This window comes from Cyrtonyx montezumae, unplaced genomic scaffold, assembly GCF_038088225.1.
Source record: "Cyrtonyx montezumae isolate F1298 unplaced genomic scaffold, pur_monq_1.0 scaffold_13, whole genome shotgun sequence".
In the NCBI taxonomy this organism is placed as follows: domain Eukaryota; kingdom Metazoa; phylum Chordata; class Aves; order Galliformes; family Odontophoridae; genus Cyrtonyx; species Cyrtonyx montezumae.
The window spans coordinates 5,813,075-5,955,641 of NW_027071859.1; the positions used below are offsets into that span (position 1 = coordinate 5,813,075).

Genomic DNA, 142,567 nt, shown 5'->3' on the forward strand with positions numbered 1-142,567 from the left:
CCCACCCTTCCCCACTTGGTGAGCAGGGCACACAAGGAAGCAGGGTTAGGAAGCTGGGTCTCTTCCATTGCTGGTGGTGAGTTCCTTCTGCATGCATTTGTAGGTGGGTGTCCATGGAGCATGCTGGCTCTGGAATTGTGAAACAAGTGGATGGGAGGTCCAGCTCCTTCCTTCTACTTCAGGATGGCCTCTGGGATTGAAAATCAGAAAATAGAGGTCTAAGAAAGGGGCGAAGCTGTGTGCATGGCACTGTGGCGTGGTGGGGATGGGTTGGTGGTTAGACTGGGTGATCTTAGTGCTTTTTTTCAACCTTGATTCTGTGATTCTATGGCGGCCTGCAGGAGTATTTTCTCCCTTCCACCTCATTTCCCAGTTGCCCCAAGTTCATTTACAGCCGGGCAAGCAGCTCACTGAGCCTGGGAATGAGGAACTAGAAAAGCTCAGGAGCTGTCAGTTCTCCATCCACCATGCTGACCCCAGGCCATGGAGGGAAGTGGAACGAAGCCCATGGGAAGCTGCCTGCTGAGGAGCAACATCTTGGGGAATGCTTATCTATGAGCAGTCCCCTCACACAAGGGCCTCCCATGGTGGTCCTCCATACAACACTATGGGTTCCACCTGGAGGCTTTCCAGTGGGCTGATGGCTGTGGGCTGCCCTACTCCAGCTATGGCTTTTTCTGCCCATGTCCAAGCAGTGATTCGATGCCTCCATCATGTGTGGGACCAGAACCTCACTCTGTGTCTCCATGCCTTGCTCCAACCTCAACCTTCCAACACAAAGCCCCCAGGGAGGGCTCGGAGATGGGAAGGGGGTGAGAGTGCTGTGACACTTCCCCCACCCCGCAGCCTCACTGCGTCGCTGCAGCAACCTCAGATGTATATTTGTAATGTTCTTTGTTCTTTGTATGTTGGTGCGTGTGTATTGACATATGAATGTGTGTAGGTGTGTGTGGGTGTGTGCGCACGCGTGTGTGTAGTCAAGGGATCTATTTACCTTCGATGTGAGTGACTGTACAGGGGGAGGGTTGGTGGGCTCTTTTTATTTTTTATTAGTTATTTTTGATTTCAGTTTCTTTTTTTTTTTGGGGGGGGGTGGGGGGGTCTGTCTCAGATTGGTTGATGAGGTGAGGGCCTTGATTAGGACCAAATTTTTGTGCCTGTTGCTATGGTGATCTGTTTAGAAATCAAAAGTTTACTGTATGGTGGCCCATCCTTGTCACTCTATACATATGAATATACAGGACATATTATAAATATATATATATTATACATACTGTATGGAGAGAGGTCATGAATCTCACCCCCCTCTGGCTTTGGATGGACACCTCTTCAATATTCTGTAATGTAGCTTTGACTCGGTGCTGGACACAACCAGAAAGCTCCAGCACTCCTCCAAAAACTGGCAATGACACCAATAAAAGAATGAGCATCATTGCATGGAGCATCTGTCGCATCCTTCGTCCCCAGCTCTACGCCACTAGGACATATGTAGGCACTGGGCTTGATTGTCCTCCTGGGTCCCTTCCAACATGGGACATTGGATGATCTAAGCAGATAAAATTATGTTTTTGCTACGTGAGAGGACTCTGTGAGCTCTAAGAGTACAGAGAGGCCCATGTGAAGTCGGTACATTGATTTTGGGGGATTCCAGTTGATGTTCCCATTGAGTTCCTTCCAGCTCGTTGACAATGGCATCAAGAATGGTAATGTTGATTTGTTGGGATTTCATGTACGTGCCCTCCCAGTTCCTTCCAACTTTGTGATGATGACATGGGGAATGGGCTCATGCTTTATCTACCAACAGCTCTTCCTCACAGGATGCTGTGAGCTCTTAGTTGTCCCTGTGCAAATCAGGGATGAGGCACACACTGAGAATGGGGAGCAGGAAGGCAATCTGTAAGTGCATGACAAAAGAGAGAGATGAAGGGAAGATGGTTCACACTACACCAGGAAGCAAAGGAAATATCAGAGAAAAAAACAAGCACGTAATGATTTTTTTTCCTTCAGTCTTCATTGAAAAGGTCAACTGTGATCAGATGGCTCACAAGAAATGTCAGTGATAAAGGGCTGCAAACCCAGGCTAGAAAGTGGTAGGTCAAGGACTACTTGTATAGGCTGCGTGTTTCCAGTTCAGCTGGGACTGGTTAAATCCATGGGTGCCCTCAGCTATTGCACTTCACGGAGATCAATGGTTTGAGGATTTGAAGGAGGTGTTATACAGGTTCAAAGAAATTCTGGGTGAATTTCAAACCAGGTGCAGGGTGCATTAGGGCATAGTGCTCTGCACAACAGTGACAAGACCAAGTGGAAATCACAATGTAGAATCCTAAATGGTTTTCTTGATGGTCTTGGATGGGATGGTGGATGGATGTGCAGATGGATGGCTAGGGTAAATTGATGGATCTTAAATTGCACCAGGGGAGGTTTAGATTGGATGCTAGGAGGAATTTATTCATGGAAAGGGAGGTCAAGCACTGGAACAATGTTGGAGTCCTCATTTTTGGAGATGTGGACATGGTACCATGGGACTCAATAGGTCAGGGTGATGGTTGGACTTGGAGATCATGAAGGTCTTTTCCAACCTGGATAATTCTGCAGTTCTGTAATATTTGCAATGAGTGTCTGTGTTCTCTGGCTCTGATTAGTTTTGCTTAGGGATTCGTTTGCTTGCTGTTTGGAGTCAGTTCAGTGATTTCACAGTTGCCTACTGCAGGGACAACATGCAGTGGGTTTGACAGCAAAGAGAACCTTTTCATTTAAGTTAGAAGCAGCTCCTCTATGTCTGTGAGCCCCTGGTCTTCACTACAACCAAGAGCTCACCCAACAGTGCGTGGAAGATCTATCTCTGCTCACTCACCTTGCACTTATATTAAATCCCAGCATAGCCTTCAGTATACAGATTCCCCCGCAGATGGAAATCCCTTCAAAGACCTGAGCTGCAGAGAGACTGCAGGCAGCTCACGTGTCCCCAAGGGCCAGAGCAGAGGGTGAGCATGGTGTGATGGAGCAGATGGCTCCAAAGGAGTGCTGCACATCCTGCAGCAGCTACCAGCAATTACAGCTCCCTGGGGAGCATCCTCTGCTGCTTTCAGGCTGTTGCAAGATGGTTTTAGCATCCTGGGCCCAGACCCTGACCAAAGGCATAAGAATCAGCTGTGGGACAGGGATTAATTGATTACACAGCCACAGCTAATCCCTCCTGTCCCCCCCAGCATTCGTGGTGGTCAGAGGTTCTCCTCCCAGGAGCACATACAGAGAGGGCATGAAGACCTTTGGGGCCCCCAGGAGAGCTCCTGAGCTGCTCCTGAGTCACCGTGAGCGAGCTGCTTCTTGTCCCAGCTTTCCAATCAGCAAAACAATGCAGACAGCTGTTGGTATCTTTGTAAAATCCCCTGAGATTTACTTTTTATGAGGTTGCAAGGGCTAAATGTTTTTACTCTTTAGGAGATTTTGAAGCATGTCGGGACAGCCGCTCTAATAATGACACGTGGACTTCTCATACAAAAACTGGGCACAAAACCTTTATACCAGGAAGGTTTGAGTTTTCTTGTTTCTGCCTATTTTTTCCCGTTCCTTGACGCTCTGAGGACACCCTGTGGACTTCTCCCTGTACTGCCGTACCTCTCCATCCCTTCGGTGCCAGTTTCTATGCCAGCAGAAGGATATGTCGATTACTTGTAATTGTTCTGCCTCTAAATTTGCTGCCCACGTATTCCTCCACTTCGGGAATATACCCGTAAGCAAGCACTGAGTGCTGCCAGCCACCAACCTCCCAAGATATTCCACACTACAGATGGAAAGCGCTTCACCTCCCATCCTCCAAATAAATGTTGGCACATGAAAGGAAGGAAAAAAAACAGGAAATAAACACTCTTTCTCCTTTGCATGCTCTGAGTGCTTTCCTCCATTTGAATTCACCACCTAGAACCCATCCAACAACTGGAAGCAAGCATTGGTGATTTCAGAGGCAGTGTTGGGCTGTTCTGCATGCCTGGAGACCCCATGTAACTATTAGGTTCAGTTAACAGGAGGATGGAGCTTGAGGTGGCCATGCTATAGAACAGAAACAGCACCTGCATGGCTTAAGGGGAAAACATCAGACCTTAAGGGGGAAAAGTTGTGGTCAATAGTCAATATTCTATTGACTACTGAGACACTGAGACAAAATCTTGGTTTAAAACCTAGGTTGAATTATGTTGGTAATTGTTGTTGCAAAGCATAGCTCCAGAAAAGGAGTCAGTCACAGATTTGGATTATCCCCTGGAGGCCATGGCCACCAAAAAGCCTCTCCTAACTGAATGATGGGGACATTGGGCAGCCAAAGGTTTGCATGACAGCTCCAAGAGCACCTGGGCTCAAACACCACCAGGGAATATTCTGTGTAAGGAGGGGAAACCTTGGAAGGCATAAAGAAAATAAAATAGATGAGCACTATTCCATGAGCTGGAGGCAAATATAACCCTTGAAAGCATTGCAAAAAGACCATGAGTGCTTCAGCCCCAGAGGTCTGAAATGTTTGTCAGAATTGCAAGGTCATAGATTGGCTTGGGTTGGAAGGAGTCATAAAGATCACTGAGCTCCAGCCCCCTGCTGCAGGCTGGTTGCCCCTCACCAGATCAAGTTGCCCAGGGCCCCACCCAGCCTAACCTGGGCACCTCCAGGGATGGAACATGAATGGAATGAATTGAAAGGGGTGGATGCTCATCAGGAACCAAGCCCAGCCCCCATGGTTATGTGTCCACTGGAATGTTTTGTGCTCTGGAGAGCGTGCAGCACCCTGCTGAGAGCTGTCACAAGAGGTAGCTCAACTGAGTGTGATGGGCTGAGCTGAGCCATCTCAGAGCTCTGCAACAAAGGCCAGTGGTGATTTCAGACTGATGGAGTCCAAAACGATGACTCACGGTGCTCGCTGCTGTATCCTTCAGCTAAGTTTGGAGCAGAGGAGAAAAGCAGCACGGCAACTTCCCCTGCAAAGGGAGAAGCAATCCCATGAAGGGCCCTGCCTCCTTCTGTGCTGGAGGAAAACTCTGGCTTCAGGAGAACACCACTTTGCAGTGACTGACCTGCTAACATGCCCCAGAATCCAGACTGGGAGCACCTGGTGCTTGGTGCATCACTTCCCAAGGAAACAGAAACAGAGCTTGCATCCTTTTCACTGAAATAGAACAAAGTGGTCTTATTGTTCATCATTATCATGCATGACAATCTTGCATGCATGAGCGAGACGCCAGACCTGCTCTCATCGCTCCCTGATTTCTAGGGTGCTGATGCAACCTGTGTGACAGATGAGGTCACCCAACAGCTCTGAGCTTTCACATCTCTGGAAGTGAACTCACACCCATCGCTGTGGATAGTGGGAGCGCATCTGAAGTCATTCCAACTCCTATCTTCTGGACTTGTGCTCAGCAGAAATCGTGGAGGTTGTTGAGAGGACCACGTGGTTAATGGATGGATATTTAGACAATCATGCTAAACAGAGTGATATGGGGAGATTTCAGGTGAAGCCCTACACGATTACAGTTCAATAACCCAGGGCTTCTGGGAGGACTTTTCCACTTACAGCCTGCCAGAACAGCCTCTCTGAACAAGTTCTTACAGACATCCCATGCATGGACAAATTGAATTACTAGAAGGCTTTTCATGTTACATGGGATTTTGACTAAATGGAGTGCTACAGCAATGAACTGAAATCCCAACACAAGTGACAGCAGCATGCAGAAGTTACAGTGTACCACTGTGTGACAGTACAGACGTGATCCCCATTAGCAGCCTCAAGAATACACTCACCACCACAACATTAAGCATCCATGGTTCATGCAAAGGAATACAAAGGTCGAAACCACCTCAGGTGCTCTTGTCTCCTCAAAGCTCTTGTTGGTTACCCAGTTTTTATGCTCTACATGGGGCTGAGCTATGCATGTGCTTTCCCATTGCTGGGAAATCCCATTTTCCTTTCCCAAGGTTGAATATTAGGAAACATTTCCTCTCCAAAAGAGTGGTGACACAGTGGCACAGCTGCACAGGGAGGTGGTGGGGTCACCGTCCCCTGAGATGTTTCATAACTGTGGGGATGTGGCACTGAGGGATGTGGCCAGCAGGCACAGTGGGATGTGTAGTACCTAACCTTGGTGATCTTGGAGGTCTCTTCCAACCTGAAGGATTTTATATAGGATTCTATGATTTTTGTGAAAACCCTTGACTCTGCAAACAACTGCAATGTCAGGACATTGTCCCAACCCCACAGCGAAGAGGAGATAAATCCCTATGGAGGGAGCAAGGTCAAGAGGTTGCAAAGGGCAAATCATTCTCAGCTGGGAATTTCCCTTAGTTTAATTTTTTGTCAACTAGCAGAAATCTTTCAGTACTGATGTGGGGACTGAGAAAAGCTGTAAGACAGGTAATTCAACCAGCACTCAGAGAAATAATTTGTCTCCCCCTTTCTGAAGCTGAAATTCAATCCAACCCCTTTAGTCCCTGCTCCTCTCAGCTCTCTGCCTTTCCATGACGCATTGTACTGTTTGGTGAGGCAATGGGCAGCACTGGGCTTAATGCTAAATGTTTTCATACAGTCATGGAATCATTAAGTTTGGAAAATACCTTTGAGATCACCAAGTCTAATTGTTAACCCACCACCACTGTGCGGATCATAGAATCACTAAGGCTGGAAAAGTCCTCCAAGAACCATTAATCTATCACAGTCATGTTTCCTTCTACCACTCTTTGCTTCTTACTCCTTTTTTTTTCTGCTGCTTGAATTTCTAAAGAATTTTCAGCCATCCTAAGGCTAGTGTCAACTTCCAACTGACCTGTAGTACCAAAGCCACAGTCACCTTGTCATTGGATCACTTGTCCTTGGGAGCTCCTGGTACACACCAAGAGCCAGCCAGGGAGAGGTGTATGAAGGTCTATCAGTAATGCTGAGATGTCTGCAGGGTAAAAGGAGGAGCCCAGGAGACCCTCAGATAGCTTGAGTCTTCAAAGCTGAGTTAACAAACTCTCTTATCAGTACTAAACAAATTCCTTCCTTAAAAGGAATGCTTTCCTTCTCTCTGTATGATGCCCTCTGTGGGCACTCACTCTGTGGGAGACAGAACATCTGGCTATACATCTTCTGAAGCTGAAGAAAATGGAAGACCTCTCCAGCTGGCTTTATGCTTCTTTTTGCTGATCACTCTGCCAGGATTGTGAGTCTCAGGAGTGAATGATGCACTGAGGACACCAGAGCCTCCCTAGTGTCTCACCTCAAGGAAAGGAGGGGTATCTGCTAGTGGTAAAAGGGCCTCAAAGGGTACTTCCTGGTGACCCATGAGCTCTTATTGCACGGGGCACATACACTAACAGACAGCAGAGGAGGTGTCATGCATGCTAAGATGATAGTCTCAGGCTCACTGAGCAAACCAAATGTAACAATGAAGGACCACACTTCTGTCTTTCGTCCTGTGGATGGTGGATGTGCCATAATATGCCCATCCGTAGTTCACAGCTCTGACGAGCTTCTCTCCAACTGGTTTATGGACATTCCTGGGGCCTGGGCTGCTGCAACGACCAATGGTTTTGTATTCCCTATTGTTTTCTTTCCAGAGTATGTGAACCATATACCAAGCATCTGCCCAATTCCAGAACCAGTGCATGGTTAGGAGCAATGTGCTTCATCCCACACTGTACCAGACTCGACAAGCCTTGCCAAAAACTCAACCCTTGAGGAGTGCTGAGGGTTCTGAGCTGATTCTGCACTGTGCATGCTTGGATTCCTGATGCTTTGCCCAACCCAAGAGATCCTCTGTAGAACCACAGATAGAGCAACCCAGCCATCCTGCCGCTGGTAACAGGAGTCAAGAAAGCTGGATGTTTGGAACATTTCTTCTCCAAAAGAATGGTCAGGTACTGGGATGCCCAGGGTGATGGTGGGGGTCACCATCCCTGGAGGTACCCAAGAGCCATAGAGATGTGGCACTGAGGGACGTGGTCAGTGGGCATGATGGGATGGGTTGGGTTGGACATGGTGATCTCAGAGGTCTTTTCCAACCTCACTGAGTCCATGATTCTAAGAAGACAGCACCCCTCTCTTGTAAAGTATCCGTGTCACATTTCTCAAGTTCAGTCAAAGTTGCAGTCACTGCTCTGTACAAAGATTTGGGTTTCTGTTTTTTTTTGTTTTGTTTTGTTTTTTATCACTTTCACAACTTAAAATAATCATTGCAAAGCTGTGCAGTAGCCACATAACCACCCCCCACCTAAAGAAGCCATCTGCTCCTTGTTTGGGCTTAGCAGCAGCCTGACATTTGCATGTTCATTTTCCCAGCTGGAAGTATCAACCTGAAATCATCTCACTACCTGCTTTGAACCCGAGTTCAGAAACAGGATTTAATCAGTCCTATCAATTCAATACTTCAGTTTTAATTTCTGCTTAATACGTGTGAATTATTTAAGCCTAAAGCTAAATGATTATAACAACCTTGCTTCTCATTTTTCCGAAGCAGGATGCTGCTGAGTTCGTGTACAGTGAGGTCAGCCTTTCCTTTCTCCATCAGCAAAGAAGCAATGCACTCACAATGAACTCTGCTTTGCTTCCTCACGTACAGCTCCAAGATAAAATTAGCTCCGAGGACAGTGACCTCTGAGAGCAGCTGGCCAGCCCTGCTCCTTGCTGGGGAACATCTTTAACAAGCAGCACTGTGCATTTCAGCTGCGACGCTTCCTGCCACAGTAGTGGCTTGATAAAGTCTGAATTAGAAGAAAATGGAGCAATATTTTTTGAAATTGGTACTGGGGCCCATCCTGTGTCATATCTTTATTGCTGACCTGGACGAGGGCACTGAGTGTACCCTCAGTGTGTTTGCAGATGAAGAGGAGGATGGGGGGAAGTGTGGATCTGCCTAAGAGTAGGAGGGCCCTGCAGAGGGATCTGGACAGGCTGGATAGCTGGGCTCAGGCCAATGGGATGAGCTGCAGCAAGACCAAGTGCCAGGTCCTGCAGTTTGGTTGCAACAATGCTGTACAACACTACAGCCTTGGGGCAGCGTGGCCAGCAAGCTGCAGGGAGGAGAAGGGTCTGGGAGTGCTGACTGACAGCTGGCTGAAGGTGAGCCAGCAGTGTGTGCAGGTGGCCACAGAGGCCAATGGCATAGAATCATGGAATCATTAAGGCTAGAAAAGACCACTGAGATCATCAAGTCCAACCCTAACCCACCCCACCGACCACGTCCCTCACTGTCTCATCTCCACGGTTCTTGAACACACCCAGGGATAGTGACCCCACCACCTCCCTGGGCAGCCCATCCCAATGCCTGACCACTCCTTTGGAGAAGAAATTTTCCCAGCATACAACCTGAACCTCCCTGACACAACTCAAAGCCAGATATCTGTGATGTCAAAAAACATCTCCCAGCCAGGGAGATGCAACAGCCCCAGTAAATCTGGAACCAGCTCACTCTGCCCTCTGCCATCCTTCCTGACAAAAGCAATCTGTTCCATGGTACAATCCTGCTACGCCTGTGATCTTCTGATGTAAGATCTCTGCATTGGTGAGCTCTTAGAAAGGTGCAAATCAAACTCTGCTCTGCTCTAGCAGAAGCCATTTTTTACATTCTAAATGGTTACCTTATATTTCAATCCTGAGAAGGCTTCAGATGCAAGTAGGAGAATTCAGGCCGTCTCCATGTTCCTGTGTGATGCACAGACTCACCTTACTCAGCTATATTTCACATATATACCAGTTTGTGCCCTGGTTCTGTTTTCAGAAGATCTTCTATGATGGCAGGCTGGCTTGTAACAGACATTGGACCAGACTGCCATGTGCTTAAAGGTGTTTTCAAAGCTGAGGATTCATGGAGGTGGCTCTGCCATTTGTCAGTCAGAACCCAATGATTAATATCTTCCAGGCTGTTTGCCTTCCCAAATGGAAATAATATGACCTTCTGACGGTAACTTAAGATTCAGAGCTCCAGGTTTTGTGTAAATACTCAGTGAAATAACATGATGGATCACATCCTCATGTTGAAACAATTGAAGCACAGTTACACTGCTGCACAAAGAACTATTTCCTTAGCTCACTGATGAATGTCTGGTTTTTATTTTACCCTAAATGTAATACTTTTCTTCTTTAAAACCCCAGAAGCTACTGTGAAATCAGAGGGACTCAGAAGTCTGGTGGGATGGGAGAGCCAACTGGAGCTTCCAGAGAGGAATGGCTTTGTGTGGAGATGATGATGGCGGAGATGGTGGTGGTGGAGAGATGTGGTGTGGAGATGATTGTGGTGGAGAGATGATGGCGGTAACAATGGGGAGATGACAGTAATGGAGAGAGAGTGTTGGAAAGATGACAGTGGTAGAGACAATGGTGGTGGAGAGATTATGGTGATTATGATGGTGTTGGAAAGATGTTGGTGATTATGATGATGTTGAGAAGATGATGGTGATTATGATGGTGGTAGAGAGATGAAGATGGTGACAATGGTGGCGGAGAGGTGATGGTGGTGGGGAGATCATAGAATCATAGAATGGCTTGGGTTGGAAGGGACCCCAAGGATCATCATATTCCAATCCCCCTGTCACAGACAGGACCACCAACCTTCAGATGTGCTACCAGACCAGGTTGCCCATCCACCCTGGTATGAACACCTCCAGGGATGGGACAGCCACAGCCTCTCTGGGCAGCCTGCACCAGCACCTCAGTGCTCTCTCTGTAAAGAACTTTTGCCTGACATCAAATCTAAACCTTCTCTCCTTAACCTAACATCATTCCCCCTTGTCCTATCAAGACGATGGTGTTGGGGAGTTGGTGGTGGCTTGCCAACTATGGGAAGAGGTGGGATGGAGGTACCATTCCATGGACAATGAGACTGTGAGTGCATGGAGTAGGAGGGGAACAGGCAGCGTTTCTGTCAGTTGTTGAGATGGGTGGATGGTTGGACTCAGTGACCTTAGAGGTCTTTTCCAACCTTAATGACTCTATGATTTCATGACTGTACAATTGCATGGCTTGGCTGTGGGGAGAAGGTGGCTATGGTGGCCACTGGAGAATGGGGAGCGTTGGTCAGCACCAGGAGGCCTTGGGGGATGGTGGTGGCAACAAGAAGGGGAGCCTGGTGGCTCTCAGTACAGACAGCGACTGGATGGGACAGTGGTGGCCACCGTGCCAAAGGGGTTGTTGGCCAAGGGGGGCAGCTGGGACCGATGGTGGGTGGTGTGGTGATGATGGGGGTGGTGGAGAGCCGGAAACCGTCGGTAGCCGTGGGAGAGGGAAGCTGGGGGAGGGACAGGGGGCACTCGGCGACAGCGGGGGGAGGGGAGCCGCAGGCGACCGGCGGCAGTACGCATGCGCAGAGCCGAGAGGCGTGGCTTCCCCTCGCCCGGCCCCGCCCCCAGCGCAGTAGGAGGGGTCACGCGGCGGGGTCACATGACCGCGGCGCTGTACAGTCGGGTCCCAATATGGCAGCGGCGGCGGGCGCGGGGGTTGTCGGGGCCGGGACAGCTTTCCCTTGAGGCCGCCGCTCCGCGTCGGGCGGGCGGAAGGAACGAAGAAACGAAAGAGTCGCAGCCTTCCAACCCCGCCGGCAACGACATGAGGGAAAAAGGGCGCCGCAAGAAGGGCAGGACCTGGGCCGAGGCCGCCCGGACGGTACGTGGGGCCTGGCGGCGGGAGGGCGGCGGCCCGGCCCTGACGGGTGCGGGCTGAGGCGGGAAGGAGAGGCAGGGGCGGCCCAGCCTGGGTCCGTCTGCGTGCTGGGGGGTAATGAGGTGTGAGCAGTGCGGTTGGGGGGGATAGGAGCGTGGCTGAGGGGCAGCCCGCCGCGTTTCTTGGTGTTCTTACATCTGTGAACTTAGCGATTGTGTGTGTGTTATGTGTTCACGTGTATCGCTGTGAACGCTAATGTTTTTTCAGTCCCTTTTGGGTTGTAGGGTCAGTGAGGTTGGGTAGGATCTCAAGTTGGTTGTGTGAGACCACTAAGTCTAACCCAACCCACCCCACCGTGCCCACTGTCTGCATCCCTCAGTGCCACATCCCCACAGCTCTGCAACGCCTCCAGGGACAGTGATCCCACCACTCCCTGGGCAGCTGTGCCACTGCATCATCGCTCCTTCAGTGCAGAGATTGCTCCTAATATTCATCCAAGACCTCCCCAGGTGCTAATGCTGTTACTTCTTGTTCTCTGCCTGCTAAAGCTCTGGTTCAGCTGAACTTTTGCAACCTGAGGTGGAGTCACTTGAGGTGGACAGGAGGTGATTGCAGCCTGCTGCGGTCAAGTGCTGCAAGTCCAGGTGGGAGGCTTGTCACCTTGCTTCTTCCTGTGGCAATTAGAAGCATGGGGTTGGTGGTTCACCTTAAAGGCTTTGGAGGTCTTTTCCAACCTTAGTGATTGTTGGGAGTGTGCCCAAAAAAACGACAAGAAAACTGGTGAAGGATCTGGAGCATAAGTCTTATGAGATGTGCCTTAAGGGAACTGGGATTGTTCAGTCTGGGGAAGAGGAGGCTTGGGGGAGGCCTCACTGCTTGCTACAGGGCCCTAAAAGCCCTGTGGTGGGGTGGGGTTTGGCCTCTGTTCCTGGGTAACAGTGATAGGGCAAGAGGTGATGGCATCAAGTTGTGCCAAGGAGGGATCAGGTAAGATATTGAGAGAAATTTCTCCAAAAGAGCAATGATGCAGTGGCACAGCTGCACAGGGAGGTGGTGGGGTCACTGTCCCTGGAGGTGCTCCAGAACTTTGGGGATGTGACACTAAGGGACATGGGCATGGTAAGGATAGGCTGACAGTTGGACATTGATGACCTTAGAGGCCTTTTCTGACCTGAATGATTTCATGGTTCCTATTCACAGTGTGCTGTGAGGCTAGAAGTGTTTCTGAACAAGCAATGTGTGGTGATTTTTCTCAGTGTTTAAAGGCCTTTCATCTGTGTGGAAGGGACAGGTGGGTTGCCTTGTGTCATGTAAGCAAGTTGCTGACCCCAGAAGAAGAACTCGAGGGTGTCAGCCCTGAAAAGGCTGCCCAGACAGGTGGTCGAGTCTCCTTTACAGATACTCAAACCCATTTGGATACTTTCCTGTGCATCCTGCTGTAGGAAACCTGCCTAAGAGGATGGGACTGGGGGATCTCCAGAGGTCCCTTCTGACCTCTGCAGTTCTGGGATTCCTGCCTGCTGATTTCCTGCTCTGATGCTTTTGTTTCAGTATGGTCTGGGATGGCTTTGGTGTATTTTCTCTGAGCCCATTGAATTTAGTGCAGGAAAAGGAATCTTGAGCAGCGGGGAAACTAATAAGTGGAATATGTGGGAGGTGGATAGGAGTGCTGCATGGTGTATGCCTGGGAGCTATGTGTGCAGCTTAGAGCCACTCTAATGGAGAGAGCAAGGAGCTGGGTTAAATCAAAAGCATCCTGACATGTATCTGTTAAAACAAGACTTGAAATGTCTGGCTAGAAAGCAAATGTAAATAGGCCTCTGTGGTTGAGATTTGCAAGCACAAACTCCTCATAAGTAGTAATTTATTTGGAGCTTGTGTTTACGGTTTGGAGGGCATCAGTTGCACTTCGGTCAGGAGATATGATGCAGATAACTATTTTAAGAATGCAGGATGTGTCCCACAGGTGTTGGTTTCTCTGCCTACATTTTTGTGTATATAGAAATACATAAACTTGTGTGTGTATGTATATGTATATATTTTTTTTCCAAATAAGGATGGCAGAATTTCCAGTCTGGGCTGTGAGTGTGAGCAGATCTTTTCCAGCCTATGTGCATTGCTGTTGATATTCTATCCAATGTTCTCTTCCAAAACTCATTTAAAAGCTGAATGTGCATACAGAAGAGCTGCTCAGAGAGCTCTCAGCACCGAAGGTTACGTGTTATCCTGGGTCATGTATCCAGCCTCGTGGCAGAGGGAGCCAAAATGAGCAAGTGCTTGCCAAACCTCCCTTTTGGCAAATATTTCTATTTGTGTATTCAGCGGGAATGTTAAAATATTCTGGTCAAACTCCAACTCCAGTCTTCAAAAAGTTCCCCTGCGTTTTCAGCTTGAAATGATGCCTTTTGATTCTTGTCCTAGCTTGTGTAGTCACACTGGGTTTTGAGCTGCTGGTGGCTGAAGCTCATAGGAGATGTTCTGCAACTGCTCTGAGAATTGTTGCAGCTCTCACATATGCTGTTCTGCTCCTGAAGGGTATCATAAAACTTGGGAAATTTTGCCTTCTCTAGTGATTTGCCTCTCCATGCTTGTGCACGGAGCTGAATTTTTGGCAGCTTTAACTCTCTGATCTGGCTCCAGGTGGGGTGGAAGGGGCCCTGATGGTCTCAGCTGGTGGGGCAGAGTCCTAGGGCTGTGGGTTTTGATGGCAGCACGATGTTACGGATCCTGGTGTTTGTGGTGTCTGTCCCAGTTCTGCCTCCTTGCTCCAGCTCGTGCATCACTGCCAGTGCTGGCAGTTCAGGGAGCTGAAGCAGCAGGGGCCTGCTGTTCTTAGGGGTGCTGATGTGGCTGTGTGCCTGGTGAGTCGTCCTGCTTGGAATCAGGTGGCTGCCATGCAAGGCAGGGGCTGGGGATGTGAGGAGGGTGCTGACCTAGCTGCATCTGTTGCAGTATTTCATGGGTAGCTTGAAATAAGGTGTTAAGCAGCAGCCATGTGGCCTGTCTGCTTTCTTGGAAGACGTATAGTGGGCAGTGGGTATAATGAATCGAATGGGACTTAAACCGTGCTGATTTTAGTGTGTTTGGGGCTGTTAATGGGAGCAGCAGTACAGTGTGAGGGGAGGGAGGGGAAGGGTGCCCCATGAGGGCAGTGCTCAGGGAGGAAGTCACTGTTGATAAACAGCCTCTTTCTTATTTCCTGGCTCATTCAGTAACCTTGCAGCTGCAGATGGCTGTTAACTTGGGACAGTGGCTGTGTTAATATATTAAGTCCCTCTTATTAAGGTATAAAGCTTCATTAAAGTAAGCAGCTGCTGCTGTGTGGTACCCCAGGTTGAAGGCAAATGCAGTGATTAAGGCTCTAACCTGGAGTATACTCTCCTACAGTCTATACTCTCCTACAGTCCTGTGATAAAGCAACAGCACTGTGGACACACCAGTATGTTTGTGAGTGCAGGTATGACTTTACACGTGCAGTAAAGAAGTCCTGTATTATGGTGGAAATATCCAAGTTGCTATTCCCCTTGCTTATGTTGAGTACCATTCCTGTGACACAGCTCCATAAACCACTGAAGATCCACAAGCAGCAGAATGCTCTGCCCATCTTTCTGCCGTGCTGCACCAACAGCACAGAAATTTGGTGTTTGTTTTTTGATGGGAAGTCCACCCCTTGTGTGAGCTGACAAAACTGTTTTCTGCTGTGTGGGTCCGGTGCTGTGAACTGGGGCTGAGTGCTGGTGCCCCAGGCTGTCTCTTTGTCTCTTATGAATGCCCTTTGACCAGGCCATCATGAACACAAAGCCCCGTATTTTGTGAGCTCCAGCTGCTACAGCTATGTGTTTTCTTGCTTTTCCTATTGAGTCACACTGACTCCTGTTGGCTTTGGAGGGTGGAAATCCAGTGTCCTCCCTTAAGTGTAACCATACTGAAGGCAAAGGTGTTGGAGTAGGAATCCTGTGCAGTGCTGTCAGCTCTATGATGGGAGCCCAGCTTCTCCTGCTGCAGTGTCTGCTTGGATTACTGATACCAACTTAAGGAACGCAATGAGACAGCATGCCATCACAGAGATGAGTAGCACCAAACTCAGCCTGGTGCAGGTTATTAAGGTCAGAAAGCTTAATTCGTAGGGAACCAAATGGCATGCTTTCTCAAGTGGACTTCGTGAAGTGTGTCCTCTTCATTAAGGTGCAGTTTCCCTTAAGGTGAGGAGTCTGGACACCATCCTTCACTGTTCTGTTCAGAAGAGATGGATCTGAGCTGTCAGGGTTGCCCATTGCCTGCAAGTGCATGGGTCTATTTACTCACTCCTGTTCACGAAGAGAAAATCTGCAAAGGTTCAAAGAGTGCTGCAAAAAATATACAGAAATTCAGAGGATTCTGTAAAACATTAATTTGAGGCTGACGGGAAGGGACTGACAGCCTGGCAGACAGTGCTTTTATTTTCTTCCACTGCTTATTTCAGATTGCTGGGCTGCAGCTTTTCAATTTATAGGTCAGCAGAGATGAATTGTGCTTGCAGATTGTTTATCAGAGAGAAGTGGTACTTGTGTCCAAGCTGCACGTGATGCCTGAGGTTGAGTGATGGGTCCTCTGGTGAAGTGCAGAAATCAATTGTGGGGGAAACAGGAGTGTTTGGAGTGCAGCAGCCCTTCCTGTTGAACTGCAGGGCTGCAGAACCTGTGCAGCTGCACAAGACTGAGCTGAAATGTGACAACTTGATCAGGTGTTGGTCCAGAACTGCAGCTTTCTTTGCATTTCTTGTTGGCTGTAGCACTTAGATGTGTTTTTCTCCTGTTTTGGCAGTTTTCTTTCTTTTTTAAGATGCTTCCTGTGAAGTCAGCCACTGCTCTGCAAATACAAACTGTTTTAACGTGGTGTAGACTGCCCTCTGGTATGGGCTCAGTTGGAGGCCTCCACTGACAGTGCTTTCAGCTCCTCCTGAAGCTTCCACGTGGGAAAAGTTCTCTCCTGTGGATTTTCAAGTTGGTGCTGATATGGGAGTAGAACTGGGAAAGGATGAGGTGGAGGAGAACCCCTTTATTCCTCTAGAAAGCAGACAGGTTACAGAACGTGGCCTTCTCCCACTCAGCCATCTGGTTGCTTGCCCATCATTCTACAAACTAATTCCCAAGAATGTGATCCTGCTGGGAGTATCAACCCCATGAAGGCTTCAGACCCCAGAGCACAGGGCCCTGCATGCTGCTGCTTCAGATGTGACCTCATGCTTGCCCCAGCCTGAGGTTGGTTGGTTTGTTTGGCTTGTATCCAGTGGATGGAGATGACAACACAGTGCTGGGATGTGGTTAGTTTGATGTCAGCTGGCCTTGACCTTAAGGCTGGTGCTGTCTGTCTGTCCCAGAGCATCTTGCTGCAACCCCAGGCAGAGGAAGCTGCACCTGTGCCATGGGGAGTCCCCTACAGAAGAGTCCCCTACAGAAGCCACGTGTCCTTGTGCTCCTGGCACCCTCTGGTGTGAGCAGGCATGAATCCTCAACACTTCTGTACAAAATCAAACTGGGATAAGGCTGTAAAAACATGAAGCTGGTCCAGAGGAAAACTGACAAAGTTCTGTCCTTATTTTAAAGCAGTAGGTGCAGTCAAGGCACTGATTTTAATGTGGAGGTTGCAGACGTGTTTGCTTGATCTCTTAACTTCAGCATACTGTGTGTACAGTGCAAAGCTGTGCACCAGCCTTGCTACAGATTTTGCTGGTGCAGTGACCAGTGCTCCACTGGTTTTGTCCATAAGGAGTCTGGTTGTGCATCTTAAATATTTAAAACATAACAGATGAATAAAAAGAAGTGGATGCTTGATCTGGTGTGTGTGTGACTGTTGGGCTCTTTGCATACGTGGTTGGTTTGGGCTATTGGGAGGAGTACAGAGCTCAGTCTGATTTTCCTGTTTCTTTAGTGTCCCCACTGTGGGATCTTCTCAGAGGACAGGTCCAAATTCAGTTCCCGGATGAGGCAGCTTCATGAGGTGAACTGGGAATGTCCTCCTTGTTATTGATAGCCTTTCAAATTAAATGTGAGAAACTAGATAACGAATTACACCCATTGCTTATGGCCTGCTGATAGCATGAGTTGCTCTGGGCAGATGTAGTGAAGTATGACTGGAGTGGGTGGAGCTGAGTAGAGAAGAAAATTTAGGGGACAGCCATGTCAGCTTATTGCTCTGTAGATGTGGCAGTAAGAATTAGTTGAATTGCTTTTGGGGGGAGGGGAAGGATGGGGAAGCCCTGCAATGATGCTGCATGCAGTGATGCTACGATGCACTGCTTCACTGCAGAAGACAAAGGGTTGGGCAAGACCCTGTGTGGTCTCGATGCACAGAGTGATGCCAAGTGTTCATAACATCAGTAAGGTTGGAAAAGAACTCCAGGGCCATCTAGTGTGGCAGCCTGTCATCACTGTGCCGACTAACCCTTGTCCCCAGGTGGTGGCCTGAGTGGGCTCTGGGGTCCCTTCCAACCTGAAGGTGAGGAAGGGACTGGAGATGACTGAAGGATGTGGTCAGTGAGCGTGGTGGGCTAGGTCAGCAGTTGGCCTCGGTGATCTCAGTGGTCTTCTCCAACCTGTATGATTCTGTGATTCTGTTTGTGTTGCATGTGGTAGGTGTAACGTGTTCAGATGTTTATCCTGGCTTTACATGGTGACAGCCCTCAAGTCAATCATTCAGGAGCCAGGTATTTTATTGATACTGAAATGAAATGTGTGGCTCTTCTTCAGAAGTACCCGATGGGATTATGAATGTGCATGATAAGGATCCCACTCCTTCTCAAGTCAGTGTGAAGTTCTTATTTGCCTGATTATAGGTACACAGCTAGTTTTAGCTCTGCAGCATTGGAAAATGTGCATGAAATTCTTGAGCCAGCTAGGTTACATGCTTCCCTGTGTTTAAAACCAAGGATTTCAGTTTTTGTTAATACTGAAACTGCTGTGACAACAGTTTACTTCCAGACAAGTAACCCAATGGATATGCTTTGCTGCATCTCCTGTGGGGTAGGAACTGAACTTCCAGATTAAAACTTCACTTTCAAGAGCACAAAGCAATGCAGTGGCATTGCTGGTAGCCACACGTCCTCCAACTCCTTGCGGTGTGTTTATGCACACCAAACACTGTCTCCTTTTCTAATAACTGTGCTGGAGTCTGTGTTTTGCTGCATTCTGAATAGAAACTGATTTGATAAGATCACTCCTTGAAAATTTCCCTGTTCTTTTTCTGACGAGTTATGCAACCCAAATTCTGCTAGGACAAATTCTCTTTTCTCTCCCTTTCCATGTGGGGAAACTTGAGCTAGCTTTCAAACCTCTTACAAGCCACAGCCATAAACATTCCCTCTTATGGCTCACAGTTCTGCTGCTCAGAAGCTCTTCTTGAGCTCCCTCTTGGCTTTGTCCCAATATGTCATCCCCCTGAGATCCAGAAAACCCTCTTACTCCTTTTTTCCCTTGTGCTTTCTGGCATGCAGTGCACAAACCGAGCGTTTCAAGGCATTTGTGTCAGCTGAAAAGCTGCAGTGGGCTCGTATTCCTGGCAGCTGTGGCTTTGGGGATGTAAAAAGAATTGCTCAAGTTTAGTGGTGGGTTCTGCTTTCTCCATACAGTCTTATGAAATAGTGACGGGCCTTTGGAAATGCTGGAAGTGAAGTTCCCTCTGTCGTTATGAGGTGGATGCCATCGTTCTGGTGGCAGAGGGTCTCCTGGGGTTTGTGCCATTGCATTTACGTGGCAGTCTTTGCCCTCTCCCAAGCACGTCCTTCCCTGTATCAGTCAGTGTTAGCTGAACTCTCCCAAATCCTCCACGGAAGCGTAAATCCCATTCTTGTTGTCACAAAGTCGATGTTTGTCTCCTGGTATCATAACTTCAGTTCAACCATCTTTCCACAGCTGGTGTGCAGGAAAGTGATGGAGGTTGGTTGCACAAACCTTGGTGCAGGTTGTCTGCTCGTTGCAATAGCACAGTTTATAGGTTTGGTCTCTGGGATTTAAGTCTTGCTGAGCTTAAATGTCTGTTTTCAAGTGTTTGCATGAACCATTGCTTCAGATCTGCTCTTCCGTGCAGGTTCTTGAGGATCCCGTGAATGATTTGGGTTCAAAGGGACCTTTTAAGGCCCCTAAGTGCCCTGCTCGCCTCCCTGGTTCCAGCTAACCTTCAAATCCCAGTCCTTAAAAGCTGAACCTGAGACAGGTTAAGAAAATTGTCACATTTCAGAGGGGTAGCTGGAATGGCAGTAAGGAGTTTATCCTTAATCAGGAAGACTTTGCTGATGCCTGAACTTGGCTAGGTTCTTGTTCCCTAAATAAACAAACGTGCTTCTGAAAGCCATGTGAATTTAACACCTGCATCTTTGCATTTGGGCCTTCACTTAACCACCTGAAAACTGTACAGCGAGGCATGCATGTGACTGCAGCTCGCCCAGGTCTCTTAAATCCCCAGGTGTCAGTGTTTATCAGAATCTCTCCTGCACTTGTCCTTCTGATGAGCCTTGTTTCCGCAGGGGGGTTTCAGCTCTGAAATGGGTGCTCTGCAGCAGACTATTTTTCTTACAAAACTTCAGAGCTGCAGTTGAGCTCCAAGCTCCGTTAATAGAAGTAAACAATCTTTATTTACGTGGCTCCCTGTAAATATCACACTTCCCTTAACCAAGCAGCAAACATACCTCAGACGCCTTTATTTTGATGTTTCAGGCTGCTGGGGCTTCCTGTCTCTTTGACCTAACGTCTGCTCTAGAGCTGTGTGCTGCTAAACGTTTTCCAGTCTTAAAAGGAAAGAATGAGTGTTAAGGTTTCCTCTTTGCTGCAGGGGAAGGAATGTGGAAAAATAATATCCTGCAAGAGAAGTTCCCTGCTTCAAGTTACTTACCTGTATATTCCATGGCTGTTTGGATGTGGACTTCGCCTGCTCCAGCAGTTACTGTCAGGGCTGTATCTTATGGATATCTCAGAAGCTGCAGCAGCTTTGCTGTCTCCTGCACCTGCAGAGGAGTGAGCTCACCCATGCCTTGTGTGCCTTCTGCTTTCTGCCTCCTTGAGGGGTTTCTGTAATTCTATAGGGAGATCTTGAGATCTTGGTGTCATCTTGTACTTGCTTTCTCGACAAAAGTGACAAAACTAGCTTTTTTTCCAGCTGTCTTTTTGGTTAGCATCAAACCTCCGGCCTGTTCCAAAGCATGCTCACCAACTTCGATGTGCAGGATTTGGTGAAAACTGCTCCTTTATTTCCTAGAGGCAAAGTGGATAGGGTGAGATGCAAAGCTTTGCTTGCAGCATTTTAAACCAAACAAAACCACTTAAACCAGCGGAGCCCAGCAGCCTTCCTGCTCACTGCTGGCTGTCCCAGCCAGATGGAAGGCACACAGTGGTTTGGGTAAGACAGGCATGCCTGAGCAGCAACTTCAGAACAGCTATTGAGGTTTGCTGGCAGGCAGTGTGAGCCTCCTGCCAACACCCAGCTACTCTCTTATGGTAACGAGATTCTTGCATTTCAGGGTCTGCCCAGCTGTATTTGAGACTGAGGAGCTGTAGGAGTTTGTTCTGAGTTATTTCTGTTCATTACAGCCAGGCAAACAGCCTCATCATCAGCTCTTCAAACTCAAGGGAAGGCTCTTGGTGTTAGTTCTCACTTCAGGTCAGTGGTAATGGCTTTCATGAGGTTCCTGTGCTTTGGCTTTCTGCCTGGTGTGAAAGATAAAATAGAGAAGAGACCCCAGATAAAAGAGCATGAAGATGGTAACTGGTTTGCCAGAGATGTTTGAAGTCAGGCTGGGTGGGGCTCCGAGCACCTGATGGAGCTGTGGGTGTCTCTGCTCATTGCAAGGGGTGTGGGACCCGATGGCCTTTAATGGTCCCTTCCAGCTCCAACGATTTGATGCAGTTGGCACCACGACCTAACAGCAGTGTGAGAAGAGCTGCCGTGGCTGGGAGGGTGCTCTGCACCAGGAGCAGCCCGGGAGCACACGGTGAGGTTCTGTGTCCAACAGCAAGCCTTAAGAGAGGGATGGTATTGCAGATGGTGGCTGATAAATCTGTGACACTGCACTGTGCAACTTGATTATGTTCTGGCTGTAATGTGCTGGTGGGAATGCTTTCCTTTCCTTCCGTGCCCTATTGTCAGAGCAGGACCCTGCTTCCTGCAGCTCCTGTGACGTTTACTGCTTCACCAACAGCTCGATCTGCTGCGGCTGCAGGGCACTCACTACCTTTGCAGTGCTTTTTCCTTTCCACCAGAGCCCCTTGTTTGGAGCAGCTTGGCAAACGGAATGATAAAACTGATTTGGTCTTTAAAAAGGTATTTTTAGCTTGGATTAGATCCCCAATCTTGTTTACCACTTAGCCTGTATGGACACGTGCTGGTGGAAGGAGGGGGCTGTGGTGCAGTGCAGGACAGTGGGTCAGCAGCAGCACAACTCTTGTGTGCTAATAGCACATTCAGTCATTTGAAACGCAGTTTCTCAGCAGTAAGCTAAGTAAAATAACTTGGCTAAGTTTGGTAGCTGGTTGTGTTGGTTGTAGGCTGTCTGTGCTCTCACAGCAGTGCAGGGGGCTTTCCTGGCAGGCTGGGTGCCACTGGACAGAGCTGTATTCAGCTCTTTGCCCCAGGCAGCGCAGACCTCTGAAGTCTGTCTGGTTTTGGGGCTTCCTTCCACATCTGCTGCATGCAGTTCCTGGCCCTCTGCCCTTTCTGTTTGCTCTGTGCTCTGGGTTATATTGGGCACCATTGATCTGCTCTGGGAGAGCCTCACTGCCTGCTCGGGCTCCTCCTCCTTTTGCTTTAAGATGAAGCTCAAATATTTCGTTTCCACAAATACTGAGAGCCTGCGATCATTTATATTTCACAGTGTGAAGCTAGCAACTTTGTAGTGTTTTTCATCCAAATTCTGATGGTTTCTTTTGTGCTGTGAGGAGGAGCCAGAACACACAGCCAGGTGCAGTACAGCAAGTCTCTTGCATAATAATTCTTTTGCTAGTAATGGTGACCTTTTCCACTCACTATTAGATGACTGCTGTGCAACTTTTCAGCCTTCTCAAGCCTTGAGTTTCTATGCAGTGAATTTTCCTTGACACTGTCTCTTGTTAGTCCTCACTGGTGGACTTCTGTCCCTTCTCCCCCTTCCCCCCCATGTTTGTTTGCTGCTTTCTAAACTGAGGTATGTAAGCATTAGGTCCAAAAGTTCTGAGCTTCATTTTTTTTGTAAGTGTGATTGCTTTTGGCTTTGCCCACAGAAATCTGTCCCAGACTCAGGCTTCTCCCAGTGTTTGAGACTGATATGATGCTGCCAGTGCTGTTTCCTCACTTGGAACTGCATCCAGGTGGGAGCTCTGTCAGCCTGCAGCATGGGCACTGAAGTGCAGCTGTCCTGCTGATGGACAAGTCAGTCCCAGATCCAGAAATGGTTTATTTGGAGCTGTACTTCAGTTTCCACTGCTCGGTATCCCTAAAATATTCTCAAATACAAATCCACAGTTTTAAACACTGTGGGAAGTGGCCACATGTGCTGGGGCATTTAATGGATCTTGGTTTCTAATGGCATAGAATTGCTCATTCCTTCGTCGGCCTCGTTTCTGGTTCAAGCCATGAATGGCATTTGGCTCATTGGATAGGCAGGAGAGACTGCAATATAGGTCAGGTCCCTCTGTCTGCATGCTACCTCTGCTCCTGACCACCTTGCCTTGCATAGCAATGTTTTCCCACTGTGTTGCCCCTGCTGTTCCTGTGGCTGAAGTCTGTGTAGGAAGGGAGTTGAGGACTGCTGGTTAGAGGTGAATTTGGGTTCTAGCCCAAGGGACCAACGTTAAGTTATGTTTTACTCTGAGGACCCTTTGACACTTCCAAAAACTCTTTCTGGATGTTCCAGGAGGAAGCCCATCTCCTTTTGGTCTCTGTGTTATTTGCAGTATGGTGAGCTGAGGAGCACAATGTGAAGATGGAGTCAGAACAAACCAAGCTCTATGCTGACTTCCTCAGCCTGCAGTTGAGTTTGGAAACCCCTTATGAAGGCTAAAAGCTTGAGTTCAACAAGCACCTGGGCAGATTCATAGGAGAAGCCACCAAAAGCTTTCATGCCAGCACCAGCTCCTGGGTTGAGGAGGGTCTGACCCACAGGTGGCTGGAGCTGGTGCCATGAAGCTTTTCCCTTGCCTTTGAATGCTGTCATTGTTACTTGAGAACTTCCTCTCATCATTTGGAGCCTGATAAAAATTGAGAGTTATGGCTCAGTCTTCTGGCAAAGAATAAACTATAGAAGACAACTTAATAGTATGGCCCAGTGAACAGCTTGTGCTGGGCAGCTCCTGGGGGAGGGGAGGCCTGTTCTTAATTCCCTAAAGGAGGATTTTAGCTCCTTCATTCATGAATGATTCATTGCAGCCTTTTAAGGACCCTGCCTGCTCATGGTGTAATGCACTTTAGTGAGGTGAATGCTAATGTGGTGCACTGGAGCTTTCACCCAGCCTTGAACTTTGGTACCTGTGAATGTGTGTGTGTAAATTCACTTCCTGCGGTGACTGGAGGAGCTTCCCTGTAGTGCTCTTCAGCCTTCTGTGCCCAGCAGTCAGCTCTAAACATTGGGTTTGTTGAACGTTGCTGAGTTTCCTGAAACCCTGGAGTTGAAACTAGCAGGAAGGAGCTATTTTTCCAATGAAATCTGCAGTCTGGTGGCTTTGAAGGAGAGCGGATGGGCACTTAGTACCAGGAGCTTGACTTCCCATTGGTTTGGTTTGAGAAGCATCCTCTAACAGTTGATGCTCAGGGATGTCTGCTTCATGCTGTATTCCATTATCTTGCTGGAAGGAGGTCCCTGATTCCCACAGCTCGTTATTGGAGCTGTTGGACATCATGCTGAAATGTCAGGAGCAGACTTTGTGGCTCTGATGGTTCTGCTTTCCTGGGTGGAAGTCTGCATCAAGAGTTTTGTTTGGGCTGAGCAGCCAGGGCTGGAAGCAGGTGGCACTGCCAGGAGTAGGAAGAGGGATGTGCAGAGTTAACTCCAAGCCCTGTGTTGTACAGGGTTTGCTGTGATGCTGAGCTCTGGAGGAGCAGTAATTTTACTTTTCCCAGTCACAAGCTATAGGAAAACAGTGCAAGGAAACAAATATAGACTACCTGGAAATATAAATCTAGACTGTATCTTTTTAGGGAGAATCTAGCTGAAATTTATATATATGACATTTCCCCCATGTGAAGATTGGATCTTTGATTCTAACACTTCCAAGTTTAACACCCTTGCTCTTACTGTTGTCTGAACATAATGGTATAGCAGTTGAGGTTGTCACTGCTTTATTTCTAAGCTTTTCTCAGTTAACTGTCAGTCGATACAATAGCTTTGTCTGTCTCCTAAGCTTTAAGGCTGCTCTTCCTGTGGTTTCCCCTTCTCCTTCTGTCAAAGAATTGGAGAAAGTCATAAAATCTAAAATGAAGAAATACAAAGCTCACCTCTAACCAAGATTCCCATGCACTCCAGATACTTTGTGACAGCACAGAGGAGTTAAATATCCCCCATCTTGCAGATGCAGTAGCACACGTTGCTTAATTTCTTTGCATTCATGTCAGTAGCAATGGTAGAACTCATTGTTTTGCTTCAGTGGTGTGCAGATAAGTGTTCAGTATGCCTACAGGACGACTTGACTGTACCAATGGCCGCTACCAGAAAGTTTCACTGAGTGTGTACAGCATTCAGTCCCATTTAAAGGTCTCTGTTATAGCTAGTCCACTGCAGCACAGGGGAATGGCTGGAGCTTTTATGGGAGTTCCCACTAAGGACAGGATGCTTTAGTGCTAGGTTTGACTTGGGAAGTCTGGTGATTTCATCTGGAGATGAAATGAGATGAAAGCTTTAGGGAGGAGGTTTAGGTTGGATAGTAAGAGAAATTTATTCTCCAAAAGAGCAGTGATGCAGTGGCACAGCTGGGGGGGGAGGGGGTCACCATCCCTGGAGGTGTTCCAGAAAAGGGTGGATGTGGTACTGAGGGATGAAGTGGGCGTGGTGGGGTTGGGTTGGCAGTTGAATTAGAGGATCCTAGAGGTCTGTCCCAACCTTAATATGTTGATGAGATTTGCATTGGCTGTGTGGTTAGCAGTGCTGGTCAACACATGCTGGACTTCTCCCAGAGCAGCAAACCCTGAATGACCTATGTGTAGGGTTTTGTATATTTGCTTTTCAGCTTTAATCCTGCTTGTGCTTGATGTTGGTGCTTTGACACAGTGCTTCTTGTAAACTCTTGCTGCATGCGGTCTTTGGTTGTGATGGTGTCCACTGTATTGTTTCCAGCCTCATCCTTCCTGCTTCTCCTCCAGTGGGGGTGGTGATCCCTGTGGTCTCTTAAATGCTTAAGAGGATCATTGCTTATGGGTAAGCCCTTGTTGTGCAGGTTGATGCTGGAAATTCAATTTACTTTGTCAGGAATGCTTCAGGGTTTTGCAGCTTGCCTCAGTTTGCAACACCCATGGGCAGCCCAGAGGTGTGGAAGTATCACTCTGGGCTGGATGGTGATAGCTTAACCTTGGAGTAGGATGTGGACTTCGAACCTGAGTTAATCAAAACTGTGATAAGAGAGAAGTCTTGAAGTAATTCCATCATCAGGTTTACTTACAGTGAGATGCTGTCCTGTTCTTACCACACTGCTCAGCTGACTGCTTGCTTTCTAGAGTCATTCAGGTTGGAAGAGACCTCCAAGGCCACAGTCTGACCTCAGCCCACCCCCACGATGCCTCTGATTGCATCCTTCAGTGCCACACCTCTGTTGTTCTTGAACACCTCCGGAGAGCTGATGCAGTCATCTTGCCAGTGCTCCTAAATCAGAGAATCTGGAAACAAACGTTTCTCAGGTTTGAAAAAGCTGAGCTGCCTTGAGGAGCAGACTTGCTTTGCTGTACCTTGTGTGATAGGATGGTGGCATGGGGGTGTCTCGTCTTTACAGGTCTCATTGATACAGAGATTAGCTTCTCAAATCTTTAAGTTCAGTTTCAGGTATTATGAATAAATATTTTGCAGTGTAATTGCTGTAAGAGTAAGAAAGCTGCTTTCCTTCCAAGATGCAAAATTAAAAGGTCTTTTCTGTTCATGATCCTGTTTTCTTAGAAACCTTTGCAGAAACCAGGACAGCTTCAGGGGTCAAAGCAGCATGGAAGAACTCAAGTGTTTTTGTTAACAGTGAGCCAATTACTTGGTTTCAACACCCAAGGCAGTGTAATCTGAGTACTGGTGACACTATCTCCAGTATACAGCTTCACCTACCTGTAACATTGACACTTTGAAGCACGTTTAGCTAGGCTCAAGTAATGAGGCAGCTTTTTAATAACCAGCTGTTGGCATTTGTTGATCTGTTCTTTAGTTGGTGCTGGGGATAGGAAGAAGACAGTTCATAAATCCTGACTCTTCATTTTAAAATGCCTCTGGTTTAGTTCTGTTGCACATGGCAGTGGCTGCCTTTTCATTTATCTACACAATCATCAGAAAAGCCTTATTCCAGTATAACCTTAAAAAGGCAAAGGAGGGAAGCTACTTGAGGTGTATCTATCTCCTAAAGTCTCCTCCATCTCCCTGTACCTGGTTCTTCTTGATCTGCCTGTAAAGTGGAATGTGGTTGTTATGTAAATCAAGATGCAGACTGATCCGCTTATCTAAGTAGGCTGAGACTTGGAACACTTGCAGTTTGGCTACTGCTTGAGGTTATCTGATGGGGCTGCATGCCCTTAGGATGAAAGGTAATGGCCTCGAGTTGTGCCAGGGGAGGTTCAGGTTAGATATAAGGAAACATCTCTTCTTCAGAAGAGCAGTGATGCAGTGGCACAGCTGCACAGGGAGGTGGTGGGGTCACCGTCCCTGGGGGTGCTCAGGGAGCGTGGAGATGTGGCACTGAGGAACGTGGGCAGTGGGCGCAGTGGAGTGGGTTGGGGGTGGGCTTGGGGATCTTGATGATCATCTCCAACCTGAGTGATTCAATGACTGAATCCAGACTGGGCTGGGCTGATGGCCACCTTCAGCATGGGTTGCTTGAACTCTTCCTTGCTGGCTTGTCCTTGGATCTGGCAGAGATCAGGCTGTGCATGAGATGTGCTTGGAGGCTTCTGGGAAACATCTGACCTCCATAAACAATTCCCTGAATTTTCATGTGAACTTTCTGCTGCTCTGAGAAGCTGTGGCTGCTCAGCTGGCAGAGTTTTTCCAGATGAGCTTGTCTACACCAGGCTTAAGTAATTGGGCACGTTTCCTGAATCTTCAACCCTTCTTTTTTTTTTTTTTTTTAACTATTCCTAATTGTGTGCTATTCAGGGGATAAAACGTTTTTGGTCATCCAGAAGCCTTTTTACAATGGACTTAATTCCTCTTCATGCCTTTTCACGAGGCAGTGTTTTATTTCCCTTGGTATGTGTCTTCTTGTACTTGCAGTTCATGAAACAGTTTTCAGTGCTGAATTCATGGCATAGGAATAATGATTAAGATATGTTCTCTTGGGTTGTGACTTATCTGTCATGCGAGCCTAAAATCCCAACACTTCCACTTTGTACTTTTCTTCCCAATTATAGCTTTCTTTGTTCTGTCAGTCTTGCAGCTTCATGTGGCACTTCTTCCAGTATTTGGTGGTGGTGGAGGCAACTTGAGAATGCAAAGATCTGTGAATGTTTCTCCCTTCATGCTTTTGTATCCTTCTCTCCATCCTCCTTATGTATATACTCATCATATTTGAAAATCTGAGATCTCTTCCCTTGCTCTGTAGCTGGTTTCATGGACCACCATTATGGTTCTACAGCTTCATTCTATTCTTGTTCTCCAGCCATGTCCTGCTGTGCTCCCACAGCACTGTAATAACTTGTTTTAGTGTCTCCTCTTTTCCTAGTGGCATGAAGCATCCCTTTTTCCTCCTTGGAACTGGGTGCTATCAGTCATGTCCCTGAAGACTGGGATCTGTTTTTTGTAGCAGTACTCGAGCCATCTTGCTAGCAGCTTGAATGCAGGTTAATATCTTCATTGGTGTATGTAGGGAGGAGAGAGATAGCAGGTAAAGATTGCTATCCTGCTATTGCATGTCCTGTGTCAGGAGTCAGCACGTGGTCTCAATATTGTGAATGCTCTCTTCCCTACCAGCAGACAGACGGCCTCCTAGCTGCTGTATGATCCTGGCTGTATTGAGATGGGCATTATTTCTAAGTCAGTGTTAATGGGGGCTTGCAAACCTTTCTTGCTCCTGTGTGTGTGAAATGTCCTTGTGTGTCCTGAAGTTGCTTAACAGAATGATACCGTGTCTTTTTTCTCCTTTGTTTATCCTTCTGCCATAAAGGAGTTGGTACTGCATGTGAAAATTGAGGCTGCCTAAACTCCTTTTATCTTCCATGCACTCTCAGCATGCTGTGCAGAACAAGCTTCCAGATATTTTTCCAAGGGAATGGTGGAAGAAGTACCGTTTTGTGCCATTTTACACTCAGAATGCTGAATCCTTATCAGCGATGAGCAAACATGCTGATGCATATTTTGCAGTGTTTCTGATTTTGATCGAAGATGTGTCAGGATTCAGGGGTTGGTATCCTGGGTTCAGGTCAAAAGTGGATGATTAAAAAGGAAATGAGGCATTTCCTGCTCCTCCCCAATGCAAATATTGCTCAAAATATCCAAATCCTGTGTAGTAGCTGATATCTTCCTCCAGAAGCATCTGTCTGTCCACTGTTGAGCAGAAGGCAGAAGTGTCATTAGTGTCTTGAGGGCATTGAGTGACACATAAGCACACCCCAGGGTGGCACGGAATGTATTTGATTTTTTTAATGCAGGAAATATTTTCTGAGCCTGATTTCCAAAATTTAAGTCTGAATTATGGGTAAAACGTTCAAAGAACCCTGTCATTATTGAACACCATACTTCCCTAAACACTTAATTCTAATAATCAATTTGATTCTAAGTTGTTTAGACTTTATCTGATCCCTTTTTAGGGGGGAATACTCTGATGTAAGAGAGGGAGAACCTGCACTGTGTGGCCTTACCTGTTGGAAATTTGAGTTTTGGTAGCTCGTATGTGCACACATTAAGGATTTGTGTTTCTCACAAGCTCCATATATGTGTACTTCAGTGGGTCCTAAAAAATCCCCATGCAAGAGGGGTGATGATTAAGCCACTTTGTTCCTGCAGAGCATGGGTTTTGTTCTCTTTAGGAAGTGAGGTCTAGGTGCAATGCCATAGAAATGAAGTTTGGAAATAACTCTTAAGCAAGTCTCCTGGGAGGGTTTGTCACAAGATATGGGTCAGTAGTTCTTGTTTGGTTGTATCTCAAGGTCTAAGCCTCTAAACATAGTTTTCTGTGCAGTAGAGCACTAAAATGAAAATACAGATGGGTAACATACTCTCAATCTACTTTGTTTGCCAGGTCCTGGAGAAATATCCTAATACACCTATGAGCCATAAAGAAATTCTTCAAGTTATCCAGAAAGAAGGACTTAAAGAAATCAGGTGAGTTAAGTGTCCATTGCAGTAAAACAAGATAACATCTTGGTTACAACTTAGTTTATTGTTAACACTTCACTCATGTATATCTATAGTTCAATGGAAATGACCCAAGACAAAACTTAAGGCATTTCAGGAAGTAAAAAAGACAACTTTGCTTACAAATCCTAATCTAGAATGCTGTCTTATGCTATTTTCTTCCACATTATCAGCAGTAGCTTTAGGGATCTTCCTGTTCCGTGTGAGGAGTTAGATGTTGCTGATCTGCTTTACAAGGTGTAGCTCAGATGACAATGATGGAACTGCTTAGGTTTTATGAGTTTTTGCTTGAATTTGGCCCCTGAGATGGACAGGATTATCTGCTAATATAGACCCTTTTGTGAAGTAGAAAGTATTTTTGTCTTCTAATACTAAAGAAGAAGCAGGGAAAAGAGGACTATGTACCAGCTTGTCTATTTTGGAAGGAAATAGTCATCCTAGATTTGACTTTGTCTCCTCTGTGTTGCCAGTTTAATACAGCAACATATGCTTTGCAGGAAGTACAGAAGGGCCCAAGTGCAAAAATTCAATTGATAACAAGATCTTCTGCAGAAGTTGTAGGTAGCACAAAGGTGTTCTGCCTTCTGGAAGTGTTGGTTTATTGAAAAGTAAGGAAATATCCTCATTCAGCTCTTAGGGAGGTGACAAAAGTGGTGCTGAATTCCTGCCTTGGCCATACTCTTCATTTAGGTGTAGTACAACGTTCAGTTTGTCAGAGGCTTACCAGCCTCAGGTCTGCTACAATACTGAACAAATTAAGTGCTGGTAATCTGTCAGCAGTGTACCTACAAAAAGTAATCACACTGCTCCTTTTAGCCTTCCAAAACTGGGAATGTGGTGGTCTGTATTGGTGACGTTGCTAGTGGCAACGTGGAGTCTGACAAATGGTAGAATCCTTCACATTGGAAAAGGCCTCTAAGGTCACCAAACCCAACCCTTATCTGCACCATGCCCACTAACCGTGTCCCCCAGTATCACTTCTGTACTCTTCTTGAATACCTCCAGGGATGGTACACCACTTCCCTGGGCAGCCTGTGATGTTTCCAAGAAGTTTTCCCTGATATCCAACATTAGATACTTAACAGTCGTGAACCCTTCTAGTAATTCAGAATGTGCTTTTGGCAGAGCCTTGGGTGGAAAATGTGATGTTGTGCAAGAGATCCAATCTGGCAAGGCCATAGTTTGGAGTGAAAGATCCCCCCCAAAAAAAAAGTGCAGGGAGTGGGGCAAGGGAAAGAAATGCCATGCACATATCAGTCTGAACCTCAGGTTGTCTTGCAGTTATGTGAGAGTTTAGCCTGAGATGATAGTAAGATTTCCCCTCTCTAAAAGCTGCTGATGAGTATCAGGAAACCATGAACTCCTCAGGGACCCAAATCCCAGAAGGTGCTGATGTGAGCAGTCAGACACCAAACTCTGTTCCTCTAGTTCAGCTGTCCATCCTACTGACTCATCCTCATTTTCATGCCATCTAGCAGTCTTTCCTCTTAGATGTTAAAATGATATAGTAAGGCTTTTCTTTAGGCTAAGACACAAATGATTAACCAGTTCTTAAGCAATTCCTTTCAGTTTGTGCCAGTAGTTCTTGTTCTGTTGGTACCTACATTGGGATTATTGGGATTCTGACAAGTCAGAACTTCTGACAGATGGACTCAGCATCTATTAAAGGAAAAATCACATTATGTGAGGTGTAAAACTTAAATCACAGACTGGTTTGGGTTGGAAGGGACCCTAAAGATCATGTGCTTCCAACCTCCAGCTTGTCAGATGAGCTTGTGTAGCTCACCAGATCCTTAGTCCTCTTCTATATGGAAGTTCTGGCAGGAAACCGTGACAAAGCCCTCGAGAGCAGATTATAGCAGTTTCCCCTCCTTGGTTGTGTTGAGATAGCAAGAAGCTGCAAGGCTCTCAGGCTGGTAAAACGTGGTACAAGTTTGAAGGCAGGACATAGGTTCTCCTATTCATGTGTACCAAGGCAATCAGGATGTCTTTCAGTCCAAGTTGTTTGCCATTAATAAAATAACATATTTTCTGACAGTAAACTACTTATGTAGACCAGAATCTCTTAAACCCTGCCAGTTTTGACTGAAAGGCTTTCGATTTCAGCATCTGTTCCTCATATTGTTATGTCCATCTTCTCTGAGTCTGCAGTTCCAGATAGGATATAGGTTGAGAAGTGATGAGTTACTGTAGGCTTCCTGAAATGAGGCTGAGAGAATGGGGAGCCCAGGTAGTGTCCAGCAGGCACTTGTTTGGCCCCAGCCAGCCATCTCCCTCTGGCTTTGATTTGTGTTGAGCTGCCACTTGGCAGCTGTGTGGGAGGAAGCTTCACAGAATGTTGATGCAGCTCAGAAGGATGTAAAGTGCTGCTTCTGTTGTAGGGAATCTGGAATTGCAGGGAAGATGGGTAGCAGATGAGTGTGGGGAGAAAGCGAGGTAGATATTTTGTAAGATGTTCTATAACAGTACTGATGCCTTGAGTGATACTGGCTGATATCTTTCCTGTATTTGTCATTTCATTCTAGTACTCAAAGCAGCAATTTAATCATGTGATTTTAAAGGTCAGCCTTGGACCGGTACTGTCAGCTTTGGAGATTCAAAGCATCCTGAAGCCAGACCTATACTTCTCGTGTGATCTGTCATCCTGATTTTTCTCGATTTGCCTATTTTTGACAGACTGCTCAAATCCCTTGAGATCCTTTCCTACAGGTTACTGCTTGCACACTGCAAAAATAAAGTCTGTATGGAAAAATATTCTGCAAATCAGCAGCGTAACCATCCGTGGCTCTAGGCTTTGTCCTTGTGAATGAATCCCACTTGCCTTATCTCCCTTGGCAGTGTAGTGTGGACATGTCTGAGCATGCTGCAGCACTTCCAGACAGGGCTTTGTAGATGCCTGCAGTCAATGCTACCCCACGCAACACCAGCTGTGAAAGCTCCCTAGATCTGAATACATCAGCTAGATGGCAGCAGCAGAGAACCAAGTTTGTCTGTACATAAGTAGCTGTTTAGGGGAAAAAAGTATCACTGAATCTCTTCAGTCCCCTTGGGTCTGTTAAAGATGTTTGCTGTAAGAGTGCCCAGGGAGTTCATGTCTTTGGAGGATATCTTCCGTGGCCTTCTCTCAGTAGCCATGAATGTGTTGTTTTCTCAAGTTGTACAGTGGTGGTTCTGTGGAAGTACCAATGTGCAGCTCTCAGTCCATGTATGGTAATGCTTTTGCCCAAATGCTGGTTGAGTCAGTGTTTGAAGAAGGAAGTGTGCCTAATCTCGGTGTAAATAAAAACATGGTACTCTGGCTGCTGCTTTTGAGTATCCATTGAATTTCTTATATGAAGAATCCCAAGAAGCTGCTAAAACCACTTTTTTAGGGAGGGAAAGAAGTATAAAAGCCAAGTTTTACTTTTCCCCATTTAGATTAGAGAGAAGTGTGTCACCATGGCTTGGCTTTGGGGCTTTCCCCTGCCCTCCTAGGGGGTTGATCAACTGTGCCTCATTAACAAGTCTCTCCTCCCAAATTCCTTGCAAGATGCTCTGCAGGTTTGGCCCTGGCAGCCTTGGGGAGGTGATTCCCTTCCTGACATGACAAGGGTTGTGTGAGCAGGGCTGGAGCTGCTCACTCTGATGTTTGTAGGAATGAGCTGACAGCTCTAATTTTAGACTTCCATAAGGTTTCTTACTTCTTTTCCTCCTGTTTTTGCTAGCTGAAAAACCAGAAGCTATGGGGCTGGGTTGTCCTTTGTGGGTTTAGAAATGGGGGTGGTGCCTCCTCCTGACTGAAAAGGAGGACAGTAATACTGATGGCCTTCAAAGAGAAAGAAAACCTGGAGACTTATCTGCTGTGTGGTTCAGAGCAGTGCTGCATTTTTGGACTTCCCCAGCAGCCTGTGTGCTGTGAAATGGACTTCTTGCCTGCCTGGGGGAAGATCTCCTTCCTGGTCACTCTTGGACAAGAACTTGAAAGGATGCAAATTGCCAGTGTACTCATTGAACTCTCATAGCAGAGTGAGCAGAAGTCAAAATGCTCTTTGCACTCCTGCAGGATATTTGTGCATCTCAGACTACTCAGTGCAGGACCAATGAAGCAGCTCTCATTCTTGGCAGAACACTTTGCCACTGAAATATTTCACAGCTATTCTTCAGTGCTTTGGCAGTTTCCTTATCTTCTGCTGCAGAGCTAGGAAATAAGGCAGGGTTGGGTGAGCTGAGTGGCATGCTCCAGGTGTTCCTTCACAGCTTGGTTCTGGGAAAGTCTTCCTCCAGTATCCAGTAGAATCAGAGAGATTGGAAAAGACCCCATCCAGTCCAACCCCAGCCCACACCCACCATGCCCATTGACCCCATCTGCCACATCTCTGCATTTCTTGAGTGCCTTCAGGGACAGTGACCCCACACCTCCCTGGGCAGACTGTTCTTGTGTTCAAGCATTCATCTGGAGAAGAAATTTCTCCTGATATCTGACCTGAACCTCCTTGTTACAACTTGAGGCCGTCGCCTCTCATCCTATCAATAATCTGCACCACTTAAATCCTACCACAGCAGAGATGTGGGAACAGACTTCAAAGTGGTTGCAGGGTTCTTAAATTATTTTTATAAGAGCTGAAGCTTCTACTGGAGGCCAATGACATTGAATGTGGGGACAAATTATAACTAGGGAAGGAATCTTTGTAAAAGCCCTTTGAAACTGAAACTACCCAACAACAGAAGAAATGTGCATCCTGTGTCTGACCAATGGCCTCGTTCTTGCTGGATGTGCTGCCCGTGAAGCTGTGCCTTGCTCTGCTGGAGAGGGAGCTTCCCCTGCCCAGGAGGAGGACTCTGCAAAGCTGGGCTATTGAGAGGCTTGGTGTGAGAGTGTAAGTCTTGGTTTTGAGTCCTTTGATAGTTTTAGCTCCCATGAAGCAGATCTTATAACTTATTCCATCTGTTGGTGCTGAAGTTCTTCAGAGTTTGTACAGGTTATGGGGATATCAAGTGTAGTCTGCATCCTGCAAGCTGCTCCATGACTTTTTTTTCTTTCAAGAAGTAATACAATAAGAAGTGTCAATTTTCATCTGCTCTGAATCTTGTCAAGATGACCTTAGAGCTGAGCAGTGCTTACAGCCTGCTACACACCTTGTAGGCACCATGTGTTTATGTGTAAAATTGCCATGGCAGAACATCCAGCAGTTTGTTGGGTGGTTTCTTACGGAGGAAGCACAGCCAGAGAGAAACAGCAATTGGTGTTTCAAGTTGAGATCATCTTCAGCTCTAAGCTTAGAGGTGTGGCTATTATAGTACGTGATATAAACAGGTAATTAAGTTCTCTGGGGAGAACCAAAGTCCTGAGCATGTAGATGTCTTTCTGAGCAAGCTCTCATGAAAACTGCTTCTGATATTTTCAGTTGTGTCAAGCCACAGCTGCAGCTCAGAATGGCTGAGTTTGGGAGGAACTTCTGGAGGCCGTCTGGTCAGAAGGAGCAGTGTGACCAATTTGCACGTGGTAGATGATGCCCTTGCCTTTGGTAACTGGCAATTATTTGGCAGTCCAACTAATCCCAAGGTGCTTGGGGCTGGAGGCACCCCTGGGTCCCTCTGCCCCCCCACCCTAGCAGGACCACACAAAGCAGGGTGCCAAGCATTACAGCCAGGGGTTGGGGAGATCCCAAAAGATATACTCCATGTGACTGTCAGCTTAGGGTTGCGTGGCCTTGAGATAATCATCTGAGGTTGCTGAGGTGGCTGAGAAATGCCCTGTGTACTTGACATGGGAAAGGTCCTTGAAGCAGATACAAGAAGGAACCTTGAAGCAATACATCTTCTACTTGATTCCTTGTGACAGCAGGAAGCTGGGGAACTGGAAAATAACATGCTGAAGCTAGGAAGCTAATTTAAACTGTATTTTCCGGCTGCAGCTGAAATGGAGTGGATGGGATAGGAAGGACACACCTAGAGGGCTTCCAGACCTGCTCATAGTGACCGTGCCTCACTGGTTTGTACAGCCATCTGATCTCAGCTAACCATGCAGCTTCTTAAATACAAATTGTCAGTTGACTTTTCCAGTGGCAAACCATTCCTGTTGTGTGAACACATCTGAGGACCAGTGCACTCTTCTGTTGGTGGCAGCAGCTGCTGTTGTAGACTAGCCTAACCAAAGCTGCTTTTCAGGAACTGCTGGTTTGCATTTCTGATGTGCATTTACTTCTATGGATAGCTCACGCTGCACAGAGCTGTGGAGGGTGGTGCCCAGTGCTGGAATGAGGCAACTAACACAAGCTGCTGGGTGTGAATTCCCATGAGACAGGAAAAATGCTACTCTCAAGGTAATAGACTGCTAGAGCAGGGCCAGAGAAGGCTTCTCCCTTTTTAGACCTGCTCAGAGTGGGCTGAACAAAGCCCTAGTGATGGTTTGAGCTGCAGACTGGATTCTGATCTCCCAAAGTTCATCCCATCCCAGTTGCTCAATTCCTGGTTCCCAGCCTCGTGCCCTGGAGGTGGTTTTTGGCTTCCGTGCCTCCTGTAAGGTTGAATCATTGCAGTGCTTCAGAGATTTTCTAGGCTTTATGGAAAGACTGCAATTAGAGGCTGCTGCTTCTGTGTGCAACCAGAGATGGAGTGCTCCAAATCTTAGTACAGAACAGCTCTTGTTTTTCTCCTTTTCATGTGCAAATCTTGAGCTAGCTTGGAAGGCCTTGTAGGTAGCTGAAGCCATCAGCTGACAAACATCTAATTATTTCACAAATTATTTAATCCACACTTTATTTTAATTTAATCTTCAAATGAGCTGAAACATCTCTAGTCCACGCAGTATAGATGTGGGTATTAGGGGAAATAGAATGAGGGCCTGTAGTTAAGAAGTATCTCTGTTGGGTTACCTTTGCATCTCTCTACTGCTCCCAGTTAGTTACTTCTGTTCTGATGGAAGATTGAGATTCTGAAATGTCCACAAAGATTTTACTTGACCCATTGGGGTTACTGCATGCCAGACTTCTTAGTCCCAGCTGGACCTGAGGGGATCTTTTCCAATGGGAAGGGGTCATCTGCTGGAGGTAGGTGCCCCCAAGACAGCCTCACAGGCAGGCTCATCTTAAGTGCAGGATTCATCGTCTTTCTTCCATCAGTTACTGTAAATGCTCAAAAGAAAAGCTGGCAGGAACAGAGCAATAAATGCTGATACAGCAAATTCTTGTGCTTTTTCCCTTTCGTTAAAGAGTTGGATTTGACTTTTTCTGGAGAAAATAACCAATAATTGGCTTATTTTTAACTGAAACTCACCAGAACATTGCATTCTGTTTGAGGCAGTCGTGTCTCTACAGCAAAGTCCCAGCTGTAAAGTACAGGCTGAAGCTGTTGGGACGGCGTAAAGACTCTAGGCCAGTGTCTGGGAGAGGCAGACTGTGGCTCTCAGGGAGCTTTTTGGTGGTATGTATGGCCAGGGGCTGAAGCAGGTTCCCTAGAGCAGGTCACACAGGAAAGGATCTGGGTGAGTTTCAGGTATCTGTGCAAGGAGACCCCACCACCTCTCAGGGCAGCTTTTTCCAGTGCTCTGCTGCTCTGACAATAAAGAGGTTTTTTTCTCGTGGTAGTATGGAGCTCCCTGGCTTCCAGTTCTTGCCTGTTGCCCCTTGTCCTGTTGCTGGCCACCACCAAAAAGCTCCATCCTCCTGACTCCTGCCCCTCAGATACTGATGATCATATTCCCTCTCCCCTTCTCTTCCCCAGGCTGAGCAGCCCCAGGGCTCTCAGTCTCTCCCCATCAGGAGATGCTCCACCATCTCTGCAGCCCTCTGCTGGGCTCTCTCCATCAGTTCCCTGTCTGCCTTGCACTGAGGAGCCCAGCACTGGGCTCAGTGCTCCAGGTGTGGCCTCTCCATGGTGGAGCAGATGGGGGGAGCAGTTCCCTTGCTCTGCTGGTGGTCCTTTAGGCAATGCACCCAGGGTTCTGCTGGCCTTCTTGGCCATTAGGGGCGCACAGTCAACCTTTGGTCAGCTATTTGTCAACCAGGGTGCCCACGTCCTTCACTGCAGAGCTCTTCTCCAGCGGGTCATCCCTAACCTGTACTGGTGAATGCAGTTACTCCTCCCCAGGAGCAGGACTCTACTCTTGCCACTGTTGGAACTCCTCAGGTTCCTCTCCACTCAGCTTCGCAGCCTGTCCAGGTCTGGCTGAATGGCAGCACAGCCCTCTGCTGTGTCAGCAACTCCTCCCAGCTTCGTATCATCAGCAAACTTGCTGAGAGTGCACTCTGTCATTTCATCCAGTTCATTGATGAAGCTGTTAAAAAAGAATGGATGCAGTACTGACCCGTCCCAAAACCACTCTGAGTCTAGCAAACCCTCTGAGGACTCTTTCTTTGCTTCATGAGCATTCAAACAGAAGTTAAGGTAGCCTTCAGTTTGTGTAGCTCCTGCTGTCTGTGCAGAAGGATGGAGGTGAGTTAGTAGAGCACATCAGTAGTGGGTATAGGGGAAAATGTTTGAAAAATAATATTTCAAAGAGTGCTTATATAGGGAGGTGATGTTTCGGTTAGCAGAGACTGCTACACACATTCATTGTGTTAGGGATAAGCTCTGCTCAGTGATTCTGTTCATAGCAGTCCTTTACATAAAGGTTTTGAATCCCTGAGGAACCAGGTCTTCCACTTCTGCTACTGCAGCCTCAGGAAGAGAGTTCTTGCTGTTTCTTCAGAATAAAATTACATACACTTTCCCATGATTATGTATATTCCCTAATGCAAGGGGAAACATGAGGGGTAATTATTCAGTCACAAACGCAGCAGGATGGCATTCTTTTCTAGAAAACACTGGAGCAAAGTGCTTAGAAGTCAGCTAGAAGTAGGATAGATTTTCAGTTGGAAACAGCTGATGGTTCTGTAGCAGAAAAGCAAAGGGTGGTGGCATGCTAAAAATCTGGAAGTCTTAATTCTGTGCCCCAAAATCCTTAGAGGGAGGCTTTGTCTGGATTCCCCCTTTCAGGTCAGAAAACATGAATCCTTTCTATATAGGCCCTAAAGAGTGAGAGCAGCACACCATCATGTACTTTACCTGTGGACACTGTGCTGAAGTGATGCCATTCCATGCTATGAACTCAAAGCTTTTTGCCTGTAAATGATGTTTAGGAAAATCAGTGAGGCCTTCTGCAGGGCTTTTTGTTCTTATTCAGGACTTGCTGGGGATATCAGAATGTCCTTGTGTTTCTGTAGGTCACATCTGATTGTCATGCCAGTCTTAATCAGCCACTAATTAAAGCTATAAGTAAACTTCAAATTTGTTGTGGGCTGAAGAGCTTTATAGCATCCTCTGAGCTGATCCTGACCTGAGGGTTTCCAGTGCCCTGTGCTGCACTGTGGTTGTAGTGCAGCTGAATGTAGGTACCACTAGTGTCGTTGGAGCAGTGTTTCAGTCTTAGAATCATTGAACCACAAAGGTTGGAAGAGATCTTAAAAATCACCAAGTCCAAGTGTCAGCCCACCCCTACCACGTCCCCTCAGTTCTCAACCACCTCCATGGACAGTGACTCCTCTGCCTCCTTGGGCAGCCTGTGCCAATACATCACTGCTCCTTCACAGAATAAACATTCCTAACAGTGTCTTGCACAAATTCATAGAAATTTCAAGTGTTGATGATTTGAAATCGACTTTATAGCATTAAAAGCTTCTAGTGAAATCTATTCCCACTGAAAAAAACCCACCCACTATAGCTGGTATCTCTTGGCTGGATTTGTGGAAAATGCTTGTGTTGATGGTGTAACCTAGTCTTACTATTACTGCAGATCTGCATGCACAAAACCTTTTAAAAATAAATAAATACAAATTGTTTCTGGTGGATGGGGAGGAGGGTTCGTACGAATGATGAGAATTTGTTTTGCTGAAGTTTTTAAAGGGGTCTTTCTCTCCTTTTTTTGGGTTGCACTCCAACTCCAGAAGGTAAGAACCACTGCTGATTGTTCTAAAGCTGTCCTGTATTAACACAAGCTGCACAAGCCTTAAATTAAAGAGCCCTGCTTGATCCACGCGGGCGTAGAAACAAAGTGGTAGCAGTGTAACTCGTGTCAATGCCTGTTGCACTAACCTGCCTCTGCTGCACGCTGTTTGCATTGGTGCTTGAGTGTAATGTGGATGTGAAGCCTGCTTCCAAGCTGTGGAAATGTCAGGCTGATGGCACAAGGTGCTCAGTGTCTCACCAGATAACATTGCTGTGCAGTCTTGGGTTTGCCCTTGGTTTGCATGATGGCTTTGTGCATCTTTGTCTGTGCGTAGAATCTGCCTTCTTCGTAGAATGAGCTGCTTCTAAATCATGTATTTGTTTTAACAAGCTTTGAGTTGGGACTGCAGTACCTGCTTACCACGCCTCTCTGCTCTGGCACTTGATCTTGAATCTGTTGGTTTTTAATGCATATTTTAATTTACCAATGAACTGAAAGCTTTTTGTGTGAACGTTTGATTCAGAGGGAATGTGGGGAGTGATGCTCAAAAGATAGAAATGGGTAAAACATCTTCTGAATGCAACTTTGGGTTCCAGTGCCATGTGGATGAGAACTCTTCGTGGTGTCAGGCCAAGATCCCATCACAGGTGGCTGAACAAAAACGATTCTGTCATGCTTTGTTTTTGAATCTGAACAAATCTGCTTGGTCCCTGAGGTCTCAGGGCAGGGCTGGTTGGGAAGGGCTCACATCATTCTTCCCACTGAGCAGGTTCACCATAGAGATATCTTGCCTTAACCTGGTGCACATTCACCGTTTTCAAGCTCCTTTTTTCCTGTTCAGTCTGAAGAAGCTTTGAATTTAACATGGAATGTAAGATGCCATGATTTAATGAAAGCTGAAATTTGTCAGTTCTCAGAAGGGGAGAACGTGGTGGCAGTTGAGGGTGTATGTGCTCAGCCCTCACTGTGCTGGATGGTCACCTGGTAAGTATGGGTGAGTGTTTGCTTGTATTGCTCAGGCAGCACTTGTGACTGGAAATATTCCTGACGGTGTGCTGGAAGATGCATTCTGCCTTTCACAGAGGTAGCTTTTAATGGGTGGGTGTATAACTCCCTAGTGCTTCCCAAGCTGAAATGTACTGCAAGGAGTGATAACGCTTGGGTTATGGAGAAGCAAAGTAACTTAAAGCTTCCAGCAGTAACTGAATTGGTGATCCCAGTATTCATAGTAAAGATCCAAGGTCTGGACACAACTGGCTTTGTACCTGCTTCTGTTAAACAGTTGATGTCGCGCAGAAGATTGGTAAGAGCATTTGCAGATGGAACTGAAGAAAAGTTCATTTTGATTCGTGAGCTGGCACGGGGTGCCCAGAGAGGTGGTGGTGCCCCATCCCTGCAGTCACCCAAGGTCAGGCTGGGTGGGGCTCTGAGCACTGATGGAGCTGTGGGTGTTGCTGTTCATTGCGAGTGAGCTGGTCTGGATGGCCTTTAAAGATCCCACATCAATGGTGTGAGTCTGAGGGCTGCTTTGAGGCCTCTGAAGCACTTTGCACATTACTAGCACCTTGTGGTCAGCAGTGTCCAGCCAACCACGGCCCCACCTGGTGGCAGTGCAGCTATGGGTGAAGCCATGTAGTTACCAGCAGTGCATCTGGAACACGTGGGAATCTATCTTTCCTTTCATGTGCTTGTATCTGCTGGTTTTGGGGTAGAACAATGGGAACTTAAGTTCCCAGCCTTAAGTTGTGCTGGGAGAAGTTCAGGTTTGATATCAGGAAAAAATTCTCTTCCAGAAGAGCTGTGATGCAGTGGCACAGCTGCCTAGGGGTTGGTGGGGTCAGTGTCCATGGAGGTGTTCGGGGAATGTGGGGATGTGGCACTGAGGGACATGTGCAGTGAGCATGGTGGAGTGGGCTGGGGTTTATTGCTTTTAAAATCATAAAAAGTCACCTGGGTATCAAATGAGGGTGGCTGGAAGTAGCAGTGTGTGAGTGTTAGAGACCCTGAGTAGAAGGCAGCAGTGAGCAGACACAGAGGGAAATCTTGCAGTCAGAAGGGAAAGCTCCAAGAGCAAAGAAAGCCTCCACCTCTAAGTTAGCTTTGTGCCAGGTTTCTAAGGGGCCTGTAGGGGCAGGTAGGGATAGACAGGTGAATGCCAGAAGAAATGAAAGTGAAAATAATGGGTAAGCTGTTAAACAGTGGAAGCAAGTAGGAATGGGATCGTGGAATCCATCACCACTAGTACATCCTTAAGAGCCACATCTCCGCAGTTAGGGAGCATCTCCAGGGGCAGTGGCCCCACCACCTCCTTGTGCAGCTGTGCCACTGCATCACTGCTCTTTTGGAGAAGAAATGTTATCCAGCCTGACCATACACAACTTGGGGCCCCCATGTCTCATCCTATCACTAGTTACCTAAATAGTACAAATGGTGGACCTTTCCAGCCTTTGTAAAGCTGGATCCTGCCAAAACTTGGTTCCTTGTTGAGCTTCCAGAGCATGGCCTTGCCTAGATTCTTGTGAAATGCCTGGCTTAGCTCTGGCCTGCTGCCCTGATCAAGTTTTTAGGAAGGAATGAGCTTGATGTCAGGTATGTGGTGGGCTTCTTGCATGCTGTTAAATCCAGAAACTGGTTTTGCATAAAGAGAGGAAATGCTGTGTGCTGGAAAGCAACATCTTTGAAAAGATCATGGGGCTGCTGTAGGAAGCAGTACTGGGTTGTAGCTTCTAAGGTGAGCCTGTGGCTTTCCAGAGGTGAGGAATAGGATTGCAGACTTTCTCTGTGGCTGTAGTAAAGTCAACCCTAATGTGCAGTAATGCTTCTGGTTCTGATTGCTGGGGGACTGAGGGCAGAGCCAAGGACTGGGCTTGGTGTGGGATGGTGTTCTCACTTTGTGCAGATGTGCTCAGGAGATGCTTCCATCCAGGGATGGGAATGCTGGCTGGAGTGTGAGCTGTGTCTGGAGATGAGCACAAGCTCTCAGTAGAGGTGCTGGTGTTCTGACAATCAGCTGTCTGCTTCAGCCATGGCAGTCTCTAGGTGTAGGAGGAAGTGTGTGAAAATGTTCTGCCATGTAAGAAAAGCACCCAAACCTGGCAAGAGGTGCAAGAGGCTGAGTCAGGCTCTGCTTGAGGGTGCCCAGGGCAACCAGAGGCACCGAGCCCAACCTGGAGCCTCCAGCAGAGCACTGCTGTGCTGGGCAGGTGCTGGAGCCCTGGCACAGGGAGCACAGAGCTGTGGGGGCTCCTCCTTGGGGATCTCCCACAGCCCCTGGCCGTGGTGCTGGGCACCTGCTGGGCAGAGGAGGACCAGAGGGACCCAGGGATGCCTCCAGCCCTGAGCACCCTGGCTCCTTGCACTGCTTTGGATGGGGATTTGAGTACGTGTAGCAAAGCTTGCTACTTCTCGCACCTACTATGCAAGAGTAGTGCAAGGCACCAGTGTGCTCTAAGAGCAAGGCCAGTGATGTGTGGCATGTGTGATCTGCCTGCCCCAGCAGTGGGGGCCAAAGCCACCTGTGCTGCTTTTTTGTTTTGTTTCTGTCTGCAGTGGGATAGTTAAAAAAAAAAAAAAAAAAAAAGCAAACAAGGAAACCCCCACCAGCACAGGTAGAGGTGGAGCTTGTGTCACTCCTGGCACTGGGGTTGAGGATGTCAGCTCTTTTCAGTAAGTTGCTAAGTTCGTGCAATCGGTTTGCACTCTGTATCCCACAACCTCCATTTCACCACCACTGTGTTTGGGTTTTTTTTTGAGAGTGTAAGTTCTGATTATCTCTGCAGTTAGCTTGCAACACATTTGCTCCGAGTTTGAGATGCAACTTTTTGCACTCAGAGCTGTAAAAACAAGAAACTGTTTCTGCAAAGAAAAGGTGGAGGGCCTGAGCACGTGGGGGTTTGTTGGTTGCTTTTTTTGTTGCTGTAAGTGGAGCACGGGTTCATGGGACTGGCTTCACTGTTGCTTGTTGTGGCAGCTTCAATTGGTATCAGTGGGAATACCCACTTCGTCTGTGCATGCTTGGTTGTTGGGTGAGGGGTTGTGACTCCTGGCAAGAGATTCATTCCATCCAAACGAATGCAAAAATTAATGCTGTGTTTTTATTTTCAGTGGGACTTCTCCTCTCGCCTGCCTGAATGCGATGCTGCATACAAACTCCCGAGGGGAAGAGGGCATTTTCTATAAGGTCCCGGGGCGGATGGGAGTGTACACTCTGAAGGTAAGTTTCTCAGCTGGGCAGCCTTGTTTCAGTCCTCAGTGGCTTTTGTTCCATTATAAATAGTTTGGATTAGAGTAATCCAAGGTGAGGAGGAGGGGACTGTTCCTCAGTAGCATGAACTGTAATATAAACTATCCCTGCAAACACTGGACTCTTCCTTCTTGCTGATGATCATCTGTGTGTGGAGAATACAACCAAAATGGTGCTAGTTGTTGTTCACAGTGGTGTAGTTTGCTGGTGATTGTTATCATCCAGAAATGAAATTGTAATAACATTACTTTTTTGTGGTTATAATTTTATCACCACTCAACTCATATCTGGAGATGAAAAAAGTCCCTTACCCTTAATCTATTAATAGCAGACAAAATAATTCTAGGAAAAAAATATAGATTCCTTGATTTAGCTGATTTGTACTTCTAAAACTAATCTCTATTTGGAGCTTCTTTTCCCTAGTTAAACTACTGAGATGAGGTCTGCTCACACCATTCTTGGTTTTCCATGTACTTGAAATTGTTGACTTTGCCATAAGATTCCTCTTGCTAATGTAGAGCTCTACAGTGTGGGTTGCCATGTTCCTCTTCTCATTCCATGCACCAGAAAGAGCGATAGAATCTTCTGTGATAACGTTTGTATTTTCCTGGAGTATTGAAATCATTAAGGTTGGAAAAGACCTCTGAGATCACGTAGTCCAACTCATCACCACCATCCCCACTCAACCATGTCCTAAGTGCCAGATCTCCATGTTTCTTGTTCTTGGAAATCCAGACCGAAGCGAACAAGTGGAACCCTTGTGTTCCTCCATTTTCCCATCTTAGTACTTACAAAGTTCATGCTGGAGCATCCTCCTGGTCCCCCTACTGGAGCCTTCTGGTGGCTGGCACTGTCCTGTACCTCTGAACATTTGGCATGTGTCCCTGTGTGCTTGTATTTATTGCTTCCCCTGTACTTATTATCCCCTTTGCAGCAGAAAGGCCCACAACTGGATTTCCTGTTCACCGGTAGCCTGAAACATTCCAGTCTGATAGGAATATTTCTAACCTGATGTTTGGAGAAGGCCAGCAAGCTCCATTTTTACCACAGGTGATAAAAACAGAGCACATCGTCTTACAGATGTATTTATAGGAGTGTTAGCTGGAAGACCAGATTTTATTTGATTTTTCCATGTGATTCACTAAAAGGAGGAAGCTTTAATTATTGAAAGAAGAGCAGTTGTAATGAGAAGATGTTTCTATAGTTCAGAGTACACTTCTGCTTCAGAAATAGAAGGTGCAGTAGGGAGAGGTGAAGTGTCTAAAGCAATTTGTGTTGGATATTAGGAAACATTTCTTATCCATAAGAGTGGTGGTGAAACATTAGAACAGGCTGCCCAGGGAGGTGGTGGGGTCACCATCCCTGGGGGTGCTCAGGAACTATGGAGATGTGGCACTGAGGGACGTGGTCATGGAGGGGGGTGGGTTTGCAGTTGAACTAAGATGTCTTTTCCAACTTTAATGACCCTGTGGTTGTGTGGAATTTTGAGAGAAGGCCGTATCATCAGCACAGACAGGACATGGCAGTGAAGGTCCTGGGGAGTGCCATTTTCTCATAGGAAGGGGCAGAGCTGGAAGGAGAGCTCTGGAGGCTGTCTGCAGGTGTTGGGAAAGACCCTTGGAGAGTCCAACCTCCTGTCAGGGCACGGTCAGCTGTACCAGGTCGCTCAGGAGACATCCTGAAAAAATGTATAATTGTTGTGTGCCAGGTGACATCATCTCTCTAAAAGTTATGCAATAAAGAAGGTTGAATAAGGGAAGGTGAGCATTAGGAGTATGCACTCGTAGTCTTCACCAGCTTAGGTGACACTTGTTAGAAATAGATTTTCTTTCCATGCTTCTCATGATGCTCTCTTCCCTCATGGTTTGCAAGTAATTCTTTACGTGCAGTTAGAAGAGCTGCATTTCTGCAGTGAAGGATGAAAATATAATTGGATATCTGACCCAATTAGTAATCACCTCGCTGGTGGGGAAAAATATCTGGAGTTACTGAAGTTGGTGAAACTCGTGTCATCTGAATTGATTTTTTGGACCTACAAGCAAAGATCAGTCGCAGCTGTAAGCATAGAGAAAGGATAATATGTGAATTGCCTCCAGGGGGAAGGGGGAGATGCTGTGACTTCTTCCAGCTGTGCATCCTGTGCCCAGCTGACGGCTGACAAAAGGATGCTGACATACGCATGCATACACCAGCGCCCCCATTGCACCAGTATGGCAATGTAGGTTAAAATCTCAATGGTGAGGATCGCTAGAGGGCAGCCTGGGCTTAGCTGTGGGCAGGCAGCAAGGGCTGGCTGTTAGACTGAAAGAGTCTGTGTGGGAATGGTAAGCCTCCAGGTGCCTCACAGTGTGTTGTAGCGCACTGCAGTTCATTGTGGTGTGTTACAGATGGTGACTGGGGATCGAGAAGACAACTATAGTGGGTGTGCAGGAAAGGTGATGTGAGATGGTGACAGGGAAGTTCAGGAACCCTTGGTGGGCATGTGTTTCATGTGGGCTAGCAGAAAGCACTGAAAGGCCTGAAGCAGCTGTTCTGACACATCTCTGCAGCAAAAGTCAACAACAAGCACTCGTTGAATAAACTGCAACTTAAAAAGTGTTCTGTTAAGTGAGGAACTTCTTGCTGAATGGGTTTGCTGAGCTGTTGGCTCCATTTGCAGAAGGACGTTCCCGATGGGCTGAAGGAGCTCTCAGACGGCTCAGAGGAAAGCAGCGACGCGCAGTCCGACTCACAGAGCTCTGAGAACAGCAGCAGCAGCAGCAGCAGTGATGGCTGCACGAACAAGGACGGGAAGAAAAGCAGGTGGAAAAGGAAAGGTAATTTCCTGCTCAGGAGAAGTGATAACATGGTCTCTGTGAAGGACTTTCAGCTTTATGCCAATCCCATCTGTTGCCATATAAAGACAGGACGTTACAGGAGCCTAAAGTCTCTTCTGCTGTTTATGCTTCTGGCTTGAACTTATGTCATAAGTACAGCATGGCTTGAAACAAAAGAAAAAGCATTTGCAGTTAAATGTCCATCCTTGATTTAAGCGTACTGTGCTTTAGACCTAGAAGCAGCAGCATTGTTTTTTTTCCAGGTTCTCTCTTTACCCTGGGCCTTTTATCAGGCCCTAAGCCTAACTCTAACCCTCCTTTCCTGAGACCACTGCACCTTCTGATTGTGGCCTCTCATGATACTGGATGCAGCAGTGTCTGGGAGTGAGCACAGACCCTCTGAGATTACAGCTCATGGGAACTGGTGGGTCTGTGGGCCTGCACTCCTTTTCCTGCTTTGGGCTCCTTTCCCTCGTGAAGTCAGCAATACTTACGTGTTTTAAACGTTTTCAAACTTCAATAATAAAGTTCAACAGTGTTTCAAGAGTACCTACATTCTGAATTTTCTGCAGAAGAACATCTTTGGTTTTGCAGGGGAAATAATGCATTCCAGTCTCTTTTCAGTCCTGGCATCCTGACACGGTGCCTTGCTGGGTACTGCTGTCAGTGGTTGCTTCATGTATTAGTAACACGTTCAGTTCCAGCACCCATTCATTTGATCAGTGTCTGAATCATCATTCCTCCTCCAGAATTCTGGTCAGCTATTTGTTTGAGCGCTGAATTAATTAATTAAAAAAGCAATAATAAAATTTGAGGACGCAATGTACATTTACTAGAAATCCTTTGTTCTTTGTTTTAAGCAAAGGCTGTGCCTTTCTCTTGTAGGTACACCTGCATCTTTCAGTGTAACTGCTGCTGTTACGGCCTTCCCCTTCAGTCTGATCCTTTCCTTTTCTTCTCAGTCATGCACAGAATTTCCTGGCTGAAATGCAGCGAAATGAAAAGCTTGTTTCCATTGCAGTGGTGGAGGCATGCAGGAGGTTTTGTGACACTGTTGGGCTGTGCAGCAGAGCATTGGGGTCTGCTGGGGTTGTGTGGAACCGACTGTGTGTGGGGTTTTCTGTGTCGTGCAAGTAAGCAAAACCTGAGGAAATGGTTGGGTGGAATTGTGAGCCTTTAAAACACCACGAAAGTAGGCATTGTCAAAAGTTGAGCAGTAAGACTTGACTCCAGCTTAATCTTCCAAAGGAAGAAGGAAGGGAAGCTGTAGGCTGAAAGGGGGTGGCAAAAGTTACCCTGAACTCAAAAGCAGAAGATTTGAAGGTAGCAGTTCCAGTATGAATATAAAAAACAAAAAAGGAATTTTGCACTTCTTTTGTGGCCACATACTGATTATTTTCATTTCTAGGAACCACAGTGCTTTAAAATGCATTCGAAGGCAAGAATTTCATTATTTAAAATCATGGCTATGGTCAGTGGTGTCACCGAGTATTTTCCTTCTATTCCCTCTTTTTGTTTGTGTTCCTTTGTTTGAGCAGCTCTTAATCACTAATAAACCTAACCTCTTAGTGTCACACAAAGTCATTCACAGGTTCTTGAAGGAAGTGATGCTCTCCTTCAGCTTCCCTTTAAGAAAATCTCTTTACACCACTGTGCTGGTGAGACGGAGCAGAGATGGTGTTTCTGTGCAGTGAGCTGTTGGAGCTGCAGGTGTACGGAGCTGATTGCAGACCTGGCTGAGCCTGGTGCATCCTGGATTGCCCCTGTGCCAGCAGGGCACTGCAGGAATGAAAACAGAAGCATGGTGTCTGTATTTACAGCTCAGTGTAAGTCCTATAAATCCTGTTCTGGATGAAAGTGCCAGACCTCTGTGCAGGGAACAGGTGGAAAAGCAGCGTGAGGCAACGTGTCCTAGAATGGTTGGGTTAGATGGGACCTTAAGGACCATTCAGTTGCAACCCCTGCTGCAGGTCAGGCTGCATACCACCCCATCCAGTGTAAGCTATGTGCACAACTGGGATTGCCCCAAACCAAGTGCAGCACCTTGTGCCTGGCCTTGTTGAACCTTGTTAGGTTCCCGTGGGCTCTCTTCTCAAGGCCAACCAGATCAGATTGGATATTAGGAAATATTTATTTCTGAAAGAGTTGTAACGCAGTGGCACAGCTGCCCAGGGAGGTGGAGGGGTCACTGTCCCATGAGGTCTTCCACAACTGTGGGGATGTGGCACTAAGGGACACATTCAGTGAGCATGGTGCAGTGGACTGGGGTTGGACTGGGAGAATCTTAAGAGATCTTTCCCAATCTTAATGATTCCATAATTCAGTGTTGTTGGTGTCGTTTATCTGGTAGGCTGGGAACCATTCCTGAGCAGCAGAGTCAACTTCAAGAGCTCATAGTGAAGGCTGCATGGCTCTGTTCTTCTTCCCTTTGGCCCTTAGGTTGCCTTTTATCATCTCAGAATTATCCCTCTTCCCGTGGGGCTCTGAGCTCCTTTTACAGTTCTTTGCAGTTCAGACTGTGCTCCAGAAGAACATTTTATGCCAGCAAGCTGCATGTGCTCAGTTTTCATGTCGTGTATGTTGAATGGTGTGGGTTGAGCATGCTTCCTTGGGCACCCTGTGGTAATCTTTACCCTGGTACTAAGCCAGACAAGCATATTTCTAACTGTGGAGTGACATTTGATAAACATTTTCTTCAGGAAGCTATTATGGTTAATTCAGGTGATGTCTTTGCCACTGGCTTCTGTTTTGTCCTCTTAGAAGCACTGTTTATTTTCTTTTTAGGTCGTTTCTATGTTTCAGTATGGTTCCCCTTTTTATGAAGCTCAGTATTTCTGTGCCATGCTGTGTGAAATTCTTTTAGAGATTTCCCTCTACATATAAATATTGTCTTTATTAAAACACAAAAACCCATTCTTTGCTCAACCAGAAGACAGAAATTTCATGCGAAAATAACATTTTTCAAGCCTACATCACACAGAATAACATTCAAAGTCATAAACAAGTTCCCTGGCCTTTTCTTTTTTCAGAGGCTTTGTTATGAGAGTGTGGGCTCTTAGTAAGCTCCTTTTACAGCACAGCATGAGAACATTCATGTTGTCTGGCCACATGTTATTCCTTTATTCCTCCACACAGGGACAAATTCAACTATCCTGATAAAGTCACCAAAAATGGTAATTTTTTGTGCTACTGTGTCAGTGATAAGCAGTAGGAAGTCAGCAACCACGCTGGGGTCTTCCCCTGAGCACTTTTGGCTTTGCTGGTGACCTCTGTACCCTTTGTTTTGCAGGACATGCTTGCTTTCTCTATCACGGCACCATTCAGGTTGGAAAAGAGCTCCAAGATCCTCAAGTCCAATCCCAGCCCACCCCACCGTGCCCACTGCCCTCATCCCTCAGTGCCACATCCCCATGGTTCTGGAGCACCTCCAGGGACTGTGGCTCCACCACCTCCATGGGCAGCTGTGCCACTGCATCACTGCTCATTCAGAGCAGCAGTGTTTCCTAATATCCAGGCTGTTGGTTTGGTATCTGAAGTTACTTTGTTTTTTTGTGGGTTTTTTGTGTTGTTTTTAAGTCTATGTCATATAGTCTCACTGCCACGCAGATGCTGGGTAAGCTCAGCTCTTTGGAAGAGTGCTTTATAAAAGCAAAAATGCTCCAGGACAGACATCAGGAACATTGATTCCTTTGTTCTGTCTCCACCTGTAACAGAGGTTTTCCTTGCAGATTTTAAATGAAAGCATTAGGGACGTGACTTGATTTAGCAGGCACGGTGGTGATGGGTTGAGGGTTGGACTAGGTGATCTTAGAGGTCTTTTCCAACCTCAATGATTCTGTGATTAACCCTGGACGAATTATTCTTGGCTAAGTCAACGTCATCAGATTTCTGGAGTTCACGTGCAATGAATCGTATTGTGACAGCCTTATTCCTCGTTAGGAGGCGATGCTCGTTATTGCAAGGGGAGGAGGGGCGTTGTTGGGAGAACACAGATTTCTGATGAGAATCAGTGAAGTGAGTGCAAACCGTGGTAGACAGCGAGCAGATGAGGTGTGCTGCCATTACTGTGTTTTGCTTGGAGGCTCCGACGTGGGCTCTCCGAAGCTGCGGCTCAGCTTAACGTGCCATCATTTTTGCTCATATACATATAAAACAGGAAGCACGTTCAGATAACATCAACAGCCACTTCCTTATATGTGCAAAAATAAAAGTGCTCTGACAGCAGCAAAACTGACACTTTGATTTTAAGGAGGGTAGAAACCTCGCCTTTGTAGACCCACATGGGCATTGCTCTGAGCCAATCAGGAGCACAGAGGAAAAAATTTGAAACAACCCTCATGCATTATTGTCCGTACATCTGTGCATAAGAGGAAGGCTGCAGGAAGCCACGAGACTGCAGATTTGAAGGGAAGAAATAATGTTCATGGAGCAGCTCCGTGCAGTTCCACTGGAAGGTAAGGTGAAGCTGCTGCAGGGGATGGAGTGGGTGCTTTTCTGGCTCTGTGACCATCGGCCATGAGACACAGATCTCTTTTCTTTGGCCCTGATGGGAAACAGTTTCCCAGCTGTTGCCTTTCGAGAGCGACAGTAAAAGCTCAGCTCTTCTGGATGCTGTGCTTGTAAAAGGCTTTTGCCAAAGCACTTTGGTTTTGTGTTGTTTTAAATCATCCTGGATCTCGCTTCCAGATGCTTTTATCATCTTTTCACTCTGGTTTTGGGGCGATGTGTTGCTGTAATGTGCTCCATGAACACCAAGTGCAGCGAGCTCAGTGTAGCTGTGTGTGTGCTACACCTCATCCACACATCTGGGGCTGCTTCCAAGCTCCGCTTTACTAATGTAGTCTGTGCTTACAGAGTGTGGAAATGAAGCATGTGTAACTTAGTCTTGTTTGCACGGCCAGCTGCAAAACCTCAGCTGACTTGAGTGCAACTTGAGCAGTGCATCGACCTGGTTTGCATGCTGGTGCCAATGGAAATGCAGGATGGCTTGGGTTGGAAAGGACCTTAAGAGTCCTCTAGTTCCAGCCCCACATAAAGCAGTCTCATTGCACTGTAGATCTGGGCTGACTTTCATGGCTTCTGTCAGTTAAGAAAAGGCATTCAGCCTTGGATCTTCTGTAATTTCTGCCATGCTGGGTGCTCCTGGTGTACGCCTTCTAGTCAGTCAGCCTGAAGGAGGAGGAGGATCTTGTGTATCTCCTTTATGTTACCTAATGAGGTCACTGTGCTCTCAGGTCCCTGCCGCAGATCGCAGCCCGAGTTAGCTGTAGCAAAAAGGTGGAAAAGAGGAAAAAAATCAGGTGCTGTAAAGGGAAAAGGTGGAAACAGATTGGGTGTGATTGCAGGTTTTCCTGCCCCAGTGGGCAGCTGCCTGCTCATCTGATGTTTCTGTACAACAGACACACACTGATGGGTCCCTCGTCATCTTCAGCAGATTTTCAAAACCTTCTGTTCAAAGTCAGAAGTTTGTCTGGAAAATAATTAGTCTGAAACGTGGAGGTGTGGCTGCTGGAGTCGTGGGTCGACAGGCAGGGTGTGGATGGCTCAGGGCTGTGCTTGGTGGTCTCAGCAGTCTCTCCCAACCTTAATGATGCCGTGAAATACAAAGCACTGCTCCCTGCCTGCAGTTCAGGGCGGTATCTTTCAGCCTGGAGGAACGTCTGACACCGGAGCATTGGAGGCCGCGTGGTGCCGGCAGCTTCTGTGCTTAGCACCCTAACACAGCAGTGCCTTCACAGAGTGCTCTGCTGCCACAACAAACGAAACAAAAGAATTCAAAAGAACTGTGTCTGGGTTATGTCATTTTGTTTCTTCCTGTTAAAGATTTGATTGAAACATCTCAGCTTTTCTGAATGCAGCCGGTTCCTGTTTGTGCTCGTGACTCAGGAGGAAGCTCTTTCCCAAGTGTCACATATAATTTACCAAGCAATCTGCAGCACCAAAAATGTTCCTTTTCCCTTTTCTTTTAAGGTTGGGGTATCCTCTGCTTTATGCCACGCTATCCAGACTTTGATCCACGTAACAAGCTATAAGACATCCAAGGCTCATTCTCCAGCAGATTTATTTCTGCTAGACCTCATGGTCATTGGAGCTGTGATCCCAGATGCCTCCACCTGGCTGTGTGCTTGGTGGGCATTTAGGTGCACGGAAAGATTTGGATGAATTGGAACTGTCCAGCAGAGGATTTTGTGCATGAATCTTGCACGAATTTCACGTGAGAAGCATGTTGCAGTGCTCACATCAAGGGGGAACTGAAAGCTGCTGTGTGTCTGCAGCTGCTCGAGGCGAGTGGTGAAACTGCTCCTTGCTGAGCCCTGAGCTCTGGTGCTAAAACTAATCTGTTGCAGATTAAGGCTAAAACAATCTGTTGCATGTGCAGCTGTTGAGAGTCGCTGGATATTGATGTGCTGTTCCATTTCATCCAGACCTTCCAGCTCTACTGTGCTGCAGTCAGGGCTGTTTCACTGCCAGGCCGAGCGCAGGCTCTGCAGGATGGGGCTGTGCAGGCCGTGGCACAGCACTCGTTCAATCAATCTCCAGCAGATGAGAGATGAACACAGATTCTGAGGGGAAGCCCATTCAGAACTACAGGGCACGGGCTGCTGCCTGCACTAAAAGCAATGGAAATGCTCACGTTTTTAGGGGATCCGTTTGAAATTTAAGAGGAGAAGTAATGGCTTAAAATTGCAAGGTTCAGGTTGGATGTCAGGAGAGGTGTTTCTTCTCTCAGAGTGGTGATGCAGTGGCACAGCTGCGCAGGGAGGTGGTGGGATCACTGTCCCCGGAGTTGTTCCAGAAACACAGAGATACAGCACTAAGGAATGTGGTCAGTGGGCACGGGGGGGTGGGTTGGGGTTGGACTTGGGGGTCCTAGAGATCTTTTCCAGCCTTCATGATTCTGTGAGTGGGCACGGTGGTCATGAGTTGATGGTTGGACTTGCAATTTTGTGATGTTATGAAGTTCCTTCCCCATGATACTCTAGGTTTGATCTCCACATATATGAAGCTGTTTCTGAGCATAGGCTGACCTTCCCATTTCACCATTGTGGTGGGATCTTTCTTTAACCCCTCTGCATCTATGTTTTTCCTAATGCCTTGAAGCTAAGGCTTGTTGTCCTGTATTGAATCAGTACTGAACCATGTGTACTGTGACACTGAGGGTGTGTGTTTTCCATGGCCACGTGCAGAACACAGCTTGCTTAAATAGTGTTTTATTGAAGGCAGAAATCACAGTCCTCAGCAACAGCTCATGGTCAGTGGAGCTCTGAGAAATGAAAGCTCCAGCTCAGGCCATTCCATCCTCATTGTGCTTTTCCAGTGCACCTGGTTGTATTTAGACTCGGGTTGAAAACAGCTCACGCTGTTCAAGATCTGAGCTGGTCTTGGACTGCAGGCACCCAGCCTGAGGCAGGAGGTGGGGCAAGGTGGATGCTAAGGCCCCTTCCAACTCAGCCATTCCATAATTCTATAGAAATACCCTGTGGTCATCATTATACAGTTTTCAGTCACCCTGTGCGTTCTTCCAAGTAACCTGATGTTATCAGACCTCACCACTCCTTGCCCATTTTCACACACAGCTTATGAATACGTTTATGAATGTGTTGTTTAGTATCTGAACGACTCTTGCCCTTTTTTTGCCACCACAGATGCTATTACCATGCCCCAGCCTGCCACAGGGGCCCTGTCAGGAGGAGACTAAAATTTACCTCACTAAAATTTAAGAAAAGGGTGACATGCATTCTAAAAATACTGTCTAGATAACACTGCCCTGTGCTTGCCTCAGAAGAGCTGACATTTCTCCTATGCTTATCGGATTTTCAGCTGAGTGTTCACTGCACAACTACATCTTTATATTTTCAGTGTCAAGAGTATCCAGGTCCTGTATTAACTGCCAGGTTGGTCATCATCTTCAGCTGAGGAGGAGTCATAGCAGTGCATAATATGTCTTTTATTTTTAACTGATTTCTTAATGTTTGCTCCACTTTTAAAAATGAAGTACACGTACAGTTGCTCAGGCTGCTCTTGCTGAGAACAACACAACTGCACTCCCTGCTTCTCAGCTGTTGGCATCTTCCAGTCCAGGAGTTAGCTCTTCTCACCTCAAAACATGGCTCATGGTGATTTCCTAATCTTTGGAGGTGTTAAGCTTTTGCTGCTGGTCACAGAGGGCTGTCTGAGCTGATATCTTCAAGACTTCATGGATTCTTTCCATACATTGCAGACAGATGCATAAGGAAGATGTGCCCTGGTGCGTAAGCAGCTGATAGCTCAGAACAGAGACACACCCGTGCTGCAGATGCTTTCTGTGCCTCTTCTCCTTGCACTCCTAGCAGGGCCTGTAGCAGTTTGGCTTTGGGGTGATTTCCCATTTCTCCTGCATGCAGTATTTTCTCTGAGGTGCTGATGGCAGGCACTGAAGGGGCAGTGCTGGTAGTTCAGGTGACCTTTGAAAGACTTTTTTTTACTCTCCAAACATTACTTTTTTGGGTTTGGTTTCTCTGTTTTCAGTGTCTGTCTGGGGAATGGAGAATATCTTTTAATGGCAGCAAAATCACTTCAGCTGCTGCTGAGAATAAAGTATAGGGAAATTGATTTTCTGTCCACTTAAAAGCCCTTATTTTACAATGTAATACACTGCCCTGGCAGTGCCTCAGCCCAGAGCTTCACATTCTTGCTGTAAAAGCAGAATGATTTCCCATTTCCATGACGTTACACCTGCATTTTTAAGCTGGTTTGCAGAAACAGACAGTGGCATGGCTCACCAGCAGGAACAGTGGGTGTAATCTTGGGTTCAGCAGAGACAGGCTTTTAAACAGCACTTGATTTCCATTGGAAATGAGATTGGGGTGTGAGCTGGAGTTTCTGTTCCCAGTTAATTCTACATGCAAACCTTTCCTGAGTGATCGTTCACATCTGGATAGAATCAGGAAGAAGAGTTAATCGTGAACAACTGTATGAGGAAGAGCCCTAATAGCTTTATTTTATGTTTTTGTTAGTGGTCTCTAGGAACTGACCTCTCAGTAGCAGAGAAGAAACTAAATTCAATCTGAGCTAAGTTTCCTGCTCTTCAATAGATCAATAGCTGGATGAGAGCACCATTGGGTTGCACGTGGGATTGCTTCCCCTGAGAGCTCACAGTCAAGTCACAGAATCGTAGAACCTCAGAATGGTTGAGTTGGAAGGGACCTTAGAGATCATAGAGCCATGGAATGGGTTGGGTTGGAAGGGACCTTAAAGATCTTAGTTGGATGCCCCATACCAGATGAGGTTGCCAGGTGCAGCCTGGCCTCTGGGCAGTAGTGCCAGTGCTTTGTCACCCTCTGAGTAAAGAATTTCTTCCTGACATCTAACCTAAATCTTGCCTCTTTTAGCTTAAAAAGGAGCTTGAAGTGCTCTGTTGTCAGGCTACAAGATTTAAACCTGCTGCTTTTCTATTAGAATACGTATTGGCAGAGACGAGCTGGAGTGAAAAGCATTGAAGTATCCTGGGAGGAGGTGAATTAATTGTTTAATCTGTCTGTAATGGAGCTCTTCATATGCAAGGAGGAGGGTAGCTGTGCTGCCTGCCTTATGCACTGTGGTGATACACAAAGCACAAACGTGGAGGGGAGTTCAAAGAAACGTGACCACATCTTCCCTTCTCTGAACACCTACGGTAGCTTCCCACACAGTTCATGTTTGGCCATCTCTCGTCTGCTCTGTTTGAGTCAGCAACCTAGAAACGTGTTCTGGCACCCCGTAACAAAACATGTGAAGTGTGCAGTCCCACTTGCTCTGTCCTCCAAGCATCTGCTGCAGAGATGTACAGGGTCAGAGATTTTCTCCCACAGCCCTGAACTGTGTGTTCCCTTTACAGACCTGGGGTGGATTGGGGCAGTCACGGGGACCCCGCAGTGAGCCAGCACACCTCTGTGGTCCTGCAGACTCATGGATGGGAGGTGCAAGACCTCACATGTATGGATGGGTGTCAGGCTTGTAGGTGGGAGATGATGTGTGTACGTGTACGTGGGACCTCGTGTGTGTGAATGGATGTCAGACTCGTGGGTGGGAGGTGTAAGATCTCGTGCGTATAGGTGGGTGTCAGACTCATAGGTGGGAGATGTAAAGCTTCCTTATGATGGCAGCAGGCTGTTAGATCAGATCAGTTGTTGAGGTGCTGTGCTCGGGATGTGTTGTTCCAGCTCTTGAACCTCAGTGTGCTGTGCTATTAAGTGGCAGTGGCAAGTAATTCTCAGAACACTCACTGTGTTGTGGAATGATGCTGCAAAGTAGCATAAAACACTGGTGTCTGAAAAAGAGGCAGCATCACACACATTTTAAGAAGGATGAAAAGGATGACCCTGGGAACTACTGGCCTGTCAGCCTTAGCTCTGTGCCTGGGAAGGTGACGGAGCAGATCCTCCTGGAAGCTGTGCTAAGGCACGTGGTTGGCAGGGAGGTGAAACAGGAGAAACAGAATGGCTTCACCAAGGACAAGTTCTGCTTGACCAACCTGGTGGCCTTCTATGATGGGGTCATTTCATCAACGGGTAAGGGAAGAGCCACTGATGTCATCTACCTGGGCTGCAGTAAGGCCTTTGACATGGCATCCCACGTCCTTCTCTCCAAATTGGAAAGATATGCATTTGATGGGTGAGCTGTTTGATGGACGAAGAACTGGCTGCAGGATTGAGTCCAGGGAGCGATGGTCAATGGCTCTGTGTCTGGATGGAGATTGGTGATGAGTGGTGGCCCCCAAGGGTTGGTGCTGGAACCAGTACTGTTCATCAGTGACATCAGAAGTGGGCTCGAGGGCACCCCCAGCAGGTTTGCTGATGACACCAAGCCATGTGGTGCAGTGGGCACCGCAGAGGGACAGGATGTCACTCAGAGGGGCCTAGACAGGCTGAGCAGTGGGCCCAGGTGAACCTCATGAAGCTCAACAGATCCAAGTGCAAGGTCTGCACCTGGGCCGTGGCAACCCCCATTACCAACACAGGTTGGGGAATGAAAGGATTGAGCACAGCCCTGCGAAAAAGGACCTGGGGGTGCTGGTGGCTGGGAAGCTGGATGTGAGCCAGCAGTGTGCCCTCACAGCCCAGAAAGCAAACTGTATCCTGGGCTGCACCAAAAGCAGCATGGCCAGCAGGGCGAGGGAGGTGATCCTGCCCCTCTGCTCTGTGCTGGTGAGGCCTCACCTGGAGTGCTGTATCCAGATGTGGAGGCCTCAGTACAGGAGAGACATGGAGCTGTTGGGGTGCATCCAGAGAAGAGCCACGGAAATGGTCCAAGGGATGGAACAGCTCTCCTGCGAGGACAGACTGAGAGAGCTGGGGCTGTGCAGCCTGGAGGAGAGAAGGCTGCCAGGTGACTGAGGCCTGTCAGTATCTAAAGGGGAGCTACAGGAAAGAAGGGGACAGACTTCAGCAGGGTCTGTGATAATAGAACAAAGGGAAACAGTTTTGAGTTTTAAGGGTGTAGATTTAGGTTGGATATATGGAAGAAACCTTTTGCAGTGAGGGTGGTGAGGCACTGGCACAGGATAACTGATGTGGTGGTGGATGCCCCATCCCTGGAGACCTTCAAGGCCAGGCTGCAGCAGGCCCTGGGCACTCTGATGGAGCTGTGCTGTCCCTGTGCACTGCAGAGCAGTCGGACTGATGGCCTTCAGAGCTCCCCTCCAACTCTAATTCTCAGAAGCTCTGTAGAGTCCAAAGGCAGCGAAGATACATTGCTGAGTTCTTAGAGCCCCTTTTTGGGGAAGAAGGGAGTGTCCTTGGCACGGAAACAAAAATTTTGCAGTGATACACCACGTGCTATTTGATGGTGCAGTGTGTTCAGACTGCAGGATAAATGCAGCTGGACAGATGTGCAGTGCTTGCAGAACTTAACTCTATCTAATGTGGATCAGGCACGGGCAGCGCCAAGATCGGTTGTCAGATGACTTTCAGTGATATTTATCAGTGATGGCAGTGATAGCTTCTATCAAATGCCTGGGCTGCCAGAGTGTGTCTCGTGAGTAACTTGGATGTATTAGTCTTAGATCTATCACTCTCACAGCCTTCACTTTTTCCTGGAGGCACACGTCTACTACAGTATTAAAAAAAATAGAACGACTCATTGGTGTTGGCGAATTTGATGTCATTTGAGGTAATTAGCACTTCCAGCTGTAATTTCCTAGCACGTTTATGTGAAATACTTGCCTTACATTTCAACAGCTGAAAAAAAAATGCTATTTAGATCAGTAGAATGTCTCTGAATTCAGAGCATTCTGATGTTGGTGATTTCTGTTTTATAACAGCTGTGACGTTGTGCATCCCCCAGAAAACTTGATGGTGCAGCAGCTTCAAAAGTGCTAAGGATGCTGATTGCCAAATGTTCTTATTTCACTGCCTCACGTCCTTTGTGTTATACGTAGATTCTGAGCATGTTGGGTTGAGGACTTCTCATTCCGTTGGTGTGCTGCCTGCAGCAGGGTGTCCCAGTTCGTGGCTGCTGCCCCTACACGTGCTCCATGCTCATTCAGGTTGGAGAAGACCACCAAAATGCCCCAGTCCAACCCCTCCCCCCATGTCCACTAAACCAAGCCCCGCAGTGCCACATCCCCACGGTCCTGGGTCACCTCCAGGGATGGTGACCCCACCACCTCCCTGGGCAGCTGTGCCACTGCATCACTGCCCTTTCCAAGAAGAAATGATTCCTGATATCCAGCGTGAACTGAAAGAGGAATGTAGTCATGTGTCTTCACTATGGCTACACCTCTTGAAACCAGAGCTACTTGTGTGTCATTTAGGTACGGTTTTAGAAACAGGTAATCCTCATCACAGCAGTGAAAGTCTCAGCTTCACCCAGGGCAAAGTGCAGGAGTGGGAGTTCTGCAAAGTTGCAATTGGATGATATTTTCAGTCGTCTTTTGCTCCTTGATTTTTGCTAGGAGCTGTTACGTGGTGGAGAACTCTTGAGAAGTGGCTGCCTTCCTGGTACATTCGGCCTTGGTTTGGTGTGAATTCCAGCTTGAGCACCCATCCTCTTTCTGACACACTGCATACCTGTAAAATAAAAAAGGCATGGGGTGAGCAGGAGGCATTTGCATGCTTCTCAGAACGCGTTTGATGACTTTCACTAGGACTTTTTTATGCTGTACATCTGGATCCCATTAGCTGTTTAAAATTGGGTTATTTTAAGCTTGTGACTGCACATAGTTGAAAGGGGGGGAGTACTGTATTTTTAGTTCATTTTGACTGTAATTTCTTTCCAAATTAGTAAAGTTCAGCTTTTTCTTTCTGAATGTGTTGATTTTAAGGCAGAAAACCCCATGGAAACACATGCAAATCTTGAGCAGGAACTCTAGTTCTACTCTTCCAATTTATTTTCATGTTAGACTCTCCCAAGCCTAAACAAAAGCAGAGACAAAACCCCAGTAGAGTTCCTGCAGCTGAGCTCCAGCCAGGAAGAGAGAGGTGAGTACTTGGTCTGTGTACTGGGATGCATCTTGTACTCTGTCTGTGCTGCATTTGGGTCCTTTTAGAGGCAAAGAATGAGAGTCTTGTACCTGGAGACCATACAGAAGAGCACATCTCCTGTGCCAGGTAATAAATCAAACATACCCTGACAGCACATTGGGGAGTGTGGATTCCTACTGGGTGGAATGGATGATTGGGATCTGTGACCCATTCATGGGATGGCACTGATTGCTGCAGTGCTCGCTGACAAAGTCATTGCTCCAAAATAGTTTGCTTCCACTTAACAGAGCTGACAGTTTCTTTATGGTGTGGTATATTTGAAGCTAATTTGCTCTGATCCTTTAAAGAAGGATGAGCCTGAAGTTCTAGTTGTCAGTGATGTGAATGGCTCAGAAGGCTCCAGCCCTCTGCTTATGTTGCTGAACCTGTTGCAGCACCAAGATGCAGGGTCCTTTACTGGTTTTACACCAGTAACACTGGGGGGGATGTTCTGGTTGTCCTCACAACATGCAAAAGTCTCTTCTGCTCAGAATCATTTTAGTCTGGCAAAGTTCAGCAAACTTTAGCAATGTTTTTTTCTTCTGATTTGAGAGCATTTTGCCTCCCAATTTCTCTGACAACTGCAGATGTATTTTTCCTTTATTCCTTGTGCATTTCCAGTAGTTCTGTGTCATTCTCTGGGCATGGTGGCCATGAGGTGGCAGCTGGAATAGATGATCTTAGTGGTCTTTTCCAACCTTAATGATTCTGTGATTTTGTGCTGTTATGTCTTTAGCACTTAAGTCAGGTTATCCGTGTATTTGGTAAAGTGAACTGCCAGTTGACCTTGAGCTGAGTGACCCTAAGGGTAATTTTCCTTTGGAGCCACAGAATCAAAGCAGTTGCATGATGTGAGGTCATTCAGTGTGCTTCAGTTTCTTCTGTTAAGCCTGAGGAAAGCAGCCAGTCCTTTGTGCAACATCAGTTTAAGAAAATCTTCATCTTCATCTGGTCTTAGGAATTATTTGAGTGCCAGCCAAGGAAGTATGATTTCTGTCACCATCCCCATTGTTTCCATGTAAGATCTCCCTCTGCTTTTCTATTTCCTCCTTTCCAGCTCAGTGCTTCTCCAGGTGTTTTCCTGCATAGGATTAAGCCATTGTGCTCTAATAGTGCAGTTCTCCATACGGTATCAAGGGAAGGGAAGGCAATAAATCAGAAAGTAAACTACTGCCTGAACGAGCTGAGACTTGTGTAGTTCTGTATAACAACTACTGAGCTTAAAGGGATGTTGCAGCCAGGCAGTTAATCTTGCTCTCCCAAAGCAGGATCAGCAACATCCATCTGTTTTCTTGTTTATTTGGCTCTAGTTGTGAAAGGGAAACATAGCTGGAGGATTATTGCTAAATTTTCTTTTAGAAAAGGGAGTAGATATATGCTGGAAACCAGAGGGATTTCCCACCCAAACTATCCTGTGTTCTATGAGTTTGTGATTTCAAACAGACAGATATCCTGCTAAATTCAGACCCTACAAAGTAAATAACTTGTCTAAGAGGAGATAGCCAGGAAAAAGTGAAAGAAGTAGTAGTCAGAATAATTCAGGTGTCTTCACTTACCTGTTGTTTTCACTTTTATGTGCTAATAACTGGCACCAGATGAGAGTGGTGAGCCTTGAAGATGCTTGTTGGGTGGCAGGACGGGCTGCTGGCAGAGCTCAGTCCCATGCTACATGCATGGGACAGCAGAGATCACAGCGTGCCCTGGGCACCACAGTGCCAGCAGGATCGTGGCATTCCTCCCAGCAGTGCCTTGGGCAACACTGGATAAGCAAATGGCATGGTATGGTACAGCACCAAAGTGGACACGTCATCAAATAACCCTTCAGTTGCATTGTCTGGGGGCTGTGGTTAGTCAGTTCATTCCTCAGTCCCAGGGCTTCAGGAAGAGTCCTTAATGTTGTCTTAGCTGGAACTCTACAAAGGGAAGACACAAGGCAGCATTGGAATTGGACTCAGTGATCCTTATGGGTTCCTTCCATCTCAGGTTATTCTAACATTGATCAATATTTTAGGGTTTGGAAGTCCTGAAGGAACCTGATACCTTGCAAGATGTCATTGGCTCCTGCCAGAATGGAATTTCTCATTTAATTTGTCCTTTACCACAATTAATCTGCTGTAGCTTAGTTTCTCAGAAGAAATACTTCTGTGTCGATTACATTTAAAGTGAGAAGACAACAGTGTAAAGGAGCCTCTGTCCCACAGATTGCAGTGGTAATTGGCTGCAGATGTGTCTTCTCCAGGATTCTTGCAGCTGGGACATGGGGCTGTGTGCTGGGTCCAGTCTCAGTTTATCTAACAAATTGAGTTTCATGAGGTTTGGCTGACACATGTTCCACTTTGTCTCCTCAACTTTAATCTAAGAGAACTGTTAAAACTTCACCTGGCAAGCTCCTCTCCCAGCCAAACCAACAGCAGGAAGTCATGAAACCTTGAGAGTGAACCAGCTGGCCTAAAAACCAGGGGCCAAGTGTGCAGAGTTATTATTTTGGGAGCTCTCCAGGCTGCGTGTGCTTGGGTTTGACTGCACCAAGCCAGAACTCCAATACCTGTGGGATTTTTTGGCACTGCCACGCAGTCATGTCTCTATCCACACTACCCGTTATCAAGGTGACATCTCCATCCCTTGCTTCTCATTCCTCTTTGGGTTGAGAAGAATCCCTGAATCCATTGAAGTTCTTTTTGGTCAGGCCCTGTCCCCATCTTCCGGGACCTTCAGCTGATGAAGAAAATCTTTGGTTATGTAGGAACAATGCAGAGCAGCTCACGGAGTATTTTAGCAGCAGTGTCTCGCTCGGTTCATTGCTTTCCCAGGTGTTGCTTTGCATTCTGTAATTATTTCTGCAGCTTCCCTCCAAAAGTGCTCTTAGGATTTAACGGCATCAAGAGGAATAATCTTTGCTCCACATATTTTTCCAATTAAGAAAGCCTGAAGTGAAGAGAGAACTCATTTTGCTCAACTTCTTTTTAAATCTAGAGGAAACAAGCTTAGCTCCTCAAGCCTGGTCCTGTGGGAGTTGGAATATTTCTCTGTGCATACACGTCCTTGCCTTATACCTGCTCTTGGCTGCATGCTAAGTCCTTAAAGGGCTGTAAACTGTCTGAGAGTTTTCAGGTCCAGGGACCCAGGGATGTATTTTTGTTCCTTTTTCCCTTAGCCTTTGCAGGGTGCCTCCAATTGTCTTTATTTCATTTGCTGAATCTTTTTCAGCTTTCCCATGTCTTTTCTGAGACCGGTGGACAGAAACGCTCTGGGAATATACAAAATGACATCTTCTCTTTTATTTTCTACTGACATTTTTGGCTTATCCCTCCCCATCACATTCTGCAGCGGGCTTTGCTTTTTGACATGTGAGTGAGCACGGAATGCGAGAACCGCCGAGATGCGGCGCTGAGGGGCACGGTCAGTGGGCACAGTGGGATGGGTTGGGGTTGGACTGGGTGATCTTAGAGGTCTTTTCCAACCTGAATTGCTTTTAGGATTCCATCCCCGTCTGCACCGCTTCGCTTTGGGGCCCACAACTGATTTCAAGCAGCCTTGCTCAGCTTTTGGAGCTCTCCTTTTGCCCTTGAGAAGCTGCTGTGGTTACAGCTGTCAGTCTGCAGCCGTAGCACCGAGGGCTTGTATGCATCCATAGGGTGCACAGATTGCTGTAGTGTTTCTCTGTGGCATCACCCTCCCAGGGTGGATCCAGGGGTGGATTTTAGCTTGTGCTGCCATTGCTGGTTCTGAAAGATCTGTTTTCTTACTTCCAAGACAACATAAAAACTGAAATGCGGATTGAATATGAAAGTAGAGCAAAGGAGCCTGCATTTGAGTTGAGTTTCTACTTCATGCAGCGACGGGCTTTGGAGAGGATGTGGTTTGTGTCCCTGCTATTCAAATGTCTCAGAGCCAGCAAGTCAGCATGTTGGTGTGCGTGGGTTTCAGATGTTAAGCTGCACTTGTGTTTGCTTCATGCTCAGCAGTGTCGGTGGTCACGGGCACAGTGCTTCCCCACGGGACGTGCACCTGGATGAGAAGATGCTTAACTGGGTTTGTGTGTTTCAGTTGTGGTCTTTCCATGCAGAATATGCCTTGTTCTTTCCACGTCCATCGCAGTTTTCTCTGCTTTCCTGAATCCTGTCACAGTGTGTAATAAATCTTTTGGTTGATGTGTGATGAACACTGTGGCATGCAAGTGAAACAGCCAGTGTAAATACACAATAAGAACGTTAGGTTCTTCATCCATCTGTCCTCACACATTGCATCACTTCTGTGGACATTGCCGTGAACCCATCAGACATCTCTTTCCTGAACTTATGAAATTTGTGTAGATCACTGCAGGTATGATTTGTATCTTTGCTGTATCCCCAAGCATTAAAACGCTTCTTGCTTGCTGTGTGACCTTGCAGAATTTTTGTTAATTTCTCACCTGATTACCATTGGATTCTTTTCTTTCCTTCTGTCTTTTCCAGCGTCAGAGTAGTGCCAATTCTTTGGCTTTGAAACAAGTGTGCCAGGGGAGGTTCAGGTTGGATATTAGGAACAGTTTCTTCTCAGAAAGATCTGTGATGCAGTGGCACAGCTGCACAGGGAGGTGGTGGGGTCACCGTCCCTGGGGGTGTTCCAGAGCTGTGGGGATGTGGCACTGAGGGACGTGGGCATGGTGGGGTGGGCTGGGGTTGGGCGTGGGGATCTCAGATGTCTTTTCCAATCTGGGTGATTCTGTGATAATTGCCTGTTGATGTTCAGAACCCTTTCTCGTGGAGCATGTTGAAAATCTCTGGGAATTTCCCTTCCCTGGTGGTACGGAGCAGAGTCACACTGCAGCAGTCATTAATGAAGAGTGTTGTTATCTCTTAACTCCTTTCTGCTGTGAAAGGATTAGCTTAGCCTCATCTAATCTACAGTTAATTGCTGCAGGAAGCAGTAGTTTGAATAGTCAACACGTAGGCCTAGTTATTCTTTATAGTAGGGATCATCCTTCTCCCTGGGCTCAAACGCTCTTCTGCACTTTTTTCCTTGTTTGTACAGCTTGGTACAATTATCTGTACTAATTCATGTGCAGATTTATATAAAGACCCTGAACTTGCTAACCTACACTTTTTTCAGCCTGCTAATTCCATATCCAGTTGGTCTCCCAGCTTCAGAGCGCATTGCAGATGAAGCACTCACTGATCCTCTTGCCTACACATACGTCGTGTCTGTTCTGTTACGGCCATCGTGCAATGCAAGGCATCAGAACTCATGTCATGTGCTGCAGTTTCATTCTCAGCAGCTGACCAGCTTCAAGCAGCCCAATGGCACCGATTTACCTGCCTGGTTATGCATGTGGTGGGTTACCCTTGGCTGCTGGCCAGCACGGTACAGATTTGCCAAGACAACGGAGGGAAAACCACGATTGTGACAGACCGATGGCAAATGGGTTCCCTGTTTGGCCACACAGCATCACCACTACGGCCAGAGCAGAGTATCCTGTGCCAGATGGGTTTATTCGAGCTGCATGAGCAGCTGTGATTTAATTCCCAGCCCTGATTTGCTGGTTGTGAAGGGAGTGTTCAAAAGTCTCAGTCATGTGGAATGAGAAACTTTGCTTTAGGACTCCACGTAGCAAGGACCAGATTTATTTAAGGTCTGTCTTGGATCGCTCAGTGCCCGCACGTGTTCATGCACTGGAGCAAATAATAGTGATGGTCATTCTGCTTCTGTGTCCCTCCCCACTCTTGCTTGGGATGCAGAGTTAATCTGATAAGAAGCTGCTGTCAGGTTGGTGTCTGACCATAGGTCATCCCAGATGAAGAGCATTGCCCATGTCTGCATTTCTGTTTAGACTTCTGCTGAACTTTCTCTCAAGTTACTTCCACAATAAAAAAGAAATAGACAAGAGATGGAACATCTGAAGTCACATACAGGAACTGCAGTTTGCTTTCTGAGGAAGACAGCTGCCTTGTTGATATAGAAATAGGAAATAGACACGATTCTTCTCTTACACAAAGTATCGCTTGCTAGAGGTGCAGTTTTCCTGAGCCTCATGAGATGATCTGAAGTGGTGAAACCTGGCTCATACATTGCTGCCAAATGGATGAAGGTTGAGTTTTCTGTGTGTTTTTTTTCTTGCAGTGTCATCAAGACTGTCACAGACATCCTCCCCTCAGACAAGCTGCCAGTCACCTTCCATCCAGACAGGCAAAGTCATCTCCTCATCCCAGAAGCACAGCAAGAAGGCACTCAAACAGGTAAGTGGTGTAGCCTGGAGCTGAGTTTGGAATTGCTGCAGTAGTGTTATTTCTCTGGTAGACCATCTAAGAGAAACTGCACTCTCCACGGTAGGAAGTCAGGGCTTCCTGCCTGTTTCATAAAACAGAGCTTTGCTAAATCATAGCGTCGTTCAGGTTGAAGAAGAGCTCCAAGATCTCCAAGTCCAACCCCAGCCCACCCCACTGTGCCCCACGTCCCTCAGTGCCACATCCCCACAGCTCTGCAACACCTCCAGGGGCAGTGACCCCACCACCTCCCTGTGCAGCTGTGCCACTGCATCACTGCTCCTTCAGAGCAGAAATTGTTCCTAATATCCAACCTGAACCTCCTCTGGCACAATTAAGGCCATCTTCTTATCCTAAAAATCAACCCTTTCTTTTAAAGGAGATTCAGAGTACTATCTTGCTTGAAAAATCACCTGGAAATTTTGTCATTGTTAGATTTATTCTCTAGAATAAGATACTGATTTTCACCCAAAGCATTTTAGAAAACTGAAAGTTTTTTCTGAGAAAAGAGTTAAATCCTCTGATTTCTTCCCCTCATTAGAGGCACTTTCCTTTCCAAGGAATTTTGTGGTCCAGTGTGTATTTATGGAGGTGACAAAGGGGAAGCAAAGCATGCTGGCTTTGCACTGCTCCTCTAGTGGGCGTTAGGAGGGAAGGAGCAGGGCTGGTTGTTTTGTGTTCACAGATAGCACTTATTGCATGCTCTCAGGATGGAATGGATAACTGTACCTCACACAGTTTGGTTCTTTTAATGAAAACCACCAGATGAATTATTCCCTCGAGCATCTTATTTGCAGGTGTTTCCCCAACTGCATTGTTTAGTTTGCCATGATCCTTAGAAAGGAAGTGCTTTAACAGGGTTAGACTTAGTCCTTACTAAAGCAAAAAAACCTGCAAGGAGTTATGAATCAAGCTGCAGAGGAGGTGCTAGTCAAGGGATTATGGAAGCTTGTCACAGACAGATGAAATCCTGATGTGTTTTGGATGGAATTTACCTTTTCCCAGCTTTTCCCAACTGAGAAGCAACACTCAGGATGGTATTCAGCTCTCAGAGATGCCCCTGGTGTTTGGAAAGGAATTTGCTGTGAGAGATAAGGATTCAATTAGAATATACTGTTGAGGAAAATAGTGCAGGTGAAGATAAAGAAATTGAATAAAGTGGAGCTTTGTTTCCAGCAGGAGTTAGATGGATGTTCTATCTCTCTTCTCTTTCCTCATAGTTTCCCACTTTTAATCTCTGAGTTCCCTCTGCTCTTCTTGCCACCAACCTTCCCCACCTTTCCACCCCATTTCCCCCCCCTTCCCCTTTTGTCTCTGCTCTCTCCCCACATTTCACCTCAGCTTTCTTCTTGACGTATCTACCTCTGGAGCATTCTTGTTCCAACACTGACTGTGTGTGTAGCAAAATAAGTCAGAACTGGTGAGGTCCAAACTTAAGGTGTTCTCAGTTTCACTGTTCACAATCTTATTGGGCTGGGAAAAAACATCAGGAAGAAAGAGAGATGGGGAAACACATGTTGGCCTTGAGGCATAGCATACCTTGATCATACTGCACCATTCTCCAGCTGTCTGTAAGGCCAAAAGCTGATGGTCATTGTCTTCCATCACAGCAGCGTTCCTCCCTGAATTTTTGTCGCAGAGTAGAGTTAGCAAGTTGCAGCATAATGATAACTTATCTTCTGGGCACACTGGAAAAAAGATTTTGCTGAAGAGTGCTGTAACCATTCAACTGCCCACCTGCCTAAAACTGGCTCTGGCTTTGGATCAAATGAAGAACATCGCATGCACAATCCATCACTTAATTTTAGATCCAGTGTAATTCTGCTGTTTTGTCCCAACTGTCACATCAGCCACCTCTTCCTCAACACAATTCCTACTGTGAACAGGAAAAATCATAAAAGATAGAATGAGCAAATATCAACAGCAAGAAGGAAACAAAGGTGTTATGAGTATAGTAGGAAAAAAATGTAATTCTTGTTTGACTCAGTCTTAAAGAAAGCTTTCATATTTTTAATTATGCCCAGATTTTTTGCTAGCGTGCAGTGGAGGAGACAGCTGGCTGGACTCAGCCCTGGGTAATTATAACATCACTGGAGGGAAGAGAGAGCAGATTTCTAAGTGAGGATGTTTAACCCTTGACCACCATACTGCTGCATAAACCATGTGTTCCTTACAATCTTTTGGAAGACCCGTGAGTTGGAGACTTGCATTACCTGGATTTAAATTGACAGAGGCATGTCAGTGCTCATCCTAGTAGAATAATGAAACGCACAGGGAGAATCCTCCTTGCTTGCACTGGAGGAGTGATGACACAGGGAAAAAAGGCATTTAGATGCTGAAATACATAATGCAGATTTGGAAAGATGGGCAGTTCTCACCCTTTACTGGAAAAGCAGATACTGCCCTAATTCTCTGCTCCTCTTCAGTTCACTGACCTCATCTCCTTGTCACCTAGCTCAAGCAGCTATCCCAGAGCCATTAGAATTCAGATCTTGTTGGGCTTCTGGGAGATTAGGAGTCACACATTTAATATCATTCATGCTGTTGGCTCTCATCTTTACCCATTTTTTAATCTGTTGTTGGCACACACACGGAAGGACTAAGGCCAGGAGCTCCTGGGTTGGTAAATTAAACAACCACAGAATCATAAAATCATTCAGGTTGGAAAGACCTCTGAGATCCCCAAGTCTAACCCCAACACACTGCCCACATCCCTCAGTGCCACATCCCATAGCTCTGGAAAACATCCAGGGATGGTGACCCCACCACCTTTGTGAGCAGCTGTGCCACTGCATCACTGCTCTTTTGGAGTGGAAGTTTTCCCTAATGTACATCCTGGGCCATGGTCTCTGGTTGAGATCTGAACCCACAGTGGCAACCATACTTTGGTGGACAAGGAAAGCAAAACAGGCTCCATTTTGCAAGGCTTCAGAGCTAGCTGGGCCTGAGGAGAGTGTTAGCACCTAACAGTCACCCCTGGTGTTCACGGGTTGGAGATCTGCTCTGCAGAGAAGGCAGACAACTACCTGCAGACCTGTGATGAAAAGACAGTCTGGGGATGAGGAGAGAATGGGATGTTAACAGAAAGAATAATGCCAAATAGCATTGTAGTAGAGATATTTTACTGACGGCATAGTTAAACACATTATTGTGATAGAAAGAGACAATCATAATAAGGAAATTGCTCACCCATGTCCTAGGCTCTCAGTAGGAAACTCCAGAGGAGTAATCTCCAACAGGAGATCCTTCCCCAGTGGTGGTCAGCCCTTAAATGGGGTCTGGGAGAGGTGGAGTCGGACTCCGCCCCTTCTGGTCACACAGGTGCATTGCCTTCACCTGTGCTCCTGCAGCTGACTCAGTGCTCACCTCAGGAGATCTATCAGTGGTTCAGGCTGTGATTCAGTAGTTCCCATACACTTGGTTATGTACACCCTCCTGTTGTCAGTGTTCTTCAAGTTGTGCCTTACCAAACTGAAGGTCTGTTTTCTGTTTTTCACATGGCAATTCTAGGGGCTCCTGGGTATTTATATTCCCTCTTCCACTTATAACTGTATTTTATCATTGTTGTGTAAGATAGTGTTGTTGTCTCATTAACAGCCTCACTCATTTGTGTATACACAGCATATTGTTTTCTGTCACTTCCTGTTCCAAAATCCTGGTGTATACTTTTATCTGTCAGTCTGTTCTGTTTATTTGAGTTTTTTAAAGCAGACACTTTGCTTTGGGTAGAAGCTGCAGCTGAACCAAATTGCCTCCTTACCTCCTTGTCACAGTCACTGGCACTTGTTTGGCAAAGTTATAGTTGTCTTAACAGCCTTTATTGTAGCAAAGGATTTTGGAGTCCTGTTTTTTATTACTTTCCTAATTTAAAAAAAAAAGTTTCCTAATGGATGTCATCTCTGCTGAATGTTTTTACTAAGATGCTACTTGCTTCTCCAGGAGATGAAGATGAATTACATTATGTAGCTTATACTTTGAAGTTAGTTATATGGTTAACTGCTTGAGCCAGTTCCAGATTTGGAATTCCTTCTCTTTGTGTTCTCTAGAGCTGTCTTTCTTTAATGTAACGACACAGCCTAAGGCGTTCTGCAGCCATTAGCTTTTGGCTGTGGGTGCAAAGGTAGGAAACGTGTGTATCTGTAGTACTGCATTTAAAATATAGACAGTATCGGTGTCCCACACAAAATGAATGTATTTCCAAAGTCATCTAAAACTTTTTATGTACTCACAGTTAGAATCCAGCTACCCCCTGCTGTAAATCAAGATGCTTGTTCTACGTTTTAATGATTTCTGAGAGTGTTTTGAATTTCCTCCTCCCCAGGCCTTGAAACAGCAGCAGCAGAAGCAGCAGCAGCAGCAATGCAGAGCAGGCATGCCAGTGTCCTCTAATCAGCACGTGCTGCTGAAGGCCGTCAAGGCAGCCAGTGTCTCCACACCTACAAAACCTGGTATGTGGCAGCAGCACTTCGGGCATGGCCATGGCCATGGTCAGAGTCATGGTCATGGTCACGGTTATTGTCTGTAATTTGCTTTTTCTTTCTCTTAGTGGAGGAGAGAATAAAGTCCACTTTTCAAATGGTTTTGTTTCTGAAATACTCTGATTCCCTTCTTCCTGACTCGGATTTTATGAGGAACGCATTCTGTGGAGAACAGATCTTGAATGGGTTTTACTGTGCCATTGTCCTGTTCAGTATTTTCTTTCTGTGATAAATGCCATCCCCCATAGTTGCCTGTGCACTGTACTCAGGTCTGTCTCATGGCAAAGCAAATTAGGCAGAGTTTCTTTTAGTATTCATTTCTTTCCAGACTGTCTTTTCATTCTGTAGTGTGGCTTTCGTGTCATGTTCCAGAGATACATGTTTTTTTACCTGAGAGATTCTCAAGCCCTTTCCTGAAATTGCACTACACTGAAAATGAATGGGATCACAGAATCATCATAGAATGGCTTAGATTGGAATGGACCTTAAAAATCATCCCGTTCCAACCCCCTGCCAAGGACAGGGTTGCTCTTCTCTTTCTCATTCAGTACATTTGCTTCCTTACCAGCAGCAGGTTTTTGCTGCTCACTGCAAGTTCTAGGTGGTTCCTTCTGGCCAGTTATATCTAAATTCTTCTTGACAGAACTGCTTTCCAGGATGAACTGGTTCTGTAGACATGATTTAAGTTGTTGAGATGCAGCAAATGCTTCTGCATTTGTATTGCATGGTTTATACCAAGCCCAAGGTGCTGCAGGGCCTGGAGCACGCATCTCTTTTTCAGTTGGAAGAGTCCTGTGTCCTTCTTATTCCTCTAGGTCAGTAAGTATATATGAGAATTAAAGCCCTACAGTATATTCAGGGTGTGGATCCATTCTGAATTTGTACAGCATCACAGTACTCTAAATTTTGTTTCCTTGCTAACCATTCCTAGCATTTGATTTACTTCTACAGTCCTGTCTGAATTCCCAGCACTTAGCCCCACTCTTAACCCCACTGTTTACCCATTACTATGGGTAAAATGCTGTGCTTTCTTTCCAACTCAAACACTTCTGTGAGATGGAAACTCCCTCCTTCTTAATAATGATGTTTTTCCATCGTTCAGTCTTGACTTATGTGGCTGACCTTGATTCATCTCAGAAAGGTGATGACCATGAAATGTAACCACTGAGAAAAACACAAGAGTGCTCACTGTAAAAGGCTTCTGTCACAGATGAAGTGTCTGAGACTGGAATCGTAGAGTCATTCAGGTTGGAAAAGACCTCCAAGATCCCTGAGTCCAACCCCAACCCACCCCACCATGCCTGCTCACCACATCCCACGTTCCCTGAACACCTCCAGGGATGGTGACCCCTCCAGCTCCCTGAGCAGCCCGTCACAATGCCTGACCACTGTTTCAGAGAAGAAATGCTTCCTAATACCCAACCTGAACCTCTGCTGGTGCAGCTTGAGGCCATCTCTATTACTAGTTACCTGGGAGAGTGGCTGCCCAAAGAAATGGGAGAGAAAATACACAGAAGATCACAGCAAAATTACGTCTTCGACCTCAAACCTTCAGCTATTTTTAGTCTTCTTAAAAATAACCTTTTGGCCTACTTACAGCCAGGGAAATGCCCAGCAACACCACTTAGTTTGCAAGTATAGAAGTAGTCAGAGAGGACTGCATAACAATAAGACCATAGTAGTATGAACGTTTTGCTGTTGGATCTTGATGTAATTCTATGAACTGTGCTGCAATTCACTGCTCAGGTTAAAGATTCCTCAGCCACCAGAAACCAGCGCTCGGAGCTCCCCTGAGAGCTCATCCTGTCCACATCCTTTCCTCAGGGCAGGATCTGCTGTGCTTTCCCGACAGATGTTTTCTTCACTCTGTTCTCAGAGACACTGTTGCAAAGGCCAGAAGCTCCCAGCAAGTCTCACCCTTCCTGCTTCGGTAACTGTCCTTAAATTGTTTCTATCAGCCTCTAATCAGATCTTTTTCTTGGTTTGCTTTAAAACCAAGATTTCCTGTCCTGTCTGCCACAGAAATAGAAGGTCATTTGATTGTTTGGTTATTTGATGTCTTCTCTGTACAGCCTTTCACATAACTGGAAGTCTTGTCTCATCTCTTGCTCATTTTCTTTAGTATAAAATTCTTTCTGTGTTTTAGTGTGTGTGTTTATCCTCCCTTTCCAAATAGCCCTAAAGAAGTCCAGACCAAAACTAGACCAGTCTGTGCTGGCTTGCTGGTTACGTACTGCCAGAATGTTTCTTGAACATCTGTTCAGATATATGCAAGGTTGCAGCCGTGCACTGCACATCCATTGGAAGGAAATGGGCACACTCACCAGCTGTACTTCATGCATCATTTAAAAGCAGAGGAACTTATGTAGGTATTGAACAGTTGCTGGTGTTTTCTGTTGTTCCCAGGCAGCTTTGTAGTTCAGACCCTTTCTAAAAGGTTAAGGAGAAAACCATTAATCTTGTGCTTGATGAAAATCAGTCCTAAGCTCGTGCTGCTCATGCAGCCTGGGATGCAGCTCCCTTTGGTTGGCGTGGTGGTGATGGGTTGATGGTTGGACTTGGTGATCTTAGAGGTCTTTCCCAACCCCAGTGTTTGTTTCAGTGATTCAATGAAGTGTTGCTCCCCAGATCCCCCCATCTGGCCAGCTATAGTTCTGTGATTTTTCTCTTCCATTTATCCACCCATCCAGACCTAATGTCTCAGCTTGCCTACAGCATTTCAGGACACAATGTCAAATGTCTTGCTGAAATTGAGGTAATTGGCATCCACCTATCTTCTCTCGTCCACAGATCTAGTCATCTGATGGCAGAAGGTAATCAAGCTATTCAGGCATGATTTACCTCTGCTAAATCCACACCGACTGCTTCCATCTCCTTCGTGTGCACAGAAATGTGCTCCAGGAGGGCTCACTCTGTGGCATTCACAGGGACAAATGGGACTGGCCTGTATTTCTTAGTTCGTATTTTTTGTCCTTTTTGACAGTGGGTGCAACATTGGCTTTGCTGACCCTCCCTGAAAGCCATATTCCTCAGCTTTTGCTGTAGTCCCTAACTAATCAGACTTATTTAGTAGGAACAGTGTACATTCATGCATTCCCCAGTTAAGCTCCTGAGTTGTTACCTGTAAACCTAAAGAGAGAAGACCTGATCATGTTCCTAACTCATTTCACTTAGAAAGAGGAGAGAGCGGGAGGCATGGGGGATCCTTCCCACCAGCAGAAAATAATAGTGCTGTGCAAGAAGGAATGTGGGCGGCACAGCTTTGTAAGGCAAAATCATAGTGGTGAAGTCACCAGCTAAGTAGTGACTTTTTGGGGGAGGACATGAAAATATCTCTTGAGTATTTGAAAGAGGGGGAGGAATTACCAAGGTTGGTCTAAAATAATAGCATTTAGAATAAAGGGCAAAAAAAGAGAAAGTACACGTGAGGTATGAAAAGATGTTTTGTGACTGTGAACTCTGGTAGAAACTAAAGCTGCTTCTGAAAGGATGCTTTAATAAGATCATTACTGGACTGAAGAGAGATAGGAAATAAAATGGGACTGGCAGGAAAATGGACTCAAACCATAACCAAAATGGGTGTCCATCTCTTTATTTTGTCTTTGTTTTATGATAATGTGAGGGCTGCAGAGGGCTGTTCTGCTCTCAGCCTGCTGGGAAACAAGTGCTACAAGAATAAAGGAGTGTAAATGTCATAGAAGTGCTTATCCCAGAGCTGCTGGGATTGCAGTGAGCGTGTTAAAGAATCTTTATTTCAGTCCAAACAGATGTCTTGTATATTTCTTTGTATGTCCCTGTGTTTAACTGTTTCAATTTCCTGTGCAGCTTGGGTAGGAAAGCAGTCTGATGGACACTCAAACAGCTCTCAGAACTCCACCTCCAGTTCCTCTGCCTCTGTTAAGCTGGACGACTCCTTGCCAGGGCTGGGGAAGAAACCATTCCAGAGATCTGACAGGCTCCACGCAAGTAAGACATTTCTTTCTTTCTGACTACAGAGGTTTAGTTACTGTGATGACAGAACAAAAGCCAGAACAGCAACACTGATGAATTCCATTTCTCAAGTGATTTGTGGAGGGCACTCCCAGTGTTCTGCATGAACCAATATAAGTAATTCAAACCTTTCGCATACAAATAAGCTTTTGCTCATTTCTTATCATCAGGGGTTTCTACCTGTGAATTTGGAGCTCACTGTTTGAGAAGCAAAGGGTTTGCATTATTTTGAAGGCTTTTCAAATGTACTTAAGACACTTTGGTAACATCCAATTCACCCACGAATCCTCTGATGCTTCTCTCTTCCCTCATCCTCTGATGTGCTGTTTGGAGTGACCCATTCTTTGACAACAGATAGCCATGATTTCATGAAGAGCTATGTGTGTAAGCTCTCAGCTGGATGGGAATGGCCACAGCCAGCTTGAGATGCTGCTCTCCAGCCCAGCTTCAGCTCACGCTGTAACCAGGAAACTGCAGCTCCAGATAAATCACAAACTGCATCTCCTGAGGGACTCTTGTACGTGATACAGATGCTTTCTTTTAGTTTTTGTTTGCAGCACGTACATGAAGCTGGCTGTAGGGTAAGAGTTAAGGAGGAATTTGTTGGCTTCCAGAGAGAAGGAAAGAGAATGGCTCATGTTTGCTGCTTTGTCCAGCTGTGGTTTCAGCACAAGCAGAATGAGCTGCTGGGTTGTATTTTTTTCTGAGATGCTTTTACTGAGAATAAAGTGGGAAAGTCCAAGAAGAAATCCCTAAGAACAAAGTGACCTTAACTGGAGGCTTAAAATAGAAAATTGATGTGGCTGAAAGCATAATACAGAAACCCTTTTGAGAGAGACCTTGCCAGCTCCCAGATAGGCACGCAGGCTTCCTGGAAAAGCCAGATGAACTGACCCAGGGTACGATGCATAGGAAACGTTCAGTGATGGAAAGGACCTCCCACATTTTGTTTTTAACTATATATCAACCTTACAAAGGTAAACAATGTTCTTGACTCAAGTTAAGGTTTGAAATGAAGTGCTCTTCAGGAGCCTTTAATCCCCTCATAGGTAAGGTGCTACTCTGCTCCCTCTGGTTCTTTGCAGGGCAGCTGAAGAGAACCAAGTGTGCTGAAATTGACGTGGAAACTCCCGACTCCATCCTGGTGAACACCAACCTGCGGGCACTGATCAACAAGCACACGTTCTCCGTTCTGCCCACGGAGTGCCAGCAGCGCCTGCTGCTGCTGCTGCCGGAGGTGGACAGGCAGGTGCGTCCTTCCTTGTGTGCAGAGAGGAGGCTCCTGCTGTCAGGAGGGAGGGAATCGGATAAGGCATCCAAACAGGACATTAAGCTCTCACGGAATTGACTTTTTCTTCTGCTGACAGTGCAAAATATTGGAAAACTCTTTCATAGTTCCTTTGGATATTTGTTGCTCTGCCAGTTTCTTCTTCACGATGAGTTCAGGGAGTGAAGTTGAGTTCGTTTGTGCTGAGTACCAGAAAGGTTAGAGCTGGAACAAGGGTGCTTCCTTTTACCTTCATCCTGTGCTACACTGATACTCAGCATTCCTGCCTCCATGGGCCTGGGAGCTTCTGAACAACGTGGGATTCTGCACTGTGCTTCTGCTTCAGTTGTAGGGGCATTAATTCAGATGCATTCACATACAGCCTGGAGCCATCCTGAAGTCCTGCAGACGCCGGGGCTGGCTTTGAGATGTCCTGTGTCAGATCTGGGAGTCCCTTGAGGGTATTATTACTGTATCTGTTCAAATTAGTGCCAGGTGCCAATTCTTACTCACCTCAGTCGCTCCCAAGGGGTCTGCATCACAGCTGCAGTTTCTCCAGGCTCCTATAGGAAGTGGAAATCCATGTGGTGCAGTCAGCAGCGTGCGGCCAAACCAGCTGCTTCAGGATGAAGCCTTGGTGGCTGTGCTGCTTCTTCTGCGGTGCACGGAGCATTAATAATGCATGTGGGTCACACAGCTGCACTGAGGTCTGCTTTGCAGAGGGCCCTGCCTTGAGCGCATCCATTAGGAGTTAGGAAGAGGTGTAATGCTGTGTCCTGATCTTCAGTCAGCATTCATCAGGGGCTTGTTAGTTCAATAAATAATTGGAGGAATTGTTTTCTAAGTCTTGTTGCCTTTGCAGTAGTGTCAGAATACGATGTGATGGAGTTTGCAGCTGGAGTTTACTGGCAAGAAGCTCACAGCAGATGGCAAGACAATTCTGTCCCGACTTTTAAGTTTAATTATCCTTAAATTCAATTAGAACTTGACCGAGAATGAATTTTGATTATCTAAATAATGCTGCTTAGTTCCTGAGTAGTAAATCTCCCACCACAGAGTGACACGCTCCATAGAAATGTCACTTCTCTGCAGTAAACAGAAGAGGTGAAGACGCTGGATGTGCTGAATGCCATAGGTTGTGTATGTGTTGTGTTTGCCTGGAGGTGGCTTAGTGCCTCTGCTAAACAGAGCAGTGCTTTCTGAGACAGCCCAGGGCTGTGCCCCAGCATTAGGCATGGGCAGCACCATATGTGCAGCAGAGGATCATCACTTCCACTCTGTGGTTGATCAGTACGACTTTGGATTAGGAAAGGAGCCTCTGTTTTTGTACATCCCTGCGGTGACTCTGCAGCTGCAAGTTACTGCATGTGTCATTTTGTGTTTCTTAAAGAAAAGTGCACGTTTATTTCTGTGTGTTGGTCGTTGCCCACCATGCTGTGTTCCAGTCTTAGCCTTATGCTTTTGCATTTGCATCCCACACTGTAACTTGACTGTCCTATTTGGTTACCTGCATTTTGAAGGCTGAATGATTTTTGAGGGGTCCCTGTTTCTCCAGAGCCAGCTGTGATTATGATTATATGCATCCCAGAGTTACTTTAACTTGATACCTCCTATGTCCTTGCTTTTCCTAGAAGACAGCAGAGCTATTGCTCTGGACAGAAGTTCAAGGCGATTTCTTCCATTCATTTTGCAGGGCAGAATGCACCTGAAGAAGCTGTTCGGGGGCTGTGCCATCCTGTTTCCTTGCACTTCTCCTTGCCACCTCTATCCTGTGCTGTTGGTGCATGTTTGTGCAGAAGCAGAGCTGGAGAGGGGTGGGCTGCAGAGGAAAATCTGCCACAGTCTTCTGGATCCTGGACTTGGCCCAGCCTTAAGAAGGCTGTTTCTTTTCTTCTGAACGAGATAAAGACAGATTCTAGAGACATTCATGGCGACATTGCTCTGTTTCCAGACAACACGTGCCATTTGCCTTTTCAGCTGATGAATGCTGTGTGCTTTGTATTCCAGGTCGGGGCGGATGGTGTGATGAAGCTGAGTGGTTCGGCGCTGAACAACGAGTTCTTCACCTCAGCTGCCCAGGGCTGGAAGGAGAGGTTGTCAGAAGGTAAGACTTCCCCCGGCAAAGAAGTAAAATGTTACAAGGCTTTCAGCTCACCAGTGTTTTGGGGAATGTGTAAAAGATGTTTGATGGAGAAACTGAAAGGCTGGATAACTTCCTTGGTAAAAAGAGCTGTAGGAAATGTGGCCCCTGAGAGCAAGTGCAAGCCTGGATATATTTCCCCTTAGTGGGGAAGTAGTGGTGTTTGGTTGATGGTCGGACCAGGTGATCTTGGAGGTCTTTCCCAGCTGTGGTGATTCTGTGACCTTATGAACTGCAGGGCCTAGTAAATTCTGTTCCCAGGTAATGCACTTGGTCATCAGTGAAGTGCTCTATCCACAGTTGGTAGTGGCAGTCCCTTGTGACGTTGTTCTTTGTGTACTGTAAAGACAGCCAGGTGTGATTATATAGGATGCCTGTACCTTCCACAGTCATTTGCATCTCGAACTCAGAGGTGCTGAATTCTTTAATTTAACCAAACTGCATCATCAGAAGTGCACTCACTCCTTGGCAGGGACTGTTTCCTCTACAGAACTCAGCCACGCAGCCTCTCAGCAGTGCTTTTATGAAGGCAGCAGCACCCCCCATGACTCACTTTAAGAAGGGAATACCATTTACTCATGTCCAGACAATTGATTCTTAAGAGGTCTTTCTGTAGAAAAGGCATTTTGTTCTGTATCACCACTTGTATTTTTGTGGGTGTACCTATGGCAGCAGGCAGACAAGGAGCAGAATTGAGCTGTCTGTAATTGTTGGAACCACCTGTAATTTTGGCCCCCGTCCTTTGGTGTTTTATCTTCTGTAAAAGAGGAACTTTCATCTGTTCATGGCTTTACATCTGAAGTGCAGCAATGTCTAATCACCAGATGAATAGCACAACAGCTGTAGAACCTGCTGTGCTGATAAAGCTTGCAGCAGTCAGGGTGAAGTCCGGAGGTGTCCACTGACAGTCTCACTAAGCAGCGTATCACTGCTCAGGTACCAAAGTTTGATGTCCCTGTGGGCAGGACAGTGCTGTAGGTTTTCTTTGGCTGCAGCTGGTGCACTCAGGCCCTGACAGTGTGTGCAGATATGTGAGAATGTATAGACATCGTTACTGTAGATAGAAGCTGCACAGCCTGACAGACTGACATCAGTGCCTGTGGACACCGACAGCTCAGTGGTCCTTCTAAGCTGAGATCTGAAGCTTGGGATATCTTCATCCATACAGCAGCATGATTTGTTTGTAGAGAAGGTTCAGGTTGGATATTAGGGAGAACTTCTTCTCCAAAAGAGCAGTGATGCAGTGGCACAGCTGCACAGGGAGGTGGTGGGGTCGCCATCCATGGAGGTGCTCAGGTGGGGATGCGGCACTGAGGGATGTGGGCTGGGGTTGGACTTGGGAACGTTAGAGGTCTTTTCCAACCTGAGTTATTCTAAGATTCTGCGAGGCATAAAATGGTAAAAATGATAGAACAATTTTCAGAACCATCAAATGACTTCAGAGCAGATAGGCTGCATTTCAGGGAGCTGAGGGAACTTCCAGTGCCTGAGAGGCCCCTGCTCATCATCCTGAAAAGGAAGTGAAGACTGGTAGAAATTTCCCACCACTAAGAAAGGCAAATGTTGCACCCACCTTCAGAAAGCACCAAAAAGATCGTTTGAGAAAATGCAAATCTGATCAGCCTCAGTTTCATCGTGGTGCAAGCCCTCTGGGAGGACATTCCTGGGTGTGTGAAGGAGAAGGTGAATGGGAACACTTAGCATGGATTTATTTCATGCCTGCGTGGTTTGACTGCCTAAAAAAACCCTGAAATTGTGAACAAACGAAGAGCAGTAGGTGTCATTCACATCCACATAAGCAAGGCTTTTTGGCTCAGGCTGCACAGGGAGGTGGTGGGGTCACCGTCCCTGCAGGTGTTCCAGAACAGTGAGGATGTGGCACTGAGGGACGTGGGCTCGGTGGGGTGGGTCGACAGTTGGACTTGGAGATCTCAGAGGTCTTTTCAACAGTAGTGATTCTGTATGTCTCCCACAGTATTCTTGTATGCAGCCTGAGAGGTTAGGTTGGATGGCTGCACAGCCAGCTGGGAGAGCAGCTGGGGGGTGGTGTGCTTCGTGGTTCACACCTGGATGCTGGTAGCACATGGGGCACATGGGGGTCTGTCTGGGCACCCCACATAGTTACTGTCTGTCAGTAACACTGGGGCAGTTTGCAGAGGACACCAGAAAGTGGGCACCAGTCGATGTGCTTGAGGGCAGGGGCCATGCAGCAGAGTCCTGCAAAGAGCAGGCAGCAGAGAAACACCTTGCAGCTCAGGAGAAATGTGGGGCTACAGCAGCAAAGGCTGTGGAGGGCTTCTTTGAGATGGGACTGTCACCTGCAAGCATGAGGGCTCCTGTGGTTATCCTGTTTCTTTTTATCCATAGCTTGTTTGCACATGACCCTTATTGCACTTTGCAGGTGAGTTCACACCAGAAATGCAGCTGAGAATACGTCAAGAGATAGAAAAGGAAAAGAAGGTTGAGCTGTGGAAGGAACATTTTTTTGAGAGCTACTATGGCCAAAGGTAAGACCTTCAGCATCTTTTTTACCTCTGCCACTGCCTCCCTGGGTGCACCTACTCCTGTGGATTTCACGCACTGTCCACCACTGACATTACCTTTCATCAAACCTCAGCAAGGTGCAGCTGCATTAGATTCCCACTTGTTCATTTCTGTCCTAAATAAGGATGGATGAACGGGACAGGCAGCGTTGGTTCTCAGCTAACAGTCAGCGGTTGTGGTGCTGGTCATGTTCTGGAAAAAGATGGGAGATGCTTCCCAGGAGCCCCGAGTCCCTTTCAGCAGTGTCAGCATATGAGCTGAAGTCAGGTGCAGGTCGCGTGGGGCGGTCTGCATGCAGCAGAGAGATGTGTGTGGGGATGAGGAAAGGAAATGTTTACTGTTGGCCAAATTCTTTTGGTTTGCAGCTTGGAAAATGAGTATCTGGGCAGAGGACTAGATGTAATGCGTGCTCCACATATTTTGTTCAGTTGGTTTTAAACACTGCTATTAAGTTCTGTTTCATTTGGAAGCAGTAACGGTAGTGAAGGGTTTCAAAGATCATGGCATAGATTAATAAGAGCTACATTTATTCAGGGGATGGTATTTAGATGACCCTCGTTGCTTTTGTAAGGATAGCATGCTTTTGGCAAGAATGTTTCACAAAACAAAAATCCTGTTTTTCTTGTTAGTTCTGGATTAAGTCCTGAAGAGTCCGAGAGACTGACAGCCAACACCAGCACTGATGGCGAAGAGGCTGAAAAGCCAGCAGCAGAACAGCCAAAATGCTTGCCAGTCAAAGAGGAGATTACTTCTCCATCGGAGTCTAAAGCACAGGTGGTCCAGGAAGCACCTGCAGTGAAAAAAGGAGAGGAGAGGAGAGAAGAAGTGCAGCCCAAAGCAGCTAAACCTGCTGAGGCCTCAGCTTCCCCAGCTGGGCGTGCAGCAAAGCCCAGCGACCAACAAATCCAAGAGAGAATCCAAGGAGAGCCCATCCAGGAGAAACCACAGCCTGCTGTGAGCCAAAAGCCAGAAGAGGAGAGGAGGCACGCCACGCTAAAGGAAGTGAAGGAGGCTGTGTGCGCCCCGGTCTTGGCCCCAAGCAAACCAAAGAGCCCTGAAGCAGGTGAAGCAGCAGCAAAGGCGACAGGTCCAGCGGTCGCCCCACCAACACCAGAAAAGAAGCCTCCACCTGTAAGTGAAGAAATGGAGGTCAGTGTTGAAGGCCACAAGAGGAAGTCGGAGAGCTGTGAAGCAGCTCTGAGCACGCCGGAGAAGAAGCCGCGCATTGCGGAGAAGTGCCAGCAGCAGCAGGCGGCGTTTCGCAGCCAGACACAGTCCTTTCCTGCTGCCGGGCCCACGGTGCCACGCGTGCCCCCGCTCAAGGTAAGGAGAAACCAAGGCAGATCCACTGAGTGGGTTCGTGCTGGTCAGCGCTGCTGGGTCAGCTCAGTTCTGTGTGCAGGTTACGTTGCCTGCCTACTACCGCCACAGAAATATTTGATCCAGAAGTGCAAAAGCTTAGCTGTTTGCTAAAGGGAATCGAGTGAAGTCTTCTGTACACACGCATCTGTTACAAAACCTGCTCAGCCAGAAGCTCCAGCAATTGCAGGACTGAAATCACAAAGGGAGCTGCAGCCCAAAGAACTCCGTAGGTGTATCCCCACTGGTACAAGGATCAGTCTAGAAGGAATGCTGTCAGAAGTTTGCTCTACTGTATCAAGTTCAGAAAGTAAATTACATGCCTGTGTTAAAAAACAAATGAATCCAAAAATCATTTATACCATTTCAATGCAGTCAGGTATCAGACTGGGCAGCGGAGGACTATTTTAGGGGACATCTCAATTCTAAAAGCCCGTTTTCTGCTGAATCTTAGCAGGAACCTGCATATAAAAGATGACATGGTTTAGAGCAGTCACAGGAGTGGATTGATGGTTGGAAGAGATTATCTTACTGCTAGGAGTGGAGAACGTATGTTAGAATACAGGACTAAAATTTGGCCTTTTATCTGAAGATACACAGTAGAGTGTTATTAGTTTATAGAAGGACACCGAGGAGTGAAGTGTTGGCGCACGAGGGAGAAGAGTAATTCATAGATGTACAAATGGATGTAAGTTGCATATGTGTGACATTAAGCACGAAACCTGCACTAAGGGGTGAGAGGTGTTGAGTTCTGGTCGCGTTTGAGGGAGCTGGGTAGGCTTCTGGGTGATGGGGATTGGTGGAACAGCTTGTACCCGCAAGGGAAGAGCTTCCAGCCTGAGGTTTCTGAGGTGGTAAAAGACCCAAATAGCTGTGCCAGGCGTCAAAGGGGCGTGGATCTTCTTCGTATTCTTCTCAAGTGAGAACTCCAAAAGCATTGATCTAAAACTTCAACCGTAAATGTTTCTGTCCTTAATGACGTGGGTTAAACGTTCCCTGTTTGTCAGTTCCACTTTTCTCTCTCTCTTTTTCAGATTCCTGTTTCCCGAATCTCCCCCATGCCATTTCCTGCGGGCCAGGTCTCTCCCAGGGTACGTTTCCCAGCCTCACTCATCAGTCCGGTCAGAACAGGGGCCAGAACCTTGGCGGACATCAAGGCCAAAGCCCAGCAGGTCAGGGCTCAGAGGGCAGCGGCCGCCGCAGCCGCCGCCGCCGCCGCTTCTTCGGGGGGAGCAGTCCCAGGGCCGGGCCCCGGGGGGGGCCCAGCGGGCGGTGGAGGGAAGGGCAGCGCAGCGACGAGTGGAGCCGCAGAAACTGGAACGCGGGGAAACGCACTGGAACTGGCAGGAACTGGAAGCGGGGGAAGTTCGAGAAGGTTTCTTCCACACTGCCCAGGGACCCGTTCCCCAATGGAGACCCAGGAGCAGCCAGCAACCCCCAGTCTTTCTAGAGCACAACTACAGCAAACTTCCGTGTTGCAATCCAGAGGTGCAGCTGGCGATACGGGCACCAGCTGCTCCTCCCCGGCGGTGTCAGCGATAGAGGAAATCAGCAGAATCAAACAGAGCCCCCCAAACATGGCTGTAAATCAGGTTTTGGGCTCCTCGTGTGCTGGTAGCTGTGACAAACAAGAGAAAGCACCTTCTGCTCCAGCAGGTCCCGGCCAGGCCTGCGGGACATCAACTGTCAGGGATGGAACAACTTGTGTCACTGTGTCCTCAGCCGATAGCAATGCCAACATCGCCAAGGTAGCACCCATGGCCTTAGGAGGGACCAGCTCAGATGTCCCTAAAGGCACATCTCCTTCCCCTTTGATGCCTTCGCTGACCCCCACTAACTCAGAAGCCCAGGCTGGAGGTGCACCGGTGTCAGCTCCATCTGCCCCATGCTCCAACACCTTGTCAGCAGCACCTAGCCTTAAAATCCATCTGAATTCAAGCGGGGCTCTCCCAAAAGCCAGCTCCAGTATTCCTGCCAGCAACCCTTTGGTCACGCAACTTCTTCAAGGCAGGAGCGTCCCCCTGGAGCAAATCCTGCCGAAGCCTCTCACCAAAGCAGAAATGAAAACTGTCCCGTTAGCTTCTAATGAAGAGAAAGGGGCAGCGGCACCTGGTGTGGCAGGGAGTGGTGCTGGAGCTGAGGGTGCTGAAAGGCAGTCGGGGTTATCCCCACAGCAGCTCGGGAAGATCTTCTGCCAGAGCAGGCCTCTGCCTCACATTCCGAGGACATTTCTGCTCCCTGCAGGAAAGGAGCCCGGTGCTGACCAGCACCCAGAGGCGCTCAGTAAAACAACACAGGAGCAGATCCTTCAGACGCTTATCAAGAGGGTCCAGAGGCAGAATTTGTTCCCAGTCCTTCAGCCTTCCCAAGTGAACCTCGCTCACTCAGGTTTCCAGGTAGAAAACAGCTCCACCAGCCAGAGATTTGTGCTGGGTTTCATGGGCAGAAGGACATCCAAGCCCGCTATGTCTGGTCATTATCTGCTCAACATTTCCACCTATGGCCGTGGTTCAGAGAGTTTGAGGAGAGGCTTCTCCTTGAACCCTGAAAACCGCTTGTGTCTGAACAGCCCGCCCGGTGGTCCAAAAGCAGAATTTGAGGAGTGTGAGGAGATGCCTGGCCATGGCAGCAGCAGCGAGGAAGGAGATGCGGACGATGAGAGCACAGGTGATGAACGTGAGCATGCCAGCGTAAAAGAGGAGCCCCAGGCTTCCCAGGTGGCTGCTCCATGTGAAAAAGAGCAGGTATCACACGGTGCAAATTCCTCAGATCACAGCATCCTTGCTAAAAAGGGTGTGAAGGTGGAAGCAGCCGTGCCTCAGCAGGCAGCCGGCAGCAGGGAGAGCGTTCAGGCGCTGGATGGAACGGCATTAGCACGAGATCTTATTCAGGCTGCTCAAGAGCAAATGGTGTACACCATGAAGGGAAAAATGCACAGCAGCCCTGAGCTCTTCAGCTCTTCCGCACCGTCCTCGGACTCTGCGCAGCCAAAGCTCCCCCAGCTTTCTCACCCCCACCCTCCAAAGCTGGATGGAGATGCTGCGGCAGCGCAGCTCGTCGGGCCCAGCTACAGCGGCACAATAAACGTCTCCACCTCCCCAGATGTGAACCAGGGCTCTCTCATGGGCGGGCTCTCTGAGTGCAGTCAGTTGTCCAGTAGCATGGGGAACGTCATGTCCTTCTCTGTGACTGTAACCACCATTCCCACCAGCCAAGCCATGAACTCTGGCAACCACAGCCAGACCATCCCGGTTCAGGCCTTTGCTGAAGACAGCAGCATGGAGGACTCCCCTTCCAAGTGTTATTGCAGGTTGAAAGCCATGATCATGTGCAAGGGCTGTGGCGCCTTCTGCCATGATGACTGCATTGGCCCCTCTAAGCTCTGTGTCTCCTGCCTGGTTGTGCGGTAACCAGGTCGTGGCAAGGGAAGAGGAAGGCTCCACGTTGGGTTTGCTTTTGGAAGAACATTGGGAAGAAACAGGAAATTTACTGCCTTGCACAAGAGACACGTTACTGAATCAGGAATACAGAGTAGAGTTCTTCTTTCATTAAAGAAAGAGCACCTTCTTGTACAGTGAGTCTAAATTGAGCTCAACTACGTGAATTGTGACAAGAGTTTGCACTTAAGGAATTATGTAAATATGTCACATTATTTTGTTTAAAAATATTTTTTCAATCTTTTAGGAGATAGTGTTTGACTTGTACTGCAGTTCCATTAACCCCAGCCCGCTATCCAGCATGTTTGCTGAGCTCTGCTCTAGATGGGGTAACAACCACCCAGCAAAACCTCTGGTTGGTCAGTGTTCTCTTGGCAAGGAGAGGAGCCAGGTCATCGAGGCACAACGTGTGTGTGCTGACAGAGCCCCACAGCCCCTCAGTGGGCCACTGTGTTGCTCTGAACTTCAGTTCATATTGGTCAGAATTGGAAGGCGCTGATGTTGGAGCAGCCTTCAAGAATCATCCAGCACCCGTGGTGTGGCCGTTCCCAGAAGGCATGCTGGGTTGTGCAATATTGGCTGGTGGTTTTGATTGCATATCCTCTCCTCTCCAAGGAGTGAGTTGCAGTAACCTTGTTTTAAGGGCGGTAGTATCTTGGTTTGCTACTGAACAAGGCAACTATACTAACCATAGGATACCAGAATTTAAATCACTAAACCAACTCATTAACTGTGATGATTGGTAATCCCAGGAACCATTTAAAGCAGAGATCACAAAGATGTGCTGAACTGCGTTTCATTTCCGGACTTGACAGGACTCGGCAGAAACCTGTGTTATTAGGCATTATTTCAAGTGAGCTGGAAGGTGCCATCCCTGCCACTAAGAACCATCACAACACATTATGCAAGTGAAGTGCACTAATGTCACCCTCTGTCCTACTGTTTTCTAGGAAGCTTACTGTGGCTCATTAAAAACTCCACCGTAGTCAGACTTCTTTCATTTCTATAGGAGATTTTATATGAAGGCTAAGTGTGGAAAACAAGCCTCTCGTTGGGCTTCACTGGTGTCTGGGCTGTGTCTTTTAAGAACCAAATTGTCCCAACTGCTGGTTGCGCTCCATTGTGGCCCAGTGCTGGTGTTTGCAATCCATTCTTTCCAATGAATCCAAATTATCCATTACAAAATGGTACTATGTTCTCAACGACAGCAATTTTCAACAGGCTGGCTGGTAGAGCATAGGCCAGCCTGCGTTCTGATGTAGCGCAGCGAGCGTGCATCACATGGAGGAGCTGTAGCTTACTTCTCTTCCCAGAAAACATCAGGTCCACATCCAGTCCCATGTTGTCACTGTTGGGGGAGGGAGGGGGGCCATACGAGATCTTGGTCAGGTAACAAATCTGTGTATCTTTTTGATGGAAAAGCACTGAATTCACTTTGAATCCAAAGGCCTTTTTAAGATGAAGCAATACTAACGAAAGAGGCGACGGCTGGTTGATGAGCTGGGGCCCTGAAGCCTTTTTCCTTCTTTCTGTTTGACTGCACTGCTGCTTTCCCCGTTTCCCACACGTGGGAGCACAGAGCGTTTCTGCAGGGAGTGTGATGATAAAGAGAGCTGCAGGCTTATTCACTCGGTAGAAAAACGTTTCCTTCCGTGTCCAACAGAGCGTGGTATCCTCCAACGTTCAGCTCTGGCGAGCTGCAGCGTGTGCTGGGATTCGATCTGCTCACCATACATGGAGCAGGGAGCCCTGCTTTCTAACTGCGCATCTCTCCTTAGACATGAGTGGCAGAAGGGATTTAATACTGGAAGTACAGTCAGGTTAGGGGGATTTTTGAAGCTGCTTAAATCCCCCCCCAAAAATAAAAGGCTCCTGGTTTTCCTGTTGTGCTGCACAAGCATTGGCCATGGCTGTAGCCTCACAGCTTTGGGTGCCCAGCAGAGGGACGGCCACTTCCTAGGGTGGCTGCTACAGAGGTGCTGACGTGGCCACATTGCTGCCCACATCCCTCCTTCCTTCTCCAAGGGGTGTCTCTGTCGCTGTTGGAATTGGTAGGGTGCTGTGACGGGGTCCGTGTGGTGCCCTGGGCAGAGCTCCTTGCTGCCTCTACATTCTGCAGCACGAGGATCCGAGCTGAGCTGGGCCAGGGTTGGGCCCAGGGTGAGCACTGAGATGTGCGGGGCTGCCAGGCTGGATGGGAAGCACAGACATCTCACGCCACGACTTGCAAGTTTACAGCTGTTCAGTGCCTTAGTTCTATTTTAACAGATGAGCACTTTTCCTGGGCTACTTCTGCTCTGTTCCTTTTTCAGACAGTAAATTCCTTTCACTTCATGTCTTTGACTTTACCGTACGCTACGAGCTACCGGGTGGAACTTGATGGAAGAACATGCACGAGTTTGCAAGAGGGCATTAAGTAGTCAGGAAATCATTAGGAATAAGAGAGCTCAGTATAATAAAGAATAGAAGCACAGGTCCACCTGAAGCTTTGAAAGCTTTGCATGTTTCACAGTGCTGCTTGTTGAATTATGTGTTGTAGAAGGGGAACGTCCTGCAGCCACGTAGCAGTGCTCCCTGCTGGCCTCACCTGTGTTAAACATAGCTTAAAACAGCAGACTTTGGTGCCCAGACATTAAATAATGGCACTGTACAGGAAATGCTGCCATTTCGCTGGGTATGGCAGTGATGGGATGATGGTTGGATTTGGTGATCGTAGAGGCCTGTTCCAACCTAAGAGATTTATGATTCCTTAATAAGATCTGATGCTAAATGTTCTGCAAAGCCTAATGTCAAAATACATTTGTGGCAGTAGAAGCAGCTTGAGTAGGAAGAGGTGCTCAGGTATATGCTTTCCCTCTTGAGCCACAATCCAAGCCCTGCAGCACGAGAACTAGAAATACAAACTGAGCAAGGGAATTTAACTTTCCAGTTCAAAAACAGCAAAAAATCTGCCTTGTTCAAGCAGTTTCAATGGAGGAGTGAATGCAACTCCGCAGATGAGCTCAGGCTGTGGGTTAGGGGGTGGGAGCACAGGGAAGGAAATCCGTTTGGCCCTTCTAAATATGAGAGGAAAGAGCAACGCGCTGCGCAGCTGCACGGTCAGCGGAGCTGTGTAGTGCAGTGTCTGCTCGCAGCCAGGAGGTGAGCCCTCAGGATGAGGCCCTTCGTGTCCTGGGTTTGTGTCCTGCCCGACAGGAGCTGCCACAGCCGAGCTGGGCGCTGGCTCTTCTGTGCTGACCGCGCTCAGTCCAGCAGTGGTTCTGAGCTGCTTGGGGGCAGCTGGAATGGAGCCCTCCCACCTCCTGCTGAAGGAAATCGTAGGTTTTGTTCAGGGAAGCGCCTGGAAGACCAGTGGTCACTCTGTGTTGGATGCTTGAAGCCCCGGGGAGGCTCCTGTCTTCTTGCTCAGCTGTGCGAAGCCCCCACCATACACTTGTGGCTGAGTCAGCCCAGGAGCGTGCTGGGCTCTGCCTGGGGCTTTCAGATCCAAAATGCCATTCTGGAGGTGCAGTAGAGAGTTCCCCCGTGGGGTTGGCAGTTCCATTGCTGGGGCACCGGAGTCCGACTGGGAGAGCGTCTCAGGCGCGTGCTGCGATCGCAATATCCGCAGTTCTGTTTGTTAACTGGGGTTGTTGGTTTTTTTTTTTTTTTTTGTTTTGTTAAACTCTATACATTTGATATAACTGAAGATCAGTTTTAAGAGCTTACAGTAATATATTTTAAGTAATATATATTTTAGTATCTGTAAAAAATAAATAAGAAACGACAAAGGATGATTTCTGAACGTAGATGAACAGGGTATGGCGTTTCTCAGCAAGGCCACCAGGAGGGCAGGAGAACTGGAAAGATTCCGCTTTGTCCGTTGATGCAATAAATGTGGGAGCCCTTAAAAAGAAGAAATCCAATACTGTTTACCACAAGCTTTCCTGGCTTTGACAATAGGCCTGTAAACACAGCCAGGAGATACCGAACCTTTGTCTTTCGCCTTTTTCAAAGGGACTTAAATTGGAATAGAGGGTATGTACAGAAAAAATCAAGTTGACACCATTTTAAAATGTATTTTTACACAAATAATATAGAAAAAAAATCATATTTTACGTAAGAATTTTAAGTATTTGAAATACGTGTATATATATACTGTATGTACTTCATATATTCTTTATTTTACATTTTCAATGTATTAAAAAGTATTTGAGCTGGTTGGATTCGAGCATGTAATCATGTTGAAAGGGAAAAAAGAAAAGAGGGAGGGAGGACACGAGGAGGGAGGCTGCAGGGAAGGCAGGAGTTCAGCGCTGAAGGAATGTGGAAGAGCTTTGCAGCCTCAGATGCAGGTACAGAAGCTTTTCAGTCCCGTGTCCCGTTGCGTTCCATTGACATTCATTCCTTCTGCCACCCAGCAGAAGCCGTGCTGAGGAGACAAGTTGAGGTGGATCCTTTCTATGAGCACTGCTGCCTTCATAGCCAAAGAGACGCACTGGTACAGAAGCTGCTCAGCTAAAAGAGAATCCACAGCGACTTGGTTTTGCTGTGCCATTGGAACTGCAATCAGGATTCCCTGTGTGAGCACCTCAGGGTGCCGAGGGGGAGTCCAAACAATATAGCAGAAGTCCAATGATTTCAAGGGAGAGCTATCAAAGCAGATTGGTCTTGCTGTTTGCAGGAACTGGGGTGAAAGTCTCCCGGTAGGGGACGATACATCCCTGCAGCTATTGGGAGCAGAGTGAATCCATTTGGCTGCACTGGAATGGGATCCTCAAGATGTCCCCAGATGGGGCATCCTCTGTGGCAGGGACGAGCAGGGCACTGCAGTGTGCTCTGCAGGCTGAGATCTGCAGCCCCACAGCTGCTGGCCTCAACAAATTAGCCATGGAGATAAAGGTAGAAACGGCTCCAGAGCGTCCCTGCCTCGTCCCACCCCTGCGATGCGCGTTTGGGTTAGATGGATCTCAAACGACGTCTATGCCCACTTGTTCCTGCAACTCCTGTACATAAATCAGAGGTGACTGAAAGAAATCCCTGTCGCTGGGAGTTACAGGGAAAGAAACAATGTGGGAAAAGAAGGAAGTTAGACAAGTCAGGTTTGAGAAGCACGAATCTGAAGACTGGAGAGGCAGGCAGCTGGTATTCTTATATCACAACAGTAGTCCTGGGAATCTCTTGACAGCAAGAAAAGGATGAAATCCCGTCAAAATTTGCTCTCTGTACATGAGTGGGGCTTTCACTCTGAGCAGTTGCAGTGTGGGGAAGCCCCACTGGTGGGTGTGCATCTGTACACGTATCGTGTATGTAGCAAGACCTTGGGAAGTACCACAGGCGTGAGATACCATTATGGCTTTTTGTTTTCATATTTAAGACGTATGAGTTAGACGAAATGTATACTAGTAACGTGTTTCGATCTGCTGCACTTGGAAAAAAAACCCCACAACATTCCTTATCCCCTGGTACTGCTGCATCTCCCGTTCCTCCCTACCCGGGTTTAAACCTTACCCAGCTGATCTCCTGCAGCGTCCTGCTAGCAGATGCTGCGCTGTCCTTAGCCCACCTGTGGCTGACGTGTGGAAGGTGTTGTCCCATCTCCATCATCAGGGGTGGAGGGTTCCAGGTACAGTCCTTCATGGTGTCCCTGGAGGGACGTGCCCACAAGCAGCTGTCCTCGCTGACAGGTGGTAGCTCCCTTCCCTTGCCATACAAGATTCCACCGTAGCTTCTCACCAGCATTAAGAGGGAGCAGAGGAGTGCTAAGAAAGGCCAGTTTCTAACCTGTCACTTGAAGGTCTGCGCCCATAGGAGGTAGCACGTGGACAAGCAAAAGCCTGCCCTGTGGCTTCTGTCTTACTGCAGATTCCATTCCTCTTCCTCTCACTTATTTTTGTCATGTAAAACTACCTGCTTTATACATGAATGTAAAAAACCGTAGTTCTTCAGCACATGGACAGACGTGTATTTTATCATAATGTTTTGTTTTATGTTAAATAAAAAGTGTATGATTTTATGGCTGTTAGTGCTGCTAGTGTTGGTTTTCCAGCGATTACCTTTTGTCTTTTTAAGGGACTCCAACTGAAATCAGTGAACGATGTTTCTTAAAATATGAATCACTTAACTCAATGCAGTCAGTGGGACCGAGGTGCTTTGCACTGAAATATTACAAGGTTAGACATAAGGAAAAAGCCTTACAGCGAGGGTGGTGAGGCACTGGCACAGGATAACTGATGTGGTGGTGGATGCCCCACCCCTGGAGACCTTCAAGGCCAGGCTGCAGCAGGCCCTGGGCACTGATGGAGCTGTGCTGTCCCTGTGCACTGCAGAGCAGTCAGACTGATGGCCTTCAGAGCTCCCTTCCAACTCTCAAGGGTTCTATGATTCTCTATGCAAAGCTCCAGAAGTTTTGAAGTAAAACCTACCGGGAGAGTAAGCAACACAGTCTTGCCTAGGGTCCGTGCAGACTCATCCACTGTAAATGGTTTTCTGCTCAGAACAATTAAGGTAAATCAAAAAGGTAAATGCAAATGGCACAGGAAAACGTTGTGGAAAACTGCTACCAATGCTTGAGAAATGGATGTAAAGTACATGTAAAGATCTGCTTTAAAGGCTGTTAATACGGACAGGCCTAAAGCAGGAAAGCAGTTTGGATGGAGGATCCTACTGAATTGACTCAGTCCCACCGTGAATCTTAAAGGTTTTGATCAGTGGCATCAGCACCAAAAGCCAGGAATATTCCAGGAAAGTGAACTGATAACACAGATTGGGGAAATCTCAGCAATGCGCACAGATAAAATCATTAATCTGCAACTCCAGGTGAAATCCAACAGCACACAAAGGTTCTGGGGGCAGTAACAGAAGCTTCTGCTCCAGGAGCAGGTGCACAGTAACTAGGAGGAATGGGATGAGCAGGACCTTGACACAGTAATTAATCATATCCTGTAATTATACGCTGTCAGTGTGATTTAGCCATGGGAAAGGAAAAACAATTCTGGAAGTACAGTTTGTGTACTGCTAGCAGAGATAACATCAGCGTGCTGTCCAAGCAATGAGGGACTTACTGTGTGTGCCTCTGCTCCCCTGCTTTCAACAAGGACTGCTTCAGACTGGAACAAATGTGCTGAAGGATTTTGATGTGACCGGGAAAGGACGAATCCCTGGCAGGTAAGAAAGAAGCCCAAAAAGTTCAGGTTAAAATACAGAAGCTACAAGGGGTATCATAGTGTGTCTCTACAGAAGCACTGGGCTTAGTGCTCTAGGAAGCATCTGATGGACCTGTTATCCCAAAGGAAGGAGTTCTGGAGCCCAGGGATATTTTATGAGCAATTTAAGTTACTCCTTTCTCTGCCTTGTCTGTCATGTTGTCGGCACCGCTTTTTCAACTGTTTTGTTCTACTTATTAAAGGTTATATCTCATTACCACTGTACCATCTTAGTCCCACAGGGCTGGGAGGACCTTTAAGACCATCTCATTCCAACCCCCAGCTACAGGCAGGGAATCCTCCCCCTACACCAGGTCGCTTCTGGAGCTTTGTCTCCTCTGCTTTACTTCATGTAACCAACCAGTTGTACCTTTGAATTAAAAGAATAAATACATCTGTGAACCTTTGTTAGCCCCGCTCAGGAAGGGAGGGGACAGACACAACCCAGTCAGGAAGCAGGGAAGCCCAAAATCTAAACATCAAAAGTTATCCCTGGAAGTGCTACTACTCCCATCTGCTTATCACCAATGAGTGCCCGTTTCCTAAGCCCTCCATGCCTTCCTACACTGGTTTTCCTCCTGCCTTCCACACAGCTCTTCAGAGTAATGAGTGCTGCAGTAAGCCCCGGGAGAGAGCTGTCCCGAGGCCATCCTGTTACATCTGGACATCTCAGCTCTGTTTTAAAGGACCACTTGGAGTTTAATAACCGTCATCTGGTTTGGTTTGTTCTCTGCCAAGTGGCAATTAAAAAAAAATTAAAAAGAAGACGAAACTTGTGAGTGAAAGAAATGCTGCAGAATCAATTTCTAAATATAGAGAAGAAGCACACCCATGGCTCAAGCAAGGTAATTATCTTGTCACAGCAGAAAAGAACAAAAAGGAGGCTGTGCCTCTCTCCTGGTCTCAGCTTCTGCTTTATCTCTGTCACTGTGTTGGCTGATAACTGGGGATATGCATGAGATGGAAAAGCAGCTTGGGACATGCAGCTGGAGATGCACCTACCCACACATACACATGCAGGGGTTTGCAGGGGTCTTCTTCGGTACTCAGCTGCTCATCTGAATTACAAATTCTTCAATTACTATGTCCACTAAAATAGGACAGCAAACGTGTCGTGGTTAGGCCATTCTCAACCTTACCTTCTGCTTGTGCTTCTTTTGGGCTGACCTCATTACAACCAAATGAATTTAAGCTCAGAGCCTCAACACTGCTGACGGCGCTGTCTGCCAGGCCCTTGGGGAAAAAGAGAGGAGAAATGGGCAAATGAAGGGCAAAGGTAGCAGGTGATGAACTAATGGGCCAAAATGAGTCATGAAACAAGAAGGGAGGAATGAAGGCACTACCGAGGTGAGATGCTGGAGCCATGCAGAAGAAGTAGTGAGCTATCAGCACTCTGCAGGTAAAATATCAGAGCAGGGAGAAGACAAACAGGGCACTGAGGTTGTGTGAGTGTGTAAATGCAGAAGTCCATTCGCTGTAATGAAGGATAGAGCGAAAACATGCCATACTAGAAAGGACGAAAACCACAATCCCTGTAACATACACGAGATAGAAATGCAGTGTCAGTGATTGAAGGAGCTGCTGATGATACAAGAGATTCCTTCCAGTCTAACATTTCTCATAGCTCCATGAGCCTTGTGCAGCACACCACACCTGGAGATGCTGTATGAAGGAGGGTCCAGCTCACCTGGTACTGCAACGCAGTGGGCTCGGGCAAGCAATGCCTGTGTCAATGCTTTCGCTCTTTGGCGTACCAGCAAGAGCTTCCCTTGGAGCAGCCACTTCTGCACAAGTCTCTCCTGGCCTCAGACCTGACCTGAGATTTTTTCCAAGCGATTTCACCACTGACTCCACCTCAAGCAGAACAGAAAGACAATTTGCACACTTGGAAAGCTGGAAATGAACTTTACGTCGCCCCTGTCCTGGTTAGGGCTGGGACAGAGTGAATCTTCTCCATCGAGGCTCATGTGGTGTGGTGCACTTGCTCCAGTCTTTGCCATATTTTGTGCAGTTCGCCTTTGAGGAAAGCTTTGCTCTTGGAGCAACTCTGGTTGCCGAGACCTCATGGCTGGTGCCAGCTCGGGCTGTTCCCCTCTGCCTGGGTCTCTGTGGTTTCTTTGTGGTATTTTTTTTTTTACTTTTTTATTACACCATGGAGGAAAAAAAAAACAAAACTAAAACTAACTCCAAAGCTTTGCCTTTCTGCTTTCATTTCTTCTTCCCTCTTGCTACATTTGGGTTTGTTCTTTCACTTCAGCGCTGTGTAAGAAGAGGTGGAGTAGTTTCAGGCACACATCACGCCTGGGAAGGGTAACATTGGACGTCAGGGGGAAGCTGTTCACAGAGGGAGCGGTGAGGTGCTGGTGCAGCTGCACAGAGAGGCTGTGGGTGCTCCATCCCTGGAGGTGTTCATACCAGGCTGGGTGGGACCCTGCTCTGGTAGCACATCTGGAGGTTGGTGGCCCTGCTTGCAGCAGGGGGTTGGGACGTGATGATCTCTTCCAACCCAAGCATTCTGTGCTTGCATGAAAGGGGTTTTCCCAGCAGTGTCAGGATGGCGGCGCCTCAATACTCAAACCACCCTGCGCCCTCAGCGACCTGAGGTGCACAGCCCCCACCGCGCATGCGCCGGAGACGGGAGCGCGCGAAGCCTCTCCAGCTCTTGATTGGCTGGAGAGCACGAGCGCGCCTGGGGACGGAGAGCGCGTCTGATTGGCCGAGGGGCGGTGCGAGCGCACGCACGTCCGCCGCAGGAGGAGCGTCCGCCTGGCGATTGGCTGTGGCAGCGAGGAGGCGGGGCGCGGCTCGGGGGTTCGCTCGGCCATTGGCTCAGGGAGGCGGAGGGCGGGGTGGGATTGGCCGGAGGGCGCGCGCCCCCGCGGAGGCGCCCTGCGATTGGCTGCGCGCCGCGAGGCGGCCGGGGACCGTTGGAGCGGGGACGCTGAGGCGGAGCGGCGGCTGCCGCGGCCCGGGCGGAGTGGGGCGGCCATCCCGGGAGAGGTGCGTGGCCTCAGCGGGGACTGCGGGCATCCGCGGGGCCCTCAGGATGATTCTCAGTCGGGGTCGGGCTGCGCAGTTAGCGGCGGGCGTCATTGGAGCGGGAGGAGCTCGCCGTGCTCGGAGCCGCGGTGCGGTTGTGTTGCGAGGACCGCGGTCGGTGGCATTTGGGTGCGATCCGGCCCGGCCCTCCCGGGCTGTGACATCTGCAGCCTTTGCCGGGTGCAGACTTGGAGCCTTCCTCTGCGGACGCGTCAGGAAGTTGAATTTCACCCTCAGCGAGACGGGAGAAATACCCCCGTGTTTTTCACGCAACTTTATCGCGGCTTTTTTGTTCTCCCGTGGTTGTTTTGTTGGGTTGTTTGGTTGTTTGTTTTTTCCAGGTTGCCCTTCGATGCTCGGAGAAGGAGCTGAGAGCCCGGAGGTGGACGCTGCCCGAGAGGCTCCAGGTGCCATCCAGGTAATGCACTGCGCTGGGATGGAGCTGCAGCACAGAGCTCAGCCAGACGTGTTCAGGGACTCATCGTCATCACAGACACCTTAGAGTTGGAAGGAACCCTCCAAAGTCACCTGGTCCCACTCCCTGCACTGAGCAGGGACACCAGCAGCTCCATCAGTGCTCCCAGCCCCGTCCAGCCTGACCTTGGCAGCCTGCAGGGCCACCCACTGCCTCTGTGTGCAACCTGATGGATGCCAGGAGAGCCACGCTGCTGTGTGATGCTCCCTTTTCTGGGAGGGGATTGCTGAGCCCTGGATGAGCTGGGGAGCACTTTGCCTGTGGTTTCTGTGCTGTTGAGAATCATACTTCTGTCAGCATCCAAGCCACTCCTGTGAGTTTGGTCAACAGCTGTGCAGTGCTGCCCTTTAAAAACACTCTGTACTTTCAGTTTTTTTATTCTGAAACAGTGCGTGGTGCATCAGCTTCCGTGTTCTGCTTGTTGGCTGCTGTGGCCAAAAAAAAAAAAAAGAGTTTAAATTCTCATTTCCGCCTTGCGAAATTTGAGAAACGTTGGCCTGAAGAATTACTTGTGGTGTTGGGTTTTTTTCCTCCTTTCTTTCCTTGTATGTGATCCTGTACTGCCACCAAACCTTCGGTGCGCTCGGAGGAATGGAGGTAACCCAGAAGTGTCTGTTTGAGGCTGTTGCTTTCCGTGTTTCCAAAGGGTATTTTATATTAGTGGAGAGTTTGAGTTGAAGGGTGTTGCTGGCAAGCAGCTAGTGGAGATGGAAAGAGGCTGCTGTAGGGCAGTTCCAGCAGTAACCTCAGCAAAACCAGTGCTGTCAGTGGCTGTGGTCTGTGCTGCACTTTCTCAAAAGGTATTTGTCAGAGTGGCCAGTTCACCTCACGCTTCCAGCATCGTTCTTCTGAGCCTTGGAATCCTGCTGTGCTTTCCTCTGCCCAGGATGCTGCTCCAGAGGCAGCTATCCCAGGCTGTTTTTGCTTTCTCCATATCATCCTGTTGTCTTAATCTTCCTTGGGATCCTGCTGCTTCTCTTGCAGGGGGTTCTCATCTTCATTTTGCAGACCTGTGAGCCCCCAGCTCTTGGGAACATGGACACCATGGCAGCATTAAACTCCCAGGATTGCCCCCAGCTCCCTGCTTGCTTGCAGTAGTGTGGCTGCTTAGGATGACAGACAGTTCTCAGCGTTCCCTTCTGCGTACAGCCTGCTCCTTTTACCGTTACCACTGCTGCTTTCATTTTTTAACATCATGGTTTCAGGGTTATGGAGTTTGGTGATATGGACTCGAAGTCGTAACATTTCTGTTAAGTGAATATTTCAGGTTTTTCTTTCAGTGCCAAAGAAAAGAAATCATGATTGTGTGGTGTACGTTTGGTTTAGTGCTTAAATGGGTTCCTACTGATAACCTGTGGCTAAGCTTAGCTTTGTGGCTCTCTTCCAGTCCTGTGGGCTTTCAAGGCTTACCAGAAAGGATGAAAGCATTTGAACCTCTCAGCTGTGCTAAAGCAGTACAGATGTGTAACAGATGCCCCAATATGTGTAAGTAAACTTGATTTGGAAGGGTCAGGAAGGGGCTTTGTAATGTGGTATACACTGAGGAACTATTGCTGTCCGACTCGGTCTGCTTAAAGATGAATGGAGATGCAATCAATATCCACTTGTATCTCAGTTTTTAATAGTTTGAGTGTAGGAAGCACGCACTGTGGCTATTAAACACTCAGAAAGTTATTAAAGAAAAGCATTTTTGTGTTCTTGGCCCCTGTGCCCAACTCCTGTGCATCCTTCTCACTTGCTGGGGAGCTGTTCTGTCTGTACGATTCGTGCTGAAGCATGCAGTGCTGTCCTTAGTAGTGTGTGGGTTTCCTGTTCCTCATGCTTAATGCTCCCCTCTTTACTGAGGGTACATCCCTGGAATATCACCTGGTAGCATTCTCTTACAGCTTTCTTATCTTCTCTGACTTTGCAAACATCAGCTCTAGAGCTTCACAGCCTGTGGGGGCCGGGCTCCATGTCACTGCCTTTCCCTGAATCTCTGCTGATGAATTGCTTACAGATTAGGAGGAATAGCAGAACTATAGGGGTTGGAAGGGACCTCCAGAGATCATCAGTCCAACCCCCTGCCCAAGCAGCTCCCAGCCCAGGTTGCACAGGTTGGCATCCAGGTGAGTCTAGAACATCTCCAGAGAAGGAGACCCCACCACCTCTCTGTGCAGCTGTGCCAGCCTGTTCATTGATGATATTGAACAGGACCGGGCCCAGCACCAACCCCTGAGGAACACTGCTAAGCAGAGGCCTCCAACTGGATGCTGCACCACTGAGGAGAAGGCTGCTGACCTCAGAGCAGCACTCAGGCTGGTGCTGAGGCTGCAGTGCGTAGCAGTGAATGCAGGCAGTGAACCGAAGCAGTGAGGAGCAGCAGAGGATGGTGCTGTCCAGAACAGATGGCATTTTATGCCTTGGAAAAAAATCTTAGCAGTTTAAACAGAAGTGGCAAGGGGTGGAATAGGTCAGCGATCATTTCTTCCTGCTGCTTTTCTTTCCAAACCACGTGATTGTCCATTAATTTAAAGGAATGCTACTGTACACATCTGTATGCTTTTTGAAGAATCTTTAGAAGTAGCTTCTGATTCACTGTATTTAAAAGAAAATTGACATACACACACACCAAAAAGCCCCCAAGACATGAAAGCATCACCAAAAAACCACTAACTCGTACCTTTGCAGTGGAATTCATTATGATCTTGGTGTTAGTCTGGAGTTTCTTGATGATACTCTTCTAAACTGCCATACATTGAGTTGTAAAGATCTTAAGCAAGCATTTGAGCTTTGTTAGGAATCCATGGTACCAGAAGTTGTGTGTGGTTTGTCATGGATGCTCTGTTTGTTGGCGTGTTGTAGATATTGAGGTGACATATGACAGCATTCTGAATACTTCCATACACCATTACTTAAGGATTCCATTCAGGGCTGGGAGCTGAGTTTGAAATGGTAGTTGAACTAGAAGAAATGGCCAGAGCTGTGCAAAGTATGCTCTGAAAGAAGGTGTTGGCAGTCTGCTAGTGTGAGTGGCTCATCTTTTTCTCTCCTTGAGTTTTCATTGAATGGTTTGGGCCTGAAGGGACCTTTAAGATCATCACAGAATGGTTTGGGTCGGAACAGACCTTAAACATGTTAAATATATTCCCCTGAAATAACTCCTAAGCTCTTCCTTTATTCCTATGAAGAGGTGTAGTGAAGTGAAGGAGTACTTACGTGTGTTCACGTTTGCTGATTAAAGGGAGGTCAGGATTTGAACCACATGAGAATGGAAGATGAAGAGGTGAGCGAGGAAGTAGGACAGCAGCGGATGCTTTGGATGGACAGAGAGGGAGATGAAGGAATGCAAGTCAAGGTCTGTGGGTTTTGTTCAAGTTCTTAGTAAAGAAAAGAGTAAAAAAAGAAGATACTTCAACATCATCTGAGGTGAATAAATACAGCTTGTTCTGTACCATACACAGATTCATGTTTGGACTTTAAGGTAAACTGTTTAAAATCGTTTACATCAAATGAAAATGGGAACTGTAGCAGCTGAGGAGCCCCAAAGAAGTGATGGCAGCTCTGAGGCAGATGTGAGTGCACTCATTTCTGCAGTGTGGCTCCGTCCTCGTTTGTTGTTCGGTATCTGCATCTCAGGGGGAGTTTTATTCAAACCTTCAGAGCTAAAGGAGCTGCTGGGGGTGGAAGGCTCTCTTCAGACCACTTGGGAAGATGGGTTTCTTCTAATTGGAAAACTGGCTGTTATCAAGCTTCCTTCACTGTGTATTTGGTACAGTTAAGATCTACGTATGTGCCCGGTGGTGTTCTGATTATTTATTTTTAATTATAAGTTCTTCCTGAGCATACACAGGGACAAACATGACTTTATCCCTGCACAACAGCTGCGGTGTTCCTGTCAGTGGTGTCAGATATTGCTTTTGCTGCTGAAGGGACACCAGGGCACTAAACAAACTCCATTGTAACCCTCCAGAAATGAACTTGCATTTGTGTGCTGCATTGTGTTTTGTCATAAGCGGTGCCAGAAAATGGGTATCAGGACTTAAAGTTCTCAGAGCTTCCTTAGGAGGATGTCTTACGGGTGGAATTACATAATAAAACCAAAATGGAGTATTTAAAAACCCAACCCCAAAACGAGGGGAGAAACCCAACGCATCCCTTCCATAGCTCAGGAGCTGATTTGTTTAGTCCCTAAATTAAAGTAATTAGAACGCAGTGAGGCAGCGCTTGAAGCTGCAGACACAGAACCAGGATGACAGCGTTCCAGGCTATGATTTATAACGTGGTAGGCAATGCCTATAGTGGTGCTTGGGGAAGAACAGATGGTGTCATTTGGGATGGTGGCTGTGTTTGGGGCAAGAGCGAGGGCTGCGGCGTTAACTCTGGTTGGGCTGCCTCCTGCTGATAGAAAAGGCAGTGCTGTTTGTCTAGGCCGTTACCTACAGCTGATGAGCTCCAAGAAGAGCGAAACCTTGTAAAATAGGTCCTGTAGTATTGGCCTGATGAGCTCCTTTTGTGCTTGAGCTGGGAGTGTGATCAGGAAGCACTGTGGTGCCATCAGTGACTGAGCCTGTAGCAGCACACCTTGCGGAGGACGGCCTTCAGGCTTTGCTTTTTATCAATACCATTGGTTTTGATCCAGCCAGGCTTCAATATGTGATGCGTGCACGTACTGTGGGCATGGCAGAGAATTTTCCAAGGTAAGGAAAAAGGTAGAATTGTGGAGAGCTAGAATATCCTGCAGGACTTGGGGCTACTCCTTCCAAGTGGTATAAAATCAAGCATGTGTATATATATATAAAGTAAAACGAATTGTCACTGTCGTATTACATCTCATAGCATGAGCAAGCTTGGCTTTAAGACGTGTAGACCACAGTCAGCATCAGTACCTCTGCTGTCTTCTCTGTCAGGTAGAAGGTAAATTCTTTGGCAGCACTGCATTCATCTTACTGATCTCATACCTGCCTCCTTGAACAAGCTTACTGCATCTTGACATGAAACAGAGCTGTACTGTGTTGAACTGGCACCATTCTTACACTGAAGTCAGCACTGCTCTGCTGCTGCAGGGAGAATGTTCTCTATTTCACTGAGTTGGACTTGAACAGAGCACCTGCGTGCTCTCTTGTAAATGTTCGAGTCTTCCACCGTTGGTAAGGAGTGTAAATTGAGCTCATGCTCTCAGAGCAAGAGCCAATGTGAAGACCAAAACCTGCAGAGCATTACTTGAGCGTGCAGCTTTCCATGCAGGACACAATCCTTGCAACTTTGGGAGCTGTCCAGCTACAAGGGTTGGCTCTGGCCTGCATTTGCTTATAAAAGCCTCGAAGGAACAAATGCATTCGGATGAACCTTCTCATAGTCCTTTTTGTTAAGTGAAGCAGGAGCTGTCATAGAATCATAGAACAACCTGGGTTGAAAAGGACCCCAAAGATCATCTAGTTTCCTCCTTTGGGCAGGGTCACCAACCACTAGAGCAGGCTGCCCAGAGCCACATCCAGCCTGGCCTTGAGTGCCTGCAGGGATGGGGCATTCACAACTTCTCTGGGCAACCTGTTCCAGTGGTTTAATGGAGCGTTGTATCTCTTTACTGTAAGAGTGAGGTTCCATTCTTGGGCAGAAGTGAAATACAAGAAAGAGGTTAGAGATCAGCTCCTTGTAGTCCTTTACAGGTTTCCTGGTCATACAGAGGGGTCACGTAGAAGACAGGACTCAGTACTATGGTTTTGACCCAGGCTTTTAAAGTAAAGTTCAGCTTTTCAGGATAATCAAAGCAGAACCTCTCTAAATGCCTTTAGAAATGCTCTTAACATGTGATCTGTAAAATTGGTAAGCTTTTGGCTTCTAGCTTCATGGAAATAGCAAGAAGCATTGCCTGCTTCCCAGTGGCTGGTTTTTAAGAAGTGAAGGTACCTTTCCTATGCTGGCAAGTGAGGCTTTGCTGTAAGACCCTTCTAGGGACCTGGCTGTTTGTGGTTCTGCTGAGGCTCACAGGTCCTTCTGCCCCTCTCTGTTCTAGCTTTACAAGCAGAGTGTGTTGGCTATGGGTTGTTTTTTTTGGTCAGCAAGTGCAGGAGATGTGGCACTGAGAGACTTGGTTTCGTGGGCATGGTGGGCTTGGGTTGACCATTGGACTTGATGATCTTGGAGGCCTTGTCCAACCTGTTTGATTCTATGATTGCTGAGCTCTTCACCTGCTGAACCTTTCAAGTATTTTACTTCCTTGAGAAAGACAGATTATACATTATAGAATCATTCAGGTTGGAAAAGACCTCTAGGATCCCCAAGTCCAACCCCAACCCACCCCACCGTGCCCACTTACCACATCCCTCAGTGCCACATCCCCACGATTCTGGAGCAACTCCAGGGATGGTGACGCCACCACCTCCCTGGACAGCTGTGCCACTGCATCACTGCTCTTTCAGAGAAGAAATAATTCCTAATATCCACCCTGAACCTCCCCTGGCATGAGGCCCTGAGTTTTGGTTAATCAGTACATTCATGCATCTCTGCTCTCAGTAGCATGGAGAGTCTGATTTGCATGTTTGGATCTCAGTTCAAGGGTGGTGTCACTGAGCAGGTGGGTCACTCAGTGCCTTGCAGGGGGTATGAGGAGTAGTGGTAGCTTGCGTGATGGTGTCCCATAGCAGTGGTATAGGTGAACAGCCTCTAAAAATCTCAAATCCTGGTACCAGCAAAGCCACGAAGCCTCTATAGGGGAAGAGGTGGATGTCAGGGTGCTGTCGTGACTTGAAATGTTCTACATTGCAGCTGTGACATGAGGAAGGCTCCCCAGGACCGGTCCCAGTGCTGCAGATGGGTACAGGGTGTCATGGAGGTGAAACGAGGGGCACACACCCAGCACTTGTAATATCATAATGATGGGTTTCAATGTTGCAGAAAATGCAGTGGTATCGTGCCTTGTCTCTTGATAAAATGGTCCCTATTAGAACTGTTTAGAAGACCAAGTAATTAATCCAACCCATGGGGTCCATCTGTTGTGGAATTTAGAGAGGTGCTGGCATTTGAAATAAAGCTGCTTGCTGGTACATCGACTGGCATTCTTCAGGATGACATGCCTGTGGAAACAAAGGGAACGTTAGCACTGAAAAACAGCTCCTGAGCTTGGGGCAGCATTTGAGGACAGCGAGAAGCACGTTGGTTCCGAGTCTATGATTCTCTCAAGTAGGAAACAGAGTGTGTTTGCAGATACAACCATGCACTTATTTTCATTTTATGAACTGCTGAGAGTAAAGGTCTCAGTGGCTTCCAGGATGAATGTATGTTGGGATCTTTATCGGAGAATAATTAACAGAGAGTGGAGGACTGCTGAGGGATGCTGTTAATCAGAGCACATGTTAAGTGCCAAGACACAGCTTCTTTCTCTTGGGTGACATTTAAGCCTAACGAAATCTGCCTTGCCATTGTGCTGCGTGAGGATGAGCTGGCCATCTCCCTTGGAGTTGGGTTCTGGTGAGACTGTAGAATGGTTGTTAGGCATTTTCTCGTTCTGTTGTTGGTTGGTTTCATTTTTTAAGTCATTTTGGAAATTAGTTGGTGAATAACAGAAGAATAATATAATGGAGCAATTTGAACTGGAGTTGTACAGTGATATTGCATTTAGCTGATTATTTTTGTGCCACGGTTGATTGAGATTTAGTAGTTGTCTTTTGAGACTACCTTATGAAGTAAGCTGTAGGAAGCACTAGATTGCCCTGTGGCTCCTTAGCTCGGGCTGTGAGTCCCACTGTTTCTGTGCCACTTCTTTCATCTGTTTCCCTCAGGCAAGAAGGGCAGCTTGATTCAAAGTTAGGTGAAATCTTCTGACTTTTTATTTAAAGACAACCTCCTGCTGCACCCCCAAACCCAGCATTGTGTTTGTGTGAGATTTGCCAACATTAGGCTAGAAAGCAGAGTGTCAGAATCTCTATTTCCTATAGTGTGCACAGCTTTAAGAAGTGTTACACAGTTCTCTCTGTTGTAGATGTGGGACAGTATTACTCTCTACTCTTAATCACAAAATATCCCAAATTGGAAGGGACCCATAAGGTTCATCAAGTCCAACTATTGGCTGTTGTCATTTTCCAAATCTAACCAAACTATTCTCAGCTGAGGAATATAATAATATTGTTTGCAGTAAGCTGCTCTTGTAACAGGAATTCTGGCACAAACACTCTTTGCTGTTTTTGTCTCCAGAATGATTGAGGAGAGTGGGAAGAGGAGGAGGACAATGGCGGAGAAGAGACAGCTGTTCATGGAAATGAGTAAGTAGGAGACTGGAAGGTAACATCATTTATCCTTTACAGAGAGCTTTGTTTTAAGCATTTCACCAAATCATTTCCATCCTGTTTCCTTATCCTGATCCAGTGAACAGCATCCTGGGTGCTGGTCAGCAGGAGAGTGTGGGAGATGGGTCACAGCTGCCTGAGGAGTTGTGCAGACTATGCTTTGTCAAGCTCCTTTTATAAGGAGTGTTCACATTTCCCATATATCAGGATTTCCAAAGTCTGTAGACAGCTACTAAAATAAATAAAGTCAAAAAGGGCATATTTCACCTTAAGGAGCACCATGATGCCCAAAGAGAGGCTGTCACTGTTACTACAAATCAAGTGCTTGACTGGAGATAATCTCATTTAAAGAATGACACGCAGCCTTTTAAAAAGGTATGAGCAGTTAGAAATAAAAGACTCTGTGTGTGTTTGCATGTCTTCATGTTACTTCACTTTCCTACTGAAACACAGGTCTGAATGAAACTCCTTAGCTTAGGTGAGAGCACTCCTTAACCTAGAATTTGGGCAGGTGAATGTCTTTCTTAAAACAAGTACCATATTAGTGCTGCTGTTTTGCTGGAGGACTTCCAGAGCATCGTTCTTATTGTGGTTGTGAGCATCTTGTCATTTCAAGAACAATTTTGCTCTTGGCCAGGTTGTATCTGCTTCCTTTCATGTCAGACCTGTCAGGGTTGTATTCCTCCCTGCCTTCCCAGCTTGGTTTGTGTCTGAGGTTATAGTGAGATCCCTTTCTGTGTGCCCAGCCCTTGGCAGAAGCTAACAGCTGCAGTCTTCAGTCTACACACCTCATCTTTTTCTGTGCCTCTGCTCTGCTTAAGCAAACGTGGTTGGATTGGTGCATGAAATCCCAAAATAAATCCCACTGGGATCTTGTAAAACGACAGTAGCGCTTGTCCATTAGAAGAGCTTAGTGTGGTACATCATGTGGTACACCTTACTTTCTCTGTAAGGTGCTCTAACATGTTGGATGGCTGATTGAAGGTCTCGGACCTTCATCTCTTCTGGGACAGGTGACATATTTCTTTGTGAAGATGAATGCAGAAGTGCTTTCCTTGCTAAGAGATCTTCATACACTGATGTTCATCGATGCTTAGAGGTTTGCTCTGATAAGGCAAAAGTGTATTTAGAGGTCGTCCAGTCCAACCCCAGCCCACCCCCCCATGCCCACTGCCCACGTCTCTCAGTGCCACATCCCCACGGTTCTGGAACACCTCCAGGGATGGTGACTCCACTGCTTCCTGGGAAATGTGAAGTTTCTTATGTCAGGGTGTGAAGAGGATGGAGTCAGGCTTTCCTCAGTGCAGTGGCAGGCACAAGGCAGTGGGCACAAACTGAAATGTGACAAACTCCAGCTGAATGTGAGAAGAAACATTTTTACTTTGAGTGTGCTTGCCCAAGGAGGTTGTGGGGTCTCCACCTTGCAGATGGTCAGGACTCAGATGAACAAGAAAAGAAGTCTTGTTACTTTTTAATTTGTTACTTATATACCTTAACTACATTATGTATTTTGTGTGCAGATGATGAGATTTCCTTTTCACTCATCGCTGCCCAGCCAAGCCAAAAGGTTGGACACCCATGCTTTATGTGGGAGCTGATCAAGCCTTACTGCATATATTGCTGTGGTATCATAGGATTGTTTGGGTTGGAAGGGACCTTTAAAGGCCACCTGGTCCAACTCCCCTGCACTGAACAGGGGCACCACAGCTCCATCAGTGCTCAGAGCCCCGTCCAGCCTGACCTTGGGTGTCTGCAGGGATATCCACCACCTCTTTGGGCAACCTGTGCCAGTGCTTCACCACACTTACTGTAAAAGAAGCTTCTCTATATCCAATCTAAATATCTGCTCTTTTAGTCTGGAACCATTTCTCATTGTTGTATCACAACAGACCCCACTAAAGAGGTCTGAAAATTTGAGGCGCAGTGTCTGGTCCTTGGCTAGCTATACAAAACTTTCTGATAGACAAAGTGTTTGAGAAGGCTCATCATCTGCTCAAGTGTTTTTTGTGTGTTGGAAGGTGGACTTAGGTACTCTAATGGAGAGTTTTGAAATAAGATCGGACAAGAAGCACAAAATGAGTTATTTTGTTCTAGCCTGGGATCAGAATACTTCAGTCTATGTTATTTAGTCAGGCCATGGAATCTTAAAATGGTTTGCACTGGAAGGGACTTCAAGGATCACCTGGTTCCAACCTCCTGCAACAGGTAGGGTTGCCAACCACTATATCAGATGCTTAATCTGAGATAAGTTTTCTAAAGATGGTGCTGAGAAATAGACTAGAAATGTTTACTGTGCCACGCTGTCTAGCAGAATGCTCCCCAGGTGTTGGTTCATCACTGCCAGTCCTGGGGAGCTTCGCATTGGAGTGGCAGTCAGTGCTCTCACTGCTCTTAGGAGATGCTTCTCACCTCTTGTTCTTTGGTTTCGAGACAGCCTACAGGTCTGTGTGAGCCTAAGCAGGTGATTTGGCATTGTATTTGCCAACTTCTCACGAAATACCCAGAGGACAAAAAGGCCAAACAGATCTGTACGTCTCCTGTACTGATCAAATAAGGTGGGTTTTGAAATTTGCAGTTGTGAGTCGGTGAGCGTGGACTCAAAGGCATTTGTTTGCAGATTGCTTTTTGAATTCAGAATACTGTAGGAGGGAATAAGTTATCACCTTAGAGCATGACCCTGCCACAGCAGCCGTGTACCCTCTTCAGGAGGATGTGGGTTTGTTGCTTTTGGCTTTTTTTGCCGTGTGTGTCTTTTAGCGGGCTGCATTCTGTGAGTCAGTTTTCCCTGCTTCTCAGTTCAGTCCTTGTGGAGGCAGTGGCATTTCAGAAGTCTGAAAGATTGCACAGATGTTACTTCTATGCACTCCCATGAGGACATGGGAGGTGCAGGATCCATGTGCATCCACTGTGTGCAGGATTGTTCACGCTCCTCCTTAGAGTTCCACTGATTACAGGGCGTAGCCACAAATGCTGTTGAAATGTGAGCCAGTGAAAAGACATTTCTGTTTATGATTAATGAGGTTTTCAAGGCTTGGACTGGTTGTTGTCTTCTTCCAAATCTGAAATGATCGATACCAGACTTAAGAGCGGTGTCATTTATCATCCCCACATCATTTATCATCTCATCTGATCAGCCCAGGAGATGCACAGATCTGGTTGGCAGAGGGTTGATACAACTTCCAGGAGCTGCTCAGGTTTGTAATGTTGAAGGTGACTGCAGTGCTGGCTGGAGCTGGTAGATGTGGTGCAGACTGGTGATAGAGAATAGCACTTACATCTTTCACGATGTGGGATTGGTTGAAGGCACAGTGAAGGTGTTAAATATCTTGAAGTGGGAGGTTGTTGGTGAGGTTAGGATTCTCTCCTCTGTGCTTTTTCTCCTGCTGCTTATCTGATATGGATCTGCTTGGGAGAAGGAAAGCATGCTCCTGGGGGGACTGTGATGCAGACAGCAGTAGGAGCATCCCCCCACTTTTCTTCTTTCTTTTATGTACACACCTCCCAGCAGCAGTGCAGTCCTCTTTGTACACACTTGCAGCTCAAGCCAATTATTGTTTCCATTTCAGGACCTCAGAGCTCTCATATCAGTCTGACACTTCCATCAGTTTGCAATACACTGGTCACATTTCCTAACAGAATACTGCACAGAAACCCTTGATGTTGTCCCATACCAGGGCTGATGTGTGTGGAGAAACAATCACGTCGCTTTTAAAGTCAGATGAGCACAGAGCCAAGAAAAACACCCACTTTTATTTGTCCACAGGGGCACAGAACTTTGATGTCATCAGACTCTCAACGTACCGAACAGCCTGTAAGCTGCGGTTTGTGCAGAAAAGATGTAACCGTAAGTTGTGACCACTCTCTGTTGCACATATTCTACCTGTGTGAGATTGAAATAATGCAAGAACACGGTGGGAGTTGTTACTTAAAAATAGAGATTATAATTAAAGAGGCAGTGATTTTTTGACCAGTATTTATAGTGTCTTCAGTTTTAGGTCCTATTGTTTCAAGAAAAACCCGAAATACCTGGGCCGGACTGACGTGCTTTATTGCAGTCAGTGTTGCCTACAGACAACCCCAGACTGTGTTATCTCCTTCCCAGCATGGTGGAGCACAAGCCAGCAGACAGCTGGGTGCAACTGTGAGCTTGGCTATGATCACCAGCACAGAGGTTACCCATCAAAGTAAGGGTTAACCCAGGGATTCAGTTTCCTGTATTAAACACGACCAAGTGAGCAGCTTGGCAGGCTGATGGAGCAGCTCCCTCCTCCCACTGATGTGGAACCAGTGTGGGAGAGAACAGGAGAGCAGCTGAGGAGTCCAGCAGATGTGTGCAGATTCAAACTGCAGCTCTGCACCTTCTTCATGCCTTAGGAAAGGTGGTATGCTTTTCCTAAAAAAAAAAAAACAAAAAACAAACAAAAAAACAACCCAAGCCCATGCTTTTGAATTAAAAAGATCACTTCATCAGTAGCAAGGTCATTAAGATATGCTAATCATAGTGCAGTAGGGCCCAACTCACTGATGCCATGCATATGCCTTGAGTAACCTTTTGATTACATATATGCATAAGCCAGAGTGCTTTTGTGATCTTTGTCTGCACCAGGGGGTAGGGGATATGTTTGCTGTGGGTCAGCAGTTTGATGGTCCTTAGATGTCTTACCCACAGCCTTGCACGCTTTTCAAACACTGAAACATCTTCAAACATTGTTTAATGGCGTTCTGCAGATCACTTGGTGTGGTTATGAAACACTTTCACTAGACAGGCTTTGGAGTCTAGATGTGTTTACAAAGTATATTTCTCTTGGCACCAGCTGGAAGCAGTAGCACTTTAACTGGAATATCAAGTTCCTCCTTCAGCAGAGCTACTAGTTAGCACAGGGATGTTCAGGGTTATTGTAACCAATTTCTAGTGGATGTGGTCACTCGGCTGCACCTCTGTGATGGAAGAGCACGTTTCTCCTTTATGTGGCTTTACTCCAGAGCCCTCCATTGAGGGGCAGAATAAAAGGCTCCTGGTGTCTCTGGGCACTGCTGTTGCTTTACACTAGCTGGTGTGAACTGAGTATCAGGACTCTGTCTCTTCCTTTTAATATGAGTAAGTAGTGGTTAATTCCAAAATAAAAGCTAACGTTGTATTTGGAATTAGTGCCATAAGAGTAAGCTTGTATGTGTTACAGGATAGAAGTTAATTTTTTTCCTTTATTTTTAGTTCATCTTGTTGATATCTGGAATATGATTGAAGCCTTCCGAGATAATGGCCTTAACACTTTGGATCATAACACAGAGATCAACGTGTCTCGGCTAGAAACCATCATTTCATCCATCTACTACCAGCTCAACAAACGCCTTCCTTCTACTCACCAAATCAGCGTAGAGCAGTCCATCAGCCTTCTCCTCAACTTCATGATAGCAGCATATGACAGGCTAGTAACTCCTCTAGTTGTACTCTTCAACTAATTTTCACTTAAATGAATGCAGCCAGCAACTGCATGAGTCTCTGGCAGTGTCTGCATGCCATTTCTCCATTTGTGAAGCTGTGTGAAGCACACACACTGAATGCCATAGTAGTGCCTGCAGAGGTTTACAGATCTACACTCCCACAGCAGCCATGCTTTTTCTTAAACATTGCTTTCTTGAGAAAGATGGGTTAGTGCCTTCTGGAATTTCCTGCTGTGAGCTGTGTGTCTGAACTGAAGTGTTCTGCAGGCTGTGATCGGACACAGTGTTAAACTCATGGTGCTGTAGCAGTGGTTTTAGAAAGTGAAAGGGTTTTTTGTTGAATGTTGATCAACAATACCGTTTTACAGTGCTGCCTTGTTCTGATGTTCAGCTTGGATCCTATTATAACACACTGTGACCACATAAAGTCTAATTCTCATTTGCTGACTGGAAGAAGTTTGTTTTCCTCTTCAGAATACTGCCAGGCTCTCCCTTATGCCCAGCTTTAATAAGTTGCTTTTGCAGCCTCTTTCATCAGGGGTTAATCTTCTAGTCTAGAGTAAAAGTTATCTCTGGGTTCTTTGAGTAGCAACTGGATATATTTCACTGTTTTTATCACTTCTTATCTTTCTCACCATCAGCTATTACCTGCTTTGTCTTTTTTCTGCTTTTGCCTTCTCTCTGAGCAGCAGAAAACTGCTTGTGGCCAAAACGTTGACATAGAGATGGAGGAGTTTTACCTAAAACAACTTGGACCACTGACTGTGCCAAATAGTTGCTGTGCTTGTAATGTTCAAGTTTTAATGATTCTTACTAAGATTTCTTCTTAAGGTCACCCAGGAGCAGCCAGATTTATCCTCCCCAGAAATCCAGAACAACCCCAGACTCACTAAGCACAGTTAAAAGCAGTGCAGAGCTCAGAGTAGGAATACTGCCGTGACATCAGAATCAAATCTCTATGTTTTTCTGTTTGGTCTGATATTGATTGTGAGAGTTGTCATAAAGGGTAACTGATGAGTTTCCTCGTTCTGAAACAGGTCACACTAGAAAATGTAGAATTTAAAATAGAAGTGGTTATGTTTTGGGGGACTGGCGCAGAAGGTTGAGGCTTTAATTAGAGGTATGTTTGTCTCCCCCTGCCCCAACCCTGCTAATTCTGCCCCTTACCTGCAGCACGAGCAGCCTGCTTGCTCCCAGCACACCACAACATCGTCTGCTGAGCTTCCTCTATCTGACTTGTGGTGTTGAGAGAGAAGCTGTGATGCTGCACTGCACTGTGCCATAGGAGAGCCAAGAATGGGAGCTGGGCTCACAGACAGCTCATTGCTGAGACCCACAGAACAGCACTGGTTGTGGTGCAGAACTGGTGGTTCATACAGTGTACTGTGGTGAGCTGGGAGGAGGAGTAGCTGTGTTATGATGTTCTTTGCTGCTTTCTCCTGCAAAGCTCTGCCTGTAGGTGTTTGACAGTGATGGTGGCTTGTTCCAGAGCCTGTTTTTCTTTGTAGCTTTCTGTAGTACTATTGGCACCCCAGAGTGATGGTCTGTCCCCCGACTCCATGTGACTGCTTCAGGATCTTTCTAATGTCACCTTTTCTAGAAATGCTTGTGATTTAGTAACAGGTTTAGTTGCTTCAACTTCTTCTTTATTTTTATATTGTAACAGCAGCATGCAGTAAGGAGGAGGGAGAGGATGACCAACAGTCAGGTGAGGAAATGAGCTGGCAAGCAGCGTGATCAGGAGGCACCCCATAGTTGGCAAAGCTGGAAGGAGCTCACACAGTGTATGGGGAAGCACCCGCAGAGAAGCACTGTGAGGAAAGCTGTGATGGCTTTTTTGGGAAATTGGTATGACCGAGTGCCTGTGTGAAGTGGCTGCCTCCTATTGCTCACTGAATGGGGATCAAAAAGGAGAAATTGCAGGTCTGAGTCATAGAATGGCCCATGTTTGAATATGGATCCCTAGTGATCTTCGAGTCCAACTCCTGGCTCTGTGCAGGACCACCCAAACCCTATGGATGGATTTTGAATGTTTCCAGAGAAGGAGGCCTCACCACCTCTCTGGTTAGCCTGTTCCAGTGCTCTGTCACAGTGAAGAACTTCTTTTTCACATTCAGATGGAGCTCCCTGGGTTCCAGTTCATGCCTGTTACCCCTTGTCCTGTTGCTGGACACCACCAGAAAGGACCCCATCCTCCTGACTCCTGCCCTTCAGATACTGATGGTCAGATCCTTTCTCCCCTTCTCTTCCCCAGGCTGAGCAGCCCCAGAGCTCTCAGCCTCTCCCCATCAGGTGATGCTCCACCATCTCTGCAGCCCTCTGCTGGGCTCTCTCCTTCAGTTCTCTGTCTGCCTTGCACTGAGGAGCCCAGCACTGGGCTCAGTGCTCCAGGTGTGGCCTCTGTAGGGCAGAAGGGAGCAGCATCTCCTTTGCCCTGCTGGCCACACTCTGTGCAATTCTCCCAAGGTCCCACTGGCCTTCTTGGCCATTAGGAGCATCCTTTTGGCTCATAGTTAACCTTGCTCTACTGTTGGCCTCAGCCAGGGCACCGTTGTCTTTCCTGGCCACAAGGGCGCGCTGCTGGCTCATGATGGCCTTGCAGGCCAACAGCGCACCCAGCTCCTCATTTCGCAGGTGCCATGTGTTTTAAAAAAGTCCCACAGTCCTATTTCCTATCCTGAGAACTCCCATGCATTACAAGAGTTTCAACACTATCCTGAAAGTTCTGCTCTTTTTCCTTTCGGTGGGGCATTCAGCAGATGGAGTCACATGGCTCCAAAAATCAGCATGGATATTGGTACAGACTACACCTCTGTACCAGAATGTGGGAGGAGGAGTTTTTCTTTTTAAAACTATTTTCTTGATTAATAAACAATGCCAGCAGGCATTATATATCTGAAAGCACCATGAGATGTCTTCAAGGATAAGACTGTATCCTGTGAGGAGGCGTGGATGGTTCCAGTCACTCGTTCTTTCTTTTAATTAATGAAAAATTAATTCAGAGCTGAGAGAAGAATGGCTGTAACAGCAAATGGAGAGAGGGGTTGAGACTTTGTCTTAAAGGTGTTTGAAATGGTTACTGAGATTTGCTCGGACAAGAGCAGAGACTGAGGTTTGAAGAGAATGGATCTTTTCAGATTTCAGATGTGGTAAAATCCTTCTTGCTGGGTTTTGGGTGCTGTTATTTATGTGGCTTGGTGGTTTGGCATAGTGGGAGTGCCAGCTTTATCCTTTGAGGTAACTGAAATTCAGAAATGAAGTAGGATAAATGCTATCTATACTGTTTTGTTAACTTTACAGCCTTTACACAGCTTAAAATTTGTTGTCACTATTTCAGTGCCATGAGGCAGAGTTTACTTTCAGTGGTTTTAATCCCTCCTAACGTTTTCCAAGTACTGTGTGCAAATGTGGTTGTCCAGTCCAGCACGTTGGAGGTCATCTTTATTGCTATGGAAAGTCATCCAGAAATGGGGAAGCAGGGAGGCAGGGTGTGTGCCTTCAGGCCAGCCTGGAGCTGCTCAGTCTGTTGCCAGTATTAACTGCAGTGTTTCACCCAGCCAGTCTTGGGCTGGTGACTTGCTTCCCCCTTCATCCTCTTCTGGTAACAGTAATAACACAGGTAGCTGTTTCTGCATACCGTACTGTGCTCAGTGAGTTTTCTCATGCTTTCCAATGGACAAATTTCTCCTGCTGATGTTAGACAATGGATCCCTATCAGCTTAAATTGTAATAAAACTGTTCACGTTATTCCCATTCTGTGTGGTGTATTCAAGGATGTCATAATTCTTTTAGTGTGCTGTCAATTGCCATACTGTTTTTGGATGAAATGTCATATTGAGTAGTTTTGATGGATCTTAGTGGTTAGTTATGCATTCCCCAGCTACAGCCTCAATGGTTGTGTCCCTTCTCACTCTGCATCCATACTCACCATGTACTTTTTTTCCACAGTGAGGGCCATGGGAAGCTGACAGTGTTTTCAGTGAAAGCGATGTTAGCAACAATGTGTGGTGGCAAAATACTGGACAAGCTAAGATGTAAGTATTTCCAATCAAAATCACAACGACTGGGTTTTTTTTCTTTCTTTCTTTTTTTTTACTTAACGGACAATGTTACGTTCATGTTTTTCTGGTAACACATGCCATCTGCTGGACACACAACAGACGTGCTGAGTGTGTTAGTGAGTAGCTTTAGTCAGCGTGTATTTATTTTAAGAAAGCTTTGGCACTTCTCTTGTAATTCTTCTGTCTTCTCAGTAGCCAGTGTGGTTTATGGGATTTTCTTTTCCATCCTGCAAAGATTGGAAGCTGGTCTTGCTGTTAGTGCCAGATTTTGCTGTTCTGGTGTCATCAGCTTTCATCTCCCCCCTGAATTCCCTTTAAGAAAGGTATTTTGTAATAATTAATTCCTTCTGATCTCCGTGGTTATTATTCACTCTGAATAATTCTTCTCGCTTTTTTACAGCATTGAACTTCTAAAATACATCTTCTTTAAAATTAATGATACACAATACCAGTGTGATCTATTGTGCTACACAATTTTGGATCCCATTACCTCAAGGTTTGAGGAGGTTACAATGGAAAAACAGTTCTGTACAGACTTCATACAGAAAAGGAGCTTTATTTTTATGCATAAGCAGGACCCCACTGAAACACGTCAAGCAAATAGTAAAAAGTGCCCTTTTAATGGAAAAGGCAATTAACCATGGAAGTAGTTGTTAAAAGAATTGATCAGAAGGTGGCTGGTTAAGATGCCTTCACCTGACAGACACCTTATGTAATAGTCCTGCTTCACAAATGCATCTTAAAACTTGACATCTGTGTGTTTTCTGTTCTCTTCTCCACACCACCACCCCTCAGCTTTTTTCATAGTGTGTGAAGCTTTATTTTTCTTTTTGGTAATCCTGTCGAGTCCTGTTTCCTTTACTACAGCAATTTTCTTCTTTATAAAATTTCTTAACTGAGATTCAGCTGAGGTTGGAGGGAAGGCTTCTGACTGCTCTCACTAAATGCTGTTTTTGTATATTCTGGTTGTCACACCTTCTTCCTTGCACTTTATCAGCTGCCCTCCAATTTGCGTTGTACTGTTGGGATCTGTCATGTTTGCACTCCCTGTTTTCTCTATGCACTGTCTGGATATGGAGCTTTGTTTTCCAAAGAGCATATGACCTCCGTATTTGACACATATCCTGGGAAGCAGCACTTCTGCCTTTCTAAATTCAGTTTTAAGCTCAGTTTCTCTCCTTATCCCTTTTGGTATGTCACTCATGCTGACTTCCACCATGATGTTGGCTGCTTTTTATGATAGTGGTGGTACTAACTGTTGACCACACCTACTTGAAATCTCTATAATATGTTATGAGCCAACTACAAAAAATGAATTTCTTTTATCCAGGAATTCAGATACAGGAGCAGAACAAACTTGTGCAGGAGGAATAGTTTTCTTTCAACCAGGCTGTTCTCTTGACAGTTGGATTAAGAGGTTGATGATTGGACTAGATGATCATAGTGGTTTGTTCCAACCTTAATGACTCTATGATTATAAAACCAGGCTGTTGGCTTCTCAGACAAGATAATGGGTCAGCTTTTTCGTGGAAGATGAGAGAAGCTTAGAAGTACATGAAGCAGGATGGTAGGATCTTGTAAACCTTATGAAGGAGGAGGAAAAGGGAGTGTTATTGTTAGCAGAAGTTGTTGAGTAATGCTGGAATTCAAGTCACAGAGGAGCTGAATTACTAACTATTGATTACCTTTGTGAAAAACTTCTAAGGACCAAGGGAAGAGGTAAAAAAAAACGTTCAGTTTAGAAAGGGCCATGTGAGGAACTGCAGGCCTGTAGACATTACACACTTCTGGCCAAACTGATAGTAATGATGAATAAAATTGGCTGGTTAATGTATAAATAATTTCTTGGGTAGGGAGGAGGGATGGCTTTTGGAAGGAATGTCTTACAGAATTATAGGAGTTCCTTAAAGTGGAGCAAAAAATATAGAAAAATGCAAAGGATTTCTGACTGAGACAGACGTTTTGAGTTTCTAAAAGGACTTCAAGAATCTCTTATCAAACAGATAAAAACATTAAAGTCTGAAAGGGATGAAAAGAGGGTCTCTCCATGTCTAAGATATTCGCTGAAAGGATCCCAAAGAAGAGCAGTAAAAAGGTGGGTGAATAGTGCTGGACTTAAATTGTTTTTAACGTGTCATAAATGATCTGGAAAAATACAGTGGAAGATGACAGTCATATACTAAGTAGATTGGTGTAGTAAAAGCCAAAATAGACTGTGAGGAGTTGTAGCATCATCTGACAGTGCTGAGTAACTGTGAACAAAAAGGTAGCTGAAATTCAGTGTGAATTTCTGTGAAGTGGTGTGTGATGGAGGAGTGAGGTGTCATCCTAATGTCGTGCACAGAAAGGTGAGCTCAGGAAGTTGTTACTGCTAAGACAGATCTTGGAGTTTATCTTGGAAGATCAATGCTCTGTTTAGTAGTGGTTAAAAAATAACAAAGTATTATGACCAAGAGGGAAGGATATGAAAAACAAAGCAGGAAGACAAAGGCACTGAATAAATCCATGGTGTGTTTATGCTTTGAACGAGTACTGCTCTGGTGCCTTGCACTCACTCTCCCTTTCCAGATCTGCTTTTCCTGAGAAGAACAGCAAAGTCACCAAAGTCAGAGCAAGCTGTCTTTACAAGGAACAAATAGACATAGAACAGAAATCTTCAACCTGGATAGAAAGCAAAATGATGGTGAAGGGACAGTGTTCTGTAAAATCATGAACAACATGTAACTTCATTTTGGCATTCAAGGAGATCATATTGAAGTAATCAGTGTTTTCCTTTCATGTCCTTTCTGCAAGAAAATTGCAAACAGAATCTGACTTCAAGCAAATTAAGATTCCACCCTGCTCATTTTAAGGGCATGCATCCTAGTAGGATTATAATGGCCCCATGGAACAGCAGGGCCCAAGAGCACCCACATGGACAGTACCCGTGACCTGGGTCTGTTCTGCTCTCTGGGTGATGACAGTGAAAGCCTATTAGTGGCAAAAATGCATGGATACACCTGTGCCATATGGATGCCCACAGTGATTGGCTATAGTCTATCCTGTGTCTGTCCTCTTAGACCCTCCAGTCACTGCACAATCTGCTCCAGATTTATGGCCTCTCCAATACTAAGTTCTCAAACACAAGTCACTAGATTTTCCTCAAAAAGCACCTTCCTCTGTTTCCTTCACAACCTCCTTGTATGTTCTGGTGTACTGTTATTATGTCTTCCCAATATCTCAGTCTTTTCCAGTGCTGTTTCTTCAGCCAGTCCTCACAGAATAAGTGCTCCAACCTGCTGAGCATCCCTGTAAGCTTGTACACTTCAGTATGTCTTTCACATTCTGCAGTTCTCAGATATTCTGTGATTCTGATGGTCTCAGAATTGGAAACAATGCCTGGAGGAGGTGTAACAAGTTTGGAGGGGAGGAAGGGAATCACTTCCCTCAGTAGTGGGTGAGTTCCTGCTCATGCAGCTCAGGATGCTTTTGGCTTTCCTTGCTGCTGTGCCATGCTGCTGGCTCATCTTCAACTTGGGACCCCAAAGTTCCCAAAGACATTTCTGGAAGAGCTGTACCAGCCAGCCAGTCAATCCCCAGTCTGCATCACTGCAAGAGTCTCTTCCTTTTGGACTTTGCTTTTGGCCTTTTTCTGTGTTTTACAGTTCCTTCTGTCTTATTTCTCCAGCTTGCCTGGGTTTTTGCTGGATGACACCCCTTACTTTCGGGGTTATCATAGAATTTCATGGAATCAATCAGGTTGGAAAAGCCCTTTAAATTCACTAAGTCCAATCCTAATCCACCTGCACCATGCTCACTGGCCATGTCCCTTAGTGCCACATCTCTGTGATTCTCGAATGCTTTCAGAGGTGGTGACTCTACCACCTCCCTGGGCAGCCTGTGCCAAAGCCTCACTGTCTTTCTCATAGTGAAGGGCCCAAAACTGAGCGTGATACTTGAGGTGTGGCCTCAGCACAGCTGAGTACAGAGGGACAGTCACCTCCCCGTCCTGCTGACTGCACTACTTCTGACACAAGCCAGGATGCCCTTGGTCTTTATGACCACTTGAGCACCTGGACCTCCCCAGCTTTGTACCTGCAAACCTGAGAAGAGTGCATCTTGCCACTCACTGGCAGAGGTGTTGAGCAAGACATGTCTCAGGACAGAGCCCAGCACCATCCCCTTGTTCTTGTCCCCCATGCAGTGTGACCCATTATCCACTGCCTTTCAAGACCAGTCATCCAACCTGCTCCTTACCCACACAGTTTTTCACCTGTCCATACTGTGATGCCCCAGCTTGAATGCTAGAAGACTGTGGAAAACATGAGCATGCTGTGCTGGCCGGGTGGGATTTCTCCTTAGCAGACCCCTACCAACTACTCCAGTCAACTTTTGTGCCCTCAGAAAAGTGCCCCAAGAGAAATTTGCTCTATAATTTTCCCAGGAGCCAAACTGGGGCTGACTGGTTTATATTTCCTAGGAATGTCCTTTTGACTTGATTATGTATTTTGGATTAAGACCAGGAAAAATCCCCTAAGAAGCACAAATTAATTCATCTATGTTATAGATTGATTTTATGGGCTTTCAAGCTATTATGCTGTAGTTTTGAAGAAACATTTTTTCAAATTTGTGTAATTAAATTTGCCAGCTTTGAGGGAACTGAGACACAGGATTGTCTCACATTCCACTCCTTAGAAAGTGAAGGTTCCAGGATTTTTGGTTTGGGTTTTTTTCCCTTTATTTTTAGCTTGTGCAGAGAAGTGGTTGGGTCTTCAGCTGAAGCTGTGAAGCATCAGGCAAATGCCCAATAGAAAACGCAGAGCAGTCGATTCTGATAAAGTTATAACCAGCTGAAAGAAGGCTCTCAAGGGAAATATCGGACAGGTTTATCGGATGAGCTTTGTTCATAATGCTCATCAGGTTCTACTCGATTTTACATTGGTATCTTTGGAACTGAGCTGTGTTTTGGTGTTCTTCTTTGATTTTCTCTAGTTAATAAAGCACGGAAACATGTTTGTAGCATAGTTGCACTGAACTGAAACTTTGGATGAGAATTAAAGTATGATACCTTGTCATCAAGAAACTTAATTAGCACATGCATGCTGTGACCTTAAGGTGGGATCTTGAGAAATTACCCCGTTAGCCCCTGTTTAGCTTAAGGTTTTCTCTTTTAAGGTAACGTAGTGCCCTTTGTAAGGGAAGATGACTATTTAATTAAATCCTACTAATCTTTATCTTTTCCAATTTCAACTGCTAATTTCCCATGTGAAAGTTTCCCCACGTAGATGACTTCAACTTCATTTTGACTGTGAAACCACTGGGGTTTCTTTTAATTTATTCTTGATGTAGCCTGTTCTAGTTTATCTTAGTTTTCATTTCTTTCATAACTTTAATTACTTTCTCCTTAAAATCATTTAAATCCTGCATGCTGCTGAAATTAGATTAATAGATTGTATTTACCCAAGTGATTCTTGTACCTTTTTAAATACAAGTACTGTCATGTTGCAGTCATGTTCTACCAGTCCCACCTTAATAGATTTATTATTGGACCGAGTTCATGTGCCAGTTCTGGGCTGAATCTGATCTTCAGCATTTTAGGATTGTGAAGGTTTTGCTCTCTAATTAGTTTCAGTTATTTCCATAGTTTCCACTCATGTACATTTTCAATCCTGACTTCTCTTCCGTGTTCAATTTTCCAGTGAAATTTGATTTTTCTGCTTGGATTAATTCTTTAAAATACAGCATTCTTTAATCATCTGCCTTTTCCCTTTCTTGGTTTTCCTTCGGTCCTTTTTTCTTACATGCCTTGTAAGACTGTTTAGCATGGACTTCAGACCTTCCCATCAAGCTTGTCCATTTTGCCTGAGATACAAACCCCATGCAGTTGTATCACAGAAGCCTTAAGGTTGTAAAAGACCTCTAAGATCTCCAAACCCAACCCCAGCCCACCCCCCATGCCCACTGCCCACTGCCACATCCCCACGGTTCTGGCACACCTGCAGGGACAGTGACTCCAGCACTTCCCTGGGGAAGCCCATTCCAACACTTGGCCACTCTTCAGAGAATAAATCTTTCCTAATATGCAGCCCTCAGCTTAAGCACTGTAGACTTCTTCATGGGCTCATTCATTCATTCATTCCACTAGTTTACTGGAAATATGCCTTTCTGAAGTAGTCTTTTTTTTTACAGGTGTGGCTTTGATCACTTAAACTAAGCTTACTTTCTGTCAGTGCAGCCCTTTTGATGTTTAATTACTTATGGTGTCTCAGATAACCTCATGGATGATTCAGAGGCTGCTTAGTGAAGCATTCTGGTATCTGTCATGTCTTCAAACATTTTAAGTCTTACTAATATAAGAGAAATCTTCCTTTATAGTGTAACCTGACTGCAGTTGTAGCAGAGACCAAGCTTTACTGTTCAAGAATGTGTATTTTTTTGCCCCCAGGACAGTTCTGCTCTATCTGAGCTTTCCTATGACATAATTTTCCTCCAACACTCTCTATCCATCTTTTTTTTATTTTTATTTTGCTAAGACATGGGAGCTGGGAGCTCTGGGTTAGCAGCACAAGATGGTTGGAGCAGAGGGGCTGGAGAAGTTAAAAAATCATAGAATCCTTCAGGTTGGAAGAGACTGTTAAGATCAATAAATCTAACCACCAGCCCATCCCATCCTGCCCCCTAACCTTGTCCCTCAGTGCCTCAGTGTCTTTCTTCTCAGTGCTTGAGATGGGATAGAGGGAATGGAGAGATTTATGTCATAGAACGTTGAAACACATTCACAAATTTTATCTTGATATCAACTAAGAAGAAATTTTGTTTAGAGTTAAACAAAAGGAGTAATGCTTTGGAGTTTAAATGAGCTGAAATTATTAGCTTTTTCTTTTCTGTAGCAAACATGTATTTACCCTAAGATTTTATTATGTTTTCTTACAGATATTTTCTCTCAAATATCGGATTCAAATGGACTAATGATATTTTCCAAGTTTGATCAGTTTTTGAAAGAAGTTCTAAAACTTCCAACTGCCGTGTTTGAGGGACCTTCTTTTGGATACACGGAGCATTCTGTACGGACGTGCTTCCCACAACAAGTAAGAGTTAATTCAAAACAGAATTTTATTTCTTGTTACTGCACTCCTGAACTCCTGGCTTCCTTGGGTATAGTTTGCATGGGGTTTGCAGGGGGAGGGATTTGGTGACATACAGAGTGTTATCTAAGCAGATTTAAGCCTGAATAATTTAAAATAGTCCATCTAAGTCTTAAGGAATTAAGGTATTTTGCACACTTTTAGTTTGTTCTTGTTCTCCAAGGAGCACCTTTGAACTCATGGGAGGATTATCAAGGGCAACCTATTGTCTGAAATGGGAAACAGCATTTCTACCTTGGAATTTTTTTAGGCTTATCGGTGGTCAGAGTATTGTTTTCAACAAATCAGTTGTTAGTTGGTTTACTCTGCCAAAGTAAATGCATTTCATGTAATTTTTGGACTAGATATTGCATAAGCTTCTGCAATATTTATGTTTATGTTATGATTTGATTGTTCCAAGAAATTGCTTCTAATTTGAAATGTACAATGGCATAATTAAGCCTTAATTCTAATGTAGGCATAAGCCTAAATAAGCCTAGGCCTAAACTTACATGTTTAGGCTGTGATAATAACTATATTCTAAATATTTCTCAAAGTGCTTAGATTTAGAAATTGTAGTCACTTTTTGCTGAATTTATGTTGATTAAGGATTAATATATTTGAAATAGAGCACAATTGGAAAGAGCCTTTGGTTTGGGAAATGACAAGAGCTCCTGCTCATCTGTAGGATACTGAGGACAGAGAATTGGAATTCAAACATGGAAGCTGTTTGCTGAAAGTGATTCCTAGCTGATGTTACCACTGTGTCTGGATGTTGGAATCATTGAGGAGACTGTGAGGTTAAACTGGGCACAGATACAATAATGTAAATCCATGTGTTATTGAGCTTAGGGCCAGGAACATTGCTTTGTGTTTCTTAAACACCATGAGGTCACAGTAATTCAGTCTTGTTGCCCACAGAAGAGACATTTTACTGGGACACTTTTGGCAAGAGCTGCATTCATTGTGATTGTTTTCAGATTGACACAGACCTTCCAGCCATAATTTACTATTCAGGGTCAAGTGGGTGCTGCCACAGATATGAGATCATGTCATACTTTTCTTAAAGCTTCTGTTCATCTGGCTGTGATCTGTTTGTTTCTCATGAGGACGTTGCATCACCCATTGCAGAAAACATTAAAGTAGCAATTGCTGGGAGGTGTTTGACCCTTCTGGCTGGCTATGCTGTGAAAATCTGTTAATTTTCAGTTTGTGTTCTTGAAGCTGGATCCCTATTGGCAAATTATATGATTGTGTTGCATCACAAGTGATGAGTGAGTGAGGTTTTTGTGTTTGTTCCACAGTGAGGCTCTGAGCCCAGCTCCAAAAAAGACACTTTGAGGCTCTTTCCCTGCACTCTAGCTTTAGGAGCAGCAGGCTGCTGCTTGCTGCATTGCCAGGAGCACTAACAGTGGCAGCAAAGCTGTGTGCTTTTGTTAAGTTGATGCCTGCAGCATTTCTCACCTGTATCAGTGCAAAAATCCAAAATCTGGGTCCTTGCTGCCCTCTGGGGTGAACTGCAGAGAAGTCGCATTGCTCCAACAGGGCCTGGAAGGTTTAATTTGCATGAGGGAAAAATAACCAGCAGAAAAGCTGTCCTATTAGTTTTTGTTTCTAATGTGATTTGTGCCTATTGGACACAGAGATCTTTGTCACCAGAAAGCATATATTTATGACTTGGAGCAACCCACAGGAAAAGGAAGAACCTACTGCTCCTCTGAGATATGAGCTTTCTGACAACAAATGTAACATTCTTCTGATCTTATAGCGTGCATTGGTACTCAGCTCTATCTGGTTTTCCCTCCTTTTCATAACCTTTATGGCCACAATGAATCCTCTTGTTGATGTTCACAGGGCCTTCAACTGACACGTTCCAACGTGAGCCCTGCAGGTCCTATTGAAAGCACTTGAATAACACTCTTAGTGATGTTTGAACTTGGAGTCAGCCCCAAAGAAGCATGGCAGTAGGACTTAGTAGGTCCTTCCAAGTGAAACTATTCTGTTCTGTTCTGAAGTTGCAATATCCCCCAAACTAATCTTCCAGATGAGTTGGGTTGCAGTGACCCAGAATGTTGGCGTGCATTCTGGGTGCCTCATCTCTGGATTTGCCCAAGGCCAGGCTGGATGAGGCCCTGGGCAGCCTGATCTGCTGGATGGCAACCAGCCCATGGCAGGGGTTGGTGCTGGGGGGGCTTTAAAATCCCTTCCAACCCAGGACATTTTACCATTCCATGTCCCTGTGATCTTTAAGGTTCCTTCCAACCCCAACCATTCTGTGGTTCTGTGATCTTTAAGGACTCTTCCAACCAAACCATTCTGTGAAGATTCTATGAATTTCCATATTGGAAGAGATGTATCAAAGCCAAAGTACCTCTAGGCTGTGTTGGCGTGGCCTGGGTGCTGCATGCACTTCTTCAGCTTTGGCAAAGAATTAGAGCCAGAAAGTGTTTCATGTGCTGCCATGCATGAGACCGGGTGACAGATGGGAGCCAGGCAAAACTGGGAGCCCTGGGGGAGTATGAGTGTAATGCTGCACAGTCTTGGAATCATCGAATCATAGAATGGGTTGGGTTGGAAGGGACCGTTAAGTCCATCCAGTTTCAACCCCAGCCATGGGCTGGTTGCCATCCACCAGATCAGGTTGCCCCGAGTCCCATCCAGCCTGGCACTGAACACCTCCACTACCCATACAAGTAAGCAATCGGATGAGATATGAGAAGGCTTCCATCAGCACTGTTAGGGTGCTTCTCAGTGGCACAGAGATGCAGATTTGTTGAAAGGTGCTGGGTTTCTTTACTTCCCCAAGGAGGAGGAGGCAGGTTGGCAGGGCAGGGCTATGGGAATCCCAGCCTGGCTTTTCCTCCAGCTCTGCTTGCCCTGCCCTTTGGGTGCTCGTTGAGGTAGCACTGCCACAGAGTAAGGTAAGGAGAAAGTGATCATCTGCCTAGGAGACATTCCTAATCCTCCATCTGCCTGCATGCAAAAGCCATTGTATTCTCTTGTTAGATCCACAGTATTCTCAACTGGTTTTTGTTATCAGCTGTCTCCATCTGTTTGTATTTGCAGAAGAAATTTTCTCTTGCTCACTTGAATTTGAAACCTTAGACAATACTACTCTGAAAACATGGCTACCTTCTAATGATTTCATTTTAATCAGGGATGATTTCTTTTCTAAACTTTAGTATAGTTCTCCCCTTGCTTCTTGTTTTGTATTTGCTTTGTTGTTGTTGTTGTTAAAGTAATTTACCGTGTGGATAGCGTATCAATATTAGCTGTAATTACCTTTTTTTCTTTTCTTATGTCTACTTTCTTCAGTGCTGCCTGCATTGTTGAAGCACCTTTTCCTACAGTGTTAAATGACCTCCTCACATTTGTTGTATCCCTCTTGAACTACAACTCAGGAGCTAATCTGGACTGACTTGCCCTCTGTTTCTTGGAATTTTCTGGTCGTGTGTGAATCTTTTCTGTTTGTGTGGTTATGCTGTGTCTGTACTGGTACCCACTTGGTGGTGTTGCTGTTAGCTCCATGTAGATTGAAGCTCCCCAAGCAAAATGTTGATTTTATCTTTGCAGCATTTGCTATATTATTGTTAGATGGAAGCTGAATAGTAGAGAAATGTTAAGGCTGATGTTATTTTTGATACTGAAATTTTGAAATGAAATGGACAATTTTCTTAAGTCGTGTTTCTTTTTCCTTTGCAGAAAAAGATCATGCTAAACATGTTTTTAGACACATTGATGGCTGATCCACCTCCTCAGTGCCTTGTGTGGCTGCCTCTCATGCACAGACTTGCCCATGTTGAAAATGGTAAATGGAATACTTTGTTCAAAACATCTGTCAGAGCAGGGTTTCTGCTCCAAGTGTGTTGACATGCTGTCCTTTCACAGTGAATGTGTTCCTGCTGTCACTGTCTGGGTCCCAGAGCACTTAGGCTTTAGGCTTCTGTTAGAGTGACATGTGTTCAGCACTTCTAGGACGAAAATGGATAACCGAATGGTTATTAGTGTTTAAGTTAAGGTTCATCACTCATCACTTGAGTGATGCTTTAACATATGCTTTCAAGTGCAAACTCCCAGAGATGTTGGTACCTGTTTAAATGTCTGTGTTGAGCAGCATTTGAGCACATGAGTCATAGAACCACAGAATATCATGACCCGTAAGGATTGTCAAGTGCAGCTCCATCTAGTAGAGGTGTCTGGATAAGGAGCTACAAGATATGGTTTAGTAGCTTGTAGCAGTTGTAATGGGTGGGTGGTTGGACTAGATGATCTTGTAGGTCCTTTCCAACCTCGTGATTCTATGATTCATTCACTCACTAGGAAAGCTGAATTCCTCTCGCTTCCAGACCTCTTCTAAAATTCCTGGGTTTAGTGCTAACAGAATATGTTTAAGGAGCAATAAGAGATGGAAAAACTAGATGTCATCTTCTGTTTCCTCCACCACAGAATAAAGTCCTCTCATCATTCTTCAGCACCTCTGCCCTACCAGATATTACCTCTTCTTCAGCTCAGTGCTTTTGTAAGCATCTCAGGGTGTAGATTCCTTTCTTCTAAGATACAGAGAGGGTCCCTTTTGTCACTGCTCAGGCACAGCTTTAGAACTCCACCAGTCTGTGTGTCTCTAAGTGTGCAGGATTTATTCCATTCTCTGCTTTTGGTGTCTGTGAAGTGGTTCAGTATTGCTGTGATTTTGATATGCTTTTTTGTGGCATTTGTATTCTTTTCTTTCCTCGAGCCTCTTGCCTCTATCTGGTTGTGATTTTAATTATATTTGTACTGCATTGAATAATGGCAGAGCTGCAGTGTTCTATGGGCTTTTTCTTGTTTATTGCATCAGAAGAGATGGTTAATTTTCCAGTTGCTCTGTATGTTTACAAACGTTTTCTGACAATTGTGTGTACAATTTAAACAAAAAAGTGATTTGACAAAGATTTTTTGAGGGGCGTGATGTCATGGAAACAGATCTTATGGGGAAAACTTCTGAAAGAACTGAGGAAGTTGATTTAGTTGAAGTGTTAGGCAGATTCTGGTACTGCCAGTCTCTCTCCCACCCTTATGTAACAGGTGGAAATAGCAGCAGCTACTGTTTGCTCTTTTTCCTTTATCCTCTTATCTTTATAGGCTTTTACTTCAAGTAAAGCACGCAGACTGGAATAAGTACAGAAAGGGAACAAGCAGTAAAAAGTTAATATGAATTATAGTTCAGGGTAGAATTTCACAGAGCTCAGGCAAGGATAAAATGTTGTAACATGATGGAATAGTTCAGTTGTAAGGGGCTTTCACAGACCATCTGGTCCAAGTACAAGGGAATTGGTGGAAAGATCTGGAGATAATCCAGTAGTCTGAGCTTTTTTCTTGAAAGTACCTGGAAGAAATTACTAGGTAGCCAAAACAGTGATGTCCTGAACAGTGCCCCTTTCTATCGTGTTGAAGGAGGCAGTCAGTGCCCCTTGCCATCAGGTTGGAAGAGGTGATTAATGCCCCTTGCCATTGGGTTGGAGGTTGTCCAGTCTGTGGAGTCTCCATCCTTGGAGATGCTCAAAACTCAACCTGGCAGGGATGCAGCAAGCTCCAGCTGACCCCACTTGAACAGATGTCCTGAGGTTCCATCCAACCTCAACTACTCCATGATTCTGTGATTCTATATGTGATTACAATGGAAATTCCATTAAACAATTCCCTGAAGTTCTTCATTTAGGAATTAGCCTTCTCATCTTTTGGCACCAGTCATTAAAAGATGCTTCCCAGATAGAATGGTCTCAGTCCTTAAAGATCCCTCCTTAATTTTGTGTCTCTCCTGCTGCCATCTTGATGATATTTCCTGGTGTTACCTGATCAGTGTTAGTCTTGTTCTAGAATCTGTTGTTTCTTTCTGGTTTTCTCCAGATTGTGACCTGTCAGTGCTTTTGTTTCCTGATTTTTCCTTCCAAGCAGATGCTTGTTTCCTTCACGCTTTGTCAACATTCTCATTAATTACTGTGGCAGTCACTGCAGAGTTACTGCGGAGGCACCTGAACACCTGAGCTGACAACCTGAAGAAAAAATCCCACAATTTCGTGGCTGTCTTTTCAGCTGTGATTCAAGAAAAAGACAACTAGGCTGTGAACTGAACTTGCTCAGTTGGAGAATTAGGCTTTTTTCTTACCATCGAATCTTGTCTTCTCAACACGTCAAACGCCTTTGGTTGATAGTACTGCTCTGTACAAATGGGACAGCACCTTATTTTGGAGAGCCCTTGGTTCACTTTGCCTGCCATTGTGCAGCCTTGTTTTTGTGTAGGCATTCTAATCCCTTTAGCTTTGTTCCTGTAGAAATGCAAGTGGAAGGAGTCTTCAGGCTGTGTTCTCTTTCCTCCTCTGTTTGTAAGAAGGAAAATATTGAAAAGAATATCCAACTCTTGAATTTGCCCTACATGCTATCTTAGGCTCTCATTATCATTGGTAGAAATGCTTTGCTAGCTCATTTGCTCTCTAGGGTAAGAACTGTACGATTCAGAAAAACAAATGTGTGTGTGGGTAGGACAATGCAGTTTGTATTTAGGAGTTCACAGTTAAAGAATAATCCATTACATTTTTTTTCATGGCGTCAGGTCATTCTTTGGTTGGGTTTTGGCTGTCTTGTGTGGCAAATCAATCTTCAGCTTTCCCAGAAGCTCAGAATCACTGCAATAATTTCTGAAAGGGATTGAGAATTGCTGCTTGCTCTTTTCCTGCAATGACCCAGTTCTTGTTTAGCAACAGCTAAGCAGCCTTGCCTCTCGTAAACCATTTTATTCCAAACAAGAAAGGATAGAACCTGGCAGTGGGATCAATTTTCAGCTTTCCTTTGGAAATAAACTGATAAAAATAATAAAAAGCCAGAAACTCCTCAGAACTGCAGTGCTTATGCCATTTTTCTTCTTCTTTTTTTAATCCACATTTTTTGAAAGAAGGAAGGTGATTTTCTAGGAAAATATGCCAGATGTGCTTCTATGCTTCTCCAGGCTCCTGGGACTTCTAGTTTCCATTAAGAAAGCTTTCCATAAGCTCACAGATGTCCCACAAAACCCCTCAAAAATATTCTAATAGTGGCAGAGGAGTTCCACTGACAACTCCATGCTTTCATTTTGGTCTGATCCTCCTCTGAGGGGCACAGTGTCACTTAACATGTACTAGTGATGAACATATGGAAATACATTTCAGAAAAGAGCAGTATTCCAGGAGGTTTTAAGCCCATCGTTTCTTTCTCAGTTAAAAATTCTGTAATGCTTTTCAGTCTTTCCTCTTGCTGATCCCCAAGCTTTCCTGTGGAATGTAGATTTCTGCAAAAGGCTGTCCTTTGTAGGCTGCTGCACGGCACATGTCAATCTGCTGCTGTCCATCTGAAGCTGCTGATCCCATGCAAGGAGCCCACCTGATCTGCAGGGTCAGGTGGAAGGCAGATCCAAAGAGAAGGCTTTATTTAAAGGTTTGGCAAAACTTGAGAATTTTTATCATTCCTCTCATAGCTCACACTCAGTCTTTAATTTTTCACAGGTTTTCCCCAACTAATTTTTGCTAGAGTTTTATAAAACTCAGGAAAGGAGGAAGACAAACCAAAAGAGCCCCAACCAACCAGCATCCTCCCTGCTGCCCCTGGAATCTGCCAGTGCCTTGTCCTCTCTTTACAAGCCTTTCCTCTTCTTCCAGCCATACCACACAGGATATGTGTGCATGCCTGACAACTTGTCAAAACTTATCTTGGAAGGTGATTTGCATTCTGTTTTGATGCTTTTTATATATCTAATATATCATGGGAATTCATCATTATAGTTGCCAGAAATATGTTTTTAATATTTAGTAGTGCTTTCTACAGGAAAACTGTGTTCCAGCAGCACAATACAGAACCAATTTGGGTGTATTCACGACTTAATTGATTCAGGAGGTCAGGTTCCTTGTTTAATCAATAGGAAGGTTTGGGTTCCTGCACTGCACTGCCACTTGAGCAGACCTCTCTCCATCGGTCTGGGCTGTGGATGTTAATCTGCTGGAAGACTTTAAGTCTTCTCTTTATGCTCATTAGAATAGTTTCCACGGAAAAAACGAAAACTCTAGAGTTGGAGCCCAGAGCTTGGCATATACATGAATTTTGTGCTAATTTTGCATGACTTTGGAGCAGTAATATTTTTGTGGTATGTATGGCTTAATTAGTTAAGCAGATGATTGCATTCTTGTCTCATAGCTAACATCATCATTGGTAAGTATTTTGCCTTGGTATAGTAGCATTTAGATGTTCTGGATGTGCACATCAGTATTCCTGGCCTGGGTCCACCAGGACAAAGCACAGTCTTGTAGCAGTATGTCAGCTTACAGATGTAGCTATTAGTACCACATGAAAAAGAGTCGTATAAAGACAGATGTTTAAATAAAAGTTTGTATTTATAGCCATGGCAAGTTCTTCAAAGCATTTCTCCTCCAACACTAATTCTGTCTTAGCCAGAGTTTTTGAACAATGCATTTTCCCAGGTCTTCCCTGAAATACAAAAATATTACTTCATCTGTATCCTGCTTTAGCTTTCTACTTTCATTATCTCCTCCTTGATTTCTTTTCTTGTATTTTAAAGTTCTCATATTTTCATTTTCCTTTAACTGCTAGGTTTTTCACATCCTTATAGATTACTCCTACACACTTTTATAAAGGCTCTGTTCTTTTCTCCTTATTTCTGTCTATGTTTTGTTCTTGATATACTTCCCATGGAAATACTCTGTCATTTCAATGTAGGCAACTTTGCTATGCTTCTCATTTCCAGGCCATTCTCCAGACTGCATATATCTTACCTGTCTCGTGTATCTTTACATTTACAGTAATTAGAAGCAATAGATCTGAAATGCAGATCCACAATTTCTCTAAACCATTTCCTCATTACTTCATTTAAAGTAATCTAACATGTATATTACTACCGTATTTTGGAAGCCCTTATCACATGCCCCTGTGAGAAATGCATTGTCCAGACAGAGCAGTGGTTTTGGCATCAGCAATAAAAGTGTAAGTTGAAAGATGGATGCACAGAAGGAGGGCAGCAAATGGAGACATCAAAGCAGGGATTTGGGGGTGGCAGCTCAGAGACTGATGGTGGAGTAACATTTCCCATTTAGGTAGGAAACAGTAATGAGAAATTTTGACAGGAGTGGCTTCTGTGTTAATGAGAGAGAGAGAGACTTCTTATGTCCTCTTCTCCAGTTTTGCTCCAAGGACCAAGAGTGAACATACAGTGAGCTTAGTGACAATAGGAATCGGAGTTAGAGAAGGAAATATGGACAAATTTTTGTGTCCTTAAAGCCTGAAAACCTAATGCATAGAATCACTGAGGTTGGAAAAGACCTCTAAAATGACCAAGCCAAACTCCAACTCATCCCACCATATCTGCTAGCCATGACCCTCAATACCTCATCTCCACGGTTCTGGAACCCTTCCAGGGATGGTGAACCCATTTCCCTGGGCAGCCGTGCCACTGCATCCTCACTTCTAAATATATTTTGATATTGGAGAATCAGAGAAGCAGACCACTGAAATGGGTGGAAAAAGAGAGGAGTCTCAGGTAAATCACAAGATGGCACAAGAAGATCTTTGAATAAATTATGGTTTTGTAGAATGAGCAAATGAGAGATATCTTTGAGATAGAGGATGGAAGGAAAGGAGGAGGAGAATGGTCATATTACATTTTCACTTGGAACAATTTAACATGTCCAGAGAAGAAAAGAGAATGCAAAAGAGAGATTTGAATACTGTCTGGACAATTGATGATGGCAGTTTTGTACACTGGTGGCCAAAATAGTCTGCAGCTGAGAGTTAATTAGAAGAATTTTGGAGGCTGGCAGAGTTGGAATGACACAGCTGGGAGTGGGTGAGGTGAGTTTTGTGATGTCTCAGAGGGTCTGCTGGCAAGAATCACAGTATCGTTTAGGTTGGAAAAGACATTTGAGATCATCAGGTCCAGTGGAGGAAGAAGGGAGTGGGTTGTCTCTGTCGAAAGGGACCCAGGAGAAATCTTGAATTTGGAGCACTGACAACCAGGAAAGGGAATGACTGAAGTCTTGGAAGCAGTAAAAAGTGGAAAGAAGCTTAAAACTCCCACTCCCATATGTGGCTGGAAGCTTTGAGTAAAGAGACACCTTCGTAAGGGAAAGTGTCAATAGCAAGAACTTGTTCAGATCATCGAGGCAGGGAAAAGAAAGCATAAGCAATGATGCCTTCGAGTCTCCTTCTCTGGAGATGTTCCAGACCCACCTGGACGCCTACCTGTGCAACCTGGCTAGGGAGCTGCTTTGACAGGGGGTTGGACTGATGATCTTTGCAGGTCCCTTCCAACCCCTACAGTTCTGTGATTCTGTGATTCCAATTTCAGGGGCAGAATGGAGAGGAAGGAAGAGATGGGATGAGGTCCTTGTGGTTCAAGCATGATGTGGTGACAGGCATGTCAGTAGTGTTATAGAAATCATCAGTGGACCTCTTCATGACAACCTCAGCCTGTATGGATAGAAGCATGGAAGGCAATCTGAACAGGAGAGAACTGAAGTCTGCAACACTGTATTTTGTTGGCATATTGACATATTCCCAAAAGTTAGAAAAAAAGCATCTGCACCTGATTGTGCCATAGCACCTGGCAGTAACCAAGGAAGAGTAAGAAGCAGGGAGAAGTATGCATCTTTATTTCATCTGTTTATTCCCCATCCGTGGCTAAAGCGTGTCACTTACAGGGAAAAAAAAAAAGGAAAAAGAAAAAAAGCAGTTCTTTACCTTCTATCTTGATGCTGACATACTTCCCCTATGACCTCATAACCTCTGATAACGACTGTTTCAGTCTTTTTCCTCATCATTCTTTGAGCTTGTTTTTGCAGTATGCTCAGAATTCTGTCACCGCTCTTAACTTTGTCAGGTGTTTATTTCATTGAAATGCTGTTGCTTCTTTCCTTCAAGTGCATCAGCTTCAAACTTTTAAGTCTTTCATTTGAAACTCCACGTTAAGGCAGTGGCCCCATACTTGATCCCAGCAGGAGACAGAAGCTCTCCTGGACAGGAGGGTTCCTGGAGGTGGATACCAAAAAGCTATGGGAGCCCCTGACGTCATCCGTTTCCCTTTCCAGAGGCAAACTTGAATGTATGTGAAAGTTCTCGAGAGATCTGCCTTGCTACTGCTTAAAATATCCAGTCCAAAAGTTTCATTGTCTGTGTGGAGAGAAGCTGGGCTGAGATCAGTGTTAAATATTCTTGGAGTGAGAAAGTTTTTCCTAATGTTCCAGCATGTATTTTCTCTTATTGCAGTTTAAATCCTTAGGTCCCTGGGTTTTGGCTGCTGGCTCTGCAGAATGCATTTGTATTTTTGTAAGTACCCCTTGCATGTTTGATGCCTTCTCAGTCTCTTAGTTAAGCTGTCTCCTAGATCTCGTTCATTGCAATGTGATGCCACAAATGGAGCATTTTGTCAGTTTTTCAATATTTTTATGAGAACAGCAAGCAATACCTGACCTGGAATATATCCTTTAGGAGCTCTGCTTATTAGATTGTTCTGTTTTGATAATTTTCTGGTCTTTTCCAATGAAATTCACATCACAGTTACAGTCCTTTCATCTACCAAGCATTTCCTTCTGTTAGGCAGATATCGTGGCATGCCAGTTTTGGAAGAATTACTGAAGTAAAATGAATGATTGGTGACATTTAATGCCCTTTTTTCTATTTTCAATTGTCAATTAGTCTGACATGGAAAGACACAAAGTTGATTTGGGAAATGTTATTCATGGCTCATGTTCTTTGGTTGCTTACAGTTAATGGCTTTGGTATTTGTTCAAGTATTCTACAAGTTAAGACAGTATGGAAAGGCTGTGGTTACACATGTATAATTTCACCTCTTCTTAAGAATCAGAAGTAATTACAAATCTTGCAATGTCTCTTTCAAATCACTTGTTAATTTTTACTCTTTTTTTTTTGCTTCTGTCTTTGTCTTGGGATGCTGGGGATTCTTTCAGCTACCATTGATGATGTGTTCCAGTTTTTACTTCTATTAGCTTCTTTTGGAATTTTAATTTAGTCAGGTTTAGTCAAGTTGCTTTTTTTGCAAGTCTGCTCCTTCCTCTGCCCAGAGATCTTGATACTTGTTTCTTTAGCATCGTTTCTTTAAGAAACTGACAATTCTCTGAACTCACTTTTCCTGTTAAATTGTGTCTCTTGTAGTGTACTTACTAATTCTCATACGAATTTACTGAAGTTGCTGAAATCATGTCCTCAACTTCGTAAGATTCAGACAATTATTCTGTTGCTGTGTTAACTTCAGGTTGTTGGTCATTTTAAAAAATATTTTTTCCAACCAGTTCTTTTCTTATGTTTGAAATAAATGTGGAACTCTTCATTGCTTTCTCTCCCTTTTGAATAAAGATATGGTCACCAGTTCCTCTACAGGAACTTTCGTTTCCAAAGTCCACTTGTGTCACTGAAGTAGACAGTCTTCTACACATCATTTTCCTTACATGGTGTTTTGTGCTGCAGTAAAAGCATCATCCACTTGATTATTAGCTTATGATATTGTTGTTCAAGTTAATGCTCAAGTGATCTTCCCTGTAGTTATTACTCTGATGTTTTCAATAACTTGGACTTACCCATCCTCTCTTTGGGTAGCGTTTCTGCACTGTTTGTCTGGGCAAACCCTTGGTCTATGGGAAGTGTCCTGTAGCTAGGGGTTTTAGAGTAGAAATGCAGTGCTCTGAATTTGAGTGAGAAGCTCTTAGCTGGCTCGGGTCCCTTAGGCAGAAGCCGACCTTTGTGAACCTTTTTTAGACATCTTTTTAAACATTCATGGTTCTATTGTTCTGTTTAGGGACACAGTGGGAATGGGTTGGGGTTGGATTTGATGACCTTTGTCTTTCCCAGCTTTAGCAATTCTATAATGTTATGAATCCAACGCTATTGCTTTCCCTGTCCACTTGTGTTCCCTGTAGTGTTGAATTTGTTTTGAACTTTCTGGTTCTGAGGAAATCCGAAGAGAGAGAAAGCTGGCGAAGAGACACTGAACTTGCTGGATAGTGCTGATATGTTATGATCAACTTAGATTTGTAGTTATACTTCCAAAATAATCTCTTCTGGACTGAGAAGCCATGGCATGGCCAGAGTAATATTTATTTATTTATTTTAGTGATTAAGAGCCTGGATTGCAATTTGTTTGGGTGTTTTTGGAAGCTTCTGTGAAATGGGATGATCACAGTTTTCTCAAGGTTTGCTTATTACTTTCCTTTTGTTGTTGTTGTTTCCCTCCCCACCTTCACCAAGTCTTCCATCCTGTGGAGTGTTCCTATTGCCGCTGTGAGAGCATGATGGGGTTCCGGTACCGGTGCCAACAGTGCCACAACTACCAGCTCTGCCAAAACTGCTTTTGGCGTGGCCACGCCAGTGGGCCTCACAGCAACCAGCACCAGATGAAGGAGCATTCCTCTTGGGTAACTTGCCTTTCTTTGTCTTGCTGACACAGCCTTTTTGTACTAATTTATTCTGGAAGCTGAAGTTGTTTTTATAATAGGACTGCACAGTGGGACTTTTAAAGGCTTTCAAATAGTCAAAGTGTATAAATAGGTACATTGCTTTATTTTTATTATAAATAATGTTATTCCTTTATCAGTGTTTGTCATTGTATTCACTGGTGTTTAAAGTACACAATACAGTCCCTTTCAAGGCCCTATCACATTGCTTTCTTCCCCTCTTCAGCACAGTTCTACTTTTTTATATAATATTATTATTGTCATTATTTTCCTTCTATTCTAGCTTAACAAGCCTTAAAGTTTGCAATTCCTTTTCTCCCCAGAAAGGTAAAACCAATTGCTGTGAATGCTGTTCTTAGGAAGGACCTGTATCCAAGTGGCATCTTTAAACACAGTACTTCTTTAAAAGAAAAGGATAATCACATCTGAAGTAATGGAAGACAATTCTAGATATAAGAACTTATTTTCTTGCAGAAGACTTAAGTCTAATTTTTTCTTATTCAAAGAGAATTTCAGATGATGATTGGATTATAATTAGTGATTATCTCCATGAGGAAGAATCACTGTGGTATGACTGCTTAATTTAGAAAACTGGGGCTTAGTACCAGGCAGTAGAATACCTGCAAATTACCCTTAAGTATCAAAGTCTTCTATAGACGATAGTTTATAGAAGACTTTGATACTTAAGGGTAATTTGCTCAGAAATTTGTAGAAGGGAAGGAATTTTAGCAGCAGAAAATGTTGTTTTATTGTTCAGAAACAAGACTTAGCTTGTCTTAGTAAGAAATTGCTGCAGCAGCTGAAATGGAAGAAACGTTTTTAAATGATGTTCTTAGGTATATAGGCTGTGTTTGTAGAAGGATTAAGTAGAACAAATATGGAGGTATGGAGGGACATGAGCTAAAGGAATGAAAGGTAGGAATATGGTATAGTCAGAATCCAAATCAAAGCAAGATTCAATCAAGAGACTAAAGGTTACCTACAGGTGAAGCAAAGACAGAGGGTGGAAATCAAGGACAAAATGGGGAAATTAATGGGATTTCAGTAAACAGTAAGGTAATCATAACAAGCATTTATGTTCCTGTAATCTGAAACAGTATTTCTTGTTCTGTCTCTAGAAACGTATTTCTGAACTTTTCCAATGATTTACTGTGACTTTTTTTTTTTTTACTGGTTGATTTTTAAGCAACAAAGCAAATTGAATGGACTAAAATGTTCAGTGTTGCATAAAATGCCACTACAGACTTAGTAGTCCCCTGTAAAATGAGTACGGAAGGGGAGTCTTTGGAAAGAGGGGCAATATCTTCCACTGTTCTATCTTTCTATATATGTATTTATTTATCTGTACTGGAAAACTGTACAGATAGATAGATAAATATAGTACTGTAGGTGGAGCCTCACAAGGGAAGAGAACAGGGGGACAACCCTCTGTCTCCAATCACCTCTTCATCTCAGATGAGCTTAACATCTCTTCTAGGAAGATCTGCTCCAGGACCTTCTGTAAACAGTAGCATTTTGTTAGTTATAAACACCCTTCAATGAATGGCTTTGGAAGACTTATCAATAAACCTAGTGAATGTTCATTGTCTGTGGGGATAAAATCTTGACTTCCATTGGGAAGTCATTACAGAGTGCACTAATCAAATGGAGAATAACAGGCAGACCCTGTTATCTACAAGGTTATGGTTTAGCAATGCTGTAAGTAGTTGTTAATAAGATTTTATTTGCAAAATCACTTCTATATTTCTAGTTCGTTTAATTTTCCACTTAGACTGCCTTAAAGTAATACAACATCTGGACCATGTTCCATTCTGTCCTCAGGGGCTGAGGGAACACAGAACTAACTGAGGGCACAGCACGGTGCAGGGCTTGCAGGCCCAACAGGAGAAAAGAAAAATCCTCACTTCAAAATCTCCATCTTCAGACCTATGACACTGAAGAATATGGTTTTGCTGCTTCCTGCTGCCAGAGCAGCACATAGCATGGGGCCAGCCAGTGCTGTGCCTGCAGAAAGAAGAGCTTGCTAATATTTACCTGCTCTGTTCAGTCCTTGAACTGAAAAAAATATTTGAATAATCTACAGAGTAGCATTGCAAGTGGTGTTACAGAAACAGTTCTGGAGCTGATATCCATAATTCAGTTGTCCACCTCAGATGGGGAATCTCAGAGGTGTTCAGAGGGCAGGAAACCCAAAACTGTACATCTTAAGTAACCATTCATGAAAAGGGGACCACTGGAATGTTCAGCAACCAGGTACTGAAACATAACTACTGAAAAGCCTCCTTGAAAAGCCTCCTGCAACCATAGATATCCAACCTTTTCGCTTGCTTGGGCTGCATTGAGTGAAGAGGAGTTGCCTTGGGAATTGGGAAATGTGTGATGGCTGAGAGTATTTGAAACTAAAGGCACACAGACCATGTTTCCATCTAAACTTGAAAATAAGAGCATAAATTGGATTGTAGGATTGAAACCAGGAGGCTACTTGGGGATACTGTAGTGATGTGTCCAAGTACCCAGCTGACTGAGATCCCAGTGTGGTGGAAAGTTGCAGATAGTTCATGAAACACAGTTTGCTCCCAGCTATTTCCAAATATAGAGTGAAGTCAAGAAGGAGCAGCTGGGGAAGACGATAAAAAATTAGGTGGTGCTAGAGATGGACAAATGGACAGTGTTACTGGGGGAGGTTGAGGTGGTGTCAGTGGTGGAAGAGAGGATCATGGGAATTGAGGGCTTCTGTTTGCTTTTCTAGGAGGTAGGGATAGAGAATGCAGGGTTGGATATTAGGAAAAACTTGTTCCCTGAGAGAGATGTGGTGATCTGTTGGCACAGCTGCCCAGGGGGGTGGTGGGATCACTGACCCTGGTTGTGCCCAAGAACTGTGGGGATGTGGCACTGAGGGATGTGGTCAGTGGGCATGGTGGGATGCATTGGGGTTGGACTTAGTGGTCTTAGATGTCTTTTTCAACCTTTTTCAAAATTCACAGATGCTTAATGAAAATATCAGTAAGACAGAAAACTAGAACTCAGCTAATTGGGAATAAAATAAAATGCAGTTTCTTAGGGAGAACAGCTAAGTCTATGAGGTGTATCTTGCCCATGAAGCACTTCTTCAGCACACTCTGCTTTTTTCACTCGCAGGCACACTGAGAATCATTATCCTCAAGTTGGAATCAATGGAAATTATCTCTCCTCTATCATTTTCACAAAGTGAAGCTGCTCTATTTCTGCATTCTAGGCAGTACTGCATTTGCTTGACAATATAAATGGTGGTGTAGCACGACAGGATGTAGTGTTTGTTACCACAATGGAAAAACACTTTTAAAATAGGCTAAGGTGCTGCAAAGAGGTCACAGAAAAGTCACTGTGAGATAGATGGTCTGTGTAGAAACCAGAAGATGAACATAATAAAGGGTAAGGAAAGAACTACACCAAGACTAGAAGCAGAGAACGTTTAGAGGTAAATGTATGTGGGAATTTTCATCGTGAAGGGTGAATTAAGGGAACACAGAATGTTTTGCTATCATTGCATGTGATAGCAAAATGAAAGATGATAACATGAATTTTACTGTGGGTTTAGTAGGAAGTAACATAAAGCTTGAACTGGGATTTTTCATTGGTTTTCAAAATAAAGGCAGATGCTCCTCTGTAGAACCCTCTGTGACAGGAGAACTGAGTGCTTCAGCTGTAAGAATCTGTACATCCAGCCAAAGAGTTCTGTGTTGGTTCTTGGATGGGGCTAAGATCTGTCTGTAGAGCCCAGAACTACACACTGAAGGGCCAAGTGACCCTTTTCAGCTGTGTCCAAAGCCACTGTGGCCACCAGTGGAATCCTCACCCACCTGTACTAACAGGAAGAAATTACCTCAATAACTTCTAGTGTGTGTGGTGGTGATGGTTGGACTTGCTGATCTTGGAGGTCTTTTCCAACCGTAGTGATTCCATGGTTCTGTGGCTTTGTTTCCAAACCAGCATTCATCATGAGTTCCAGGAGGCAGCCTCCCTTCATGCTTTCCACAGTTCTCAGTGACTTGAATTGTAAGAGAATGGGAGGAGGTAATAAAACTTCAGTTAAGAGCCAGTTGCAGTTGTACTGCAAACCATGTTAACTCAGGAAACAACATTCTCACACACTCTTACAGTCTTCATTGCCTGTTGTATTTTGCTAAAGCCCAGAGATGAAGAAGCTCACTGGTTGGTAATTATTAACTGTGTAATCCTATGTTAGTAATTGCTAGGTACTAATTCATATCAACAGTAAGTTTGTGTGTAACCCTGTTCTGGGTGGCCTTGCCTCCTCTTTAAATCAGTGTTAAGTTGAATTGTAATTTCAGGTTGGATATTAGGAAACATTTCTGCTCTGAAGGAGTGGTGATGCTGTAGTACAGCTGCTGAGGGAGGTGGTGAGGTCACCATCCCTGGAGGTGTTACAGAACCGTGGGGATGTGGCACTGTGGGACATGGTCACTGGGCATGGTGGGGTTGACAGCTGTTCTTGATCTTAAATGTCTTTTCCAGCTTTATTGATTCTATGATTAAAAGTACATTCAGAATTGAACCAAATTTCCCACTGAAGCATCTTACATAAGTATAAACTGATAGGGAGTAACAATCAGCCACAGGGTTGAGGCATTTGTGTGGATAGTTTCATCAGTAGCACAGCACTGATGGGTGACTTCTGAAAAAGGTATTTTCTGGCCTCCACACCATGGACTTGTGCCTGGTGGAGTTAACAACATTTTAAGACAGGTGATGGATCTCCTCCTGCATCAGCTCTTTATTTCTTCCCTTGCCCTTCCCCAAAATACAACACCCGTTCCAGATGGTCCTGTCAGAGCGGGTGGGAAATCCCTGCACTGGTTATGAGTTCTGACACAAACACCAAGCAGTCAGTGTATTCCTTGAAGTTACATGTTTTTGTTAAACCACTTTCGTTTTTTCAGTATCATAACACACCAAAAAAAATCCAAACAACGAAGCCAACAAAACCCAACTTGCTCATCTGTGCAGTTTCTGTACTAATAGATGACCTTTAGAGACTCCTTCCAACCCAACGGTTCTATGATTCTGTAATTCTTTAGTGTGGTGTAGCATAAATGATATTTCTGAAAACTCTTTATGTTCCTCTGTTATCTGATTGCACACATTACCTTGCTGTTTGAAACAGTGGACTCATTTTGGTCACTCTTTTCCAAACCAGAAATCGCCTGCGAAGAAGCTGAGCCATGCAATCAGTAAATCACTTGGCTGCGTACCAAGCAGAGAACCACCTCGTCCTGTGTTTCCTGAGCAGCCAGAGAAGCCACTTGATCTTGCACATATAGTGTGAGTATCTGTTGTAATCGAGCTTCCACTTAATCAGCAGTACAGAATAGTCTGCAATATGAACCACAGGCTGTGTAGTTGTGTGGGACTTTGGAAAGAGGCCTTGGGTTGGAATTATGAAGTCAAACTGATGGAATGATTTTGATGGAATACCATCGTACTGGTGTTAGTCTGAACCCATCTGTAATCAGTCTGCTTCCCTGGTTTGCCAGGGAGACTAAAACTGGAGAAAATCCTTAAATTCTGGCACTTCTATATTTTTAATAAACTGAGCACCCAAATTATCTGTTTTAATATCTGTAGGTCTTTTGGAAGTGTCTCAGACTTCTCATGTAGATAAATTTAAGCACATGGTACAGAGAAGAGGGAGGCAAGAGGAGCAAGGAGATACAATTCATATAAAATTGAAGACTTCTGTGTTCAGGAGTATTCAACAATTTGCAGTTCTGATAGTAAGCCAAGTTCATGCTCATCTATTTTCCTTTGGATGTTGTCAAAAGTATTAAGTTCTTCTTGAACTGAGGTCTGTTGTCACAATATTTGAGTAGAAAACCAAATTACTCAAATCTGAATGTCTCATAACTGCTGAAAGTTCAACATGAGCCTGCACTGCTGCAGCCTTTCCTGGTGCTGGATGATTCTTATGGGCTGTGTATGCACTCCTTTCAGTAAGAGAAAGCTGGAGAGAGGCTCATCAAGGTATCAGGAAGGTGGAGCAGTGATGCTTAGCATGGTGTGGTTTTCTTTTGTATTGAGCATAGAAGATTCATAACTTGATCTGAAAAGGTAGTTACAGTGCTAAACTCCTTAAAAACATAGTTTTGAGTTTTACCAATTTGTAATTAGCTGTGTGATAGCTTTCTCTTTTTCTTGCATCGCTGAATATTTCCCAACACTTATACTTTCTTTAGTCCTGTGCAGTGAGCGGAGTTGGACGTGATGCAGTGGAATATTGTTTTAATGCTCTGTGAAATTCAATTCATACATTAAAAAAAAAAAGAAAAAGAAAAGAAAAAGTCTGTTATGCTACTGTTCAGTTCAGAGCTCTCCTTAATGAAAGGCCTATTGGAAGTGCAGGGACAAGGTTGCACCCTGTCCCCAGAATTAGACTGCCTACGTCCATGCTGTGGTTTGGATGTGCTGTGCAGTTTGTCATTAAGCTTTACATCTGGATTTTCCGTTGGGAGGTTCTGCTCAGGCTCGTAGAAAAGGATTCTGTGCTTATAAATTTTCTCAAATGGTGAATCATCCTGAATCTGCACACATTTGTCTTCTAAGATTGTCTGTGCTGCTGCCCAGCTGGAGCTCACCAGCATTCACAGTTCGGAGTGCACAACGTATAATACCTCACTAGGAAGTAAAAGAATATGCAATTCTGTAAGTGCAGTGCATGAAAGTGATTACAGCGGTGGTTCTGGTTTGGGGGTTTTCTGTATAAGTGATACCAATGGAATTTCTTAAAAGGAGTAGAAAATAAAAATATAGGAAACAGTTTTTAAGCGTGAAAAGGGACACATCCAGTGTGAATTCTTCGCTAGAATTCAGCTTACAAAGAGAAATTGCTCAGGGCTACAATGAGTCATTATTTAGGTGCAGGCGATCATGACCTGATTACAGTTCTTGCATTTAAATGAGGAGCACATCAGCATCCAGCAGTGCTTAGCAGTCTGTCTCACAGAGCTGGAATCAATGTCAACTGAGTAAATAATACGAACATCAAGGTATTAATAACTAGGAGCTGTCTAAAAACGCTTGGCCAAGTGTCACCCTGCAGGAAAGGTGTGGAAGGGTGGCAAAAAAGAAAGCTGCACTGCTTCCTGGGAATGGGAAAAGATTGGTAGGAAGAATGGAAACTGTGGGTTATGTGGTATGGGAGAGAGACTGGAAAAAAAGGATTACCGAGGGGACAGAGAAGTGGGTGTACGTTATTAGTATGGATAATAAAGAATAGAATGAAATGGTCCTGTTGCTGCCTTCAAATAATCAAACTGATCAGTGCTGATGAGTGTTTCTAGAGCAGTTTCCAGGCTGTGGTTTGGCTGGTGAGCAGTTGTGCAGTGTGCTGTTGGTCACATTCAGAGGTAATCCAGAAGGATCTGGAATTGCACCTTCTGTGTTTTCAATCCAAATTGAAACAGGTGCAAAATTCCTTAATTTGGACACCTGCTGCAGGTTGTTGATGTCTTGGAGCAGTCGTTCTCAGAGTGCA

At 45.8% G+C, this 142,567-nt stretch overlaps 2 protein-coding genes across 19 annotated transcripts in view; both read left to right on the top strand.

Moving 5' to 3' along the window:
• Positions 1-11,399: 11,399 nt before the first annotated feature.
• On the top strand, positions 11,400-87,253 carry ASXL2 (ASXL transcriptional regulator 2). 3 transcript variants are annotated; one of them, XM_065730546.1, is made up of 12 exons: positions 11,400-11,620; positions 29,971-30,053; positions 44,095-44,203; positions 46,893-47,049; positions 66,630-66,745; positions 71,094-71,220; positions 75,076-75,216; positions 76,326-76,489; positions 78,515-78,611; positions 81,049-81,154; positions 81,821-82,514; positions 83,585-87,253. In XM_065730546.1, the coding sequence occupies exons 1-12, from the start codon at positions 11,564-11,566 to the stop codon at positions 85,958-85,960; spliced, it is 4,227 nt and encodes a 1,408-aa protein (XP_065586618.1). In that variant the 5' UTR covers positions 11,400-11,563; the 3' UTR covers positions 85,961-87,253. The 3 variants fall into 3 exon arrangements, with proteins under 3 accessions (XP_065586618.1, XP_065586619.1, XP_065586620.1); XM_065730547.1 differs by lacking the exons at positions 11,400-11,620; positions 29,971-30,053 and adding an exon at positions 39,851-39,991; XM_065730548.1 differs by lacking the exons at positions 11,400-11,620; positions 29,971-30,053; positions 44,095-44,203; positions 46,893-47,049 and adding an exon at positions 50,855-51,503.
• Positions 87,254-96,608: 9,355 nt separating this feature from the next.
• DTNB (dystrobrevin beta) overlaps positions 96,609-142,567 on the top strand; it is a 130,999-nt gene continuing 85,040 nt past the window's right edge. For 14 of the 16 annotated variants that reach the window (XR_010621871.1, XR_010621873.1, XR_010621872.1 and 11 more), the window contains exons 1-9: positions 96,609-96,628; positions 104,858-104,925; positions 108,713-108,793; positions 110,162-110,375; positions 114,340-114,425; positions 121,365-121,519; positions 125,258-125,363; positions 134,831-134,997; positions 140,234-140,358. Coding sequence is in view for 11 of the 16 variants with exons in the window: in XM_065730566.1 (XP_065586638.1) it covers positions 104,859-104,925; positions 108,713-108,793; positions 110,162-110,375; positions 114,340-114,425; positions 121,365-121,519; positions 125,258-125,363; positions 134,831-134,997; positions 140,234-140,358 (1,001 nt within the window). In the remaining 5 variants the exon portion in view is untranslated. Of the gene's footprint in view, positions 96,629-104,857; positions 104,926-108,712; positions 108,794-110,161; positions 110,376-112,058; positions 112,100-114,339; positions 114,426-121,364; positions 121,520-125,257; positions 125,364-134,830; positions 134,998-140,233; positions 140,359-142,567 lie in introns of those variants that run through there. The other 2 variants (XM_065730574.1, XM_065730576.1) reach the window with 2 other exon arrangements.

Coding starts and splice junctions, on each gene's coding strand:
- ASXL2 (XM_065730546.1), top strand. CDS start 11,564: ATGAGGGAAAAAGGGCGCCGCAAGAAGGGCAGGACCTGGGCCGAGGCC. Junction 30,054..44,094: donor GAAGGACTTAAAGAAATCAG/GTGAGTTAAGTG, acceptor TTTTATTTTCAG/TGGGACTTCTCCTCTCGCCT. Junction 75,217..76,325: donor ATCTGACAGGCTCCACGCAA/GTAAGACATTTC, acceptor GGTTCTTTGCAG/GGCAGCTGAAGAGAACCAAG.